Source organism: Euleptes europaea, chromosome 10 (assembly GCF_029931775.1).
Source record: "Euleptes europaea isolate rEulEur1 chromosome 10, rEulEur1.hap1, whole genome shotgun sequence".
Lineage (NCBI taxonomy): Eukaryota > Metazoa > Chordata > Lepidosauria > Squamata > Sphaerodactylidae > Euleptes > Euleptes europaea.
In genome coordinates, this window is record NC_079321.1 from 622,768 (window position 1) to 765,948 (window position 143,181).

At 46.8% G+C, this 143,181-nt stretch overlaps 2 protein-coding genes across 3 annotated transcripts; both read left to right on the forward strand.

The window, feature by feature from the left end:
- The first annotated feature begins 31,986 nt into the window (after positions 1–31,986).
- PLCB4 (phospholipase C beta 4) lies at positions 31,987–118,363 on the forward strand. 2 transcript variants are annotated; one of them, XM_056856117.1, is made up of 36 exons: positions 31,987–32,072; positions 35,569–35,649; positions 37,792–37,851; positions 40,463–40,606; positions 49,489–49,568; positions 51,503–51,556; positions 55,041–55,122; positions 56,209–56,309; positions 56,883–56,940; positions 61,180–61,288; positions 64,627–64,837; positions 66,515–66,608; positions 69,229–69,308; positions 70,272–70,356; positions 72,054–72,144; positions 73,287–73,382; positions 74,874–74,974; positions 81,209–81,350; positions 82,396–82,480; positions 82,725–82,849; positions 85,289–85,340; positions 90,024–90,126; positions 91,957–92,121; positions 97,538–97,742; positions 99,399–99,487; positions 102,147–102,297; positions 102,530–102,579; positions 103,561–103,626; positions 105,271–105,386; positions 110,355–110,430; positions 110,601–110,776; positions 111,153–111,254; positions 111,777–111,834; positions 112,632–112,718; positions 114,342–114,378; positions 118,273–118,363. In XM_056856117.1, exons 1-36 carry the CDS (start codon positions 31,989–31,991, stop codon positions 118,320–118,322), a joined length of 3,546 nt encoding a protein of 1,181 aa, XP_056712095.1. In that variant the 5' UTR covers positions 31,987–31,988; the 3' UTR covers positions 118,323–118,363. The 2 variants fall into 2 exon arrangements, with proteins under 2 accessions (XP_056712095.1, XP_056712096.1); XM_056856118.1 differs by lacking the exon at positions 114,342–114,378 and having other exon boundaries at positions 118,273–118,359.
- Positions 118,364–130,592: 12,229 nt separating this feature from the next.
- On the forward strand, positions 130,593–139,978 carry LAMP5 (lysosomal associated membrane protein family member 5). The gene is made up of 9 exons (XM_056856789.1): positions 130,593–130,651; positions 130,942–131,074; positions 131,632–131,713; positions 131,973–132,155; positions 132,411–132,583; positions 133,102–133,233; positions 133,452–133,557; positions 136,804–136,992; positions 139,797–139,978. Exons 1-9 carry the CDS (start codon positions 130,593–130,595, stop codon positions 139,976–139,978), a joined length of 1,239 nt encoding a protein of 412 aa, XP_056712767.1.
- Positions 139,979–143,181: the final 3,203 nt, after the last annotated feature.

The following is a 143,181-nucleotide window of genomic DNA, read 5'->3' on the forward strand; positions in this document are numbered from 1 at the left end:
TGATTGTAAACCAGTTTGATTCTGCCTTACGTGGTAGAGAAAGTCAGCATATTAAAAACCAGCTCTTCCTCTTCTTCTTTCAAAGCTGTCTGAGCCAGTGGCCAGTCCCTGCAACCGCTGGCCTTTAAGACCATCACTTAATTATGTGTTTGTGTGAAGAACAGCTTGGCTTTCATCCTGAATCTGTTGTGCCAGCCGCTTTTACTGAGTTACAGTTCTCATATTGCAAGAGGGGGTGGAAAACCTGTGTGTCTGTCTCTGTGCCCCGTAACATATATAACTTTATAAACCTCTCATGATCACCTCCCCAAAGCCGCCCCCCCCCCCAAGTCTCAAGCATACAGCCTTTCTTCATAGGGGAAGGATCCAACCTCTTGGTCATTGTATTCCCCTCTTTTCTGTACATTTTTAAGCGGCGTGGTGTTCTTTTTGGGATGGGGTGGCCAGATTCATGCACAGAATTCCAAATGCAGCTTCATGGTGGATTACTAATATTGGCTCCTATATTTTCCGTCTCTTCCCTAATAATTCTGAACACAGAGGATGTGGGGCATCTCACACGGCAGCGTTTGGATATGCTGCCCTTGGGTTTCCGCTCCCAAAATGGCAGCGTGACTGTTATTCTCCTAACAGCATCTGGGTGCATCAGCTGGTCCTGAGAACCCAGCATTGCTTTCCTTTAAAGGAGAAAGTTGCACCGCCAAAGGAGTTTCCATTCTAACTGGAATCTTTAGTGACCAAATCTTTCAACCACCCAATATTTATTTCACTTAACTGGATGGAATTTGAGAATAAATTACTCATTTGAATGAGAACATCTATAATTCATTCAAAACCAATCTCCTGCCCTTGGATGCAATCCATTTTTCAGGATCTCCTGTGAACATTTTCTGTAGGGTCTGAGGTAATTATGCATCTCACTAATTGGCATTTTGCATGGCTGACATTCATTCATTCCCCAGAAAGTTACGTTTGTTAATGACTATTCCTTTCAACGAAGCATTGTTCTGTGAGGAGGCGAACTTTGGAAATGTGTAAGGGGAGATGGCATTTCAGACTGGAATCCAGGCTAGTTGAAATGTATGTAAAATCAGTTTGCTATCACATTCATTCAGGAATCTATGTATTAAAATTATTTGTTTAATTTACTTCAAGCATACATTGCTTTTCTCCCCAGTGGGAGAAAAAGCGGCTTACTTTCTTCTCCTCTCCTCCATTTGTATCCTCACAACAACCCTGAGAGGTATGTTAGTCTGAGAGTGTGTGATTGGCCCAAGGTCACCCAGCAAGCTTCCATGGAAGAGTAGGATTCAGACCCAGACCTCTCGGATCCTAGTTCCGCACACTAACCACTACGCCACACTGGCTCTCTTGTTCCTTTTTAAATATAATTTTTATTATACGATATTGATAAAAACAGAACACAAAAAGTAAACAGAACTGAGATTATTAAAAATGTAATAGGACTCTTGCCCAAAAACTCCTTTGCAGACAACATAGTGAACGTAACATATAACAGGAAACATATCATTACTTGATGAAAACAAAGAAATTAAAAAAATAAATACAAGAAGAAGAGTTGGTTTTTATATGCCGACTTTCTCTACCACTTAAGGAAGACTCAAACCAGCTTACAATCACCTTCCCTTCCCCTCCCCACAACAGACACCCCTGTGAGGTAGGTGGGACTGAGAGAGTGTGACTAGTCCAAGGTCTCCTTCCCCAGAGGTTTTAAAGCAGAGGCTAGATGGCCATCTGTCAGCAAAGCTGATTCTATGACCTTAGGCAGTTCATGAGAGGGAGGGCATCTTGGCCATCTTCAGCGCATGGAGTAGGGATCACTGGGTGTGTGTGGGGGGAGGCAGTTGTGAATTTCCTGCATTGTGCAGGGGGCTGGACTAGATGACCCTGGTGGTTCCTTCCAACTCTGTGATTCTATGATTTAGGTCCTGACAAATGCTGCTTTCAGAAAAGAAGAAATGGGTAGTCCTAGATCAGGTTGGCTCATTTGTGGACCGTGAAGTGAGTTTGAAATGAGAATGCAGCGAGAGAGAGAGAGAGCGAGCAAATTATTTGGACCAGCTCTTCTTCATGATCAACTAAGGTGATCAGCATGAGCTTTAAGAATTGATTGGAAGGCAGGGAAAATGAGCTTCAGCAGTACTTTTGAGGAGGGTACATGACTTGTGGGTTGAAAACTGTTGCCTAGAGAGCGTTTCTTCATTTACATGCCTCATTACACATATTTAGCACAGCAGAGAATCAAATTACAGGGGGACAGCCAAATAAAATGAGACTTTCCCCGCTGTAAAAAGTAAAGTTTCCACTCTGTCCTTGGACTGAACTGGATTAGTTAGTTGTGTACCATTTTGTTCGTTTTATATTTTTGTAATTCTGTAAGAAGATTGGTCTGAAAATATCACAGTTTGGAACTGTAGATCAATTGCTGGTAATAACGCCCCATTAATTCATACTTAAAGAGGACTTTGGTCACCGTCCTGTGTCCAGCAGAGGAAAATGTGCTGCATTGGAAGAGGCATTTTTCCTTTACCTCTGTTCCGTTCAAAAATCATGGGTAAGTAAAGGGCGGAGTCTCACAGGTGTTGAGGGCTGGGGACGGGCTTTTATTCTTCCACTCCACTGGTTCCCAACCGGGGGTCCGTGGACCCCCAGGGGTCCACAAGAACTAAATTAAGGTCTGCGAAACAAAGTTATAAACCCATAATAAATTAATATTTTCAATTAAAAGTTCTCTATTATAAAAATATATATTCAAATATTATTCTAAGTTTAATGATTAAAGTTTATTTTCAAATTCTCGGAATTTTTATTTTGAACCTTGGGGTCCCTGCACCGAACAAAAAAGTCCTAGTGGTCCCTGGTCAAAAAAAGGTTGGGAACCACTGTTCCACTCCATCCAGCCAAGAGGCCTTCCTCCGACGCAAGAGACTCTCTAGCCAACATGAGTCTTGTTGGGTTGGAGGGAAGGGCCCAGCTCGGCCGGGTGGTCGGGTGTGACGGCCGGGGTTCAGTGGGAATCTTGAGGAGGTAACTGAAGGAGAGTCATTTTGTTGGTTCCCTTTGAGATACTCCTTCAGAAACGTGTGCCTCCTTGCCATTTGTGTGGAATGTGTGTCGCACACTTTTCTTTCATAATCACCACCAAAGGGTGGGTAGTCCTTTGTGTGCTGTGTTCATGGAGTTTGTGCTTAGGTTGTTGTGGGGATCCCAAAGGGTATATTGAGCCACAGGATGTTATTCTGGTTTACTACATCTTTTGGGGGGGTCTTTCCTCAGCCTCTGTCAAGCGGCTGAGAAGATCTCATTTGCAGCAAAATTGTCCCTTGCCTTGAAGTTCAATTTGCCTTTCAAGCAGTAATATTGACAGTTTTAATGCCCTTTCTCCTGCTCAGTGTTTTGGCAAGCGACCAGAAACTAATTAACCAAGATAGTTTTCTGCACATGAAACCATTTACATCTGGGAAGGGAGAGTCTTGCAAATATCTTAATCCTTCCTTCGACACATTAGGGGCTGTAGTAGTCTCCAGAGGGATACCAAAATATGCAAATTGTTCCGCTCTTGCTTGCGCCCTTAGTACCACCTGTATAGAAGGACTTCCAAATTTTAATTCCAGATTTAGTGGTTTCTATTTACCTCGTACAAAATAGTTTTTCCCTACCATTTTTCCAGCTTAGTTTTCTGGAATTGGTGAAGGCTGCTGTATATCGGCCCAGCTTTCTGCTTTGTGGATTATGTTTTCTTTCAGTAAGCCACAAACATGAGCAATCATGCACATTAAAAACAAAACAAACTGAAAACCATTTTTCCCCCCAGCATGTAATGGTCGGTTGAAATGCATCGATGTCCCTTTTTGATCCTGACTGGTACGATAGTTTGATTTTTATTCTGCATCATTCCTTTTTTATTTAAAAGCACAGAGACCTTTATATGTATTTTAATACAAGCGTTTCTGCTTTCATCTTTCCCTTTCAAGGAAAAATTAAAACCATTCAAGCGATTGGGAGAGGGGGGAAGTCGCTTCTTCAGTCTACTCTGACTTATTAGCGTTCATCTAGTTGTGATAGGTGCAGTCTCCCCCACCCCCCGGTTGTCATTGCAAATAGCCCATAAAGATAAAATAAAATCTGTATTCACCAAGTCTGGAGGTATATTGTAAAGACGGGACATTTGCCATTTAAACCAGCATTTGTGCGATCCGTTTCTTATTGTGTCATATTTTTTCCATGCCTAACCAAGGAAGCCAAGGGTGGCTATGCAGAGGGAGGGAATGGCAAACCACCTCTTTGAGGGAGCCAATGTGGTGTAGTGGTTAGGAGCGGCGGACTCTAATCTGGAGAACCGGGTTCGATTCCCCACTCCTCCACATGAAGCCTGCTGGGTGACCTTGGGCTAGTCACAGCTCTCTCTGGACTATCTCAGCCCCACCTACCTCACAAGGTGTTTGTTGTGGGGAGGTGAAGGGAAGGGGATTGTAAACTGGTTTGATTCTCCGTGAAAAGGTAAAGAAAGTCAGCATAAATACCCTACGGGGTCACCATTAGTCGACTTGTTGGCACTTTAAACGCACACGCAGCCTTTCCTGAAGGTAAAACAATGTTTTTTTTTACATTCATAATGTAATTGCTAATACGAAGGCCAGCTTGGTCTGAATGTTGCTCAAGTTTCAGCCCTGCTGCCTCTAGAATTTGCCCTTATTTTTGGCCGTGTGTTTCCATTAAATAATGATGTTTAGAAACCTCGGCGAAGTTTGGAAAGGCCTTCCACACTAACTGAAACCTAAGATTGTATTAAGAATGTAGAAGAGGGCACAGCATGCAGATTGTAGTGGGCAAAAAAGGTGACCATAGAATCATAGAGTTGGAAGGGACCACCAGGACTAGGTTGGACCCTCCACTGGTCTGGTGCAGCAGGGGCTCTTCTGAGGTTCTTGTCAGGGGAAGAGGCCTCAGCCTCCATGCCCTCTTGTTGGATCTCCTGAGGAACAGGTTGGCCACTGTGTGAGATGGGATCAGGACTAGATGGACGACCCTCCCTGGCCTGATCCAGCAGGGCTCTTCATTTATCTGTTTTACCTGTACGTTGAACTGACTTAGGTATGATCTAGTAGTGTGTGGCGACTGCTTATTAACTGCCTAGAAATCCAGGATGTTGCCTTTGCCCCCACTGAAATGGCTTCCAGGTATCACAGAATGGGTTCCTAGGTGTGCACTTAGGTTAAGAAGCTGCACATGGTAGTTACGATTTCTGAAGAAATAAAAATTTCTGAACACCTGGGGCTTTTCTCTGGCTTGTAGAAAGAACTGTCTTGTATGTTCATGGCTTTGTTTTCCAGATTTAAGTATCCACAGATTTGGGTCACATTGAAAATTAGATATATTGGTGCAATGTACACCAGAATGCTGTCTGTATGGGGTGTGACCCCAGAAGGTTGGAAAAGATGTATAGGAATAAAAATGTGTGTGTGTGTGTTTTCAGGAAGTATTTTTGAATGGCCTAAAAATTAACTACAAACATGTTTTGTGATTCTAACTTTGACATTTTGTGTGTGTGTGTGTGTGTAAAGTGCCGTCAAGTCGCAGCCGACTTATGGCGACCCCTTTTTTGGGGTTTTCATGGCAAGAGACTAACGGAGGTGGTTTGCCAGTGCCTTCCTCTGCGTAGCAACCCTGGTATTTCTTGGTGGTCTCCCATCCAAATACTAACCAGGGCTGACCCTGCTTAGCTTCTGAGATCTGACGAGATCAGGCTAGCCTTTGGGCCATCCAGGTCAGGGCTTGTCTTTGTACTGTAGGACAATACTTTTATTGCATAATAGTGCAGTAGGAAAAATAAAAATAGGGTTATTATACTCTTGTTTTGAGAAAGACATGTAAAATCACAAAAAATCAGAACACCTCAGCAATTTAGTTTTTAAAAATGCATAAAATTCCTTGTCCCTGGAATAAATAATTTTTATATGAAGGACTGCCTACCTCCTTCCAGACCTACTCAACTGTCATCTTTGGAGGCCCTAGTGCGCCCGCCTCCTGACCCGAGAGAGGGGCCTTCTCGGTCATGGCACCAAAGCTCTGGAACTTTCTCCCCAGGGAGATTTGTCTGTCCCCTTCTGTTGCCGTCTTCCGCCAGTGGGTGTAGACTTTTGTTTCATCGGGCAGTGATCCCTGAGTGATCCCTCTTTCTTGCTCTGTTTTTAATGGTTGCTTTTAATGTATATGCATTTTACTGTATTTGTATTTTAACTTGATGTTAATTGTTGGAATGATATTTTGTTTATTATGTATGTTTTTAATCTCTTGTCTTGGTGGCTCTGATAAGGGCAGGAAGGCAGGGTGTGAACTCTGTAAATAAACTGTTAATAAATATATATATTATAGAATCATAGAGTTGGAAGGGACCACCAGGGTCGTCTAGTCCAACCCCCTGTACAATGCGGGAAATTCACAACTACCTCCCCCGCCCACACCCCAAGATGCCCTCCCTCTCATCACCTGCCTAAGGTCACAGAATCAGCATTGCTGACAGATGGCCATCTAGCCCCTTCCTAAGCAACCTCCAGGGAAGGAGAGCTCACCACCTCACGAGGAAGCCTGTTCCACTGAGGAACCGCTCTGACTGTTTCTTACTTGGGCAACAGCAAACTTCTGGTGGCCTGGGGGTGGTGGCAGTACTCCTGATGAGATGTAGGGGACGGGGCTGGATAAACCCCCAGATGCGGGGGGTGCTTCAGCCTCCGGGACTGAAGACAGGGACCCCCGCTCACTGGATGGTCCTCGGCTGTGACTCTTGACAGTCTGTCCTGAAGAGCTGCGAGAAGGAAAGCGAACCGCCTCCTTCCTTTGCTGAAACCGCAATATAGAACGGATTAAAGGCCGGGGCTGAATGCTTCAAGAAGCCGGGCAGCAGCTTAGGTGAACAAGGAGGAGTCCTTAGGCAGAAGGAGAAACATGGGGGAAGCTGGAATAAGTTCGGTGCTAACTGGGGAGTGAGGTGACTCAGGCAGAACGCAAAGGCAAAGAGGAAATAAAAGCAGGAACGCATCAGATTAACTAAACACACTTTGTGGCACCGTTTATAAGATGCCTTCTGCCTGGTAGTGTAAACTCTGCCGTTCAAGCCTTCATTTTCCGGCGTGCGCAAGGACCGAACAAAAAGCCAGCAGCTGAGTGCCCCCCCCCCCTGTTCGTAGTTTATTTGAATCGGGTTAGTGTCCAGTTTATCCTACTGGTTTATTTTCAGTGGGCAATTGGGGGTGGGGGGCTCATTTCATCACTTAGAATCGGGTGGGGTTCCCTGGTCCAGCCGAGAGGTGTTGTGTACCTTTTGTAGGTGGCTCATGCTAGCTAGCCACCTGACGCAGCCCTTCCTGCCCTGCCTCTCAGGATCTGCCTAAATCCACAGAGTCAGCCTTCTTGTCAGTTGGCCATCAAGCCTCTGCTTAAAAACCTCCAAGGAAAGGGAGCCCACCACCCCTTGAGGAAGGTGGGTGGGGGAAGAAAATGGCTCAGAATTATATGAGCTCAGGGGCAAACGTATCAGTTATTCCAGGTTGGTTCTTCTGGCTTTAATGGTATTTCTTCTGCATCCTGATGTTTGTGTCCTTAATCTCTTAAAATTCTTGCAAAGTCCTGTGACCACATAATTTGGTGGGCGGCATGGAAGATTGCGCTTCCTCGTACATATGATTAAATGCGTGAAATAAGTGATTAGCGTCGCCACCCATTTCAGTCTTCTCAGACGGTTCTGTCGTTGCTATGCTGGGTACGTGCATCTCTTTATAGGGACCCTCTTTTGCTCGCTGTTTGGAATTATGTTGCACAAGAAATTCCTTCGTTGTTTGCTCAGTAACTGTACATTACCAGCATACAATATAATCGTAGTGCTTAGGGCTTATACAATAGGGAATTGGAGACAGATTGTCGTGTTGACTTTGGCAGTGGGAAACATAAATGTTTCTCTACTCAAATTACTGTTTTCTTTTGGGATAATTTAATACTTGGACCTTCAGAGCTATGTCAGGAAATATATACTCTTTGTTTTTGCCTTTTTCGGTAAGTCACTTGATAGTCTTAATGTTCTCATTTGGAGGAGGGAACATGAATTGAATAAGGCTGCAAGTTGTGGACATTTCTTACAGTGAGTATCGTCATGCACATTTATATAAATCTGTGGTCTTAGATTGCTGCGTATAGTTTTGGTAGCCCCGTCTCAAAAAGGCTGTCATAGAGCTGAGAAGATTGGGGAGAAAAATCTGATCAAAACGAGCAAGGGTTTTATGTTCTTGGCCTATGAGGAAAGGTTAAAACATTTGGGACTTTTGAGTTGAGGGAGAGAAGGATGATAAGGCAGAGGCTTATAAAATATCTCAATGGTGTGAAGAAAGCAGATGTAATTTTACTTCCTTCTTGCACAACGGTGGCAGGAGACTCCCAAAGAGTGAAAAAGATCCTTCACATGATGCAGTAATTAACTCATGGGCTTTTCTACCACCAGTTGCAGTGATGGCCTTTGGCTTAGATGGATTTAAAATAAGATTAAGCACATGCATGCGGATGGATCTGCTAATAGCTATGACAGCTGAAAGGAGTCTTTATGTTCAGAGACACTTTGCCTCTAAGGGCCAGGTGCTGGGAAGAAGCTTCAGGAAGTGTTCCTTGTCTTCTTTTCCTGCCTTGGATCTAGTGGGGGATTTCTGCTGACGATGGAGGGGGGTATGGCTTTCCGACCAGTCTCCCCTTCTCCTGCAGACCTCCAACCCCCCCCCCCCAATTCTGCTCCCCATTCCCCAAGGAGCAGCATTTGGGGCTGCCACGGGAAGGAAGCAAAGGAAAATCCCACCCCTCTGATGTTAGCAGAAGTTACCGTTGGATCCCAAGTCCCCGGGACGTCTGGCCCACTGCTGTTGGACACCGGGGGCTGAATCAGACAGGAGCCCTGGTATGATTCAGCAGAACTTTCATGCTTAAGACCAGGTTGAATATGTTTGTCTCGTGCATTTTTACCCTGCTTTTCCTCTAAGCCAGCGTTTCTCAATCTTTTTACCCTTGCGGAACCCTTGAAATAATAGTCATGTCTCAGGGAACCCCCTACATATGATTTACATATGACTTACATATGATTACCCTATTCATCACTATTTCCTGTGGAACCCCTAGCAATTTCTCATGGTTCCGGGTAACCCTGGTTGAGAAACACTGCTCTAAGAGTACAGGGTAGACCACGTGGTACTCCCTCCTTTTAGCCTCACAACAACCGTATGAGGTAGGTTAGGTGGAGAGAGAGTGAATGGCCCAAGGTCACCTAGTGAGGAAATATTTCTTTACCTAATGCCTAGTTAAACTGTGGAACTCCCTGCCCCAGGATGTGGTGATGGCTGCCAGCTTGGAGGGCTTTAAGAGGGGAGTGGACATATTCATGGAGGAGAGGGGTATTCATGGCTGTTAGTTAGAATGGATACTAGTCATGCTGCATACCTATTCTCTCTAGTATCAGAGGGGCATGCCTATTATATTGGGTGCTGTGGAACACAGGCAGGATAAATGCTGCTGCAGTCGTCTTGTTTGTGGGTTTCCTGGAGGCACCTGGATGGCCACTGTGTGAACAGACTGCTGGACTTGATGGGCCTTGGTCTGATCCAGCAGGGCTTTCCTTATGTTCTTATGGATACTGGTCATGATGCATTCCTGTTCTCTCCATTATCAGAGGCGCATCACTGTAAGATTCCAGCAGAAGATTTTCAGGTCCCCCCCACCTTTTCCCCTAACTGCTCAGGATACCTTTTGCCTTTCCTGGTTTCCCACCCATCCATGTACCAAACACACAAGGACTTCTGCACGGTGGGCTTGGCTGCCTGATCCGCATGATGGAAACAGGGTGGATTCTCCAATTCAGATTCCCTCCCCCCAGTGATGCTGGGCAGGATCCAAAGAGTGACGTGTAGTGTGCCTGACGGGGTGTGTGGCTTTCCCCCCCTGTTCTCTGAACAGCGGATATTTATGCTCCCTGGCAGCCTGCTCTCTGGAAGCCCCCTTGGTTTCCAAAGGGGTGTGTGGCGTTTGTTGTCTGAGATGCAGAAACTCCTTCGGGCACTTGGAACTCACTGGACGGTTCTTTGGATCCTGACCAAGACTTCCGGTTTGTGCTGGAAGCTTTCGCTCGATATGAGCCATCAGTCCTGCCTGAGAACTTTGACTGCAGACTTATGATGCGAACGCTTTGCAAAGCTGGAAGTGTTTGCATTTTACCAATGCACTTTCCCTTTATACCAAGGGTCCCCAGTACAGTGCCCATGGGCTCCGTAGCACTCATGGACCCTTCCTGGGACCTGCCAAGTATTCCTGGAAAGTAGGTGGGGCCAGGTCAGCGTGGGGTAGTGGTTAAGAGCAGCGGACTCTGGAGAACCGGGTTCAATTCCCCACTCCTCCACATGAAGCCTGCTGGGTGACCCTAGTCACAGCTCTCCTAGAGCTCCCTCAGCCCCACCTACATCACAGGGAAGGAGGGGAGGTGATTGTAAGCTGGTTTGAGACTCCTTAAAGGTAGAGGAAATTGGGTATAAAAACCAACTTTCCTTCTCCTTCCTCTCCCTCTTCTTCCTCCTCTCCTCCTCCTCCTTCTCCTCCTTCGTCTTGGTCTTCCTTGCCTTCTCCTCCTCCTCCTCCTCCTCCTCTTCCCTCTCCCTCTTTCTGCTCCTTCTCCACAGTAGGGCTTTTGATTGGCTGTGAAGGTTTTTTTCAAAAAACAAACAAACCACGTTACCTTGGTGGTAGCCACAGCAAACAGATCTCCTCTGTGGCTGGAAGGAGGCTGCCTGTCCACCTTGGATGTTTCTGCCCCCCTTCCTACTCTTTCAATTAGGGGTGGGGGGAGAGGAGAGAGAAAAGCCCTCAGCCCCCACACCACCCAGCGGGGCTGTTCTGACCCCAGGGCTGCTTCCGCCCAGCGCCATTGCAATGCCAGCTCTGTGCATAGGTGGCGGAAGGAAGGAGAGAGAAAAACCCTTCTCTGCCCGCCCGGAGCCTGCCTGCTGAGCTGGGAAGAGAAAAGGAAGGTGGGGACGGGCAGCCGGGGCCAAACAGTCTGGAGGAAATCCTCCTGCCCTCCTTCACTCCTGGGATGAATGGCCCTTCTCTTGCCCTCCTTACACAGGCTTCCCATTTTGTGTTTGTCCCATTCTTTCTATCACCTCCCCTTTTCCCTGTGTATTTTTAAAGATTCCCTCTCTTCTCCCTGCACTGGGGCTCTCTCCATGTGCGTGCACATGCATGCATGCATCCATGCATGAGAGAGAGATTTCTTCCCCAGCCTTCCTTTTTCTGTTTTTTTTTTATTCCTCTTGTTTTCCCTCCACTTCAGCTTCCTCTGAATGTGTGTTTTATTCTCTCCCCCTTTGCATTTTTATTTCTCATTGTTCTCCCCCATTATATACTCCATTATATGCTATTTCCCCCCATTATAAACCCATGTCAACTACTTATGTGGAGTTTTATCGTATCCTCTGGTATTTTATTGTGATCCAGGTTTGACTTTTGCTTTTCATGTTTAGAGCATGATGCTAACAGAGGCTTTATATAAAGTAGCTTACCTGCGCAAATAGCAAAGTAATAGACGGAAAACACAGGTGGGGTTTGTGTCTGACAAAGCACAGTGGGGCCAGCGTGGCTACGGGGCTTTTTTGCACCTAAGTGGAACTTCTTTTGAAGTCCTTAGATTGTCCCAGTTTTAATGTGTTTTTTTAAACAATTCTGATGGAAGTTGACAAACATCACTACGTCAAATTCAACAATGTACTTACTATTTGACAACTCCTCGTCTTTCTAGAGCCTTCTGTTTAGCTTCTGTGAGGAACTTCGATCATGTTGTATCTCTCCCCTTTTAACATATAAATCTAATGCCTCTGTGTCTGACATAATGCCTTTTTAAAATTAAGTGACAGGGATCCCAAGGCTACATTGTCAGTGGCGAGATTTATTCCAGTCCTGATATCCCTCAAGCATTAGATTTACGCTGCTCAAGATCAATGGGAATTCAACCATGATTTCTATTCCTGTCCAAATCCAACCAGAATTCCTCTCTTGCTGTAGACAGGTGCAAAGGATTCCTCACCTGCCCCTTTCGCACCAGCAAAGTGCGGGAGAGAAACAGCTGTGGGGCTCGGGAGGGAGGAAGGGGGGGCCTCCTGTAGAAAGGGAGAAGAAGTCTTGTTTCCTTTTCCTTTGCATTGGGTGGACTTACCTGTGAAGTGAGGATAGAATACAGCCAGATGAGGATTTCTCAAAATATTATTTCTCTCTGTATGCAAGGTCATATTTTTTTTTAATAATGCTCATTTTAAAATGATGCACCAAAGGTAATATCAGGGGCGTGCTTTCCCCATGTTTCAGAGATAGAAAGATAACACTTGATCTGAGAGAAGACTGCAATTAGCCATTGATGGGATATCTCTGAACCCGTCCCTTCCCCATTCTCAGTGACAGAAAGTGTAGGAGGTTCAGGAATTTCCCAAATACAAATATCTGTCGTCTTCAGTATATCAGATGGCACTTTTAATGGGTACAGGCTGTGAACTGGTGACTCTCTCCCTCACTTATTGGGTTCAGGGAGCAGCATCTGATCCATCCCCTTGTTCACGTTTACAATTTCATTAAACTGACTGAATCTGTTTCGAAATGATTGCATGGTGACTGCATGCACATTTGGAGTTTGTAAAGATGTCTCCTAGGAACTTACAAAAATGGTTTTTGAAATGTGAATTCTTGTGTGGGCTTTTTTATTTTGGTGAATCTAAAAGGGTTTTGTTGTTGTTCTTGCACTCAGTATTGTCATTTGACTTTGTTACTTTCTATCTCTGAAAACGGGGAGTAGGTTGGTTCAGAGATATCCCACCGATAGCAAAGTGCGAAAATGACGTTCTGTAATGGCTCTTGCTTTTTGCAGAAAGAGACGTTTCCCTCGACACCCGAGGAGAACTCCGTTTATCTACCCAGATAAGTGCTGCTGGGTAAGTTTCCTGTCTACGAGTCGTGGCTCAAACGTTAGTATCAACAACAAATATATCATTTGGAGAAGGGGAGAGAAAAATGGACGCGTGGTCGTATCCGTGTCGTGCCACCTCTGCAGCTTCAGGCCGGGGTTGCTTCCCTCGTGCCTGAGCTGCTGGAGGCAAAGGGACCCTCCGGCCTTTTTTGCAGGGCTCCTTCCAGCTGATTACCCCGTTACCAAGGCACCGGAGGCGCTCTGCTCCCGCGTTAAAGGCCGCTGCTAACAGAAGGTGTCAAGGTTTATGCCGCAGAACCTGGCAGGCTTTGGGGAAAACCCCATGAGGCTGTTTTATTTTCGTAGCGCTAAGCTAACGTACTCAGTGTCAAGAACTTTTGTTCTCTCCCGGTACCTGTTGGGGAGGAACTGTGCTTGCATATTGCAAAACCCAAACCCAACTGAAAAGAAAGCAAAAAAGAAAGAAAAAAGAAAAAAAGAAAGGCTTTTGGAGAGAGGACCGCTCTTATCCCTTTTATCAAGGGAGTTAACTAAAAGCAGCATTGAAACAAGTGATGGTTACTGAGGTTTTTGAAATGTGGGCTCTTGTGTGTGTGTGTGTGTGTGTGTGTGTTTTATTTTAGTGAATCTAAAAGGTTTTTGTTTTTTTGTTATTGTTGTTGATCTGGCCCTCCGTATGGTCATCTGACCTTGTTACTTCTGGATATCTAAAATAGCAGCGGTGTTCAGTCCTCCTAGAAGCTATTGTAGGATGGCTATTTTAAATCGATATGTGAAATTCTGCCCTCTTCGCCTCTCCATCTCTGAACCGTGTCTTCTCTGCCCATCCTCTTTCTCACCAGTTCCCTTCGGTACATCTTATCCAACACCTTTGCCTGTCCCTGCTTGCAGGAGCAGAGCGGTTCAGCAAAGTTGCTTCTGAGACTTTACCCAAGAAAGAGGCTTTGCCACTTGCCCATTAGAGAGAAAACTGTTAGCTTCTCCGGAAATTCAAGTCACTGTGGGGAATCCCTAGACTCCCTTTCCTTCGGGAGAACTGTAGAAATTGGCAGGAAGAATTTTGCAACAGCTTCTCTTGATGCTCCCCCTTTTTTAAAAACAAAAACATTGCGAATGACAATGCATATTATGGGCTTTGCCGGATTAAGCATCTGCTGTGTATTTTAATACACATAAGGAAGGATTACAGGGGACACTTTGCATTTTCCATGTGACTCCCCCGCCACCATTAGACTGGGCAGCAAACAGAACGACATTACCATTTTCAACTTTATTATTAAAAGGGGGGCAGAGTATAGCCAGAAGTTGTGTGGTCGCCTGTCAAATGTATATACTTACTGTGACCGGCTTACATTCAATACTAAGCAGAGTGACACCTGTCTAAGATGATTTACTCCAGCTGACTAGGGAAGGTGCAAGTCTGCTTAGGATTTCACAGCTAATGCAGTACTCCTGAGGATGTGATATCATCTTTAGCAATCAGCCATGCCTCATTTGGTGTAAAGGAACCCTGTCTGACGGTCGAGTGCCAGTTTTTTGGGGTGTGTATGTGTAAGATATTCTTGATTCACTGGGTGTTCAGCCACATGTTTCTGACAGAGTTGGAGTCAATTGACAGAAATGGATCTATTTTTATTTTTAAATCAGGCTACCAGTTGGTATTTTTTAGTGCATGAACCTGTCAGCTAATTTTTTTTGGGGGGGGGGAGGTGCTTGGAGAAGACTGATTATTGGAGAAGACAAATTGGTGCTTGGAGAAGACTGATTATGTTCCATAAAGTACGGAAAGTAAAAACCGTCTCAGGGTTTTTTTTGCAGTTGAATCATAGAATCCTAGAGTTGGAAGGGACCACCAGGGTCATCTAGTCCAACCCCCTGCACAATGCAGGAAATTCACAACTACCAACCCCACACACCCCCAGTGACCCCTCCTCCATGCCCAGAAGATGGCCCAGATGCCCTCCCTCTCATGATCTGCTTAAGGTCACAGAATCAGCATTGCTGACAGATGGCCATCTAGCCTCTGGTTAAAAATCTCCAGGGAAGGAGAGCTCACCACCTCCCGAGGAAGCCTGTTGTTCCACTGGGGAACCGTTCTAACTGTTAGAAAATTCTTCCTAATGTCTAGACGGAAACTCTTTTGATTTCATTTCAACCCGTTGGTTCTGGTCCGATCTTCTGGGGCAACAGAAAACAACTCGGCACCCTCCTCAGTATGACAGCCCTTCAAGTCCTTGAAGATGGTTATCATATCCCCTCTCAGTCTTCTCCTCTTCAGCCTAAACATATCCAGCCCCTTCAACCTTTCCTCATAGGACAGACCCCTCACCATCTTTGTTGCCCTCCTCTGGACACGTTCCAGCTTGTCTACATCTTTCTTAAACTGCGGTGCCCAAAACTGAAAACAGTACTCCAGGTGAGGTCTAACCAGAGCAAAGCGATACCATCACTTTGCGTGATCTGGACACTATACTTCTGTTGATGCAGTTATGACAATCCTAAATGGAGTGCAACTCATCATATCATGTTTCATTGTGTATAATGTTTTGCCAGGCTGACCCAACTAGTTACCATGATGAAGCTCTGCGATCTGGGATATAGGGATCGTCTCTCACTGAGCAATGGCATCTTGCCAAGAAATGTTAATTATTTAAATGATTTTTGCTTGACTTCTGTGCAGGCATAATGCTTGTTTTCCTTGAACGTGGATGTTCTGTCTGAATACCTAAATCAAAGTTAAGAATTGACTGCAAGCCAGCATGTAAAACCATAGTTTGGGGAATATTTACAAGCCGTGGTTTGCATTAACCATGGGTTATCTTGATACTTGCATCAAGGAAACCACAACTAAGGCAGCTTCCTTGCCTCTCTTCTTGCAAAATGACAAATAAAAGTGCAGTCCTAATCTTAAACATGGTTACACCCTTCGAATCCCGTTGTTTGCACTATAAGTCTCCCTAAGCATTTGACCTCCTGGACAAATCTTAGTCTGGCAAACTCAAACATTGTTTCAGGGTGTATTTGAGATCTTAATGAGGGTTCAGACATCAAACCATGGTTAAGCCATTTTTCATATAACAATTGCAAGGTATGTTATGGCATTCCTTAGAATCATAGAATTGAAAGGGACCACCAGGGTCATCTAGTCCAACCCCTGCACAATGCAGGAAATTCACAACTACCTCCCACCCACACCCAGTGACCCCCTACTCCATGCCCAGAAGATGGGGGGAAACCCTCCAGGATCCCTGGCCAATTTGGCCTGGAGGAAAATTGAATCCTGACCCCAAAATTGCTTCCTTGATTTTTTTCTGTGCGAGCTGTCATTTGTACTTACGGGATTAATGTTTGGGACATTTCTCCCACCCATGGTAGAGCAGAACAGCTACTGAAAAAAGAAATTAGGTTGGGGTAAGCCCGTTTTCATTGGCGAATAGGGGTTTAGTCTCTGCATGAAGTGTGAAATGGCCATGAAATACAGCCTATATTACTCAATAATGCTCTTTGCTCATACATATTAAAAATGGAAAATGCACAATAAACTTGGTCAGTGTTAAATGATCATGAAATATGTACATTTTATGGTGGGGTGGTGGTAAATAGCAAGGAGTTATTTTGCAAATGGGATCCAAAAAGTAGAGTTTTACTTCAAAAAGTTTGAGAACCTCTGGTCTGTGTGGTGGGAAGTATATCATGTTGTCGCTTTGGCTTATCCTAATTTCTTCTGGGCATGGAGTAGGGGGCCGCTGGGTGTGTGGAGGGGGGAGGTAGTTGTGAATTTCCTGCATTGTGCAAGGGGTTGTACTATATGACCCTGGAGGTCCCTTCCAACTCTATGATTCTATGGATTTCTCAGTGACTTCGTTTGTATAAGACGTTGTTTTCATATCTTTTATAAACCTTGCATCTACATTGTGGGGCTGCCGGGTTTTTTTAGGAGAAGGGAAACTGATTAATTCACCTGTCAATCAAATTCGTTGATTTGGTGGGCCTGGTGGCAAAGAGGATTCTATCTACTGTGTATTAAACTGCTTTTTATGTAATGTCCAAGGGCAAGATATTTCCCCAGCATTTTATAACCCCTTGATTTGTATTGGGGTATTTGAGTCCCCGAAGCAGCTGGCACTATTCAAAAAAAGGAACAGGCTCTGTTAAAAAACAAATGAAGAAATGGGCTAATGAGAAGAAGCCTGATTGGGGAGCAAGGAGATCAAAAGCCAGAATTTTAAAATGCAGAACTTATAAATGAAGCAGCTCCAAAATAACACAAGAACCTCCCCCAGCTAGAGAACATCTGGACACGGGGGAGGGGAGAAGCTCAAGTGAAGGGATTTAGGGACAGACGTGTTTGCCTCTCTTTTTCCTTCTAGCGGTTTGCCATAGGGCAGTTGGTCTCAGGTTGTCTCCACATACCCCTGGGTATTGCACTTTTGGCTTGCTCTAGCAGCCATTTGCAACGAGATTGCCTTGTCAGCACAGGAGAGTCCAGTTGCAAATGATGGCTGTACTGCAAGAACAGCATAATATCCAACAGTGGATATCCTATGACCACTGTGCTAAAAGCATAGGTGAGTCCATCGGAACCGAAGCCCAGCTCCAAAGGAAATGTCCATTCTCTTTGAAGCCAGTGATTGGATTATAATATTGATGTTTGCGAAGTTTGCTCTGAGAATTAAAGTTTGCTCTTGCTGCGTAAAAGACAACAGGGTATCTTGTTTCTTGATCTGTTTCATTTGATATTTTACTATCCAAGTTAGTCACCTAAGAGTTTTAATGTTTTCATAGTTGGTGTTGAGGAATAGAAGAAGTGTTGGTTTTTATATGCTGACTTTCTCTACCACTTAAGGGAGACTCAAACCGGCTTACAATCACCTTCCCTTCCTGTGAGGTAGGTGGGGCTAAGAAAGCTGTGATTAGCCCAAGGTCACCCACCTGGCTTCACATGGAGAAGTGGGGAATCAAACCCGGTTCACCAGAGTCCACCATATTGAACATTATAGTTCTGTGTGTATTATCTGTACATACACGCACACTATGTTTGATTTATTTATTTTATTGATTGTGGTGGGCTTTGACAATAAGGTTTGTATTGTAATATACCTGTGCCAAAAAGTACACTTAACTAAACCCAACAACTCCATATATTTGTCAACCTTAACGAATTGACCTGTGGTGTTTCATGTTCCCGCCCGAGCAATGCTTTGCGAACTGTAGCGTGCACATCCGCTCATTTCTACCCCCAGTTGCACTGAAGGGGAAAGTGAAATGTGTCTATATGATGAAACTGACAAAATGCTATTTTCTTCTTTTCTCCTTTGCCACTGTTCTATTCCTGTACTGCCAAAGGGAAATACTTAATGAAGGGTAGTATTTCCCCCCTTGGCAGCTGGGGACACATGCTCAGTGAAACCTCCAAGGTTTTTAATCTGTGGGGCTTAGTTTGGATCTGTTCAACCTGCACATCAGATTAGTAAAATACATTTTTTATTGTCTGAGAAAGGGTTTTTGGAGCGTTGTGCCCTCGCTAGACCATACTGTGAGAGAGGTGTTCACAGCCATAAAACCACATTTAAACATATTTGCCAAGTGCTGTCATCCTTTCAGAGGGATACCTTGATTCTGGATCAGGAAGCATAGTCACGTTGACTGGCTGTGCTGTTATACCAGAGGTATTATATAAAATGGAACAACATGATACATCTGGTTGCAATCTATTTAGAACGGGCACTTTCTGAGAGAGAAGATTAATGAACGTTTTATTAGAAAGGCCTCTTTGTTTTCCCCAGCTGGACCTTTATTTAATCTGATAATGCCACAAAAATTGATAGCAAAACTCTACCAAATAAAACCCGACTGTGATCCCCATTTTTTATTATTCAGTACTGATGTCCCTGTGTCACCAGTGCTTTGTTACCGAAGAGCTGATTGGAGTCTAGGATAGTTCTGATATTTTTGTGTGACTTAATCCAACAGGTTTTATTTAGGATTGTAAAGTTGAGAATGGGAAACTCAATGCATGTAGTTTCTCCTTATTTCTGGGCCTCCGTCAGCAGCAGTAAGATGTCAGGTGCCCCAACCTTCCCCTGTATGACGCTCAAACTGACATGAGTTAGCACTTCTCCCGGGGCCCCAAGTCACTCCAAGAAGGTTTCCAAGGAGAAAAATGATGTCAGAGAAAAGTAGCGTCAAAGTGCTGCTTGCTGTTAGGTAATGTTAACACAGGAGGAGATGTTTTTTCCAGAGAGTAAGTTGTAATGCAATGACTGCTATGAAACATGTCCTTTGCAGTGAACCAGAATTGTTAGGTAGTTAGGTGGATGGGGAAATAGTTGGAGAACTGCACTCAAAGAGTAGTTGTCAAGGGCATTTCATCTGACTGGAAGGGTTTTTTTTGCAGTGGGGTGTGTGTGTGCCCCAGGGCTCGGCTCTGGGCCTGGCATTTTTCAATATTTTTATAAATGATCTGGATGAGGGTGTGGAGGGACTACTCATATAATCTGCAGATAACACCAAATTGGGAGGAGCAGTGAACACACCAGAAGACAGAGATAGAATTCACCAAGATCGGAACACACTGGGAAAATGGGTGGATGTGAACAGGATGCAATTCAACAGGGACAAGTGCGGAGTTCCACATCTGGGTAACAAAAGTAAGAAGAACGCATACTGTATGGGGGATACACTTCTGGGTAGCAGTATGTATGAACAAGATCTCGGGGTACAGGTGAACTGTAGACTAAATATGAGCAGCCAGTGTGATGCAGCGGCAAAAAAGGCTAAAACGATCTTGGGGTGTATCAATAGAGGCATAACATCCAAAATGCAAGATGTCATAGTCCCGCTGTGCACTGCATTGGTCAGTATTGTGTGCAGTTCTGGAGGCCTCACTTTAAAAAGGATGTAGACAGAACGGAGCGGGTGCAGAGGCGAGCGACGAGGATGATCAGGGGCCTGGAGACCCAACCCTGCGAGGAAAGGCTGAGGGAAGGAAGTTTACTATGGAGAAAAGGAGGCTGAGAGAGAACATGATTGCTCTCTTTAAGTATTTGAAAGGCTGTCACTTAAAGGAGGGCAGGGAGCTGTTCCTGTTGGCAACAGAGGAGAGGACCCACAACAATGGGTATAAATTATGAACAAAAAGGTACCAGCTGGACATTAGGAAAAATTACAGACAGAGATGTTCAGCAGTGGAATTGGCTAAAATATTTAGGGACTCTTTTGTTAATTTCTACTCAGCAGCATCAGGAGTGTTTTCATTTTCAGCTCCTTACGTCGCGGCTGCCCTGTCTTGGCTCCGTGAAGAGGTGAAGCCCAAACAGAATCTTGATGGCGAAATGCAAAACACAAAAGGTGATCATCCGTCGGAGGTTAAAGGGAGCCTCCGTGGCAGAGAAATGCTGATATATTGTAAGCCTGAGGTTTAGTGCCCGAGTGATCATTAACCGTGGCGGCCTCCAGGGCCGTGAAAAACAAAACGGATCTTGTACCTTTATGTCATGTGGTAGCGTTGAACACATAACCCAGAAGACGAGGGCAGGAGAGGCGTCGCTCTTGCAAGATGCTTACATAACTAATATTTTTATCTTGGTCGAAGGCCCACGTGACTCAAGTCAGATAACGCTGCTTTGTGAGCGGAAGGGCTGGCGGAATCGTCTGGCGCAGAACACCCAAAAGACAACAACAAGCTCTTCCTTTTTTTAAGAGTAGATGCTGTCAAATCTGCTTTTTGTCTAACTTGAGAAGAAAAAACCCTGTATCTAAGTCTGGAATATTTGTAAAAAACAAAAAAACATCCTGCATGTATATCTTATTCAGGCTTGATTTTAATAGCAAAATATGTACTACAGTGCACAAGTTTTATATACCACAAGCTTTTGCTTTCTGTATTTTCTCTCTGGGAGCTAAATTTTGGGGGCAGAGCTGAGTTGCCTTCGGTTGCAGCGTGTTCTGTTTTTTTTTAAAAAAACCCTTCTGGGTGCTGCTTCTCTCCGCTTTTGCCCCCGCACAGAAGCAGGCCTGGTTCCCCAGGTGTGTTACTGAAACTCGCCATGCTGAACCAATTCCCATCCAGATACTAGCCAGGGCCCACCCTGCTTTTCTTCTGAGATCTGACAAGATTGGGCTGGCCTGGGGCTAACCTGTAGCTCTAGAAGGGTCTGATTCTGGCTTCCACACAGGTGCACAACCAATACACAGATGACCCCGTGAACAATAGTTACAGCGTAAGCAACCTGTCCTTGCAGCATGCCAGCAGGGTTTGCGGTGTCTTGCATCTAACTTAGTTGCAGTAGAGTGCTACATTCATACGATAGGATCCTGGCGGAGAGGAGAATGCCACAACTCCTGGTGCTTTGTTGGTATTTTGTCAATTCTACCAGCTATTTTGTCAGATTGCACAGAGAAGCCATTGAAATTCATAAACATCAGCACAACTTTAACAGAAAAGAAGAGAGTTTAAGAATGAATAAGGCTTGGCTTCCTGTCTTGAAAACCTCCAGACTAACAAAGACTACAGTCAACAATAGCCATGCAGATTAGCTTTAGATTTCACACATTAACAGATCACTTCAGGATACAATGGTTCCATATTAACATACCACACCCTCATGAGCACATTATCTGGATACTTACAGGACAATGATTAGCACATTCCCTTTGATACTTTTTGCAGGACAATGATTCAGCTCAACACAACCCCTTTCTGACTATATATTACTCTTCCTACACACTTGACACTGAGACACACTGTCCTTCAGTCTTACTCCTCTGAAGATGTCTGCCACAGCTGCTGGCGAAATGTCAGGAAAGAAAATACCAAGACCACGGTCACACAGCCCGGACAACCTACGAGAACCAATAGCGATGAATGTTCGCTTTAATATTTGGCTATGCCCTTTTAAAAGTATGTTATATAAAACCACCCAAGATGAACTTTATTTGGATATATTTTATCTTCCTGATTATTTATTTATTTGGACTGGTATCCTGCCCTCAACCCCCGGCCCTGACGGATGGTCTTTCTAAAGCATGACACACATCTGTACAGACTGAGGATTGTCTTGGAAATATTCTTCCCCGTGATTCAAAATTTCATTCTTCCCTTTTCCTGGCCAGACCACTTTCAGCTTGATCTGCCGGTGACACACAAGGACGCTTGGTTTACATAAATATTGACAGAGTTCGTTACAGACACCAAGTCAAAAGCCTTTTGTGTAATAGGAGCAATTTAAATGGACCAGAAGACACTAAATATACCATAAAATGCCAATCGGCAATCATGATTACTTGACATTGTAAGTGAACCTTTCTATAAGACTTGGCTTAAAGAGAATACATACAGGAACATGTGGAAGAAGAAGAGTTTGTTTTTATATGCCCACTTTCTCTACCACAAGGGAAACTCAAACTAGCTTACAATCACCTTCCCTTCTCCTCCCCACAACAGACACCCTGGGAGGTAGGTGGGGCTGAGAGAGTGTGACTCGCCCAAGGTCACCCAGCTGGCTTCGTGCGTAGGAGTGGGGAAACAAATCCAGTTTACCAGATTGGTGTCCACCGCTCATGCGGAGGAGTAGGGAATCAAACCCCGTTCTCCAGATCAGTCATCTAGTCCAACCCCCTGCTTAATGCAGGATCAGCCGAGAGCAGGGGTGTCCAACTCAGTTCTCACGAGGTCCGGATGTGACATAAATGTGACTTGATCAGGCCAGGCCATGTGTGCCATACAATGCAAACTTTATAGAAGCCAAAATTAACGATATTTTTTTCTTTATTTTTTAGTTAAAATACAAACATACTTAATAACACTCTTACAGTATTTTCTTTTATTTAAAGGTCTTTGATCATTGACACCACGGGATGGGGGGTGGGTGGCTGCCTTGGCTGGCTCGTGGGCCGGATAAGAGCCCTCAAGGGGCCCGATGTGGCCCCTGGGCTTTGTGCTGGTCGTCACCCCTGACGAGTGTCTGTCCAGCCTCTGCCTGACGACTGCCGGAGAGGGCGAGCTCAACACCTCCCTGGGCAGCTGAGTCCACTGTCCAACAACTCCTATTGTAAAAAATCCCCCCCCCCCTAATATCCAGCCGGTACCTTTCTGCCCTCAATTTAAACCCATTATTGTGAGTCCTATCCTTTGCTGCCAACGGGAAGAGCTCCCTGTCCTCCTCTAGGTAGTGAGAGCCCTTCAAATACTTCAGGAGAGCCATCCTGTCCCCCCTCAAACTCCTCTTCTCCAGACTGAACATTCCCAACTCCCGCAGCCTTTCCTCCTAGGTCTCCAGGCCTCTGATTTATTCATTTCTTGTTATTGTTTTTTTCTCCTGAAGGGACCTTTGAATAGAGAGGGTATTTCTCTCAGACATCATGAGCCCTTGAGACAGGAATTGGGATTTAGACCGTATATATATATATTCTACAGTGTGTGTTGAAAGGATGTGGCGTTGTGAGCTGTAAGGCAAAACATTGACGTGCTTTCTGTGCATATCAATACATTTCTCTGCTTTCCAGTTCACCGTCTCCTTCAATCTCTTGCTGTAACCATTTTTTCCCCTTATGAACTGGACTTGAACTGTTCTGTATATCTCTGCTTTAGAAATATTGGATTGAGCAATGAGAGATGATGTGGGTGGGTGGGGGAACCACGACTAAACCTTTAGTCGCTGAAAGAAGACTCGTGGATAAGGATCCTGTTTTCTGTTCCATGTTCATTTAATTGCATCAAAGGGATCAAGAGTCTGGTAGCACCTTAAAGACTCAAAAGGCTATGAGCTTTTTTGAGCCACAGCTCACTTCTTAATTGCCTAGTTTGCAAGTTAAGTTTGTGATTTCTTTGGGTATGTTTGTCCATGCAAACAAGATAAATTTGCATGCTTCATTGAGACTTTCTCAGATGCTGGATGCAGCAACGGAATGATTTGATTTCTGTGCCGTGTTCTCATGGCATTTTTTCCTTGGGAATCTGTTGCTCTGCCGCTTCCTCGTGCTGCTAGTTCCTTGGCGGGGTTCCAAAAGGAGCTGAACTGAATCACGAAAATCTATCTCGCTTAAAGTAGCATTGGTAATCCTCTGTTTTGCTTTCTCTTAGCATTGTTTAATTTTTTGCCGTCCTGTTAATCCAGGTTTTTCTTTGTCAGAAGGAAAATTAGTGTTCCAGTTTAAACACACAATTCAGAAAGTGGACTGGACTTGGCAATATCCTTTTGGTCACTGTCTATCCAGGTTGTGCCGTTCTCTCTTTCTTAAAGCAGAGCTGGTACGGATGGCCGTTGGATGGCACAAGTTGGCCAAGAGGTGGGATCCTGGCTGAGTTGCTTGATCTCTTGAGACTCTCGGGGCTGATCCTGGTAGCTCCAGGGTTGTACCTGTGAGAGGCAAGGGGGTACAGCCTATTTTCACTTTAAGCATCAGTTTGATTTTATCGATAACTTTGGCAATAAAAAAATTAAGTGAACCTTTCAGACGTCAAGCTCACATGAACACATGAAGCTGCCTTATAATGAACCAGACCCTTGGTCCATCAAAGTCAGTGTCATCTACTCAGACCAGCAGCGGCTCTCCAGGGTCTCAGGCAGAGGTCCTTCACATCACCTACTTGCCTGGTCCCTTTAACTGGAGATGCCACTGGGGATTGAACCTGGGACCTTCTGCTTGCCAAGCAGATGCTCTACCACTGAGCCACGGCCCCTCCCATAGGGTGGCCTTATGTGTTAATATCCTCTGCATGCCTCGCTAGCCCAGATCGAGAGTGGGTTGTGTGTGGCTGCCTCGGCTGTTTCGCGGGCTAAGAGCTCTCAAGGGGCTGGATAAGAGCTCTCAAGGGGCCGGATCTGGCCCATGGGCCGTATGTTTGACACCCCTGCCTTAGACTGTTAGACCTAGTTAAATAGGATCATGATGTACCTTCAGTGTATTGAAGCATTTCCAGCATAAATTGTTTATGGGATGGATGAAGGAGTGTGCTGTAAACCACAGTAAACTTTCTTTTAATGTTCCCTTTTACGATAGTAAAAAGTATGTTAACTTCATGAGTTATTATGAAGTGATCATAAAAATTAAACATTGTGTGCCTATCAAAGTGATTGCATGGTCTCCTTACAAAAGCTCAGCCGGACTTCTGTAACCCCCTTCTCTTCCTCCTGGTCTGCCTGGTCCCCTTTGTGGCTACAAGCAGTTTAGCCCACCTCGCAAGAAGGGTTGTCATTGAGGGGGCCCATCAGAGCGAGCAGTAATTCCCTTGTCATTGAGGGTCTCTGGACATGCTCAGTAGTACATTTCTATTATTGCAATCATATCCTTACTTGAGAGTAGAGATGCATGGTTTCAGAACATTTTGATTCCATTGGCAAAAAAACCCCCTGTTTTTCCTGGCCCCTGAAAGCTTGGGTGAGAGGAGGGGACAGTCAGATTTAATCAACCCCCCCCCTCAAAAGCCCTGGTAATACTGGCAGGCCTTGCAGGGCCTCCTGACAGTCTCCAAGGATGGGCTCCCCCTCATCTCTTCAGGGAGCCTATCCCACAGAAAAGGCCCCGGGCCAGGTGGGCCACCCCGAGTGGTGGGATAAAATAAATGAATGAACAGGGATTTTCAGAACACACAAACAGTGAGACATGCCTGAGGTGGGGGGAGGCGAGGGTTGGACTGTATATTGCCCTCAGATGTAAACATCCTCCACCACATAGGAAAGTCTCGAGACCCCCACCCCCCAGACTGTCCTCTCGGCAAACCCTCCCCCTCCCCAGGTGCTCATCATATCTGCAACGTTATAGTGGCGATCTCTTTGTCGGCCGGGCATGCCCTTAGAGGAAGGTTTTGTGTGATTTGTGCTTCAAGCAGAGTTTGAGTGACAGACGAACTTAATGATGTTGGCTATTCTTAGTTTAGCATGCGCTTCCCCCCCCCTCCCCTCTTCCATCCAAAGCTATCAGACTTATAATTACATTTGAGCTTCTCCTTAACCCAAATAAGCAGCTGCTGGAAAATGAAAATTCCTTTTCGAGCAGCTGGGGATTGCGATGCAGGGGATGAAGCGATCCACGCTTGATTAGGACGCTCCACCTTCCTGCAGAGAACACGGGCTCTACATGCCGGCGAACATGACTCCGTGGAGTAACCCCTTACTCTTTTTTGAAGGTTTTTTCTCTGCGTACCTGTGTGGTGTGTGCACTAAGTTGCGCTTATTTGAGGATTTGTGTGAGAAATCCCTTTTTTAATTGCCCTTTTTTGAGCAACACTTACATTTATTCCTCTATTTCTTTCCCTTTCCCCAGTGTTGGGATTCTGGCAGGACAGGCTTGGAGCCTCCCAGCGTTTTGGGGGCTGACCGCTCACTCCCAGTGGTCAGAATGGTGCGGTCAAGTGTATTTTTTGGGGGGGAGGGGGACATTTTGTGGGGGCATCCACCTAACCTTTCTTAAAATTCCCACAGGGCCTGCAGCCTCAGCGGGATTGAGGACCCTTTTCTAGAGTGAGCCGGCTAGTAGTAGGCGCTCCTTCCCTTCTACACCAGCTCTGAGGGTTGGAAGAAATACTTTCCTGCTCCAGTTTGGGGCGGGGGACCTCCTGAACTCACCTTTTCTTTGTTTTGTGGTCTTTAGCTGGTTGTGAGAGCCAGCATGGCGTAGTGGTTAAGAGCGGTGGACTCTAATTTGGAGAACCGGGTTTGAATCCCCACTCCTTTGCATTCAGTCAGCAGGGTGACCTTGGGCTAGTCACAACTCTCTCTGAACTCTCTCAGCCTCACCTACCTTACAAGGTGCCTGTTGCGGGGAGAGGAAGGGAAGGAGATTGTAAGCCAGTTTACGATCTCCTTAAAGGTAGAGAATATCAGCATATAAAAACCAACTCTCGTTCTGATGGTAATTTGCTTGCTGTTTCTCTTTCCTGCCTCTCTGCATTTTACAGGTCACAGTTTTAATTTCTGGGTTTTTTTCCCCCTTTCCAGACTACCTGTGGTGGGCTACCCGAGTTGTTGTGATAACGTCTAGTGTTGGGGCTTGGGGGGACTCCGAGCGCGCGCATGGGGGGGGGGCTGAGTAGTCAAGGAGTGTGACGGCACAGGCTTCCATTGCTGTGGGTGCATGAGGGAGTTTTGTTCATGGAGATCCCATTTTCCCCAGGCTTGCTCATGGGGAATGTGACATGTGCTCTAGTCTTGAGGTTGATAAGGCAGGAAGGGGTCTTGGGGGGTGGGTTAGAACAAAACAAAACAAAGATTTCATGAAAATATTTCCCCCCCCTTAAGTTTAACTCACTTTTTAAGCTAAGAAACCAGGCAGAGAGCTCTGCAAGGGCTAGCAAGCTTAGTAAAACTAGATTATTAGTCTAATAGTGCTCTAGTTGCTGATGGTACATTTGAATTTTCCGTAATTGCGGTTTGGGCCCTTTAACCCTGCTGTTCTTCCCCACACCCTCCTCCGTAAGCTCGTGCATAAATGTTTGTCTGCATGCCTCGGATGAAACGGGATTCCTGTGCCATATTCACGGTGGAGCAAAATCTGGTTCGTCTTTGAGGTGCCGCTAGACCCCCGTCCATTCGGTCTCCTCAGCTGACCTCACAAAGCCCCGGTTGCTGTCCAGGACTGCTTGGGTGGTGTGTGTGTGTGTGTGTGTGTGTGTGTGTGCGCTGCCGGCCAGCCTGCTTGAGCTTTGCTGGCTTTTTGTGACTTCACACAAGTCACAAAGGGTGAGGCCGGGTTGCCAAGGAAACCAGGGTTCCTTTTCCTGCCTGGCTAGCAGAGGATTTCCCTTCCTCGGTGGAGGAAACCATCTTCCCAGGTGTGCTCTTCCTAAGGGGGGGGAGGTCTAGTGGAGGAGAATGAAGCCGTTCTGTGCCGCGAGCAGGGAGGAAGGCGGTCTGGGGCCCTTTGCATGTGCAAAATGCTCGGGGAAGGGTCACCCTTGTCTGCAACTTGATAGTAAACAGCGAGCTCCTAGTGCGCCTGTTCAGTGCAAGGATTCCTTTCTCAGGATTGAAAGCTTAATGTGAGTGACAGGGGGAAAAACACACACCTCGGGAGAGGGGTCCGTAGCCCCCTGGCTGTGGTGGACCCACACCAAATACGAGGTTCATGGGGGGTGTTCAGAGAGACAAGCAATTCTGATGTTGTTGCTTTGAGCCTGGTGTGTTTTCCCACAAGATTTGTTGAATTAAAAACTTTTTTTACACAATTGAGGTTCGTCAAGGCTTATTAGATCAGCAAACGAAACCGCTGTATATGGAGTCAGACCATATAGCTAGGGTTTCCTGGTCCCTCTTTGCCACCTGTGGGAGGTTTTTGGGGTGGAGCCTGAGGAGGGCGGGGTTTGGGGAGGGACTTCAGTGCCATAGAGTCCAATTGCCCAAGTGGCCATTTTCTCCAGGGGAACTGATCTCTGTCAGCTGGAGATCAGTTGTAATAGCAGGGGATATCCAGCTAGTACCTGGACATTGGCAACCCTACATATAGCCCATGATTGCCTCTTCCGTTTGGCTTTACATAAGAACATCAGGAACATCCTGCTGGATCAGACCAGGAAGGTCCATCAAGCCCAGCAGTCTGTCCACATAGTGGCCAACCAGGTGCCTCCAGGAAGCCCCCAAACAGGACGACTGCAGCAGCATCGTCCTGCCTGTGCTCCACAGCACCTTATAGAATAGGCATGCTCCTCAGATACTGGAGAGAATAGGTGTTCATCATTACTAATATTCATGAGAGCATAAGCAAAGCCCTGCTGGATCAGACCAAAGGCCCATCAAGCCCAGCAGTCTGTTCACCCAGTGGCCAGCCAGGTGCCTCTAGGAAGCCCCCAAGCAAGGCGACTGCAGCAGCATTATACTGCCTGTGTTCCACAGCACCTCATATATTTGGCATGCTCCTCTGATCCTGGAGAGAATCGGAATATGCGTCATGACTAGTAGCCATGGATTTTAGCCTTCTCAGGGCCTCACTCTGCTACCACAAATTCATTTAAATGGAATTGCCAGAGGTTGAATCTGGGCACAGGCTCCACTAGTGAGCTATGCCCCTCCTCAAACTTTATAACTATTTTAAGGATTTGACATCTTCATTAGGTGCCGGGGGTGGGTGGGGGGTTGTTATACTAGCCGATAGGCAGGCATATTTTAAATGGCTGAAACAATGAATAAAGCAATCTGGACAATAAGGCTATGATGAATCTAGTTGACAAATTGCATTTTGGGACAAGGGTGTGAAACAGTGGGGTTTTTCTTGGGGTGGGGATATCTTGCTAGCCCCCGTCCATAAGAATTAACAAGGACTTCAGTGTATTTGCATATTTAGGCTTGGACTTAATGGAAATCTCAGTGGATGGAAGAGATTTCGACTGGTGGAGCACAATGTCCCCTCACACTGCAACCCAAAGTCCCCCTCCGAATGCTGCTTGAGAGGGAAAGGGCTCCCCCAGCACAAAGGGGGGGGGGTCAGAGATCTCTAGCGGGAGGGGATGGGGCAGGCTGCCAACAGAACATCTGCAGAAACCCTCCATGGGATCCAGTTCGTAGTCCTCCAAAATACAATTTTAGGTTCCTGTTTGCTCCTTTATATTTACAAAAGTAAACTAACAATAGAACAAGCTAATATTAAGCCAGGGTCTACTTTAATAAAGCTTGTGTTTATCTAATATGTTATCATACCAGAGATTACTACCAATGCTCAGTTAAAAGACATTGCAGCGATATGATCTTGAGCTTTTAAAAAATGTAATAATTGAAGATCTGGGCCTTGTTAATGCCTAAGGCATGGATAAGATTATTCCCAAGGAATCTGGAGGATGCGGGATGCCAGGGGGAAGAGAAGCGAGGGTTAGGCTAGGGTTATTTCCCCTTTGCTTTCAGTTGTAGTTGTTTGTTAATGTATCTATTTTCAAAACTAATTGCTTGACATTAAAACTTAAAAGAGAGAGAGAGTGCACTCAAATGTCAATAATTTCCATTGCCCTTCTTTAAAGGTCTGAAATAGTTTTCATTAGCAGGCAGCGTCATGCATTTGTATTGGCTGCTTGTCTCCAAGGAACGTGGAACTCCTTTGCTAACCACTAATCTAAGTCATAATTTTGTGAAGGTCAGGAGCCCTGCTTAAAGTGATGCACCATGTCTTTATTCGGTCCCTGGAGGGGAAAAGGAAAGCTTTCTGGGCCTTCGGTTAAAATGTCAGTCTTCTCTTAAACCATAAAAGAGCATGTTTAAATTCTGTGAGAGGTGGGAAAATAAAAACCCAACACCCCCGGTTCCCACCATTTTATCCTTTTGGTAATGCAATCTGCTGGTTGCTAACACAATCAATTGTGATTCACTGAAATAGAAGCTGCTGTGAAATTTACGATCTGTTTTTAGACCTTTCAAATAAAAACTGTGTTGTCTAGTAACATTTATCACACAATTGATGGTTATTATTGTTGTTCGTCTTGCTCGTATGGTGAGATCATACTCATCAAATTATGCCTGACCTCTCTGGGTTCTTGAAGGATCCGTATATTCTGGCTTCCAGCCATGTGTAGTTTCTTAGAAAACCATCTGTGATTTCTCTTCATTTCACAAATTAAGAATAAATATTGTTTAATGTTGTTTCTGTTAGGGAACATTTGTAAATTTGAGTTTTGGTGTAGTTGAGAGTTCGGTCTTTCTACATGAGATAAATAACTATGTGTAATACTGGTGATACTGCCCGGATCTGGATAGCCCCAGCTAGCCTGATCTCATCAGATATTGGAAGCTGAGCAGGGTCGGAGGCAGGCGATGGCAAACCGTCCTGAAATGTCTCTGCCCTGACCCGGTTGGTCCAATATTGGAAGCTAAAGGGGTTAGTATTTGGATGGGAATCCCACCCCCCACCAGGAATTCCAGTGCAGCTACGCAGAAACCGGGAATGGCAAACCCGCTCTGAACATCTCTTTAGCAAACAGTCAACCACAGACTTCATATAACATCATGCTGCTTTATACTGAGTCAGACCAATGTATGAATAAATTGTTTTGGCATAAGCAATGCAAGGATAGTATCATTATTTGTCTATCTAACCATCGATCTATTGCCCCACAAGTCGCAGCCTACGTAAGTTGACTGCGCCTTGGGGGGCAATAGATGGATGGATGGATGGATGGATAGATAATGATACTATCCTTGCATTGCTTATGCTGAAACGATTTATTCATACATTAGTCTGACTCAGTATAAAGCAGTGTGATGTTATATGATGTCTGTGGTTGACTGTTTGCTGAAGGCAATGTATGAAGTGGACCAGAATATAAAGGATGCGCATGTGTTTTATTCCAGGGCAAAAATGACTCTTTCCTTCTCATTCACTTTAAAAATTATGCTTGTGGAGTATTATACATAATTATCTTAGCCATACGCAGAACACATGTGCTTGGTGTGCATAAAATTCAGTCCCTGGTTGAATGATCTTGGGTGCTTAGTGGGGCTAGGAAGGTCTTTTCCCCTGAGGTGGGGCTGATCAGCTTTCAGCCTGTGTAGACAGTCCTGGGCAGGGCCAGATGGATCAGGATTCTGCTTCAGTGTACTGTCTGTGTTCCTGTGTGCATATAAAAAGTGATATTGCTCGGACCAGAGAAGCTGGACGTCTGCTTTTGCCTTCCATTCATAAATTGCCATCTTGCTTAACCAGATGTTTAATTTAAATCCTGTGAAGTCAGGATGCTGGAATAGCTGGAGTCGGACCACTGGACAAATCCAGCAGGGCACTTCTTATGTTCTTAATTGTCGTTCTTTTTCTGAGGGAAGGCGGATAAATTCTGTGTGGTTCAGATATATTTGAATCTAATTCTCCGTTTTTCAACTACTGACTGTTTCTCTGGGGTAAATTGTCATAGAAATTAAATGGTGGCAAGAGAAGTTCTGATGAACCATTTTATTATGGTTCATATCAAACCAAATGCGCTGCTCAGCCTGCTTTATGTTCCAACAGGCAGATGCTAATTTCTCTTATTTGTTTTGTTTCAGGGTTTTAAAAAATAATAATGGCGAAACCCTATGAATTCAACTGGCAGAAGCCAGTCCCGTCCTTTCTTCAAGAGGGTGCCATGTTTGACCGATATGAGGAGGTAAGGCATCTTACGTAATGTTGCCCCCAAATAGGGTAGGCTAAAGTCTGGCCATGGAAATCCCCCTCTGTCAAGGTCCCTGTCAAGGCCCGCGCTTGAGAGGGACTCATGCTGAACCACAACACCACAGATCTAAGCAGATCTGGTCTGTTCAAGGGGACTTACTCCCAGGAAAGTGTTCTTAACGATTGCATAGTGATCATATAGTTCTAACTATGATAGTAATACGAAATGTGACTGCTTAGGAGGGCACAGTCCCACAATACAGCTCTCTCTGTGTGGTGAGGCTCCTTGGCTTGGATCTAAAAGTCCCCTTCTGTCCGTTTTCACTGCTTCCCACTTCTCATGACCGATCCCCACTCTGCCCTCGTGATGTCCCTGAGGGTCTCTTGTCCGCCAGAAGCAGCATTTGGGGGAGCTCGGGGGTGGGTGGGAGGTCTTGCAAAAAAGTTCCATCCTGCTAGCAGAAGTGCCTTCCATCAGTGGAAAATGGCCTTGGGTGGGAATGCGTTGTTGCAATGGACCTTTGTACCTCAGACAAAAAAACAAACCAACAAAAAAAAAACCCATGAGGGAAGGATTGTCTTCTCCTACAGAGTAAGAAGAGTTTTTTGAGACATGGGATTTTGTAGCCTGGTTATTTATTTAGAAATATTTATTAGCTGCCTTCCTACCTTGGAAAATTCAAGGCAAATTGCAATGTAAATAAAACAATGATTATTAAAAAACGAACAAAAAAATACCTAAAAGCCCAGAGTTTAAAACCTCAGTTAGGACTGACAGTAAATAAAAACTAAATTATTCTAATGCAGTCCTACGTAAAACTGTCTGCAGCTGCCTCCTGAAGATTGAAAGTGAGGGGGCCCAGGCCCACCTCCCTAACTTGGCTAGAGATTCTCCGGTTTGACCTTTTGGCGTTAGCTACCAGCAGGGGGCTTGCATCCACTGGAATTTTTCATGGGCAAAAATGATTTTCATCAGCGGGGCATGACTTTCCTGCCTCCCCTGCTCTTGCTGCAGCCCGAAATGTCCTGTTTTGGGGGATAGAGTACCCCCCCACCACGAACAGCATGGAGGTCAGGAGTGGAAGGGGGGAATGGGAGAAAATTGTCCCCTTTTCTGTCCATGGGAGCAAAGCCAGGGAAACCCAGGTCACCTTAGCAGCTTTGTTATTAAGGTCAAACCACTTTTTTGCTCCCATGCGCCTGAGGAGCTGAGCATTCTGGTGCACAACCAAAAACTAGCTCTTCAACTCCATTGAGATGCGCTTATAAGAGCATTAGCTGTGGTTTTCATATTTGTGAACTTGTAAAAAGAAATTGTGCCCGTGTGCATGTGGAACGGGAAGGGTATCCTGTGAGCGACTGATAACGTTTTGTCCCCCCCCCTTTTAATCCAGTCATCTGCTCAACCATCCTTTTAGGAATAGATGGGGGGGGGTAGACCTCTGCTTAACTGAAGTTCACAGGCCAGGGTTCTTTGGCGCTTTAACAGTCTTCACATAAACAGAACTGTTGGCTTCATCTGTCCAGCTCTTGCTAGATTAACCAGAGGATCCATTTAACAAGATGAGTAACCGACAAATAAAAAGAAAATTAGTCTCAGTGAATCCCTTCAGTAACACTTGGACTTCATTCTCTAATCTCTTGAAATGAAGAAAAGGTATTTTTGAACATCAAGGCCTGCCAAGGCAGCTCGATACTTCATCCCCCGCTTTCGCGTCAGCATCAAGTAAACTAATAAAGGAAGGCTCGCTCAGTGGTTGTTATTTGCATGCGGATCCATCCATAATTGTTTTTAAGCTGCAACAGTCCACTGTGGTTCTGTTGCCTGTAGGGGAATGCTGTTTCCTCCTATAGTAGCTATGCGGCTACTGTTTGCCGGGAATGAGAGACTGGTCTGGCCCTCCTTTCTGTACTGGACCAAGCGGCCCGAGTTTGCCTGGCCTCCATGAATCCGAGAGGGCTGGATAGGGCTACGGGAGGCCCGGATCAGCCTCTCATTCCCTGTCGTCACCCCGCACACTGAGTACAAATCCCCAGAACACAGGACTTTGCTATGCTTTGGGGTCATGGCACCCATGAAGTTTAATGTGTTGATTAGCCCCTTTGTGGTATTACCCCTTCTGTGACAATCTACATGATGGTTGTACTGGTGCTTTCAGGTTCCACATAATTCAGACCCCATAAGCCCCTTAATTTTTCCCACTTATATATTATGTTATATCTTACCTGGGTCAGTTATTCATTTCCTTTACACACCTGTCCAAATTCCAAAACCAGACGAACTGCGCAACGTTAATTGTAAAATGGAAATGTTGGACAAGTATTAGGCAAGACCATATGCAATCGTGGAAACCTGAAAGGGCTTGAAGTCGAGAGCTTTAGGTGGGGCCGTCGTGAGAAGTGAGCAGAGAAGCCAGAGGCTTTGCATCTGTGTTTTCGGCTCTGCAAACAAAAGTTCTGTTCAAAAGAGTGCTGGACAACTGGATCTTGTTCATGATTGGTGGTATAAATCCATGATTTTTCAATCCTTAGAACCAAGGGGAGGGCTTCCCCCCAAACGTCCAGGAACCCACTGGTCTAGAGTAGCGTGAGTCTCCTTCCTTCTGCGGGAGACCTGGAGTGTGTGCTTCTTCGCCAGCTCCAGACTTGGGCTCTGGCTCTCTTCTTTGGTTTCGGAATCCCTGGGGGAGACTCTGAGAGGGCTGGAGGCGACGTTCCTGGTCTGCTTTGTCCCCACGGGTTCTGGAATGGAATCCTGCTGCGGTAGAGAAAGCAAGGGGGCCTGGCGCCTCCCCCTGGGGACTCTGGGGGGCAGGAACACATGAATGTCTTTCTCCAAAGAGTCTTCCTCCCAAGTCAAAGCCGGACCAGAGTGGAACCTGGCACTGGGTCTCATGTGGTTGAATGGGGGGGGGGGTTATTAAAAGTGAGTCCAGGTTTTGAGTGGATGAAGACCACCCGTGTAGCTGCAGGGGGTCCAGCAGCGCAGTTGTCCATCCGTTGCCCTGCTGCCTCAGAGAGTATGAGATGACACCGATTGTCGATTGCCGATCACCACTTTGGGGTCGGGAAGCAACTTTCCTCCAGGTCAGATTGGCCAGGGATCAGGGAGGATTTTTTTTGGCCATCTTCTGGGCACGGAACAGGGGTCACTGGGGTTGGGGGGAGGCAGTTCTGAATTTCCTGCATTGTGCAGGGGGTTGGACTAGATGACCTTGGTGGTCCCTTCCAACTCTGCGATTCTATGATTCTGTGATTCTGTATGATGGAGAGGACACTATTGGGTGCTCTGAAAATGGCATGCTAGTTTGTTGGATTTGTCATTTGTGATGTATATTTAATTTGAGTATCACATCAGGCCACTGCGTGAGCCTGCAGGTTCAGGTATTTATAACATTCAAAGTATATGATCTGAAAAATGCATGGGGTAATCGATGTATCTTTTAAATGATCTCTTGACTAGTTGGCTGAATGATTTTCTCTTTCAACAGGAATCTTTTGTGTTTGAACCCAACTGTCTTTTTAAAGTGGATGAATTTGGCTTTTTTCTAACATGGAAAAGTGAAGGAAAGGTACAGTTAACTGATTTCAAGAACAATGCTATCTTTGGAAACAGTTCCCAGTCTGAGAAGCACGCATACCTATAAAAGAGTGCTGTTGTATTATTGGCCTTAACTCCTAATGATCAGGGCCTTAATTTCTAAGAGGAAGTCCACAGCTGGGAAAAGGGTGTTCTCACATAACTCCATACTGTAGAGCTGGGATGTTGAACTCAATTGTTACGAGGGCCTTATATGACATAAAAGTCACTTGGTTGGGCCGGGCCATGCCTCGCCAGCCCAGATTGACAGCGGGGGGGGGGGGTGCTGCCTCAGGTGGCTCACAGGCCAGGTAAGAGCTCTCAAGGGGCCGGATCTGGCCCTCGGGCCTGATGCTTGACACCCCTGCTGTAGAGCCTCCTGGAACAGGCCTCTCCCCTACGACTCCCACCTGCCTTCTGATGCAGGAAGGCACGTTGGGGAGAGAGATGTGACCCCGGGAGTTACTTAAGGGAGTGTCAGAGGTGTAGAGAATTGCATTGGGGTAGTTAACTTGCTGATGGGATTCGGAATGTATAGGGCTGGTGGTGACGCCACACCTGCCTGCTACAGCCCACTTCTGTCCTAGCGGCTGTTGCGAATGTAGTAGTCTGCTTACATTTGGGTAATCACCTGAGCTGTTTTATGAGATTACCCTGGGGATGGCAGCAGGCTCTCCACCTTATCTATTTGCTGTAGAGCAACCCAAACATTATTTCCCCTTTCCCTCCTCCTGGCAACCCCCATATTGTCTCCCCATTCCCTGTCTCCTTCTCTCCTTCTCAGCCATTCACCAACCTATCTTTGATCTACCTCCCATCTTCAGCTATTATTTATTTACTTCATTATACCCCACCTTTCTCCACAGTGGGAACCAAAAGCAGCTAACATCACTCTCCTCTCCTCCTTCTTATCCAACAACCCTGTGAGGTAGGATAGGATGAAAGTATGTGACTGGCTCAATATCACCTGGTGAGCTTCCCTGGCAGAGTGGTGATTTAAACCAGGGTGTCCCGGACCCTACTCTGAAGTGCTAACTGCTGGCCCCACACCGGCTTTCATAGGGTAGCCTGCTGTTGAACAGTAGCAAGCAGCCAGGCCTGGGTGAGTCATACAGTTGGGTGGTATCAAGTCACCCAGTGGTTGCTGACAGGACTAGTCCTGATGAGTCCTCCCTCAAAGGCCAATACTGTGGTTGCAGAGCAACAGCCACTGAGGGAATCCGTTTGTTAAAGCTGCAGGCATTCCTTTTATCATTTGGGTGTTTTTTTTTTTAAAAAAAAAACAATGTATTTTTTTTTAGATTTCACATTTTCCTGCAAACCTAGAGTGTTGTAGACACAGCTGCCTTGCCTGTTCACAGCTCTTGTCACCAAATTTTAGTATCCTCAGAATTGGCTGACTTTGCTATTAGAATATACAAGCGAGGGCCCTGCGAAACACGCGTGGGGAAATCTTTCCCCCCCCATCGCCGTCCAGCATGGCTCGCCTTGGAGTGCAGCTGTGGCGTCAGTGTCTGGGAGCTGCCCCGAGTCTGGGACAGTTCCCGACATTCGCCCCGGCCAGGCATGGAGCAGCTTCCAGTGTCCGCCGCCATGGCCCTGCCCGGAGTGGTTGTTCCCGCCGTCTGCTGCCGCTGGCCTGGAGAGGCTCCCACACTCCGCTGCTACGCCTTCCAGGCTCCGCCGTGGCTGGGCCCAGGCCACAGCTCCTGAACTCCAGCGCCACCACTGCTGGGGTCCGGGGTGCTGCCATAGAAGCAGCCGTCACTGGGGGCCCCACCTGTCCAGCTTACCAATGGTAATTTGGGGGAAAATTATACCCCGCGATGATTTTTTTTTTAACTTTTCAGATTTTTCTGCAAACCTAGGGAGTTCCCTTACGCTTGCAGACAAATCTGTTTTGGGTAAGCATGGCCCCGATACACAGATTTAGATATCCGCAGATGGGTCCCACACTTGGGAAGTAAGTATATCGATGACAAGTATGCTTTAACCCCACTGAATAGAATCTGTACTGCTTTTTGTTAGTTGTGATTGTGCTTTTTCACTCTGGACTTGCTTTGTTTCCTGTTTGGATGTGTACCGTAATACATCAGACCTCGGGCCTCATTGCCCTTTCTTTTGTTTTTTCCAGGAAGGGCAAGTTTTAGAATGTTCCCTTGTCAACAGTATTCGTGTTGGAGCAGTGCCAAAGGTATTCCTATAATTCATTTTACAGTATTGTTTGAAACACTGGAAGTGTTGATTTGATATTGGAACTGGAAGAGGAGATTGGAATCTAATTTTTGTTAAAGCAGAGCATACGTAAGTGGCACAGAATAAAGGCTATAGAACAAAAGGTTTAAAGATGGGGATGTAATCAGCTTTCCCACCCCTCATCGTTCGCTTTGAAAACGTCTGTTTCAGTTTTGCTTGTGTGGATTGGGCCCATAAATGTTGATTCTTGCACTGTTTCCTTGTGTCCCCCTTTTTACAAAACTAAATTTTCAAAGTTATTTTTGCATCCATTGTGTATTACTGACATAGGATCCAAAAATGTAAAAAAAAGTCATTTAAAAATGCCATAAAGGAAAGAAGTGCATTAGGAACACCTGCTGCAAACACTGACGAAGGATCCAGGGATGCGCGAGTGGAAGCACAAACACCAGCGCAACATCTTGTACTTTCCTTCCTGTATACTGTAGTGCCCAGAAATTGGTTGAACAAGAGCCTGTGGAAGCAGAAGTGCAAGTGGGAATACGCTCAGTCTAACTTCACTCAAACGGTTACCATCATTTTTTTCTTGCATTTCGTCTTGCGTGAGAACTGGAACGGAAGCAGGAATTTTTGTGCTGGATCCAACCCCTGGGATGGAAAGGCTCACAACAACAAATAAACAAAAAAAACCTGGGAAAAGTCAGGCTAGTGTATCCTTCCTGCAAGAAAACTGCAAAGAGCACAATTTAATCATCTAGTCCTCTTGATTTATGTAGCAGATACCTAAGCATTTGTTCAACGTGACCATTTAAATAGTTGGGGCTGGGAGGTGCACATGTGTGGGCATCTCCAGGTCAGGATTGTCTACTCTGGCACTGGCTCTCTAGGGGTGTTTCTGTGCAGGTTATTTGTCCCAGGTTTGATGCTGTCAGGAAGTGGGGCTTTTTTCCTGCTTCCCCACAGCGTTATGGTGCATTTGTGCCCCTCCAAGGGGTTCCCAAGCTTTTCTCTGATCTTTCTCAAACCTGCTTTTCTCTGAAGTTTGAGAAAGATCACAGTAAAGCCTGGTTGTTTGTCAGATGTGGGTGGTAACGTTTGGGTTTTCCTGGTCCCACCCACACAGCATCCATTTTCCCCACGGAAGCCATTTCCTCTTCCTACTTCAGAATACTTTTTTAAAAACAGCCATTTAATAACGTTATATCAATATACCATGATATTAAAAGATCCATCAGGTTCCCTGGATTCCCAGCTTTTTTTTTTTAAGTGAGCCTCTAGCCCCTTTTCTTGTGGAGATATATGGGGAAAGGTATATCTCGGCAATGAAATGGGCTGGAGACTCACTTTTTTAAAAATGAAAGCTGGTCACTCAGAGACCCTGATGGATCTTTTTATATCATGGTATACTGATATAATCACCAATAAAAAAAAGGGAAACCTGTTGTGTGGAAGCCCCACAGTCTCTGCGCTGTATCAGCCAGTGCGGCAGGGACAGGCAGACGACGCAAGCTTGTCCCTTGTGGAAAACACTCAGGTTCTCAGATCTCAAGGTCCTTCCACGTCACCTGCTACTTGACCCTTTTCACAGATGAGGCTGAGGTTTACGCCTGGGACTGCCTCTGTGTGCCAAGCAGAGCCTCGGGTGGAGGAGGGTCTTTCACATCTCCTTCTGCCTCATCCTTGTAGTTCAGTATGGTTTAGCTCACAGCCTGTTGGCTAGGAGCTGTGCCATTAAAGGAAGGAAGGAAGGTAGCTGGAGAGGCTAGCGATTGAACATGGGACCTTCTACCTCTGAGCCACAGTCCCCTCTCCCTAGGTGCTTCTTTGTGACTGCGTTGTACCTGAAGTGCAACATAACGCTACCAGGAAGACAACTCTGTACTGCTGGAGGGACTCTTGTTCCAAAGCTACACTCTCCCCCACCCCCCACCCCCAGGCCTGTGATCTGAATATCTTACCCACCTTGAGCTGATGTAGGACGAATCATGGTTGGGTAGCACAGAGATAGAATGTGAAAACTGTAACCTCAATACTCTGGAACGTCAGGATTCTGCCATATGAAAAAGGCCCTTACATAATCATTGGTTGCATTTAAAATACCAGTCTCTACTTTCATGGTTCAGCTGTCTTGATCAGTTTGTGATCATGAAGGGAACTTGATGTATCGATGAAAATATTATAATCAGAGAGTCAGAAGGGGCCATAGAGGCCATCTAGTTCAACCTCCTTGCTCAATGCAGGATCAGCCTAGAGCATCCCTGACAAGTGCTTGTCCAGCCTCTGCTTGAAGACTGCCAGTGAGGGGGAGGCTCACCACCTCCCTAGGTAGATTCCATTCCACTGTCGAACAACTCTTACTGTAAAAAAAAATCCCCCCCACCGATATCCAGCCGGTATCTCTTTGCCCACAATTTAAACCCACTGTAGCAAGTCCTCTCCTCTGCTGTCAACAAGAACAGCTCCCTGCCTTCCTCCAACTGACAGCCCTTCAAATACTTTGAATACTTAGGACTAACCAAACAGACTTACAGGTTAAATGTATGAAAAGATTAACGTCCCTTTCTGCTTTAGCTCTGGGTGACTAACAAGGTGTGTATCGTGTTTAACAGGACCCCAAAATACTCGCTGCTCTCGAAGCTGTTGGCAAAACAGAAAATGAGCTGGAAGGGCGTATTGTGTGCGTTTGTAGCGGCACGGACCTGGTGAACATCAGCTTCACATACATGGTGGCAGAAAGCACGGAAGATGCAAAGGTATTGCCCTTAAGCAGACCTCTTTTCCTTTCTATAAATCCCTTACAATCTATGGAGGAATAAGCAGCAGTCGTTGGAATCCTAGCGAGAGCAGATCTGGAGGAGGCCGGGCAAAGGAAAACAGGCCCCAAACCGTAAACATGCAAGTGGAGTCATCGTTTTGCGGAGTGAGTCAGCGCAGGGCTTCCTTCTCAAGCGCTTGGGTGTTTCCCCCGTGTGGGAAGATGATTGAATGGCAACTTCGGAAGTGTGTAGATGTGTGATAAACTTCAATTACCGTGAGCGATGTTATCTGTAACTCTTCAAAGTAGGGCTGCTGGAAGACTGTTAGAACTTTGCTTTTCATCTGACTAAAGAATTAGAAAGAATAACACTCTGATCTTGACTCCTCTCCAAGGGACGTGTTTCTGTATTTATCCTTTGCACACCATGTTAGCTTGAACGGAAAAATAAATCATCTGACATTTCACAAAGTGCAAAAAGAAATCTCAAAACGCTGAACATTGTGGGCCAGTGGATTTAAGGGCGTAGGAGAGTTTGGGGCCCAAACCCTGTCCCCAGGGCAGCCCGCTGGTCCGTTCTGCTCCCTGCTCTAACTGGGCATGCCTGTCCAGGGTCTCTCCCAGCGAGCTGCTGGAGATCTTGTAGCTGGAGATGCCGAGAGTTGAACCCGTGACCTTGGACAGGAATGAATAGCAAGTGTTCTGCTCCTACACCATGGATTCTCCTCTATTTGCCTTGTGTATTGTAGTGTTGTTTTTGTTTTACTTTATATCATGTATCTGTCATGAAAAATGCAGTGTTTAGGACAAACAGGTTTTTGCATATGGAATCCTGGGCAATTATTTGCGGCTTAGGAGAGCAAAAAGAGAATTGTCATGGCTCACTGCACTTTTGAGAGCCAGCATGGAGTCGCGGTTAGGAGCGGTGGACTCTGATCTGGAGAACCAGGTTTGATTCCTCCACCCCTACACGTGAAGCCTGCTGGTTGACCTTGGGCTAGTCACAGCTCTCCCTGAACTCTCTCAGCCCCACCTCCCTGAACTCTCTCAGCCCTCACAAGGTGTCTGTTGTGTGTGTGGGGGGGGGGGGAGAAGGCGACTGTAAACTGGTTTGAGACTCCTTAAAAAGGTAGAGAAAATTGGGGTATAAAAACCAACTCCTCTTCTTTGTCTGCAGCAGCTAGGACTCTGGATTCAAGATGCTTTTCAGTAAATACTTTATTTTTGAAAGAAGAGTCTGCACTAGTCTGACTTGTGCTGTTTGGTTCTTAGAAGCGACAGGACACACAGCATTTCAAGGGTGTCGCTGGGAGGAGTGGCTGGACATATTTTGTCATAGACAAAGCAGAAAACTAGATGGAGTCCATTGGAAACACTCTGCAGTTGAATGTGGACGAGAGCAACGTATGATCTGTCATCAGCAAAGGCTGTCGCTGTGTCCCAGGCCCCTCCCTTCTCTTAAGGTCTGCCAATGAGACCTCACATCCACAGGCAACAGCCCAGGGCAAGCGTAATTGAGAGTATGCTGATTTTTTGGCTTTTCTTGCCATGGCGGTCTGCTCCCCCCAAAATACCAGCATGAGACGGAGAAGTGCGATTGCACGGGGTTTCCAAAGAGTCACGGCTGAGTGCCAGCTCATTTTCAGGGTGGTTATGGGCATTAGAATATGCATGCATATCAATTTATATGGGGAACAATAATGTTCTCAAGAAGATGGTACTTTAGGGAAGGCAACCTAAGTGCAAATAGTTCATTAGGGAAAACACAAGCTTAGCTTAATGGGCAGGAGCGTTTAATAGCATCTTCCAGTCAAAACATATTTGCAAAACTGCTATGAACACTTAATGGAAATAGCTCCATACTCATTGATAGGAATGTACTATTGCAGTGGTTTGGTTAATATACTGTGTGCTGCGGAAGTGCCGGTGGTTATGGAGTCAAGCACTTCTGGCTGGCTGTTCTTGCTGAAAAGAATTTGCTAGGGGTTCTTCTTAATTTCAAAAGAAATGAAACGATTCTCATGAGATGTTGGAGGACACTTATGGGAATGGAAATTAAATCCCAGGTGCTTGCACTGGAAGAAGGAGGCTGAGGCATTCATTTAATCTCCTTTTGGCCCCTCTTGTTTGGGTGGCCACATTGAGACAAAACCCACTGAAATGCATCAAGGTGTTCCTGCTGCTTGCTGTGTTGGGGCTTTTTGCTTAGTTCAGACACAACACAAAGTGGTGGTTTAATGAGACAAACTGTGGATAGTGTGGACAGGCAGCCTTGGACCACTGCACTAACCATGGTTGGTCAGGATCTGAACCCCATGGGAGGGCATCTTGGCCAGCTTCTGGGCATGGAGTAGGGGGTCACTGGGGTGTTTGGGGGGGAGGTAGTTGTGAATTTCCTGCATTGTGCAGGGGGTTGGACTAGATGACCCTGGTGGTCCCTTCCATGATTTTATGGGTATATCCTGTCTTGGTGCTTGGGCGCTTCCTTCCCTAGCTATGGAGCAAGGGTGACAAAATTAGCATTTGTCCAGGCAAACCAGTATCGGAGTGACTGACTGCAAGCCAGCCCCGCAGTTTCACCAACTAACCAGTTTGAAAAGAAAGGTGGTTTCACAGGGTGCCTGAGCTGAGCCTTTCTTTTGTGTTGAGTTTGGCTGGCTTAAATTGCTGCCTGTTGGCAGTCAGAGATGCGACAATACAGTTGTAATGGTCTTTGAATGGCAGCAGTATTTTCTGAATGGGCCGTCCACCTGCAGGGTCTGAGATTAGAGTCTGTCACAAAGACGTGCAGGGAAAAAGAGCCGTGTGGGAAAAGAGAACAGGGCCAGGCTGAGAGACTCTAGCTGGAAGCTGGACAAGTTGCTCTCCAGGGATCTGCTAAGTGCCTGTTTGTGTCCGTGATGCTCTGCTTGTGTAGTTGGAAATAAAGCAAACGTTATCGAGACCCATAAGTCTCTCCTCCAAAGGAAACTTCTTGCTGCTTGAAATTGGTTTGTCTGCAACAATATAGAGAGCTACTCCCAGACTTGGTCAATAATAGTTTGCAACTTTTTAGGCATTTATGCTGAATCAGGCCCTTGGTCTATCAAGATGAGGGGGCAGTGACTCTCCAGGTCTCAGATGAAGGTCTCTCCCACTGGTTGACAGATCGCACCCAAAGAGTGCTAGTCAATGGTTCCTCATCCACTTGGAGAGAAGTGACTAGTGGAGTTCCTCAGGGATCTGTGCTGGGCCCTGTGTTGTTCAACATCTTTATAAATGATTTGGATGAAGGAATAGAAGGGATGCTTATTAAATGTGCAGATGATACTAAATTGGGAGGGGTAGAAAATACAGTAGAAGACAGAGCCAAGATGCAGGATGATCTTGACAGGCTGGAGAAAATGGGCTAGAACTAATAAAATGCACTTTAACAAAGACAAATGTAAAGTTGTGCATTTAGATTGGAAAAATCAAATGCATAATTATAGGATGGGGGAGACTTGTTTGAGCAGTAGTGTGTGTGAAAAGGATCTTGGGGTCTTAGTAGACCAAACACTGAACATGAGTCAGCAGTGTGATGCGGTAGCTTAAAAGGCAAATGCAGTCTTGGGCTGCATCCACAGAAGTCTAGTGTCCAGATCACGCGAAGTGATGGTATCGCTTTACTCTGTTCTGGTTAGACCTCACCTAGAGTACTGTGTTCAGTTTTGGGCACCACAACTTAAGAAAGATGTAGACAAGCTGGAACGTGTCCAGAGGAGGGCAGCAAGGATGGTGAGGGGTCTGGAGACCAAGTCCTATGAAGAAAGGTTGAAGGAGCTGGGTATGTTTAGCCTGAAGAGGAGAAGACTGAGAGGTGATATGATAACCATTTTCAAGTACTTGAAAGGCTGTCATATTGAGGATGGTGCCGAGTTGTTTTCTGTTGCCCCAGGAGGTCGGACCAGAACCAATGGGTTCAAATTAAACCAAAAGAGTTTCCGTCTAGACATTAGGAAGAATTTTCTAACAGAGCTGTTCCTCAGTGGAACAGCCTTCCTCGGGAGGTGGTGAGCTCTCCTTCCCTGGAGGTTTTTAAGAAGAGGTTAGATGGCCATTTGTCAGCAATGCTGATTCTGTGACCTTAGGCAGATGATGAGAGGGAGGGCATCTTGGCCATCTTCTGGTCACTGGGTGTGTGTGGCGAGGAGGTAGTTGTGAATGGCCTGCATTGTGCAGGGGGTTGGACTAGATGACCCTGGTGGTCCCTTCCAACTCTATAATTCTATGATTCTATGATCACCCGCAGCAGTGGTTCCCAAAGTGGGCGGTACCATGCCCCGGGGGGCAGTGGGATTACCTAGGGGGGCACTAAGAGGCAAGGGGGCAGCAGGGGGGTGCTAGAGGCGGACCCCTTCAACTGTGTTGTCGGATAGGATAGGGGGCGCTGGGGTTGAGTTTGTAGAACCAAGGGGGAGGTGGCCTGAAAAGTTTGGGAACCACTGGCCTACCACCTGATCTTTTTAACTGGAGATGCCAGGGGTTGAATCTGGGACCTTCCACATGCCAAGCAGATGCTCTGCCAGGGCCCCTCCTTTAATTAAAGGTGATGGGGCTCCCTTTAATCTCAACTTTTGCAAACAAACCTTGTATCGTGAGACCCACTTGATTTGTGGACTGTATCTTCCTTCTCCGCACCTCTCCCCCTTTCTCCCGTCTCAGCTGCTCTGGTCCTCGTGGCTTTGTGGTGACCTGCTTTCAAGTCAGGTTATGACCTAGTTGTACGTCGGCACGAGATCAGATCTACCTGTTGAACACTGGTGCTGTCGGCGCTTAGCTAATATTGGAAGGCGACTTTCTGTTAAGTTGATGTGTACTTGAAACTGTGTTCCCCTGATTGCGCTATTAAATTCGGTTTTGGAGCAAGCAACAAGCTGCATGTTATGCAGCACTGTAGTTTTCTTTCCGTCTCTTAGTTTGACTCCTGATTGGATCCCTTGGTTAAATCCTCCCTCCCCCAGAAAAAGTTAGACCTGACATTTTAAGGAACACGAGCTAATATGTTTGTTTTAAAAGGCCTGAAACCAAGGAGCTGCATAATTCAGGGATTAAAGTTTAATAATAACCTTGATTTGGAAAACTTGGCAGTTCTTCAACTCTGCCCCAGCAGTTAAGCTGTGATGGACAAAAGGAGGGGAAAAGTCGTAGGAGTTTTTCCATAGTTGGTTGTTCTTTTATGTGGCATCCTTCTGTGGTCTCCATCAAAAGCAGGTGCTTAAGGTTGACTTCATGCATCTTGAACAATGAGTTTGATTGAAATAAGCTTTGTGTGGGGCAAACTTCAGGTGTGTCCGGGTGGAAGGCAAGAGATGTTAACCCCTCATTTCATTGCTGACCTTGACTAGCTCCTATTGCTACAGACCCATTACGGGGTCTTTGCTCGTTGTTTCCACCTAGCCCCATAACTTGTCATGCCCCAACAGAAGAGGTTGTCCTTACGTCCATCATCATTCCATCATTTCTACAGCCAGGACAACCAAACTAACACTTGGCTGGCTGGCTTCTCTCTCTCCTCCTCCCCGTGCCCCCCCCCCAGTATGGTGTAGTGGTTAAGAGTGGTGGTTTGGAGCGGTGGACTCTGATCTGGGAGAACCGGGTTCGATTCCCCACTCCTCCATATGAGCTGTGGATGCTAATCTGGAGAATGGGATTTGTTTCCCCGCCCCTCCACATGAAGCCAGCTGGGTGACCTTGGGCTAGTCACAGTTCTCTTAGAGCTCTCTCAGCCCCACCTGCCTCCCAGGGTGTCTATTGTGGAGAGGGGAAGGGAAGGTGGTTGTAAGCCGGTTTGATTCTTCCTTAAGTGGTAGAGAAACTCGGCATATAAAAACCAACTCTTCTTCTTCTGGTATTCTGTATGGCCAAAACCTTGAGAGGAGGATGTTCCTGACTCCATTGGTAATCTCTTTTCGGGCTTTTTCTAAATGGAAGAAGCCAGAGTAATGAGATTTTGCCCTTGTTGTGTGAAGACAACCACCATCTTGTTTGATCTGATCCCGTTGTAATAAGATTCTGGACAGGCGCAGGGAAGATATGTGAGTTTTGTTTGTGGGCCCTTTTATGAGCTTTTCACTGAGGCAAAAGTAGATTGCATTTGGGGAACAGGAGTAACGTGTACCCATGGTGCTTGGCCCTGCATGTGTTTCCTGTGAGTAGTATCCCAAATAAGTTACTGAAAGCATCCAGTCTTTGTCGTGGCCTGGGAACAGTTTTTGTGTCAGGTTCAAGAAGGATATTGGGGGAAGCAGTTCTTGCTGCAAGCGACATACCAGGGGGCCGCGGGCCTCACCTTATTGCTCCCGATGGCAGCTCTCATGCCTGGACTCTCCCCCAACCCTGAAGGCTCCTGCACAGATGCACACGCAAGCAGGGTGTTTTGTTTTGTATCTGAGGCATTGTGTTCTTGCTCCTTCACTAAAGAGAAGAGACCGATGTGGTGGAGTGGTTAGAGCGTTGGACCAGGCTCTGAGAGGCCCCCAGTTTGAATCCCCTCTCTGCCATGGAAGCTCATTCCTGACCTTGAGCCGGACCCACGTGCGTAGCCTGACCTACCTCAAAGGGTGATTGTGAGGATCAAATGGAGAAGGGGAGAACGGAGTTTTAAGCCACTTTGGGTCCCTGTTGGGGAGAAAAGTGGGGTATAAATGAAGTAAACTGCAACGGCAGGTGAGGGACATCGGAACACAGAGAGAGCTGGAAGGGACCCCCCAGGGTCATCTAGTCCACACCCCTGCACAACACAGGAAATTCACAACTACCTTCCCTCCACACCTCCAAGTGACCCCTTCACCCCTACTCCATGCTCAGAAGATGGCAACAAAAACCCCTCCAGGATACCTGGTAGGGTTGCCAGGTCCCTCTTTGCTATCGGCGGGAGGTTTTTGGGGCGGAGCCTGAGGAGGGTGGGGTTTGGGGAGGGGAGGGACTTCAATGCCATAGAGTCCGATTGCCAAAGTGGCCACTTTCTCCAGGTGAACTGATCTCTATCGGCTGGAGATCAGTTGTAATAGCAGGCGAATGCCAGCTACCACCTGGAGGTTGGCAACCCTAATCCCTGGCCAATCTGGCCTGGAGGAAAATTGCTTCCTCATCCCACAGTGGCAATGGGCATTTTGCGGGGCATGTAAGAGAGGGCCACGAGAGCCGAGCCCTGGCGCATCCCTTTCCTGCCCTCCCTCTCATGCTCTGCCCAAGTGCACAGAATCAGCCTTGCTGTCCGATGGGCCTCTGTGGCATGGGGCTCCCGGGACTGAGCTCCTCCTCATCTCTGTGGCTTTTCTGCAGGGGGTTTTCTATTCCTTTTTGAGAATTAATCATTTATTAGAACCAACGAGCCGATACGACTGAGCCAAACTGCAACTGACTTGGGTGTTTGGGCTGCGTTTGTCTCTTCCTTTGCTCTACCCCCCCTCCCCAATTCATCCCTCCTTTGTTGTGAGTCTTTCTGTGCCTCTACTGACACCTGGCGGGCCCCCCTTGCAAAATGCCGTCTGTGCATGGCGGCACGCTTCCTGGGCTTCCTTTGGAGTAAGCGCTGTTGAGTTCGAAGGAGGTTTCTTTCTACGTCACTGTGCGTGGCGCGGCATCTCCTGCTACTGGGATCTGGGGGCTTCTTGGAGTACATTTTTTTAAACTTCAATTCCCCACTCCTCCACACGAAGCCAGCAGGATGACCTTGGGCTAGTCACAGCTCTCTTACTTCACAGCTCTCTCAGCCCCACCTACTTCACAGGGTGTCTGTTGTGGGGAGGGGAAGGCGATTGTAAGCCACTTTGAGTCTCCTTAAAAGGTAGAGAAAAGCAGGGTATGAAAACCAACTCTTCTTCTTCAAGCTCCCCCATTTTTTGTCATTACTGGAGAAGGAGAATTTTCTGTAGCTGGTTACGTGAGCGCTGTGGGACCTGCGTGTGAGTTCTTAGAAAAGCCCTCCTGACGAAGCAGATGGGAAGCAAAGGTCAGGTTTTGGATGCTACTTAAATGCACGGATGTGCAAAGAGGGGGAAAGGAGCAGCGACCCAGCGAAATCAGTGCAGACTCGGCTGGCCGCTGTATATGGCTTTGAGGGAAAGGGGGGAAGGAATTGTTGAACTGAATGGAGAAAGGGGTGGGGTCGGGGTTAGGTGAAGAAGTTCACAGATCAAAACAGAATCCAGTTGCAACAGCTGTGTTAGACAAGCTGAACCCCTGGCCCAGGTCCCCATCTGAAATACTTGGGGTCTTTTTTTTTTCTTTTTTAAATCTGCTTTATGCATATCTCTCTTTCCTTCCTGACAGGCTCTGGAAGTGGTTTATAACATTGTTCTCCCCTTCTCCACTTTGGTTGCACAACAGCAACGCTGTGAGGTGCGCAAGGCTAAGAGATTGTGACAGGCCCAAAGTCACCTCATTCGCTTCCACGACGGAGCAGGGAAATAACGGGCAGAATAATCCTGACCTACCTCGCAGGAGGCTCGTCAGGGCTTCAACACAATAAGGCATGCGGGAACCACTGTAGTGCTTGGAGAGTCAGGCCGGGATTTGGGAGACCCAGGTTCGAATCCCCACTTTTCCACAGATGTTTGCTGGGTGACCCTGAGCCAGTCACTCTTTCTCAACCTAACCTCCCTCACAGGGTTGTTGTTGTGAGGATGAAATGGGGACAGGCAGAACTGCATTAGCCGTTTGTGTCCCTGTAAGGGATAAAAGTGGGATCCATCCAATACCCAAATGAAGAAAACAGAGGAGGCTCCCACGGGCGATGTTGTGATTATTATTAGCCTTTACACAGTTCCATGGAGACGCAGCCGGCTGTAGAAAAGGGGGCTCCTTGGTGCTTCTGGCATTTCCCATAACTGACTTGTTTAATCTCTTGTCTTTCAGCAATGGGCTGATGGACTCAGATCGATCATCCATAACTTTAGAGCTAACAACGTCTGTCCCATGACATGTCTCAAGAAACAGTAAGTCTTTTCTTCTCTCACCTTTTCAGTTCTTGTTTTGTTGCTGGCTACAATTTTTTTTTTCCTACACGCGCTTTCAAAAAAAGAATTCCTTTCCTTACTTGGTCCAGCCAGAGATAATATCTGGGAAGTTAGCAGGGAGACATTCCCCTACGAACGCAAACATCCATGAGAAATGTGGTGTTAATTTACGGTTCATAATTTTTTTCCACAAATAAAAAAAAAATGTTCCTGAAGTCTAATCTGCTCTCATGGTGAGAGTATGTTGGTCGATGTATAATCTGTGGAGTGATTCTGTTGTAGCTCTTGGCCTCGGGTGAACTTCTGCTGGGGAGAACAGTCGCCCAGCTTTGCAGACGTTGTTCCTGGGTTGAGACTGTCAGCGTTGAGTGGCCAACAGCTGCACCTCCAGGGGCAGAGAAAATTATCAGCTTTTGATGATTCCCTGGGCCGTTTTAAGGAGACAGAAAAAATACACGAGCACACCCCCCCCACCGCCACCACACCCCCTACCACCATTTCCCAGATCTGCCTTTGTGTTACTGTTGCTTAGCATTTTTACAGTACAACATTCCCAGCTTTCTCAGAGAACTCTTGCTCAAAACAGCAAAAACCTACGTTTTCCTGAGAGTTGTTGGAGGGAGCTCGGGAGACGCGAATTAATTAAGAGGTGAGCCCAGAACTAGTTATGGGAAACCGAAGGTGATTGTAAGTCGGTTTGAGACTCCTTAAAGGTAGAGAAAACGGGGATGCAAAAGCTGACTCTCTCATTTCTTCCTCTTTCTCTTCCTCTTAAAATCATAGAATCATAGAGTTGGAAGGGACCACCAGGGTCATCTAGTCCAACCCCCTGCACAGTGCAGGAAATTCACAGCTACCTCCCCCCCACACGCACCCCAGTGACCCCCTACTCCATGCCCAGAAGATGGCAAAACAACAACAACAACAACCTTCCATGATGCCTGGCCAATCTGGCCTGGAGGAAAATGGCTTCCTCACCCCAAGTGACGATTGGCATTTCCCTGGGCATGTAAGAAAGGGCCACTAGAGCCAAACACTGGGACGACCCTTCCTGCCCTCCCTCTTATGATCTGCCTAAGTTCACAGAATCAGCCTTGCTGTCAGAGGGCCATCTAGCCTCCGCTTAAAAACCTCCAAAGAAGGAGAGCCCACCACCTCCCGAGGAAGCCTCGTTCCTCTGAGGAACCGCTCTAACTGCTCTTCTTCATGTAGTGGTTAAGAGTGGCAGACCCTAATCTGGAGAACCGGGTTTGATTCCCTGCTCCTCCACAGGAAGCCTGGTGGGTGCCTTTGGGCCAGTCACAGTTCTTTCTGAACTCTCTCAGGTCCACCTACCTCACAAGGTGTCTGTTGTGGGGAGAGGATGGGAAGGAGAAGGGCTGTCACGGAGGAGGGCAGGGAGCTGTTCCTGTTGGCAGCAGAGGATAGTACTTACAATAATGGGTTTAAATTGCTAGCGGAGAGGTACCGGCTGGATATTAGGGGGAAAGTTTTTTTACAGTAAGAGTTGTTCAGCAGTGGAATCAGCTACCTAGGGAGGTGGGGAGCTCCCCCTCGCTGGCAGTCTTTAAGCAGAGGCTGGACAAACATTTGTCAGGGATGCTCTAGGCTGATCCTGCATTGAGCAGGGGGTTGGACTAGATGGCCTCTATGGCATCTTCCAACTCTATGATTCTGTGATCCTATGTTCTATGCGATTGTAAGCTGCTTTGAGACTCCTTAAAGGTAGAAGAATATTGGGATATAAAAACCAACTCTTCTCCATCTTCTTCATCCATTACAGCTGACGTAGGGAATGTGGCAGGGGCTGGCTCCCTGCTTTTTTGCCTTCCTTCCCTGGCACACACGGGCCGAGTCCCACCGTGCTCTTCCTGTGGAATACATTTTCATAATTATTTTCTCTTCCCTTTTAGCTGGATGAAACTGGCGTTTCTGACGAACACCAACGGCAAGATTCCAGTTAGGAGGTAAGGGTGTTTGCTGGCAGGTGGCGGGTGGCCCAGCAAGGATGGTACAGTTGTCTAATTCTTCCTTTGAAAGCATAAAGCCAGAGCCTGTTTGCTTACTGGTTTCTCTGTGTTGAGATGTTTAGAATTATGCTGCTCAAGAATTATGAATCAAGGAGCTTCTAAAGAAGAAAGGAAAATCACAAAGGAATGCATAGAATAAATGCCTGGAAAATGAATATTCACCCACAAAGTGGCCCCAGGCCCCTAATTAGCAGGGTGATTTCTTTCCCCCCACCCTCAGGAACAGGCATGTTGCAACTTTGCGGCACTCCTGTTTGGGGCATGATATCATATGATAGCGGACGTGATATTTCCCCGTCCACCCTTCTCCTATTCTCTGCTGTGTAGTAATAAGACATTCAAAGTGAGAACTGCTCCTGGGGGTGGGGGGCTTAAGCTCCCCGGCCCTTGCTGCTTAGAAATGTTTTGGGCTGCCTGCCAGCCCGGGACATGAGCCCTGTATTGTGACATTGCAGAAGGTCAGGGAGATCCATCAGAGGTGGACAGAGAAAAAACGGAGTTTGTTTTTTCCTCTCCCTCCCTCAGGAAATTGCCCTTTTCCTCAGCTCAGGGGATGCCCTGCTCCATCTTTCTTGGCAATGTGGAAAAGGGAAGGGGACTGTCTCGGCCTCAGGCCCAGCCTTGGAGATGGTTTGAAATTTGGGGCACGTTTTTCTGTCTCCCAGCATGCAGCAGAGAGGCCCCAAAACCCTTCCCTTTTCCAGACAATGCAGAGAAGTGGAGGATCCCCCCCCCCTCACTTCAGGGCCCCGTTCCTGAGTTCTGCCAAGGAGACATGTGCCAGGATTTCCTGGCTGAAACTAAAATTTCCAGGGGAAAATGGGGCTTGGGTGCCAATTGGGGGAGAGGAGGATTAAGCCCCTCCCTCTGGTGCCATTTTCCAACCTGCAATGGTTCCAGGGCATCCCTGTGGCTCCATTAGGGAAAATGTTTGTGTACCAGTTGTGTACCCCGTGGCGCAGTGTGGTAAGCTACAGTGCTGTAGTCAAAAGCTCTGAGTCAAAAGCTCTGACGGAAGTCGGTTTCAGGTAGCCGGCTCAAGGTTGACTCAGCCTTCCATCCTTACGAGGTCAGTAAAAGGAGTACCCAGCTTGCTGGGGGTAAAGTGTAGATGACTGGGGAAGGCAATGGCAAACCGCCCCCTAAACACAGCCTGCCTCGTAAAAGTCGGGATGTGACATCACCCCATGGGTCAGGAATGACCCAGTGCTTGCACAGGGGACTACCATTACCTTTTACCTATCTGTTGGGGGGGGGGCATATAGGTTTTCCCAGCGGGGCAGTTAATGGCTTCCTCGGACCACTTAAGGTCAGGGAAACGGTGCTGGGGAAAGCGTTAGCCCCCTCTCCCCACATGCCAGGTGTGAGAGTCGTAATGGTGTTGGTAAAGCTCAGGCAATGCCATTGGCCTTGGAGAGGTGCTGTGGCTCAGTGGTAGAGCATCTGCTGGGCGTGCAGAAGGTCCCAAGTTCAATCCCTGGCATCTCCAGTTAAAGGGACTAGGCAAGTAGGTGATGTGAAAGACCACTGCCTGAGACCCTGGAGAGCCGCTGCTGGTCTGAGTAGACAGTACTGACTTTCATGGGCCAAGAAGGGTCTGATTCAGTATAAGGCAGCTTCATGTGTTCATGAGATGGTGTATGCCCTTCAGCATGCGGCCTGTGAGCCCAACATTCTCGCCCCCTCCCACCCCCACACACATTCCCTGGGATGGACGGTGAGCCTTCCACTTTGGTCTCTGAGACTGTGAACCCAAATCTCTCGCCCCAACGGTTACTCCATCTGAAAGTCCAAATCCTTGGGGGGGGGGCTTTAGAGAGATCGTCGGAGGAGGAAGTTCCCTGAGCATTACCCCATGTGGGTGTCTGGGAAGGACTCATAATAATTGGATGTGTTATGCCCAGACTTGCTGGCTTGGATAAAAGTAATAGGATTCAGCATTATCTTCAGGGCCGAGACGGTGGCTGTCTCTGCTTTATGGCTGGCTTTTCATCATCTTCGCTGCCAGTGAGGCTAGCCGCTGGGGCATTTGGAGAAATGACCAATGGACAGGAGACGAGGAAACGACATGCAGAAGGAAGTTCCAAAGGGATGTAAAACAGGGGCTCTGCTTTCGAGGGCTGCAGCCCAAAATTGTTATTGATGGCAGAAAATGTATGTGTGTGTTCTGTTTTTGTTTTGGTAAGTAATAGCAGGGGGGTGGGGAGATGCAGCCATTGGTTCTGACTGTCAGGCAGTGTTAGACCGGCCATCTGAAGTTCAGGATTTAATGTGGGCATTGGGGTAGCCGACCCGGCTGGGGAAGAAAGCAGATCCTAATAACAGTGCGTCCCTGATGGCTTCACGCTTTTCCACCCAGCCCTGGCCAGGGATGGAGAAGCAGAAGGGGAGTTTGCCCACTGGCCAGCTTACCTTAGAGGACGTGGTGGCGTCTCTTCATACCCGTTGTGAGAGCTGGGCTTGCGTTACTGGGGCAATCTAGAGCAGAGCGTAACTCTTGTTCAGGCTCCCAAGGTACCTCACAAGGTCCCCTATAGAGATCGGGTGGAAAAGAAGGGGAAGGGGAGGGGAGGCCAGCTATGATGGAAACCATCCCTGCCCTCAACCATAGGCCTGGCAGGACATTTCGGACTTACAGGCCCTGTGTAACTCTGTTAAATCCCGCAGGGCCCTGGTCTCATTAGAGAGGGAGTTCCATCAGGCCGGGGCCTGGGCCGAAAAGCCCTGGCCAAAGACAGCTGGTCACTTTTCAAGCCGGGGACAACTAGTATATTGGTATCTGCCGAGCGTAATGCTCTCTGGGGCGCGTACCAGGAGAGGCGATGGTCCCGCAGATACGACGGTCCCAGGCCATTTAAGGGGCTGTTGTTGCTAGATAAAAAGAGAGGGGGGAAGAATTTGGGGAAGAAACGGTTCACATGTTAAGAAACCAAGGTGCTTCTCACCTATAGCAAAGAGAGAACTAGAAAGACAGTTTTGCTTCATCTCTACTGGTACCATAAGTGGAAAAAACACTCCATTGGTCTATTAGAGCTCCCACTTGTTCAAAACCATCTCACATATCAATTACACTGAAAGTTTTCCGAGACACTGTCCTTCAGTGTTACTCCTCTGAAGATGCCTGCCACAGCTGCTGGCGAAACGTCAGGAAAGAAAATTCCAAGACCACGGTTACACAGCCCGGATAACCTACAAGAACCAATTTCCGAGAATTATTCCTGAATTGTGTGAAAAGATAAGTCAGTACACACAATGATAAGGTGGAAGGACGTTCTTTAGCAATCTTTTGCCAAAGTTACCTTTGTAAACATGATCCAGCAGGGGAAAGGGTGAAGAAAACAGAGCCCTGTGGTGTTTGAATCAGCTCTGTGGACGGATTCCTCAGTGCCTGCCAAGTAACGTCCCTTTCTCTTTTCTCTAGCATTACCAGAACTTTTGCATCAGGTAAAACTGAAAAGGTGATCTTTCAGGCACTCAAGGAATTGGGTCTTCCCAGTGGCAAGGTATTTATATTTAATTTTCAAGCATGAAGGGTTCGATCAATTTTAGAACTGTGTCGTGATGCAAACATACTCAGCGGAGCTGGTTGATTATTTTATTTATTTATTTTGTGATTTATAACCCTCCCTCCCCTGCCGAAACTGGCTCACATTAGTCCCGACTCCTCCAAACCACGTTAATTAGTACCATCTCAAACACTAACCTTTCCACACTATTTATAATGAGGGTGTTCTAGTATAGAGAGTGTGGGCTACAAAGACACCCTAATCATCGCACATGGGTTGTGAATGTGACCAGTCTCCCAGTTTCCTTGTTTTTCTTTCAAGTAAAATAAGTATGATATATTGTATGAATAATGTATGATATTTTGTTGTTACCCGCCATGAGCCCGGCCTTGGCAGGGATGGAGGGCGGGATACAAATCAAATGAATGAATGAATGAATGAATGAATAATTAAATACTATTAGGAAAGATGCCAAATGCTTCCATTTTAAACACCCTTGTGTGTAAAATATTGTGGATAGCAGCCAAACGTGGCCTGTGAGCCATACCAAAAGAGCAGCCTGTGGCCACCCATGCTCACAAAGAGAGCCAGCGTGGTGTCGTGGTTAAGAGTGGTGGTTTGGAGCAGTGGACTCTAATCTGGAGAACTGGGTTTGATTCCCCTCTCCTCCACATGAAGCCTGCTGGGTGACCTTGGGCAAGTCACAGCTCTCTTAGAGCTCTTTCAGCCCCACCTCCCTCACAGGGTGTCTGTTGTGGGGAGGGGAAGGGAAGGAGATTGTAAGCCAGCTTGATTCTTCCTTAAGTGGTAGAGAAAGTCGGCATATAAAAACCAACTCTTCTTCTTCCTTAAACTGGTGCCTCTGGGCATTGAACTTGGGGTGACTGGTTACAATTTTGTGCTGGCTTCGTTGTAAACAATATTTAACTCTGGGTATTGTCAGAAATACGATGTTGGGTGAGATGGGGGAGTATTGGCTTGACTCAACAGATTGGATTCTGACCAGTTATTCTGGGTTTCTTTAGTCGAAATGTGAAGCAATCATTCAGGACATCGCCAGTCAAGTTGTCTTTTCCTTTCCAGAACGACGAAATAGAGCCCTCCGCTTTTACTTATGAAAAGTTTTATGAACTGACGCAGAAGATCTGTCCTCGCACCGACATTGAGGATCTCTTTAGGAAGATGTAAGCGGATTAGAACGCGGAATTTAATTTGATTACAGTATCGCCCTATTCAAGCACAAGATCTCTGTATCATGGCTCTGTGCCGTCTCAATACCAGCAGTCAGTTGTACCATCTTCTCTGGGGGCTCTAATCGCAGTAAAAGTTCAGATTAGTGGTTTTCAGGAACTCTCGAGGGAAGTACTGGGGAGTGTTTTTGTATTGGCTTTACTAACCTATAATATTAACCTGCTATTTTTAAGATTATTAACATAATACGTGAACTAACTAGGTTAAGAAAGTCTTACTGTGTGAAATTTCATTCACTAAGATTTTAAAGTGGAAGACTTACATGTTGGATTGTAAATCCCTTGAATCTTTTGGAATAAGGAAGCGGGGGGGAGAGCAGCTGTTTTGTAGAAAGACTAGTTAGTATCGCCCATAAATCATAGCTCCCGTATTGGAAAAAGCAGAGCTTAGATCACGGGTAGGACATTAGACGGGTGTTGAGAATATAAAAAAATGTCAACATGTAAATCGTACCTGCTGTAGCAACTTACATGAAAACTTACTTTGTCTAAAAAATTTCTTTTCAGCAATGGCGACAAAACTGATTATTTAACGGTAGACCAATTAGTGAGCTTTCTAAATGAAGTAAGCTTTTTCATACATTAACTACCGTAGAAGTTTGTCTGCAGCGCCTGGCTTCTTTCAGCCCTCCCGTCGCATGCCACCCCCCACCCCCCCACTGCTTGTTGCGATTCTGATCCCTGCTTATCTCTTCATTTTGGCCGCATCTGGGCTCAGAGATCAACTCCGTTGTGACGCATCCGGCTTTCCTTCATGCCTGGCTTTGCAAGTGCTTGTGTTGATTGCTTGTCGTGGTGTGCAGCTGTTGTGTGTGTTAACTGATTGTATTGTTGTTATGCCCTGTGAAGTTTATCTAAAGTGGCATCCATGTTTATGGGCTTTCCTTGTGTAAAATTTTGAGGGTTTTTTTTGTCTCCAATTAATATTTCATTAAATAACATGTAATTGCTGACATATGTCTTAGGAAGCATTGCACTGTCATGTGATTTCTGAAATGTTGAGGATAGGATTCGTAATAATGGGTTTAAATTATTGGTGGGATGATATCGGCAGGATATTGGGAAAAACCTCTTCACAGTAAGGGCAGTTCAGTGGTGGAATCAGTTGCCCAGGGATGTGGTGGGTCCCTTCTTGGAGATGCCGAAGTGGAGGTTGGATGATTATTTGTCAGGGATGCTTTATGTCATCCTGCCTGGTGAAGGGGGTTGGACTGGATGGTCCTTAGGCTCCTTCCAACTTTTTAATTCTATGATTCCATGTAATACTTTCTTAGTATTTCTTAGACCTACCATGAGAGGGAGGACAGGAAGGGTTGCATCAATACTTGTCTCTCGTGGCCCTTTCTGACATGCCCAGGGAAATGCCAATCGCCACTTTGGGGTCAGGAAGCAAATTTCCTCCAGGCCAGATTGACCAGTGATCCTGGAGGGGTTGTTTCCCCCCATCTTCTGGGCATGGAGAGGGGGTCACTGGGAGTATGGGGGTGGGGAGGTAGTTGTGAATTTCCTGCTTTGTGCAGTAGGTTGGAATAGATGACCCTGGTGGTCCCTTCCAACCCTATGAGTCTGTGATTCTAGTAGCAAAAGCAAGTCTTTGTGTGGAATGGTTTCAGTCAAGTAACCCACCAAATGGCACTTGAGGGTTCCATCCTACATCTATATCCATGGCAGGGCTGCTGCAAACCTTGCAGTGGGGCATGTTGGATGGGCAAGCACACAGTGCTGGACAACATAGCCCGGCTGAGCCACGAATCTGCCCGCCAGGCCACCGTTAGCCTTGGGTAGCTGCCCTAATGGCAAGCAGCCGGTCTGGGATGGATTGGGAGGTGAAGTGTGGAGGGTTGCCAGATGGCACACTTTATGCAAGGAGTGGCCCTATGGAGGAGGCCAGGCTTTTTGTGGATGGCAGAAGAGCCCATTGACAAGTTGGGTCCCTGCTTGACCCGGCTGGCGTTTGGGCGGCCCTCATTGTGCCACACTCCCCACTTCCATGAGCTCTGTGACGTTCCAAGGGCTGCTTTGATAGGTGGCATTCAAGCCCGAGTAGGGGCCAGGGTGCTAAACCAGGGCCCAGGAGACCCTCTCCCTCCACCTATCTGGCCTGGACGAAAATTACTTTCTGACCCCAAAGTGGCAGCTGGCATTTCACTGGGCATGTAAGAAAGGGCCACGAGAGTCAAGTATTGATGCCACCCTTCCTGCCCTCCTCTCATGATGGTGGAGAGCCAGCGTGGTATAGTGGTTAAGAGCGGTGGTTTGGAGCAGTGGACTCTGATCTGGAGAACCGGATTTGATTCCCCACTCCTCCACATGAGTGTCAGAGGCTAATCTGGTGAACTGGATTTGTTTCCCCACTCCTACACACGAAGCCAGCTGGGTGACCTTGGGCTAGTCACAGCTCTGTCAGAGCTCTCTCATCCCCACCTACCTCACAGAGTGTCTGTTGTGGGGAGGGGAAGGGAAGGTGATTGTGAGCCGGTTTGATTCTTCCTTAAGTGGTAAAGAAAGTTGGCATATAAAAACCAACTCTTCTTCTTCTTCTTCTTCTTCTTCTTCTTCTTCTTCTACTACTACTACTACTACTACTACTACTACTACTACTACTACTACTACTACTACTACTACTACTACTACCAGGGAGGTTATGGGAGTAAAATGGGGAGGCATATTCACTGGCCTGATTTTCTTGGAGGAAGGGTAGGATAAAAATGTGTAGATTCTCGGTTCTCGGGTGCCTTTTTTAATATTCTGTTCATTTTCCAGTAGGCAAACAATACACGGTACAACCCTCCCCTCCACCCAAGGCAGCTACCCCAATTTCACCCAACTCCAGCTAAAAACTCTGCTTGTTCTGTATCTTGTATCTGAAACCAGACAGTGCGTCGCTTTTCCCTGCTCCCGTGCAGTGTGAATGAAGGGTTGGGGCCGATCGGTTTCTGAAAGGTGCTTTGGCTTAGGAAAGGGCCGCCCTCCATCCAGCTGCTGTCCGATTTAATCAGCTTCAACTTAAATATCCAGGAAGCCAAGACAAAGTGAATTAAATTGCTCTCCGTCTGTTAGTTGGGTTGATTAAGTAGGCTGGTGTCTTCCCAGCCGTGGGCTTCATCTCGGCCTTGGTAGTAAGAACCTTCTTGGCTTTCCAGATGTAGAAGGTGGTGAAAACTGCCTTGGTCTTTAGAGATGACAGGACAACTCAGGTTTATGCTTCTATCTGGGCCTTGGCGAAAGGTCTTTCTACGGTCATTGATTCATTTTGCTTGGATCCCCTTGACGTACCACTCAGCTGAGATGCATTCAGTTTTCGTTAAAAAATTACGGTAATAGTGAATTGTACAGTCAATAGGCATCTTTGTCTTCATGAAAAAGTAACTTCTGTAGAATATATTTGTGGAATTGGGAAACTGTCAGTTTGCATGAATCCCTCAGATACTCATTTTGCCATCTTGAAGACTTTTGTACGGCATGATTTCAAGGTCAACACCATCTCTAGAATTTTAGGAATTTGCAAATGGCTCTTTAGATCTTGGCCAGTTATTTTTTATTGATCTCATTCTAGATTTTCAAGGTATCTGAAATCTTTTTCTTTCTGTTCTGGGTTTTTTCTTCCTTTGTGCCAACTACATTCATTTATGCTGTGCTAGAGCCAAATGGAAGAGTGATCCTTCTCTCCTAAGGGGTGGGAGAGATTCCTCCAATGGCCCATGGCATCCCACCCCATTTCTGACATTTAGGAATAGGTTTTTTTTTTGGGGGGGATGAGGTGCTGAGGAGGAGATGTTCATTTGGAAAGTAGAGCTCTACTTGCGTTTCTTTGGGTTCAACTCATTATTTCTGACAGTTAACTTCACCTTATAAACTGAAATGCGTTGAAATAAACTTAACAGCCAGTTTACCAACTGTTTGGAGTCCAGTAGTCTGGTGAAGGGAGCTTTGGATTCTTGAAAGATCATACTCCAAAAAATCTTATTTGTCTCCAAGGCCATTTATGCATGGCTTTTTCCTCGCGGTCACCCTGTCGACTACTTTGGGGTTCTCCCTCACTCCTCCCCACTTTTCTGCACATTTTCCCCATGTTTTCTGGATGCTGGCTAAACATGAATCCAGAAAATGCAGGAAAATGTGTGGAAACATGTGGGAAGAGCGAGGCAACCTCTGATGGTCTGGAAATGCAAGCATATTCAAAGCAATGCCCCGAAGGAGTAGGCTGGGTGACCGTGAGGAAACAGCCGTGCATAAAAGGCCTAAAGCCCGCCTGGACTTGAATCTAGCTTTTTCTACCACAGACCAACATGGGCTCCCCTCTGAAATTAATTTACTGACTTTGTGGGATCCTTTTTTAAAAAGTAGTAATAGTAATCATCTTGCAGTGGAGCACTTCCTGTGTCTTATGTTTGAGTATTTTTGAAAAGTGACAGTATAACACTTGGGAAATTTGGAAGTAATCTATTGCTAAAACAAGTAATCCAATCTATTCAGATGAGTTTTGGTCTGGGCAAGATGCATCCATCAATGAGTTTGTAAAGTGGGGTAATAAGCGATTCATGTGGGTGTTGCTGTGCGCGGGGCTTGCATGTGTTTTTTGCATATGAACAGTAATGCTCTTTATGCAGCTGCATTTAACATGGGTTGAAAACAATTTACCTGCAATGCCCTGTAATTTAAAAAAGAAAGAAAGTGGGTTTGCAGACAGAATAGTTGAGGTTTGCATTTCAAACTCCCTTCCCTGCTTCATTATCAGTTAAATGTTTGCAGAAGTAAAGCTGTGCAGTGGTTCATCTGTCTAAATTCTATTTTCTCTGACTAGCATCAACGAGATCCTCGGCTGAATGAAATTTTGTTTCCCTTCTACGATACTAAAAGAGCACTGCAAATAATTGAAACATATGAGCCGGATGAAGATTTAAAAAGCAAAGGTGAGCCGGGTTCTTTAAGCTGATGCTTTCTGCAAACCTTTTGGTCTTGCCTGGGGTGGCTGGCTTGGTTTAGAGGTTATCCTGATCTTCGAAATCTTGTGACCTAAACACCATTTCCGTGTCTTCATCCTTACAACATTCCCGGGAAGTGACTCCCTCTTTGCAGCCTGAGGGCTAAACTACACAATACGGGTTTTTGACTGAGTGGAGCCAGGGTACTCCGAGACCTGACTCATCTTCATCTCAGGGCTCAAATTCACTCTCCGGCCAAGGTGTGTTGGGTCAGAGGTGCGTGGCCGGACTTGCAGTCGGAATACATTGGGGGAAACTCATCTTAAACAGCTCTTTAGGGAGTGCCGTGGTGGTGGGGGGGAGAAGGACCCTCCCCTCCCCATTTTTGCCAGCAGAAATGGCAGGGGAGAGGGTGGGAGGGGAACCAGAAGCTCCTAGTTCCCCCTCACAGCACTCCTTCACAACACGGAATGAACAAGGGCCTTTTAAAGATGGAGCCATCTTAAAGCCTGCAACACATGTCTGACTCCTGGTCCGGTCACACACCTGTGAGCCCTCAGTCATGCAGCTGTAATAAATGGCAGCACGTGGCTTTAAAGATAATAATATGAAATATACCAACTGGAAAAGAAAACAATATTATAGAATATAATAATTCTATTTTTTGAAAAATCCAAAACACAACATATATTCATAAACACTGTGTTGAAAGCCACACAGAAACCTCACAGGGTCTAAAATAACAAAAAATGTATAATACAGATTGCTTTAAACAACATGAACAACATAAATTCAAGAATTATTTCTATGGCCTTAGCAAGGGCTCATGTATACTCAAGAATTATAGTCCATGAAAAATCACGAAGAGACGAAGAAAGGTCCAAGGTGGGTCTATCACAAGTACGCGTTTCGGAATCAAATCCTTCCTCAGCTTGGCGACCACAATGATGTTTAAAGAGACCAAAAAATTGCTTCTAGGAATAATGATAATCATAATCATAATAATAAGGCTAATAATAAGGCTTATCAAAATGGCTACAGTGACAACTTAAGAGTGTTGAGAATACATTTGTAACAACATGAATGCAATTTCAAAAATAAGACTGCTTACCACTGCTTTTCAAAAAGTCCAAGGAATCTTCAAAAGGAAATTCATGGGAACAATTTTTTCCTATGGTACAATGAAGCTAATCAATAAGGCTAATATTAAAAAAAGAGAATCAAAGATTGAACAACTCTCCATACCAAAAATGAAGTCTTACCCCATATGAAAGGGATCAAGAAAGAGTAATCAACCCATTCAGAAATCAGTATTCTTCGAAGTGAGAACAGGGATGCAGGGACAAACTCAAATACACACAGCTGTGAGAAAAATTTCTCAAAAGGATCCAACTGATTAAAGTGACCACGTTACAAAAAACAAGAGAGGTCAAATTCTGTATTTAAGCCACTAGGGGCTAATGTTTTAAAAAGAAAGATGAAGCGTCTCTCCTGGCAATTGAGAATCTTCTTAACATCTTGTGCCTGATATGCTTTAGGCTGGTATTGCCAAAGAACAAAGAATTTGAGATCGTGGTCACTATGACCATGAGAGACAAAATGGCTGACAATTGGTGCGTCCTGAGTTCGAGCTCTTACTCTTGCACGATGTTCACCAATGCGTAAACGTACTTGGCGCAAGGTACAGCCAATGTACATTTTTGGAACTGGGCAAGAACACAGAAGGGCATAAACGACGCAGGCTGATGCACAGTTAGAAAACTGTTTAAGAGTGTACACAAATTTACCACCATCAGCAGTGACTTGCTTCACAGGTAGGCTGTACGGGCAGGCGGAACACCCATTGCATTTAAAATGACCATGTGCAGTGATCTTAGATTTCCTGGGCAACACATCTGTTTTAATAAGATGATCCCTCAGAGCAGAGGTTTTTCTTAAGCCTAAAATAGGAGGAGAATCACAGCCCAGTAGGTGATTGATGACATGCCAATGCCTCTGAATAATCTTTTTGATATCATAAGAGAGATGTGTATAGGTGAAAGAAGCTGTCAGTCTCTTGGAGGTTTGTGAATCAGATTTCGGAGACAAAAGCTTAGAACGATCAAGAGACATTGCTCTCTGGTAAGCTCTCCTGAGAACAGGCTCAGGGTAAGATCTGGAATGAAGATTCTGTGTTAGAAGTTGTGCAGCTGTTGCAAAATCTTCAGAAGTGGAAGAGTTGCGCTTCAAGCGTAAGTATTGGCTGTAGGGGAGGTTCTTACATAAGTGTTCAGGATGATGAGAGTGAAAATGTAAACCCCCTCCTGTGTCGGTGGGCTTCCTGTATGGTTTGACTGCAGTGGTGTTACAACTGGTGCGAAAAGTGAGTACGTCTAAAAAAGAAATGGAGGTATGATGCCAACTGCCAGTAAACTTTAAATGTGGATTTAAAGTATTGATCCATAGTAATACTTGTGAGTAAGACTCAGAGGATTTACATAGGAGAAACAGATCATCCACAAACCTGAGATAAAGGACCACGTGCTGTTGGAAAACTGAAGTAGGAGGAAGAAGATATTCCTCCTCAAACCACACCATGTACAGATTAGCAATAGAAGGTGCGCAAGCTGCGCCCATTGAGACTCCCTTAATTTGGAGAAAAAATTGTTGATCATATCTGAAATAATTGTGCTCAAACAAAATATCAAGAAGAGAAAGAAGAAAGTGGGTGGGTGGGTGCTAAGGCCATAGAAATAATTCTTGAATTTATGTTGTTCATGTTGTTTAAAGCAATCTGTATTATACATTTTTTGTTATTTTAGACCCTGTGAGGTTTCTGTGTGGCTTTCAACACAGTGTTTATGAATATATGTTGTGTTTTGGATTTTTCAAAAAATAGAATTATTATATTCTATAATATTGTTTTCTTTTCCAGTTGGTATATTTCATATTATTATCTTTAAAGCCACGTGCTGCCATTTATTACAGTTTCTACTATTTCCAGCATAGGTGTTTTCTTCTCTCAGTCATGCAGCAGCAGCAGCAGCAGGGAATGTCGCTTTGAAAGCTTGCAAGAACCAATTTATCTTGGGACTGCGGTGTTGGGGTGGACACATGAAGCTGTCTTCTTCTTCCTCTTCCTCCTCCTCCTCTTCCATCATCATCATTTGTGGCACATCTGAGGGAGCAGGGAAATCACCCCTTCCTGGTTGTACACACCAAAGGGCTATTTTAACTTACGGTAGTCTCAAGATGTGGGGTGTTCCTGGATTGTCAATAGCATGGTTTCTTTTTTTTGTAGCTGCAATGGGATTTTCCTGCATAAATGCTGCGTTTTCTAATTTCAGGCCTCATGTCGAGTGATGGGTTTTGCCGGTACTTGATGTCAGATGAGAACGCGCCCGTCTTCCTTGACCGTTTAGAATTATACCAAGAGATGGACCAACCTCTGGCTCACTACTTCATCAGCTCTTCCCACAATACCTATCTGACTGGAAGACAGTTTGGTGGGAAATCCTCCGTGGAGATGTATAGACAAGTCCTTTTAGCTGGATGCAGGTTGGACACCAAGATGATGGTTTAAATTAATATTAAGCAGAATCCTGTATAGATTCTGTAGAGACACTTCAGTTCCAGTCCAGTTAATTTGTTGAGAGACCAACAAAAGCTTCAGGGTATAAGCTTTCGAGAACGGACCCCCTGGGGCCCGGGGCTGAATAGGGATACTGAACTCTTATCTCACTGTAGATGCTACTTTTCTGTCCCTAAGCATTTCTCCTCTGCTCTGATTGAGCTGATTACAACATGCACTGTAACTTTGCATTCTTTACCAGCATTCTTTACAACACCCTTCCCACCTTCTGACTGTGATAAAAAGACTGAGGGATCTCCATTCCTACTCCTGTCTGACAAAACTCTTGTTTCCCCACTCCTACACATGAAGCCAGCTGGCTGACCTTGGGCTAGTCACAGCTCTCTTAGAGCTCTCTCAGCCCCACCCACCTCACAGGGTGTCTGTTGTGGGGAGGGGAAGGTAAGGTGATTTTAAGCCGGTTTGAGTCTCCCTTAAGTGGTGGAGAAAGTTGGCATATAAAAACCAACTCTTCTTCTTCTTCTAAGCTCGGCTCCAGCCAGGGATTGAGGGCGGGGTATAAATCTAATTAATGAAATAACTAAAAATAAGGTGCTACTGGACTCAAATCTGACTGTTCTACTGCAGACCAACATTGCTCCCCACTGAAACTATTATTAAAACCCTTTTCTGACTCACCGCTGCATTTGATTAAATATGTGTTGGGCGAATGTCACAAACAAAAGAATTCAGCGAAGGTGCCAAAACAGGATGTGGTCATGGCTGCCAGCTTGGAAGGCACTAAAAAGGAAGTGGACAAATTCATGGAGGATGGGGGTATTGGTGGCTACTAGTCATGATGGATCTCTGCTCCCTCCAGTGCCAGAGGCAGAATGATGCCTTTTTGTATCCGTCGTATCTGTTGCTGGGGAGCCCGGGCGAGAGGATGTGGCCGTCCTCCTGCGTGTGAGCTTCCTAGTGGCAGCTGGTCAGCCGCTGTGTGTGAGCCGAAGGCTGGACTTGATGGGCCTTCTTGCTCTGGTCCAGCGGGGGCTTCACCTGTGTTCCAACAGATGGGGAAATTTTGCATTGATTCCATCCATTAAAAACATTACCAAATACATAGGTGAATCTGGATGTGTTTGCCCCATATTATAACCTGTAAGTTATATTGGAACTGAACCCCTTTCAGTGTCATTTCATAGAACCATAGAATCCTAGAATCATAGAGTTGGAAGGGACCACCAGGGCCATTTAGTCCAACCCCCTGCACAATGCAGGAAATTCACAACTGCCTCCCCCCCACACACACCCAGTGACCCCTACTCCATGCCCAGAAGATGGCCAAGATGCCCTCTCATGAACTGTAAACATTGTTTACAGCTTACCTATATCTAAGCTAACCTGTATTCGAATGAGTGTTATTTTACGTTTTACTGATTGCAGAGTGCAATCGCTGCAGTAAATTCACATCAAGAAATCCGGCTATGTGGTAGTGAATTCTTCTCCCTCAGATGTTTTGTGCCCTCACTAAATGTGTATGAAGAGAGCCTCTGTTTTATACGTCAAATAGATTGCGAAGAGTTCTGTCTTTCTCTCTTTTGACTGTTAATTACTTCAGGAAAAGGAAAGCAAGTTCAGGACTTTTTTGCTTTGGCTTCTAGATGCGTCGAACTGGATTGTTGGGATGGAAAGGGTGAAGACCAAGAACCCATCATCACGCATGGGAAGGCAGTGTGTACCGACATTCTTTTCAAGGTAAACATTAGTTGTCATTAAATGCAAAAGGTTAACAGTGTGATCCCAAGCACAGTCACACCTTTCTAAGCCCATTGGCTTTGGGGAAGGGCTGTCGCTCAGTGGCAGAGTATCTGTTTGGCACGCAGAAGGTCCCAGGTTCAATCCCTGGCATCTCCAGCTAAAAGTGTAAGGTGATGTGAAAGACCTCCGCCTGAGGCCCTGGAAAGCCACTGCCAGTCTGAGTGAACAAAACTGATCTTGATGGACCGAGGGTCTGTGTCAGTTTGAGGCAGCTTCCTTTGATAATGGGCTTAGAAAGGTAGAATCATAGAGTTGGAAGGGACCACCAGGGCCATCAAGACCAACCCCCTGCACAATGCAGGAAATTCACAACTACCTCCCACCCCCACGGCCCTAGTGACCAGAAGATGGCCAAGATGCCCTCCCTCTCATCATCTGCCTAAGGTCACAGAATCAGCATTGCTGACAGATGGCCATCTAGCCTCTGCTTAAAAACCTCCAGGGAAGGAGAGCTCACCACCTCCTGAGGAAGCCTGCTCCACTGAGGAACCACTCTGTTAGAAAATTCTTCCTAATGTCAAGACGGAAACTTTTGATTTAATTTGAACCCGTTGGTTCTGGTCCAACCTTCTTGGGCAACAACTCGGCACCCTCCTCTGTATGACAGCCCTTCAAGTACTTGAACATGGTTATCATATCCCCTCTCAGTCTTCTCCTCTTCAGGCTAAACATACCCAGCTCCTTCAACCTTTCCTCATAGGACTTGGTCTCCAGACCCCTCACCATCTTTGTTGCCCTCCTCTGGACACGTTCCAGCTTGTCTACATCTTTCTTAAATTGTGGTGCCCAAAACTGAACACAGTACTCTAGGTGAGGTCTAACCAGAGCGGAGTAAAGCGATACCATCACTTCACGTGATCTGGACACTATACTTCTGTTGATGCAGCCCAAGACTGCATTTGCCTTTTTAGTTACCGCATCACACTGCTGACTCATGTTCAGTGTTTGGTCTACTAAGACCCCAAGATCCTTTTCACACACACTACTGCTCAGACAAGTCTCCCACATCCTATAATTATGCATTTTATTTTTCCTGCCTAAATGCAGAATTTTACATTTGTCTTTGTTGAAGTGCATTTTATTAGTTCTTGCCCACTTCTCTAGCCTGTCAAGATCATCCTGATGGGTCGGTAGTTACCTGGATCCTAAACAGGTGTAACTCTGTTTAGGATTGCACTATAAGCCATGGATCTATGAATTCTCCTCTTGCCTTACCGAGAAAACAGCTGTCAGTTGGGTAGCTTCCTCTTTAATGAAGATAGAGAATGATGGGTAGCCGTGTTGGTTTATCTGTAACAATAGAAAAGAGCAAGAGTCCAGTAGCACCTTACAGACAAACACCTTAAAAATACCTGAAGAAATGACCTGTGACTCATGAAAGCTTATCTCCTGCCAGCAATTTTGTTAGTCTTTAAGGTGCTACCGGACTCAAAGAATCATAGAGTTGGAAGGGACCACGAGGGTCATCTAGCCCAACCCCCTGCATAATGCAGGAAATTCTGAACTACCTCCCCCCCACAAACACCCAGTGACCCCTACCCCATACCCAGAAGATGGCCAAGGTGCCCTCCCTCTTGCTCATTTCCTTTTTAATGCGATGCTGCTTCTCTACCCAGGTGTCTGAAGGATTCTTCTCTCTTTATCCCTCCTCACACTATTCCATCACCGGTTATTTTCAGAGCTTCAGCATTCAAGTTCTAACAACAGCAGTTGCCGGTCAGCTGCTTCAGGTCCCCATTGGGGCGAGAGTCAGCAGTATAAAGTCAATTGAATAAAAATGAATAGCATCCTTCCTTGGGAGGCTTGGAGCTTCCCTCCAGCTTGAAGTGGCTTTTCTGCCACTTGTGGGAAGGCTCCTTCGGCTGGAGGAAGGCTTCATGTGGCTCAGAGCAGGGTGGCTCAAAGGCCAGCGGACTTAGACCAACATCAGTCATGGCACTGAGAGGATGATTTGGGTTTTTCAATAGCCAACTTCCTTTGTCTCCAAGGAGGACTTTGTGAAACCTACCACCCAGTTTTGGACAGTGAAGAAAGCTGATAGGAGGAAAGTAGATTCCTTTGAAATGTGGGGTAGGAGGAGAGTGTTATGGATACCATGGGCTGCCAAAAAAACAAATCAGTGGCTTATAGATCAAATCAAGCCTGAACTGACGCTAGAAACTAAAATTATTCAACTGAGGCTGTCGTACTTTGGTCACATTGTGAGAAGACAAGAGACACTGGAAAAGACAATCATGCTAGGAAAAGTTGAAGGCAGCAGGAAAAGAGGAAGACCCAACAAGAGATGGACCCAATAAAGGAAGCCATGGCCCTCAGTTTGCAAGACCTGAGCAAGGCTGTTAAGGATAGGATGTTTTGGAGGACATTAATTCATAGGGTCGCCATGAGTCGGAAGCGACTTGACAGCACTTAACACACATCATCCAGTTTAATGATAACGGACAAAATTGCAGAGATGAGTTTGGGTGTGGTTTTCAGCAAGTGTATGTATATTTCACAATTGCTTAAATCTTGCCTTGATTTGCCCATCCAGTACCCTTTTCTCTGCTTTTTAAAGGACGTGATTCAAGCCATTAAAGAAACAGCTTTTGTAACGTCTGAGTATCCCGTCATCCTGTCGTTTGAAAACCACTGCAGGTATTTTATGAAGGGTCGTTCATCTTGCATATTCCACTGGTGAGATAAGAGAGCAACTCTGTGGGGCTGGGATCAAAGCAGAAGGAGCGATTGGCAAAAGCATTCCAGGGTTATTGGGCTAAGCTAAATTCAAAGTCACTCTGAGCACTTGCTTTAGTAACAGAGAATCAGAGTTATGTTTGAAAAAGTTCTGCAGTTGCATGAAAACACTTGGAAGTCACTTTGACAGAGATCCTTTAAACCAGTCTAATGATTGTTTTCGATTTTGTGCTCAGTTTTTATGCATGGTTAAACTCTTCTGATATAGTTTCTGTCTGTTGTGGGCAGAGAGCATTAAAAGCTACGGCCATTTATGCAGGGCTGTTTCCCACTCGGTCACACTGCTGACTGCTCCAGTGCTTCGGTTTGATTATGCTCTCCCCACACATTTTCATGTGTTTTGCCCACATTTTCCAGATTCTGTTTTAGAGAGAATCCAGAAAATGTGTGCAAAACATGCGGAAATGCGCTGGGAGAGCAAGGTGACCTCTGACAGTGGGGAAAGGCATGCATAATCAAAAGGAAGAAGAAGAGTTGGTTTTTGTATGCCGACTTTCTCAGTCTTTTTAAAGAGAATCAAACTGGCTTACAATCTCCTTCCCTTCCCCTCCCCACAACAGGCCTTATGAGGTAGGTGGGGCTGAGAGAGTTCGGAGAGAACTTTGACTAGCCCATGGTCACCCAGCTGGCGTCATGTGGGGAATGGAACCTGGTTCACTAGACTAGAGTCTGCCACTCATGTGGAGGAGGAGGGACTCAAACCCGGCTCTCCAGATTAGAGTTCACTGCTCTTAACCACTACACCATGCTGTCTCTCAGAGCACCAGAGCAGTTGGCAGGAGTGACCAAGGGGAAACAGCCCCGCAAAAATGGCCTATTTTGCATTTACCATGCTTCATAACTGTAACTCTTCAATCGTTACAGCAAATACCAACAATACAAAATGTCAAAATACTGTGAAGATATTTTTGGAGACCTTCTATTAAAGCAGCCACTAGAGATGCATCCAGTAGGTACCTTCCAGTCTTATTTGTATTTTATTGGGAAAAAAATTCTCAAATGGGCAGTGTTAATAGGCCTTGGTGTTCGAAGCTTGACAGCAGGTGAAGCTGTAGTGTATTGACTTCAAAGTGTACTCATAGAATCATAGAATCATAGAGTTGGAAGGGACCACCAGGGTCATCTAGTCCAACCCCCTGCACAATGCCAAAAATTCACAACCACCTCCCCCCCCCACAACTACCTCTCCCCTCAGTAGCTTCTGCTTGTTTTCCATTTGAATTATTTTGCAAACTCCTTCAACACACGAAGCTGAGTCAATCCCCTGGTCCGTCAAGGGAAGCATTGTCTACTCATTCTGGAATTTAGAAACATAGAGCTGGAAGGGATCAGCAGGGTCATCTAGTCTGACCCCCTGCACAATGCAGGAAATTCACAACTACCTCCCCCCACACACACACCCCATGCCCAGAAAATGGCAACAAAAGCCCTCCAGGATCCCTGGCTAGTCTTGCCTGGAGGAAAATTGCTTCCTGACCCTAAAGTGGCGATCAGTATTACCCTGGGCATGTAAGAAAGGGCCACGAGAGCCAAACACTGACACCACCCTTCCTGCCCTCCCTCTCATCATCTGCCTAAGGTCATAGAATCAGCATTGCTGACAGATGGCCATCTTGCCTCTGCGTAAAAACCTCCAGGGAAGGAGAGCCCACCACCTCCCGAGGAAGCCTGTTCCACTAAGGAACCGCTCTAACTGTTAGGAAATTCTTCCTAATGTCTAGACGGAAACTCTTTTGATTTAATTTCAACCCGTTGGTTCTGGTCCGACCTTATGGGGCAACAGATAACAACTCTGCATTGTTACCCCCACCACCACCACCACCAATGTTGGCAAGCCGACGTGGGTGGAGGGGCAGGTGAGAGTTATGCCCAGGCAGACTGGGCACAAGCAGAGCCCTGGAAGCGCCCTTGAGCTTGCCTCAGACCCAAGCGGGTAGATGCATGACATCAGGAACAGAGGTTCCTGTTTCCATCCTCTCCGCTGCCAGTTGCTTCCGTGGAGATCCAGCCTTAGTGCCAAGCCCCCTCCCCTTTGGATTGCCCACTCTCCTTTGAGGCCCACCTGGCTCCTTCCTTACTCTGTTTTAAGGGACAGGCCAAAACACGGCTTCTGTACCCAGCCTTTTAACAAAGGGGTTCTGTCTTCTTCAGCTGTCTCATGATTGGCTCCCAGCCTACAGCCTGTTTTATCAGCATCATTTTAGACTGTTCTGTTTTAAGTGCTTGTATCCTCTGGCCTCCTTTTATTGTTATTGATTTTATTTTTATTTGCTCTTATACGTATCTTTTAAAAGTTTTTTTACTGTTTTAACTGTGGCCCCCATGAGCGGGTCTGGAGAGGCAGCAGAGGGTTTCTAAACAAATGAAGCATAAAGCGCTTGACGCCATCTAGGAATTGACTGCGTAGATGCAGAGAGGGGACCCAACAGCAAACCAGACTGCGCTTTCCCCAAGTCAGTATTGCCAACGCATAATATGCTAAGGAGCGAGACAGACGCATGGGGCAGCAGCCCAGACAGGTCTCTGTGAGCCATGTGGGGACCCTTGGTTCTTGCCAAGCAGAACCGTTGTGGTTTTAATTTTTTCAAAAATTAATGGTGTGCATGTGAAAGCTGTTTCTCATGATGCTCCTTTTCTCGGTTGCAGCTTGAATCAGGAAGACCCCTGCCATCCCCAAATGATCTAAAGAAGAAGATACTTATTAAAAACAAAAGGCTGAAACCAGAAGTAGAAAAAAGTAAGTCAAATGCCGGTAATACAAACATTGAAACCAAAACCCAAATCAGCCCCTGCTTGGTTCTCTTGATGAAGGCTGCTTAGAGGGCATGAAAGAAAATGACCCCCAGGGTTTTCCCCAGAAACATGTGAAAAAGTGTTCACACAGGACTAATCAATCCCTAGACATTCTCATTAGGGGTGTAGAAAAGAGCCAGAGTCCAGTAGCACCTTAAAGACTAACACAATTTCTGGCAGGGTGGGAGCTTCCGTGAGCCACAGCTCACTTCTTCAGATACTTCTTCAGGGTTCTAAGGAGGTCTTTTACAGAGACGTTAGCATGTATCCAACTTGGTCTTACTACAGCCTAAGGACCTTGCTTACGTACGGTCTTACTACAGCCTAAGGACCCTGCTTCCATCTTAAGGAAATTTCTTCCAACTCAGGGGGAACTCAGGTTGCTTCCCCGTGTGGCTTTCAGACCATACCCTGGCAGGTCGGTTGTAAGCGGGCATCGATCACAATGGGTAGCCATGTCAGTCTGTCTGTAGCAGTAGAAAAGAGCCAGAGTTCAGTAGCACCTTAAAGACTAACAAAGTTCCTTGCAGGGTATTGAGCTTTCGTGAGCCACAGCTCACTTCCTCAGATACGTCCTGGCTTATATTCACATTTATATGTGTTGTGGCAAAGAAACACTGGTTGGGTTTCACTTTGATTCACCACTGAGGCCTCGTATTCGAGAGAAGAGCAATGCCGGTACTGGGGCCAGGCACTTCTACACCAAACTTGGGGGGTGGCTGTCGTAACAGTGCTCCAGGGGTTCTTGCTCATCCTCCTGTGTGCGCGTAAAGTGCCGTGAAGTCACAACCAACTTACAGCGACCCCCGCAAGGGGCTTTCAAGGCAAGGTGTTCAGCAGCCGTGGTTGGCCACGGCCTTCCTCTACAGGGACTTTGTTGGAGGGTCCCACTTCCAAGTGTCGACCCCACTGAGCTTCCAAGATCAGGCTGTGCCATGCTGCCTTCCCTCCGCTAGTTCTCCAAGTAGTTCCTTAACTGGATGATGTTGTATCACACCTTGGTTTCTATACCGTGCTTTGTTTTGTTTTCGTTGTCTTGTCTGTTTGTTTTTGTCTGTGTTTTGTATGTTTTTTTGCTTTAAATAGAGCAGCTCGAAGCGTTGAAAAGTATGATGGAAGCTGGTGAAACTGCTGCTCCCGTCAGCATCTTGGAAGATGACACTGAAGAAGAGATAGAAAGTGGTAAGGGGGGGTGGTCTCAGAATTTTCCTCCTCCCCCTCAATCCCTTTGCCAATGGTTATGACGACTCACCGGACAGCTCGAGGGCTCATCTGACGGACTCGTTGCTTTGAACGTGACAATTAACTTGCATTTTATTGTAAGAAGGCCTTGTAAGGAACTGGCTTAGATGAACCGCCAGTGTGGTGCAGCGATTAATTGAGAGCCAGCGTGCTGTAGTGGTCAAAGTGTCGGGTTTGGATCTGGGAGAACCAGGTTCGAATCCCCACTCGTGCCATGGAAGCTTGCTGGGTGACCTTGGGCAAGTCATGCTCTCTCAGCCTAACTTACCTCACAGGTTTGTTGTGAAGGTACAGTGGAGGGGTATAAATGAAGGAAATAAACAAATAAACGTCCACATACGGCCTAACAGTCCAATCCTACGCTGAGTTATTAAACCCACTGGGCTTAAGGTGGAGTTATTCAGCATCAGACTGCACTGCGAATGAATTCCAAGGGCAGCGTGCAGGAAGTCCAAATACCGGCTTTGCATCCTGGTGGTGTGGTGGTTAAGAGCGGTGGTTTGGAGTGGTGGACTCTAATCTGGAGAACCGGGTTTGATTCCCCCACTCCTCCACATGAGCGGCAGACTCTAATCTGGAGAACCAGTTCTCCAGATTAGAGTCCGCCGCTCATGTGGAGGAGTGGGTAATCAAACCCGGTTCTCCAGATTAGAGTCTGCCGCTCATGTGGAGGAGTGGGGAAACCAACCCGATGCTCCAGATTATAGTACTCTTAACCACCACACCATGCTGGCTCTCTACTGGTAAGGCTACAGGAAGGCCCGGGGAAAATAATTTCCAGCCAGTCGTTTTTAAGCTAGTTTAACAAAACAAAGTTTAACAAGATTGGTCTTTCTGGCCACAATCTTCAAATGTTTATCTTTGTAGTCAACGAGGCGTACTATTTCATCAATGCCCATGCTGCTTTACAGGATGTCATGAGCAAAAAAGGGCAGGTCCTTTGCCAGTCTGAATGACACCAGCAAGGGAAACAGGAGCAAATTAGAGAGGGAGTGGGTCAGTCAGATGCTTTCCTCCATTGTCCCCCACCCCCCCACAGCTTACTGCCTCTTCATATGGAGGTTCCATTTAGCTATCTTGGGTAGATCTGTCTGCTGCCATCTTCCATGTATTGACCCCTTTTGTAAGGCCATCTAAGCCAGCTTGCTTAAGCCATGAAGCTAAGTTTTTAGTAGGAAAAGTGGGAAAGCAAAGACCCAAGGGGAGGGGAGAAGTAGCCCCTCTTCTCGCGTAACAGGCAGTGACCGAGTAGCAAATTGCATGCATGATGAAGAGGGCTGGCCGGCCACTAGGCCTAACGTTTGCTTCTACTGCTTGGACCTTGGTTCACGAAAATGTTAAGGAAAAGGCCGGGGTCGTCCTCATAACTCTGCAGCATTATTGCTTTCTTCCAGTACATTTCCTACTCTTTCTCTTTCGCTTGAATTGTAGCTGACCAAGAAGAAGAAGCCCATCCTGAGTACAAATTTGGAAGCGAGCTGTCTGCAGAAGACTTGAGCCAAAAAGAATCTGTGGCCAACAACGTGAAGAAGGTCGAATAGTTTCTATATCTTGACTGTAAATTTTGATTAGATGGCTTTCCATTGAGTTGGCCGGTTGGAGGAGATGGGATGGACAGCTTGTATGGATTGTGTGAACAGAATCTGTAAAGTATTTCTTCTGCAGTTGTTGACATTTGAAATGTATGGGAACATCTAGGAAAAAGCGTGTTACCCTTTTTCAGAGAGGGTTTCCCCATCATATATCAGATCCTGTGCCCTGGGAAGATTCTCTGCAGAAGCTTCAACCGAGAGAGGAGAAAAAACTGCAAAGAAATTTCCTCTGACTTCCTGGGTACAACATATTGGCCTGGATCCCCCAAGAGCACCATTTCAGGAGGTGGAGGGAGGATTTTGGGCTGCAGCAGGAAGGCGGAGGCTGAAATCTTCCTGTCCCCCAGGAATGCCCCAAAGTCAGTAGTTTCAGAGGATAGTTGTGTTGGTCTAGATTCATAAAATCATAGAGTTGGAAGGGGCCATACAGGCCATCTAGTCCAACCCCCTGCTCAGTGCAGGATCAGCCTAGAGCATCCCTGACAAGTGTTTGTTCAGCCTCTGCTTGAAGACTGCCAGTGAGAGGGAGCTCACTGCCTCCCTAGGTAGGTGATTCCACTATCGAACATACTGCAAAAAATTCCTTCCTAATGTCCAGCTGGTACCTTTCCGCCCATAATTCATACCCATTATAATGAGTCCTTTCCTCTGCTGCCAATAGGAAGAGCTCGCTGCCCTCCTCTAAGGGACAGCCCTTCAAATACTTCAAGAGAGCCATCCTGTCCCTCCTCAACCTCCTCCTCTCCAGACTGCAGTAGAACAGTTAGATTTGAGTTCAGTAGCACCTCAGAGGCCAACAAGTATAAGCTTCTGGGAGTCAGTGCTCCCTTCATCAGACACAGTTGACCACAGCCTGTAGGTGCAGAAGGTTGTGGCCAGAGTTGCAAGGGGACCCTTTGTGCTCTGTGCAGGCCGCCACCACTGCAGTCGGAAGCTGCTGATGTTTTGTGTGTCAGGGGCTTTTCTGTTTTAGTTATCGGACGCACACGGAGCATTTCCCCTTGTAATTCCAGAGTAACACAACTAACACATAATGAAAATCAGAAGAACATGAAGTCACACTTGGACTTGGAGAGGACGCCCCAAGAGCACGAGAGAATAGTTCTCCTGATTGTTTCTGATTGGTCTAAGTTGCTGGTCGCCCTGACCTGGATGGCCCAGGCTTGCCTGATCTCATCAGATCTCAAGAAGCTAAGCAGGGTCAGCCCTGGTCAGTACTTGGGTGGGAGTCCTCCAAGGAAGACAGGGTTCGCTATGCAGAGGCAGGCCAGGGCAACCCACCTCCATTAGTCTCTTGCCTTGAAAACCCCATGAGTTGGTGACTCAATGGCCCTTCCCACCACCGCCTCCACCAGCCTGCCGGACTCCCTTGTTCTGCCTCATATTTCCACGTACGGGCAGAAAATGCATCACGTCCGATGACGCATTCAAGCTCCGTAGCCTCCTTGGAGAACTCTGCTTCCGTAATTGCCTCCTGCTCCTTCTTTCCCTTCCTCGGCTACTTTCTGATCTTGATCCAGGCAGCTATGTCAGTAGAAGTCCTCCTTTCCCCAACTGCCTTTTAAAGCTTTTTAAAATTTACAACAACAACAGCAGCACCTTTATTGGTATATAACTTTTTAAATTTAAAACAAACTGTAGCAGAATTGTTAACATGTGACTGTCACTTAGCATACCTTTTCTTGTTCTCCTCTATAATTTTCAAGTTGCATCTGCTTGAGGAGGGGTTTTTTCCCTTGTAGCACGTTGTGCCTGGTGCAACTTCATGCTCCAGGGGGTTTATAGGGCCACCCTTTGTGGTCCCTGGGTTGTGACCTAGGCAGTCTGCTTTGTGTTTCTAATGACCAGCTTTGTGACACATTCTCCACAATTGCATTTTCATAGCTTAGTTTCTGGTTCCAATGGTCAGCTTCAAGAACAATTCAGCAAAAAAAAAAAAATTGTCCTGAATATTTGACCAGGACTGTTTTTTGAACATTCTTAGAATTTCTCAGCTCAAAAGAGAAGAAGCTTTGAAACTTTCGTACTGGGCAGCTTTCAGAGTTTTGGTTTACATCCATCAGGAATGGTAATCTGGACCCTCAGGTAGATGAAGTCTCTCAATCTGGTTCCTCATTCTCTTCTCCCTTCTGCACAGAGGCTTTCTGACAGTTAACCACTGCATTTTTCCCCTTCTAATGTTTTGCAGGCCTTTGAAAGTTAGTTGTGACTCACACCTACTTGCCGCACAGGAAGGTGACACTTTGAATACATGCCCAGTGCTGTTCTGCTTTGAGTGATGCGTGTGTGGTGTTGCAGTTATATCTCTGGGATATAATATCTGTATTTTGTTTCCCTTAGGCTGTGGATGATTCTGAGCAAGAAATCAATAAAAAGGTGATCCATGGAATATGTTATACGTGGTCAGGTTTCATTTCTCTGCACCTGCTTTGTAGAATGCGTTCTTTACTCTCTGCATCATTGAGTCCTTCTCTTTATGTCGCTGTTTCTGTCGATGGGGGGGCGCTGCCTTTTATTCCAGGGAGCCAGTCTTACTGGGAGCCAGTCCTTCTTGCATGGCACAGTGGAATTCTGGTCGGGCTGCAGAACTCCTCTGCCTTAGCCTCATGCCAACATTTGCGTTGGCAGCTTGGTGGAGAGAGACAGAAGCCCCGTGGAAATCTTGCCCGCCTCTTGAGGTCATTCTCATTGTCTTCCCTTTTCTGGGTGTCCAAGATCCCCGCCTAGAGATGCTTTGCTTTGAACCTCCTTTCTCCCCTATTCCTTCATACTTTCCTCACTCTTCCTGTCTCCAGGCCTAGTTAGCATTAGACTCATCTCATCTTTTATGGGGTTTCTGCTGTTATATTATCATACATGGAAGATGCTGAGATTCTGATTTTTGCACTTTTGATACCCTACAATGGGCCGTCGTTCCGTCAAAATCATCAGTTTCATTTATTAACAGAAGCAAAGACAGTTTTGCCTGACTGATACTATGTCAGCAGGAATACTTGCATTTGATTACAATTTACTAGTTATGTATCAGCAGAAATGTTAAAGGAAATCATCACCTGTTAAATGCGAGAGCTTGTTCTTCCTTTCCTGATACGATCTTATTCTGTGCTCCGGGTTTCATCCAATCCATCAATTACATTTTTGCCCTGCCCAATGAGTTAAAGATGGTCTGCGTGGCTCTCCCTTTAACATCTCAGCAGCCCTGTGGGGTGGGAAAAGCCTTGAGAAGGAGTCTGGACCCAAGTCCCTGGGGGGGGGGGATTCTGACCCTGGTCTCCCTGCTCCTGCTTGGATCTGTTCTGATTAGTCATCCTGTTAGAAACAGCATAATAAAACTCATGGCACTATTCTGATGTAGGATGCAGACTGTGGTTCGTTGCTGTTTGTTGATGGGTTTTTGTCCAGCTGTTCAGAGGGCTGGGGAAGCCACTGCTTTATTGGGACAGGAAGGAGAACCGTAATGGTCTGTGGTATTAAAGGTATTGTTTGAGAGGGACGAGGTATTGGGGAGGGGGAGGGAGTGGTTGAACACATGAACACTCATGAAGCTGCCTTCTACTGAATCAGACCCTCAGTCCATCTAAGCCAGTATTGTCTACTCAGACTGGAAGCTGCTCTCCAGGGTTTCAGGCAGAGGTCTTTCACATCACCTACTTACCCAGTCCCTTTAACTGGAGATGCCGGGGATTGAACCTGGGACCTTCTGCATGCCAAGCAGATGCTCTACCACTGAGCCACGGCCCCTCCCCATTAGCCCCTTGGTCCATCAAAGTCAGTATTGTCTACTCAGACCAGCAGCAAGATTTTCAAGATATGAGCTTCCGAGAGTCAAAGCTCCCTTCTTCAGATATGAGTTGGAATTGAGATCTCGGAGTCCTTGTATCCTAGTCAGAAGGTGGGAGGGGTCAGGATGCAAAGGTACTATGCAAAATGTAATCATCTTTATTAGAGCAGGGAAGAAATGCTTAAGGGTGGAAACTTAGCATCTGCAATGAGATAAGAGTTCGATGTCCCTATTCAACCCTGGGGCGGGGGGTTCCATTGTTCTGAACTGGTGAATTAACTTTTCAGCAATCTCACATCGTAATTTCCCCTTGAAGCATCTCTGTTTGAAAACTGTCACTCTTAGGTCACAATGGAATGTCCTGGAAGATTTAAATGTTCCACCACTGGTTTTTTTGTGCTGTGATTTTTGATGTTAGATTTATACCCATGTAATTTTTTTGCTTAGGCACTGACCTATTTGTCCAGTGTAGAAAGTAGAAGGGCATTGCTGACATTTGGTGGCATATCGAACGTTGGAAGATGAACAAGTGTTTGAACCTGCATTGGTGTGGCTGGTGGTTGCTATGTCTGGTTATTGTGTTGTCAGAGTGCATATGGGGACAGAGCTGGCATCTCGCTTTGTTGCGGGCCCCAGAGCCCCCAGAGCCCCTGAGCCCTCGTCAGGAAGTGCGTTATTGTAGCAGAGAGGTTGTTTAAGGTTAGGCGGCTGTCTGTGGGCAAGAAAAGATTTGCCTCCCAATGCCTGTCAGAGAGGATTATCATTTTCCAGCATAGGTTGTAGGTCATTAATGATGTGTTGATGACTCTATAAAGGAAGCCACAGCCTTCAGTTTGCAAGACCTGAGCAAGGCTGTTAAGGATAGGACGTTTTGGAGAACAATGATCCATAGGGTCGGAAGCGACTTGATGGCCCTTAATGCACCATGATGTGTTGAACCGATTTGGGCTGAGAGCTGTATGTGACCACCAGTGGTATTCTGTTGTTGTTTTGTTTAGGCCAGTCTTGTAGCAGGATATCCCTGGGGGTCATTCTGGCTTTGTTGATCTGTTTCTTTACTGCATCAGGTGGGTATTGCAATTCCAAAAATGTCTGATGTAGATCCTGCGGGTGAGAATCTTTGTCAGAGGAGTCAGAACAGATGCAGCTGTAGCCTAGAGCTTGGCGATACACAATGGATTGTTTGGTGTGTTCAGGATGGGGAATAGAGGTGTCTAGATATGCTTGGCGATCAGTTGGTTTCCGGTATAAGTTTTTTTTTTAATGCTTCCATGATGTGTTTGTACAGAGGTGTCTAGAACAGGGGTGTCGAACTCAATTGTTACAAGGGCCAGATATGACATAAATGTCCCTTGGTTGGGCTGGGCCGGGCCAGGCCTCGCCAGCCCAGTTCGGGGGGAGGGGGGGTGGCTCAGCTGGCTCATGGGCCAGGTCAGAGCTCTCAAGGAGTCGGAGCCGGCCTGCGGGCCTTATGTTTGGCACCCCTGGTCTAGGAGATGTACTTCTGGGTGGATTGATTAATAGTCAGGTTGAGGGTGATGTGGAAGTTGCTGAAGGCCTGGTGAAATTTCTCCAGGGCTTTGTTCCCATGTATCCAGATGATAAAAACGTCATCAATAAATCTCAGGTACAAAAAGGGTGTTGACGGCTGGGAGCTAAGGAAGCATGACTCCAGGTGCCATTCGGGTGCCCGTGGCTGTGCCGTTGATCTGGAGGGATAAATCACCACCGAATCTGAAGTAGTTGCAGGTGAGGACAAACTGGTAGCAAGGTGAGTTTTGGTGATGTCAGAGAGGGTGTTCCTGTTGGCTTCTAGTCCATCTTTGTGGGGGATGTTGGTGTGTTGAAACTGGGAAGAGGATTGTCAGCCGCTTTGAGACTCCTTATGGTAGAAAAAAGTGGGGTATAAAAACCAACCCTTCTTCTTCTTCAGCATCCACAGTGGCCAAAATAGTGTTACCTGGAAGAATGCCAACAGATAGTATTTTTCTCAGGAAGTCTGTGGTGCTTAGCACATAACTGGGGGCATCGAAGGCAAGAGGGTCTGAGAATGGAGTCCATGTGTCCAGACACCCCTGCAGTGATGGATGGGGCCTAGGCCTGAGACAGTAGGACATACCGGGGGATCTGGGGCTTGCATGTTTTGGGCAGAAGCCCCAAAGTGCCCAGCCAAGGTTCTTGTGGTGCCTCCATTCAGATCTGTTCCTTAAGCTATGTCAGCATCCTGTGCTTGTATCGTTAGTAGACTGGGCCTCATCTGTGCCACTTCCCATTTCTGCTTGCTTGTACAAATTTTTGACACAGTTCATCCCTTGAAATTATTCCTGATGGCGTGTGGGGCGGGGGAGCGAATGCAGCCACTGATTGATATGTTCGTCTAAATGTGCTTTCAGGGTGTCATAACGGCAGAAGATGAGCAAGCGTGGATGGCTTCTTACAAATATGTCGGCGCCACGACTAATATACACCCCTACTTATCGACACTGATCAACTATGCTCAACCTGTTAAGTTTCAAGGTTTCGCTGTAGCGGAAGGTAACCTAAAACGTTAAATTCATGCCACATTTATTTTCTGTATTTCTAAAAATGTGCATCTAATGGCTAGTGAAGGAAAAACTCCTGTGTGGCTTTTAATGTGACGCTTCCCACATTTCATTTCATCCTTTGTCCACACGGAGGCACCAAATTACGAGGATTCGGGGGTCTGCCGATCCCTGCGGAGACGTCTGCTCACACCGCGCTGACGTTGCTAGTTGGTTCTTCCTTCTTCAGTAACGAGTGTCATAAACGTCTGCCTTTTGCTGGCAATGCTGCATGTTCCCCTCTGAAAAATGCATACTACAGGTTTCATACCACCACAGCTCTTAACCGGGCATTCACAGATTTACAAAAAACAACAACAGCAGCACCCTGAATCCAAGTGTCTGTAGCCGTAACTTTTCCTAGCCAGGTGTATGATGCAGCCACCTTAATGTCTCTGGTCATTTCCTGGCAATTCAGCGTTCGCTGCCTTGAGTACCACACTGGATGTAAGACCGGGTCTAAAAATGTCATGAATAAATAGCGCTTCGCCCCCACAGTTTTACAAAAGACAATAATTGCATTGCTCTCTTTCTATTTTTTTTATTACAGAAATACACCACTGTGGACAGTTTAATATAGTATCTGAAAATACACACCGTTCCTGCTTATGTTATTCTAGATGTATTGTTATTCCCTCACATTTTCTTTGCTATAAATCACTGACAGTGCAATGCTAAGCAGAGTTCCCTGATTCTAAGCCAATTGACTTCAATGGACTTAGAAAGGTGTGATTCTACTTAGGATTGCCTTGTGAGACTACTTCTGGCGAAGAGGTCTTTAAAATTTTTTAATTAAGATTAACAATAATACAGCATTAAAAACAACCTTCTTTCCAAGCAAACATCGACCAGTACTTATAAAACCTATAACTTTCTAAATAATCGCTCTCTTTATGAACCACCACCAACAGAATCTAAACTTTTAAGCGTGCTCTCCACCCTGGATATTGTGGGATTCTATATTCTATCGAATTCCTCTATGACTGCTTTCTTTCTAGAACGCAACGTTCACTACAACATGTCCTCTTTCAATGAGTCTGTTGGGCTCGGTTATTTGAAAACTCACGCCATCGAGTTTGTGAAGTATCCTTGCACTGGAACCAAATATGTGTGGGTCTTTTGGGGGGGGGGCTAACAGGGATGTTTAAGGGTCTGTGCCAAGGAGGCAGCATCGTGGCTCGACAATGGCACGTTCCTTTTTATGAAAGACAGTGTGATCGTTGTATGTTTCAAGTGGTTTGTGAGATGGCAAATAAAGACGTGAGATGATGATCGTCAAAGCCCATCGGTTGCTCCGTCTTTTCATTTTCCTTGACAAATAACACAGCTACAATAAGCGGCAAATGAGTCGGATATACCCAAAGGGCGGCAGAGTGGATTCCAGCAATTACATGCCTCAGATTTTCTGGAACGCCGGCTGCCAGATGGTCTCGCTCAACTATCAGACCCCAGGTAGGCGGGCACGTCCGCTGAATCGAAGCTGGACAGCTTGGACAGGGTCACTGAAGCAGATGCCACGGTTTTGCTCCGGGCATAACGGGAGGATTCCTGTCACGTGGCTCAACATGGAAACATGTGTCAAATCAGGCAGGGAATAAAACTAAATGCGTAGACAATTCTACAGGCCTGTTCCACTGCGAGATTAGTTGATCCAAGGAACAAAGGCTCACCGTTACGATAATTGTAGAATTACCTACCCAAGCATCACTTTGAGATGAGTCACTTTACTGGAGCCATCAGCATCTGAGGTGGCTTCTAAACACAATGAGGGGTGACAATACCTTGAGAAGGGAGCTGTGCTTTTTCTTTATGCTTATTTATTTCCATCCCTGAAAGCTGTAGTAGTTGGATTAATGCATAGTGGTGGTAACAGACAAGCAGATAGGGAAGTGACCTAGGGTTGCCAATTCTGGCTTGGGAAATTCCTGGAGATTTGGGGTGGGGACCCTGGGGAGATGGCCTGCGAGGAGGGGAGGGAGCTCAGCAGGGATGCGATTCCCTAAAAAACTGCCCTCCAAAGCGTCAATTTTCTCCAGGGGAACTGATATCTGTAGCCTGGTGATCAGGTGTAATTCAGAAAAAAGTCCAGGCCCTAAATGGGGGACGCTGGTCAACTGACTCTCTGGGGACAAGATAACAAGGCAGCAATAACAAGGTTGTATCTACCCTGGTGGAGGCCTCCGGAAAAAACATTTCTGCATTTCTGTATCCCACCGTCTGTATGCGCACACTCAATACTTGAAAACCATTAACCATGTAGATCAGAGGTGTCAAACATAAGGCTCGAGGGCCGGATCCAGCCCCTTGAGAGCCCTTATCCGGCCCACAAGGCAGCCAAGGCAGCCACACACACACACCCGCTCTCAATCTGGGCTGGCGAGGCATGGCTCGACCCCAACCTTATGTCATATCCGGCCCTGGTAACAATTGAGTTCGACACCCCTGACGTAGATGATCTTGTATAAAGCTTTGTATCCCATCTAAAATTTCCACCTGCTTGGGAGGGGTGCAATTTAAGCCAATTCCCCCTTCTCATAGCAGACCTCTGATTCCCCCAGGCTATTTGTTGGTCCCCCATTCCCCAGGAGCAGTATTTCAGGAGGGGGAAGGGGGGAAATCCACGCTTCTAGGGATGGAAGCCTTCTGCCCCCCCCCCCCCCGGTGGAAAATGGTAGGTGGGCTATCGGCTGATGTCTTCACACGTATCAGCTTGTGAGGCTGATCCATGTGAAGACATCAGTCAAGATCCCACCTTCCATTTCCACGAGATTCCACCTACCATTTCCAACCCCCTGCTCAATGCAGGATTAGCCTAGAGCATCCCTGACAAGTGCTTGTCCAGACTCTGCTTAAAGACTGCCAGTGAGGGGGGAGTTCACCACCTCCCTAGGTAGATACCATTCCACTATTGAACAACTCTTGCTGTAAACCCCCCCCCCCTAATATCCAGCTGGTACCTTTCCGGCTGCAATTTAAACCCATTATTGCAAGTCCTCTCCTCTGCTGCAAACAGGAGCAGCTCCCTGCCGTCCTCTAAGTGACAGCCCTTCAAATATTTCAAGAGAGCAATCATGTTCTCAATGCTGATTCTGTGACCTTAGGCAGATGATGAGAGGGAGGGCATCTTGGCCATCTTCTGGTCACTAGGGGTTTGGAGGGGGGAGGTAGTTGTGAATTTCCTGCATTGTGCAGGGGGTTGGACTCGATGGACCTGGTGGTCCCTTCCAACTCTATGATTCTAACCTCCTCTTCTCCAGAGTAAACATTCCCAAGTCCCTCAGCCTTTCCCCTTAGGGCTTGGTCTCCAGGCCCCTGATCATCCTCGTCACACTCCTCTGCACCTGCTCGATTCTGTCCACATTTTTTTTAAATTGAGGTCTCCAGAACTGTACACAATACTCCAGGTGCGGCCTGATCAATGCAGGGTACAGCGGAACCATCACTCTTTATATAACCTGAAAAATAGCTAGTAGTGGTCTAGCGTGCTTGAACAGCTGTATGAGCTCTCAGTTTTCTTATTATAATTTTTCACCACACTGCGATGTTTAACACTTGTAAACATTATTAAAATTAAATCCTGCTTTAACGAAGAATCCTAGAAATAGAAGCTGGTTTTGTGTCATCCATCTGTCAAATTTCTTGATATGTGAGACTTTAGAATTGCATAACCTGACTATAAGTTGCCTGCAAAAATGCAGATTTGATTTCAGTGGGATTAAAACTTCTCAGCTGACAGAATAAGTATTTTCACTGAGCCTGTAGGATTTCACTTTTCATTAAACTGGCTTATCTTGGTCCAGTTGAGGCTTCTTGCGTCCTTTAGATTAAGAAGACTTCCCAGAGTCGGTTGTTCAGGGAATGAGGCACTAAACTACTTTTGTCTCTTGACAGATTTAGCCATGCAATTGAATCAGGGAAAATTTGAATATAATGGGTCTTGCGGGTGAGTAATGATTTAAACTGTTACCTTGATGTAGAATTTTGTCACTTTTAATTATGTGCTGCTGATGGGGGAAATGGATGCAGAGGTCGGGTTTTCTGTTCTGCTTTATGAAAGGAAGCCAAAAGATCGGGACTTATTAACACCGGGCGGGGGGGGGGGAGGGAAGCTCAAAGGAATAATAGGATTGTGAAGAAGAGAAGAATAAGAGTTGGTTTTATACCCTGATTTTCTCCACCTTAAGGAATCTCAAACTGGCTTATCATCATCTTCCCTTCCCCACAACAGACATCATGTGAGGAAGGTGGGGCTGAGAAAGTTCAGAGAGAACTGTGACTAGCCCAAGGTCACCCAACAGGCTGAATGTGGAGGAGTGGGGAATTGAACACCGTTCTCCAGATTAGAGCCCACCACCCTTAACCATTGCACCATGCTGTGCTCTTTAAATACAGGGAAGGACACTTGGGAATCACAAAAAGAAGACTGCATGCCATCCAGATGCGAAATAAGGAGAGCCGACACATTCAGATGGGTTAATAAAAAGGGCCAAGTTTATTTAATTTATTTATTTGCAATGATCAAAGGGGGTCCACCCTACCCAGAGGCCAAACCCCATTCCACACCTAGTCACCAGAACAGGCCACCGGAGGGGTGATGGTGGCCAACTTGGAAGGCTTTAAGAGAGGAGTGGACATGTTCATGGAGGAGAGGGCTAGCTACTAGTCAACATGGATACTTCACATGGAACATCGGTAGTCCCACTTTGGTGTCAGGAATGTTCTTTCTCTTGTCTCTCATAAATGCACATTATCGGTATGGGTGGGATGTCTGAGGAACAAGGGCCTTGGTCCACTTTGGTGACTAGTTTTTGATACTGGAGGTATGAATGGCACTGCAGATTGGGAAGGCCGTTGAACATAGGTCAGTTAAGATAGTGAATAGGTTTAGTATGTCCTTTGTAGGGATACCTGAAGGGTGCATGTATTTGGCATGTGTTTGTTTATGAAACTTACAAGGACATCAGGATTGTGTTGTGTATACATTTCTGTAGAACCCTTTAATGTGTAATAGCAATGGACTGAAAATGTGTTGCATTGCTAAGATCTGGCAAAGTGTGATCTGCTGGGGAAAAAGTCACTATGTTTTTTGTTCCAGTGCAAAACTAAATGGCACCAAGAAAGAAAATAGTTAATACAAATAATGATTGTTAAATTACATTAAGCACATGACAACGCTTCTGATCAAACATCTTTATCAGACTTACCTTTATTCCAAAATAACAAATGGCTTCTAATTTTGAATGTTCCTAAAGTGGTGGAATAAGTTTAGATCTGATAAAAAAAAGTATACCCTTTCCTGAGAATTTCAGTGTTTTCATAGAAAAAGTGATGTATTGCTCCCCACCCCTTCAAAATTACTGGAAATTTGGTATCTCTAACTGAGAGTCACATGTTGGGAGGGGCCATGATGAATGAGCAGAATCTATCAGGGATCTCTCTATGCCATGGTGGGACTGGGCAAACTGCAGAGGAGCTGCCAATGTCTACAACAAACTATATTCCCCATTTGTCTCATTGGATATATGTGAATAAATCTGATTCACTGATTGTGAAAGAACAGATTGCAGACAAGTTACTAATAGTTCATCTCTCTTTTGCTTCTGCATGCGTGCACAGCTCTCTCTCATTTAATTATAAATGTATGTTACTGCTATGTAAATGTGGCTGTGTGACACTGATTTATGCTGCCTTTGGAACGATTGGAATGGGTTTTGAACGGCAGAGCTAGTAAAAAGGATGACAGTAAATCACGCAACGGTTTGGTACCGGTCTCTTTTAGACAGGTTCTTTGAAGAAGTACATTTTTATTAATCACAGTCTTTGTGTTCACTAGTTAACCGTTACTGTGCTAATGATTTGTGTAATGTTGCATGCTGATGAAAGTTGTGGGGGAACTGCCCACTGGTTGGCTTTAGATTGCTAGTTGGGTACCCAAGGTTGGGTGGGATGAAAAGAATATATATAAATAATGAAAATATATAATTTATTAGAAGCGCTATATAAGAATTAAAATAATTTAAAAACTGTTAAAATAGCACAATGGCATTTCTTAAGGTTGATGTCTGTCACCACAAGCCAAATGCGTTTTGGCCTATATGGCCTTCCTCAGTGGTCTAGTTAAATCATATAAAACATGCACGCTCATTACAAATATATTTACATGTATAGGCAATATACAACAGGCCAGGCATGTAATAGGTTGTATATATTACCAATTACACCAACATCTGGTGGTATTGTCTTAGGTTTTTATGCTGGGCTGTATATGTCTCCCACATAAGTTGTGTGCAAGTATCAACCTATTCAAACAGTGTCCAATGTTGGGTGCTGTTTGTATCCCATTAGGAGATTCTGCACTTTCTGCTTTAAATCAAGTCTCATTGGCAGAGGACATTGGGCTAAACCAAAATATGATTCACTCCTGTTTTCTGTTGGCAGAGCTTCTGCAACGTGCTGTTGGTTGACATTCAAATTCCTCTGGGATTCTCCTGACAAGGAAGGTCTTGTCAGATTCAATTTTACATAGACAATGTCAGTTAATCTAATCAGTTGAAAATTGCTGAACATTTGACACTAGAGATCTCGGGCTCATAGAGGGTTTTTAAAAAAGTTTTGTAGGGGAAACTTCAGGGAAAGAAATTATATCCGGACTCTGTTTCCTAATTTGTAATATCCCTTTCAGGAAAGGGTCCCAAGCCCTCTCTCATATAGATGGGGCAGGGACAGCAGAGTTTTAGTGCTCAGTTTTGAGCAGTACAGATCACTTGGCCTTTGCCATGTTCAGTTTGAATGCCGTGGAGGAGATCTCAGCTTGGCAGGCTGATATGTGACAGGCAGGCCAGGAGTCAGAAGGACCGCCCGGCAGTCAGAGCGGAGGGTTGTGGAACCGAGCACTCTCGGACCCAGTGTGGGGAGCAAGACCAATGAGAAGGAGTCGCCACTCAGGAAGGAGAGGGTTGAGAGGGCCCACCAGACACGCAGCGCTTTTTGTGTGTTGAAGACATTGCCGTTCTATGTGACATTCTCACAAACCTCCTGCAGACACAACGCGCACATCGTTGTCATATGTCACGCATGTGAAGCATTCGTGCACCATCCATGTAGAAAATGGTCCTAAGGCATAAGTCCCATGCAGACGAGTGTTATCTGTGTGAATGTGGCACATGGACAAGGAGGGTGGACTCCTGCTTTCCATACTTTTGTCAGGCCACCTGCACAGAGCTGTGCACACACAGCCTTTGAACATGCAATGTGTACCCTGTCTAAAAGGGACAAGGTACATTTTGCATGGGAAGGTCCTGGCTAGGCCCTCTGCAGAGAAACCAACCGACGCCTGCCAGGCCTCAAGCCACGCCCACCTCCCTGACCAGTCTGTATGATGATTCTTCACAGAGAACATCTGTGTGAGGCTAAAGAGTGGTTTATTTGCTTCTTCAGTTGTACTTCATAGAATCATAGAGTTGAAAGGAACCTCCAGGGTCATCTAGTCCAACCCCCTGCACAATGCAGGAAATTTACAACTACCTCCCCCACGAACCCTGTTCCATGCCCAGAAGTTGGCCAAAAAATTCCTCCAGGATCCCTGGCCAATCTGGCCTGGAGGGAAATTGCTTCCTGACGCCAAAGTAGGGATCAGCATTGGGCATGTAAGAAAGGGCCACAAGAGCCAAGCCCTGGCCCAACCCTTCATGCCCTCCCTCTCATGATCTGCCTAAGTTCACAGAATCAGCATTGCTGACAGATGGCCATCTAGCCTCTGCTCAGAAACCTCCAAAGAAGGGGAGACCACCACCTCCCGAGGAAGCCTCGTTCCTCTGAGGAACCGCTCTGACTGTCAAGGAGTTCTTCCTGATGTTTAGCCAGAAACTCATGCGTTGGGCCTTCAAGCATGTCTTGTTGGCTAAAACGTGGGCCTTCAACATATTATACATGATGCTCATGAAATAACTGGTTCGCATCTGTTCTGTGCATACCCAATTATCAAAATATCTCAAAAGTCAAGACTCCCTGTCCAGGAAAATGTCTTCTTGCAAGTGGAAAATAGTGGCCAAGTCGTACCATTCATATTTGAGAAGGATCCTTTGCTCAAACGTATCTGCTTGTGGGCGTATGTAGGGCTGTTTGCACCATTAGTTGATAACAACAATTGATAATGCAGATGAAGAAATGTAATTATAAAAGCATTTGGCACGATCCTTAGCACATGAAATACACACTGGTCACGTAGCCAATCCTGTAATTTGCTATTACATTTTTTTAAAAATCCTCTCTGTGAATTCCCAAATTCTTTTTATCTTAACACGGTTTGGAAAAAAAAAAAACAGAGGGAGAGGCAGGCTGATTGCTTAAGGAGAATCTCACAAAGGCGCGCAGATGGGGCGCGCAGCTCTGTCATGCCCAGGGACACTGCTTTCAGGAGCAAATGTCGGAAATAATTAGCAGACGATGTATATAACTTACACTCATTACTGTGGCTTTATTTTCCAACATTCAGTGGGTTAAAATTGTAGTGGCTCTCTGTGTATTACTTGAAATGTGTGTTGCCGTACATTTTCAGTACGAAGCTTTGGTTGTTAAAAACGTGTCTTCTATCTGTGCATTTTGTGTGTGTGTTTTGAAATTCAAGGTATCTTCTTAAACCAGATTTTATGCGAAGACCTGACCGAACCTTTGACCCTTTCTCTGAAACTCCTGTCGACGGTGTGATCGCAGCAACATGTTCAGTTCAGGTAAGAGGCCTCCGTGATGCCAAACCACTTTGGCCGGAGCCCAGAAGTCCAGCATGACAGCCGATATATGAAGAGCAGTCAAAGAGAGGGGTGCTCAGTGGCAAGGCCACCTGCTTGGCTTGTACCTGATCCCAGATTCAGTGCAATGAAAAGATCTCCAGTGGAAGGGCTGAGAAAGGGATCTCTGCCTGAGCCCACAGGCCAGCTGCTGCCAGTCATAAGAACACAAGAAAGGCCCTGCTGGATCAGACCCAGGCCCATCTAGTCCAGCAGCCTGTTCATCCAGTGGCCAACCAGGTGCCTCTAGGAAGCCCACAAATCAGACGACTGCAGCAGCACCATCCTGCCTGTGTTCCACAGCACCTCATATAATAGGCATGCTCCTCTGATCCTGTAGAGAATAGATATGCATCATGACTAGTATCCATTTTTACTAGTAGCCATGGATAGCCCTCTCCTCCATGGACATGCCCACTCCCCTTTTAAAGCATTCCAAGTTGGCAGCCATCACCACATCCTGGGGCAGGGAGAAAAGCCATGCTGGTTCACACCAAGGCCCATCAAGTCCAGCAGTCTGTTCACACGATGGCCAACCAGGTGCCTTCAGGAAGCCCACAAGCAAGACAACTGCAGCAGCATTATCCTGCCTGTGTTCCACAGCACCTCATAGAATAGGCATGCTCATAAGAACATAAGAAAGGCCCTGCTGGATCAGACCAAGGCCCATCAAGTCCAGCAGTCTGTCCACACAGCGGCCAACCAGGTGCCTCCAGGAAGCCGACAAACAAGACGACTGCAGCAGCATTTTCCTTCCCGTGCTCCACAGCACCTTATACAATAGGCATGCTGCTCTGGTACTGGAGAGAATAGGTATGCCTCATGACTAGTATTCATTACTCCATGAACATGTCCACTCCCCTCTTGTAAGTCATGTAAGGCAGCGGAATGGTCTGACTCATGAAAACGCAGGTTCCCATGATCCAGTGAAGTTTGCTTTGAAGTTTCTTTTGCTCGTTTATATCCTTGTTGTCATGTCAAGGACACAAATACTATTTAGCTGAGAGGACCACTTTCTTCCCTAACCATTGAGTAATATGCAACTATAGCAAAACTAACATATTTTATACAGGTTGAGTATCCCTTATCCGGACATTCGATATCTAGACTGACCCAAAAACCAGATTTTTTGAGCCAGCATGCAGGCATGACTCACTGGCCCTCAGCAGCATGCCAGTTTGCTTTCTAACGGTTCAATGTACACAAAAACATTAAAATATTGTTTAAAATTACATTCATGCTATGTGTATAAAGTGTATATAAAACATGAATGAATTTCGTGATTAGACTTGGGTCCCATCCTCAAGATATCTCATTATGTATATGCAAATAGTCCAATATATGGAAAGATCCCAGATATGGACCACTTCTGGTCCCAAGCAGTCTGGATAAGGGATACTCAACCTGTACATAATAGATCAATTTCAGAAGAAAAAATGGAATGTCTTTTTTTAATTATATAGCTAAAAATTCAGAATAAAAATAGAATATACAAATTTAGATAATCATGTTTAAGAATAAAAATATTATCAGATATGAAAATCTATTGAGCATTCAGAGAAGTGTAATTCAAAGAAGTTAATAATTTAAATGTAATTCCAAAGTACGCTCCATATATAATGTAGTAATCAGATTGTTTGTGTTTATATGTTCATGTTCATATGTTTTGTGTTTAAAAATAAAACTTAAAAAAAAAGAGTATTGCATCTTGGGCATGTTGAAGTTTGCTTCTAACCTAATGACTCTACTTATTCTTTAATACTTCCTCTGTAGGTAATATCCGGTCAGTTTTTATCTGACAAAAAAATCGGCACCTACGTAGAAGTGGATATGTATGGCCTGCCTACAGACACGATCCGCAAAGAGTTCCGGACGCGGATGGTGATGAACAATGGTCTGAATCCCGTTTACAATGAAGAGTCATTTGTATTCCGAAAGGTACGATGCAGCACTCCAAAACGACGCTTGTGTTTTGCAGCCTTAATTGTGAGAGATGCTTCTGCTTGAGTCTGAGCACCCCGAATCCGGATAATTTGCGAAGATCGAGTCTTGCTAGAGCATTCTTCCTTCCTTTGTAGGACAAAGCTGTGCCATACTGCTCTTTTTGACATGGTTAAGACTATGATTTAAACCTAGGAGGGTTTTTCCCCTTCTAAAGAGAGTCTCTCTTGTCACTGTCACCTGATTTTTATTTTTATTTTCTGTTTTGGCTTTTTCCTCTTCTTGCTTTTTCCTCCTCCTCCTCCTCCCTCTTGGAGGAGTCCGTCTCGTGCCGGGCTGTGCCTGTGTTCCAGGTGTGTTCAGAGTGAGCTCCAACCGGTGAGCCTCTACGTTCCTTGGAGATCACCACGCCTTCCCTGCCCTGGCCGTGGCGGCAATCTCGCACTGTTCCTTCAGCCAAGAGGGCAGGTGAGACGCCGCATCCAAAGCGGAGGTCGATGTCATTACATGGATTGAGGCAGGAGGGGGCGGCCCCTCGCATCTGAGGCTGGCTCCCCTCTGCCTATGTGCATCGTGTGCATTTTTCTCTCTTCCACCAAGAATGTTCTCGGCACTGTTGAGTAAATAACACTTTTAAAAAGATCGCTTCTTGGGGGTGAGTGCACACGTGTTGTTTTACACAACTTTCTCGTCGTAGCAGTAGATGAAGCTACACGGTTTCCGTTTTTAAACATTTTATATGGGTTTTGCCAAACTGGTCTACTTATGCAACTAGTGAAGGCTCAAACAAGATATCCATAAAACACAAATTGCAGGTGTGTGCAGCCTCAGTTTGCCTCAGGACCATGAAGGGGAGAGGGCACTTAACCATTCAACCTCCACTACCTCCAGCGTGGCGTAGTGGTTAAGAGCGGAGGACTCTAATCTGAAGAACCGGGTTTGATTCCCCACTCCTCCACATGGAGCTTGCTGGATGACCTTGGGCTAGTCACAGTTCTCTCTGAACTCTCTCAGCTTCACCTACCTCACAAGGTGTCTGTTGTGGGAAGGGAAGGTGATTGTAAGCCACTTTGAGACTCCTTAAAGGTAAATTGGCATATAAAAGCCAACTCCTCTTCTTCTACTACTTCAAACTAACTCCTCTGTCTTACTACTAGAATTTTAAAGGAAGAAGTGTTTTAAAAGGATGGGGTAGCAAATTTTGAATACCAAGGACATTGAAGGGTAAACAACCTCTCCCTTCCCCAAATAGTCCAAGTCAAATTGAGGCTGCAGCGGCCGCATTTTGCATTTTATGTACAGATCAAGACAGTTGAACTTCATCTCATTATTAGAGCCCCTGAGACAGCAGAATTCTGAGGGTGGAGATGGTTATTGGAGATTGTGGGGATAGAAGAAACCATTGTTAACATTCCCTCCATGTTTTTTTAAACCTATATCTAAAAAACTACCACATCAGGTGAAAATTTCTGACCCAGCTCTGTCACTGCTGGACAAGTGTTTTAGTTGTAGGGAGTTTTTCCACATTGACAAACGGTAACCTCTGCCTGCGTACTAAAAGCATCCTACCAGTTGGAGGATTCTGCCACTTAATCCCCGGTTCATTCTGCGGCACGCATAGAGCAGAACATCATGTGATAAACAAACTAACACAAAACTACAGCTTCATCATATTTGGCACAGGGTCACGTGCTGAATGGCAGAAAGGTTTGTCAAAACTGCCCGTGTGCTCACTCTTGGTTGCAATGAGCGGTCTCTGTTTGATATCCCATTCTATTTTTCATTTTTGTCAACTAGAGCTTCATCCCAAGTATGTGCATTAGTGGTGCTGTCTTTGACATCAAAGTCTCTTATGCTTTCACTTGTTCTGTTGTCCAGAATGCAGAACGACTACCTGCTTACCCCCCCCCCCCGCCCCCATTAGTGGTGGATCTTTTTGCCTGGTGATCACATAACTTTTAAAAGGATGGCTGTGGTTTAACATATAAATTTTTCAGTCGTTTGGTGCAAACTTTACGTAGCAGACATTTGATCTAATAACATGAGGGATAAGGGGGGACTCAGTTGGAAGGTAGCTTCAAATAAGCACAGTGCCAAAGCCTTTGAAGCAGAGTGTCCCACCAGCCTAAGGAGTCTTCCTCCAGTGGAAGTTGGTGGAAGGATCCTAAGGCTGGAGGAAGGCTTCAAGCTTTGTTCCCTGGAGTGGTAGGAGATGCTCTGGGCTGATCTTGCATTGGGCAGGGACTAGATGGCCTGTATAGCCTCTTCCAACTCTATGATTCCATGAGAGGGGAAGGATCCATCCCTCTGTGAGGCAGTAAGTTTAGCCTCCATTGTGGCTCCCATTACTGCACAAACCTCATGCAGACTCTGAGCAGGTAACGTGTGAATTGTTTTATTGTTCTCCTGTTTTTTAAAAAAAAAACCCAGTAAAGGTACTGCTGTTGTAATATATATTCTGTGTTGTCATTCCAGTGTGAGATATTGGGAAGTTGTAGTGATGGTATCTTTTAATGCTTATGTCGGGTCATTCTTGGTGTACGTAAACATGCATGCTAGTTGGGATATTCTGAATAGTAGATTTTGTAACTGTTAAAATAATGAAGGTGGAGCAAGCCCAGTCAGCAGACATGACGTGTAGGCAGGCAATGGCAAACCACCTCTGAAAACCCTACCAGGGGTTGCCATAAGTCAGCTGTGATTTGACAGCAAAAAGACAACCACAGTGCACCTTGGTGTTATTTTCTGCCTCAGTTCAACAGCGGCAGATCCTGAAAGAAAATGTGTCCCAGTTTGCTATGAAACCATTGAGTGGCACTCGCTGGGAAAGTCGCAAAGACAGAGCGAAGCCAATTTGATATCCAGCAAAGAAGTTTATGCTGCTCTGATGGAAGTCACAGAATTGCCTCAAGCCAATGCAGGTCTTCTCCATGAGGCGCCGTGGTTAGCAGATCAACTGGCCTGACCTGGATAGCCCCAGCTAGCCTGATCTCATCAGATCTCAGAAGCTAAGCAGGGTCGGCCCTGGTTAGTACTTGGATGAGAGACCACCAAGAAAGTCTAGGGTTGCTACTCAGAGGCAGGCAATGGCAAACCCCCTCTGAAGGTCTCTTGCCTTGAAAACCCTACAGGATCACCGTAAGTCAGCTGTGACTTGACGGCCCAAAAAACACCAAAATACCTCATTAGTAGAAAGCCAAGGTATAAATACTGGCAATAAACAATGCAAGACAGTCCCCTCATGGGTGAGATTTGCACAGCAATCATGGCCTTTCTCAGCACTGAGAATGGATGATTACACCTGTGTCAAGGTATCCTTCGATGGGAAAGTGCTAATAAAAATGTCACAGTGATGGAACTCTCTTCCCCCACCCCACTCCTGGAGGATCACATTCGTGGTCATCCCAAACAAACTGCTCTCTTCTGTTAGCTGAGAAGGAAAAAGATGGACTGGCCATGAAATTTTGTTCTTGGTGGTGGTTGTGGTGCCAGACAACAAAGAAAGGGGGAAAGAACGCAACCAGAAAAGTACGGGGAACCTAAGGGTTGAGCTGGAAACTAAAAATTGTTAAAAAGTAATATATTTATTTGGCGTACACAATAAAATGGATAAGAATACTGGCCCTGGAATACAGGCTACATATAAAGCCACCAGTATGAACTGTGAGCTGATAGAAAGCTGATAAAAAGAAAGTAGATTCCTTTGAAATGTGGTGTTGGAGGAGAGTGTTATGGATACTATGGACTGCCAAAAAAACAAATCAGTGGGCTATAGATAAAATCAAGCCAGAACTGACCTTAGAAGCTAAAATGACTAAACTGAGGTTGTCGTACTTTTATCACATTATGAGAAGACAAGGAAAAGACAATGCTAGGAAAAGTTGAAGGCAGCAGGAAAAGAGTGAGATGAAGAGCAAGAGATGAATTGACTCTGTAAAGGAAGCCACGGCCCTTAGTTTGCTAGACTTGAGTAAGGCTGTTAAAGGAGGACATCGGAGGTAGGGCTGTTGGGAAAAAAAATTCGGTATAGTTCGGCTTCGGCAAAATTTGGCCCGTTTTTATTCAGGTCGTGCCGAAGTCCGAACTCCCCCGCTTCGGATCGAATTCGGCTCCCCGGTTTCCCCCCCCCCTTTTGAGTTCGGTTCATCCGAACCGAAAAACCGCCGAATTGCGGGAAATTCGGCTGTTTTTCAGTTCGGAACAAACCGAATCAACAGCCCTAATTGGAGGACATTGATTCATAGGGTCGCCACTTAACACACACACACATGAACTGTTAAAAAATAATTAACACTGTTGATGATATACATAATATAAATTACCAGTAGACCATACACATTTCGGATATGTTGTAACATCAACAAGTAACACATTTTGCACCAGATACTTGTGTGAGCAAATTACCAAGGGTGGTGTTGCTCACACCTGAATGCCGAATAGCCTCAATCATCTGGGATTCTCTGCCCTTTCCAATAGCCCAACCTCATTTGCATTTATCACCTTCTGCTTGCTTTTCCCCTTGAAGTCCTTCCACTTATATTTTTATGAACATCAAATTAAAAATAGTCAAAACCCACAGAATGCTTCAGTAGGGCAGTTCCATGTTACTCTCCCCCTGCCCACTATGAGTACTATATAGAAGTAGCTATGCCTACAAAAGGAGCCCTGTGGCGCAGAGTGGTAAGCTGCAGTACTGCAGTCCAAGCTCTGCCCACGACCTGCGTTCGATCCCAACGGAAATTGGTTCCAGGTAGCCAGCTCAAGGTTGACTCAGCCTTCCATCCATCCGGGGTCGGTCAAATGAGTACCCAGCTTGCTGGGGGTAAAGGGAAGATGACTGGGGAAGGCACTGGCAAACCACCCCACAAACAAAGTGTGCCTTGGAAACATCGGGATGTGATGTCACCCCATGGGTCAGGAATGACCCGGTGCTTGCACAGGGGACCTTTACCTTTTTACGCCTGCAAAGGTTCAAACTGTGCTTCTGGAATGCAGGCTAGTATTTGCCTTGTTCAGGTGTTGGCAGACCATGTGAGGTGAGACAGCAGAGAAGAGCGTGCTGAGAAGAACATGCTGCCCCACCCCCACCTGGTAACTGCCAGCTATTGAGCACGGTGCCCAATGTGCAGAGAGAGGCTCTGTGTATATGCTCCTGTCCCATAATCAGCAATGTTTGGAAAGCAGCATCTCTGACCATGGGAAAGGGGCATGTGTGTGGGTGGCACGGTGATGAGACAGCGATCGCATAGAAGCAGGGGATGGGACCGGCGTGCAGGTGGGTCGTCTGTACAGGGTTAGTAGTCGAAATCCAACCAGGCCGTGGAGGTGTTTCCAGGATTCCTACAAAGGTGAGAATTCTAGAACATCTCACATTGTGAGGACCAATGCCCATCGTTGTTCTTGGGTCTCCTAGGTTATTCTCCCGGACCTCGCCGTCTTGAGGATAGCTGTGTACGATGACAACAACAAGCTAATTGGCCAAAGGATATTGCCGCTGGACGGTCTTCAGGCAGGCTACCGACACATTTCCCTTCGGAACGAAGGCAACAAGCCCTTATCTCTGCCAACTGTCTTCTGCAACATCGTGCTCAAAACATACGTGCCGGACGGTTTTGGAGGTAAAAACAATTTAATTGGTGCTGCGTCGTTCTGAGGATTTTAATAAGCAGGGAATGAAGAGTGTGTTTTAGAGCCCATTCCAAACAGAGAATTTCTAAAGGTTTTTTTAGACAAACTTAAAAGAACTAATTGCCGAAAAGGAAAAAATGTGTTCATGCTTTTGAAGATATATCTTAATAGATATGGTTAGCCAGATGATTATGGGCTAATTCAAGTTATTAATATCTAATCCAGAGGTGACTCATGAGCCGTGGAAGTCTTCAAAGCGAATGTCTGGTGCCCGGGTGCTCTTTGCAACATTCCCAGAGTTTTACATGCTTGATTCTTACAGACGGGGACAACCAGAGCAGGGAACCGGCCTTAGTTAGCCCCCCCCCCCACCTCAAGAGAATGATCGTTGTTCACTGATAGGAAACTTACAGGGAAGAAAGGGGAAAACGTACTGGGGGAACTTCTGCTGTGAGGTCTAAACATGCCCTCAACTCCTAATGTTGGTTGCCCAAATTCTACCGGGGTGCCATATATGTTGTGGGGAGCCATTTCTTTCCTGGCCCTGGGTTACAGGGGAAGGGCACGTGTTCTGAGAGCCCCCCCCCCCATAATTGAATTGGTGAATAGGGCTGTTTTAGCAAGCGGAGGTTGGACGTCCCCATCCTTCTGTCCCATAACCAGCTGACTATTTAGCAGAGAGATGATTGTGCCTGCGTTTTCAAAGGAATAAGAGTTTTCTTTAGAGTGCATATGATATCGGTTGCATTTGAGCCGCCATTCAGAAAAGCTATATGCATAATCAACCGGAGCATTCATGAATTCCGGGGCGGGGTGGGGCATGTTAGTATGTTCCATCAAAAATAAACAGGAGTATTGTGACACCTTAACACTTAGCAACGTTTTGTTTCAGCCTAAGGTTTCGCGGGCTGGAGCCTTCTCTTTCAGATTCTCTGCAAGTTTATGGTGGAATAAAATGCTGTTTCGTCTTCTTCACAGTGGGCCCCCCAGGCTCCTGTTTATTCTCACTTTCATTAAAGTGTTTTAAAGCAGCCGCTTCAGTGGTTGAGGAAGCACCACGCTTTCCAGTTTACAAAGTGGATTGTTTTGCCGGCTGTCACAGCCGCTGCCGTGAGAACTTCTGAGGAAGTGATGTGCATCAGTTCTGCTCTTTGTCCACACGGTGCTTTGTACAGAGAATCAGGGCTGCTCACCGCTTCTGAGTATACTGCAGCTTTCTTCACCCTGGCCGTTTATGCACGGCTGTTTCCTCATGGCCACCCCACAAATTACTTCGGGGCTTTGCTTTAATTATGCTTGCATTTTCCGACCATCAGAAGTCACCTTGCTCTCTCTGGATGCTGGCTAAACACAAATCCAGGAAATGTGGGGAAAAGGCACAGGAAAGCGCAGGGAGAGCAAGGCAACCTCTGACGTTCGGAAAATGCAGGCATAATCACAGCAAAGCCCCGAAGTAGTTGGTGGGGTGATCGTGAGGAAACAGCCACGCATTAATGGCCCATGAGCCTGTGCTCAAGAGATGGGCAGTGTCTGACAAAGTTTAAGCAAAGAGCCTTTGTAGAAATTATGTGACCCCCTCCCCATTTTTTAAAAAAAGGGATCACAAATGCCAAATAGCTTGAATACTTATTTTAAATCTCTCTTAGACATTGTGGATGCCCTGTCAGATCCGAAGAAATTTCTGTCTGTCATGGAGAAAAGAGCGGACCAAATGAGAGCAATGGGGATTGAAACGGTAAGTGGTAATTACCAGATGATTTGCATTTATACTTAATGCCTCCCACATTTATACTGAAAGCCTCTCCCAGAGGTTGAGAGTGACTGACAAGGAACCGATTGGCTAGCTGTCCCTTTCGTGATTTTATGCCAGCTCCGTAGCGGGAGGAAATCTAGCCCTGGGTCAGATGGATCCAGCTGCGTTTTGTCTAGAAGCCCCAAAGCCTTTCTCTCCTCCCCCCTTTCAGTTGGGCCATTTATGCAGAGGTATTTAGCTCGCGATCCCTGTTGGACTGCTTCAAGGCTTCCTTTGCATTATTCATGATTTTGCCAACCTTTAGAAGTCACTTGGCTCCCGCCTCATTCTTTCCCCGCAGTTCTAGGATGCTGTTTTATAACGAATTTAAATTCTGCTTCGAGGCAAGAGTGAGGCAAATCCCTGCCATTCTCATGCACAGTCCTAACTTCTGGGTTTCTCTCCCCATGCCCACTCTGGCTTCTCCCTCCCACATGTCTGTCCTTCCCATCCAACCCCTTCCCTCAACGCAAAGCACAAAAGAGGGAGTAAAACCTTCATGAAATGTGCAGGAAGACACCAGCTGGAGAGAGGATGGAAGGCAGCTCCTGGCAGGGAGCTGTTGAAGAAAGGAAGGCAGGAATACCCAGCTTTGCAAAAGCACACAGACAGACAGGGAGCAGTCCCTTGAAGAGCTGACCCGCCCCCTTCAAGTAAAATGCAACAAGGCTGCATTTTCAGGGGGAGGGACTCAGAAGCTCCGGAATTCACTGGGGATGCATAATTAATCACAAGGTACTCCTGGAATTTCTTTGGGGGTGGGGGAGCCCTCATGCATGTTGTTTGAGAATTTGGATCAGAAAATTGTGCAGCAAACCAAACACAAACTTCCCCTGCATAAATGACTTTGGTGAGAAAAAAAATTGTTTCCTGATATGGGACTAGGGAATGCCCCTGATTGACCCCCTCAGCATCTATTCCTGGTAAAGTCTGAATACGTATTGGCTGGATCTCCTTTCCTGCCCAGGTGAAAATGGGGCCAGCAGCTCTGCACTCTAACCTTCACAGGTGTTGAGGGTGAGGTTACCTTTAATATGGATTACTCCCTGTGATTGGCTGTCTTAAGTCTATTTCTCATTGGATAAAAGAAACACTTCTCAGCCCATACAAAATGTAAGATTTGAATGTAATAGACCACACATTACTTTGGCTGTCCTGTTAGCTAGAAGTCAGAGATGGAGAAAGGAGGGGAGAGGATGGGGGACATGGGGCAGAAGGGGCCATTGCAGTTAGAATCGATGTATGGCCAATAAGACGGTACCTCCTGGTTCTTTTTTGCTAGAGGCCATCTTAGAAACATGAATGGCTGTCATGCAAAACTTTGAGCCCTGCCTGGATTAGCACCTGGCAACGAGCAGTGAATGAATGTTCTGAACCGTTTCACTGTTACCTTTTGTGTTTTTATAAGTTTTCTGCTTTTTTTTTCTTTTAAAAAGTTCTCTATATGAACTTCTGGTTTTCTTCATCAACACCCTTCTTTTGGAAATATAAAAATGTGTATGTGGGTTACCACTCTTCCTACTCACACGCTGTCACACTAACAAAGTGTGGTTCCCAAGAAGTACTGGGGGTTTGTTTTGCTCCCTTATATAAGAGACTTGGAGTAAGATGTGGTAGGCGTCTAACGCTGTCACACTAACAAAGTGTGGTTTGTTTTGCTCCCTTATATAAGAGACTTGGAGTAAGATGTGGTAGGCGTCTAACGCTGTCACACTAACAAAGTGTGGTTCCCAAGACGTACTGGGGGTTTGTTTTGCTCCCTTATATAAGAGACTTGGAGTAAGACGTGGTAGGCGTCTAAAGAGAACTAATGAGTGGCAGCTAAGAGTAAAAGGGTTTTTGAAATGTTTTAGCAAAGGGGAAGACAGCCAGGAGAGCAGAGTGGGAAATGCACTCCGTGCCTACCGCACACATATACATATCTGTATCTTGCTCCTTAAATTAACTAAACTATAGTTTAAATGTCCTTTGCAGATCCTTGGCTAAAATTAATAATCCACACCTTTCCATTTTAAAACATTTATAGTTGTAAGCATTGTGGTTTAATCTCTGGCAGCTATGCCGAAAGAAGAAATTGCTTCTCCCTGTGCTAAGACTGTGGGAGACAATTCACAGTGTGTAGCCGTGTTAGTCTGTCTGCAGTAGTAGAAAAGAGCAAGAGTCCAGTAGCACCTTAAAGACTAACAAAATATTTTCTGGCAGGGTATGAGCTTTCGTGAGCCATAGCTCACTTCTTCAGGTATCTGAAGAAGTGGCATCTGTGGCTCACCCGTGATGCAGAGTGTGCCTCAAACCCGTTACAAGCTATACAGAGAATTTTGCCCCAAGACCATGAAAATGGCCTTCAGTTTGTGCAACTGGGGTGATTTCTGCCTCTGCTAAAGTTATGCTTACTACTTAATCCAAGCGGGAGACACTGATCTCCTCATGTCCTTGTTTAGTAAGCGGGGTTCTGGCACCAGAGGGGCAGTATGTGCCTGCGCCCATGACCCCTGGCCCTTGCGCTCGCTTTATCCATACGTAGAAGCATATGCAATTTCCTTGGTCTCTCTTCTGCCCTCGTTTCCAGGTTTGTCATCCTACGATTCTTTATCTTTTACAGAGTGATATAGCCGATGTCCCAAATGATACTTCAAAGAATGATAAGAAAGGAAAAGCAAACAATCCCAAGGCAAACGTTACTCCTCAGACGAGCTCAGAACTTAGACAAAATGCCCCTTCTGGCATTGGAACTGGGGTGGAAGCTAAGAAAGGTAAGTCTGCGTTGGGTAAAGTCCAAAGGTTTCTTTCTGTGTCGCTTTTCCCCTTCACAAGCTCAGTAACTGATAATTGCTATCTCTATTGGAGCAGCGGTTTGAAACTCCTTTTTTTATTCTTCTTTAGAGAAACCCGCATACATTTTTTCAGACAATGTTGATAGCTCATTAAGATGCCGTGAAAATACAAATGGTTGTTGCTACAGTTGTGTATTGTTGTTTTTCCTAGGGATTGACCTCATTCCACAAGTAAGGCTAGAGGACCTAAAGCAAACAAAGGTGAGCACGCAAAGACTTAGCAACCTCTGCCTCAACTGTGGGTCTCCACAGAGCAAATGCTTTGCTAGATGCAAAGAGGACAATGGAAATCCTAATGTAGCTCGAGGCCCCTTGGGGATTCCTGTTCTCTAATCGGGAGCTTTGCCTTCCACTGAGCGTCGACTCTGTGTTTATTCTTGGCCTCTCTTGACCTACCTTCAGAATTCCCAAATGGTTTACTGCCAGTTGCTTTCTACTGTGGCTTTTATTCACTGGAAGTGGGCGAGATGAGCCAAAACTGCTTGGTAAAGTGCCCCTCCCCCCAGTCCTAGCGTTACCAACCTCCAGGTGGTAGCTGGAGATTTCCTGCTATTACAACTTATCTCCAGGCGACAGAGATGAACACACGAAGCGGCCTTCGACTGATTCAGACCCTCGGTCCATCACAGTCAGAATTATCTACTCAGACCAGCAGCAGCTATCCAGGGTCTCAGGCAGAGGTCTTTCCCATCACCTACCTGCCTAGTCCCTTTAAGGGGAGATGCCGGGAATGGAACCTGGGACCTTCTGCATGCCAAGCAGATGCTCTACTGCTGAGCCACGGCTAGAGGAACTGAGATCAGTTCTCCTGGAGAAAACTGCTGCTTTGGAGGGTGGTCTCTATGGCATTATACCCTGCTGAGGTCTCTCCCTTCCCCAAACTCCACCCTCCTTAGGCTTCACCCCCAAAATCTCCAGGCATTTCCTAACCCAGAGCTGGCAGCCCCTACCCAGTCCACATATGCCCAGCAGACTGAGGGAAGCCAGCGGCTTTGGGATCCACTCAGAATTCCTGCATGGAGTTACTTCTATACCCCAACTTGGGTTACATGTATAATCAGTGTGTGATGTATTTTTAAGCCAAGACAGTATGGGCTGGTGTCCTTCTCGGGGTGCTTATGACACTGAGCATTGTGAACAGAAATTAATATGTTGCTTGGGTTGTTTTGTTTTGGGGTACAGGCCTTTATAAAGCACATGAAAAAGCAGCAAAAAGAACTGAATGCTTTAAAGAAGAGGCACGGAAAGGTATGGTCATTTTTTAAAACGGGTTTCATGTTGGGTGCTTTCCGTTTGTCTTTTTCGGGGAGATAAGGTAGCAGAGTATGGGGGAGATGTTGTGATTAGTGACAAAATGATGGAACATAATGATTAGGTATCACTGCAATTCATCTTGGGTATTTATATGTATTTATCAAACTTACATCCCAAGAAGGAAACTATGGAACTGTGGGGATAAGGGGAACAATTTTTAAGACCAGCTGCCCAAGTGGAAGACGAGCTGAAATCACCACTGTGTATGATGGCAAGTTTTGGAGCGTTCCTGTTTTTTTTTCTGCCCCGTGTGGGCTGTTTCAGTCTAACAGCTGCTGAGTGAAACTGAGATTTTATGGGGCTTCCCCACTTCTGTCCCCTCCCTAAGGGCTGTATGACGCAGCAGCGTCTGCCAGATCAGGCCCAAAGGTGTTCATGTGCAGGATCTGGATAAAAGAGTGGAAGGAAAAAGAGGGGGTGCGCGATGATTGCTGTAAAGGGCAAAAGGAAAGTTGAGGGAAGGGGTGGTAGATGCATCAGGATTTCTGTTTCTAGAGGTTGCTCTTCTCCCCCCACCCCCCCCATGGAGCTTAACTTTTTGACATTTACATACCAGCAGGAAGTTTCTTCGCTCTTGCTTCCTGTTCCCCTTTCAGTCAGAGGGCAACCTCTCTACCCTTAGTCTTTCTTTAGCTCAGGAATGTCTGACCTTTCAAGAGAAAGGGCATCATAGGCCACTTGCCCCGTCCCCCCTTTTCCAATTTCTAGTCTGCATTTATATCCCACGATGAAGTGGCCAGCTTGTTAATGCCGTTCAGATAAAAATGTCTTCCAAATCCCTCTGCACTTGGAACGTGTGCGCTTTCATCTCAGTGTGAGTTACAGACAGCCTCTCAAAGTTGTTTCCCAGAGGTGTCATTAATGTAGTTCGGAACTTGAGTTCATTTTTTAAAAAATGGCAGAACTTCAAAGCATTAGCATTAAAGACCATGTGAAATTTTCCTGTTAAGATTTTGTAAGAAAGACTGTGGATTAAGGAATAGGTATAACAGCAAAGCTGCAGTATGGCTGGAGAGGGACAATGAAACGTGGAGTCAGTGTACCAAAGGGGTGACGCGGAGGCAGGCCATGGCGGACCCCCCCCCCCAATGTCTCTTGCCTTGAAGACCCCACCAAGGGTCACGTGAACACACTTCTAAAGTGTGTCATTTAGAAGCAGAAGATAGTTTGTTTACATTTATAATGTTGCCCTCAATCCTTTGATATTTTGGTATCTAGATAGAAAAAAGCTAACTTCATTTAGCAGTAACTATATATTAAATACTTGGTTATTTGAATTATGGAACTGTGTAAAGATCCAGTTAAGACAACCACTAGACCTAATGTAACACACTACGTGAGGTTGTTTTTACAAAAAAAGGACGGAGACCCTAGTAAGGAAGTGGGGAAAATGACAGAGCGGTGGTAGCAAGAGTGCATAAGGTAAAGTCAGCAATCCTGCAAGATAGGAGGGTTAGAAATGCATACGGTCCCAGCAAATGTACATAAAAGTCCAGGTAAATGTATGTGGTGACATACATTTAAATTTCTAATAACCCAACCTGACGCCTGATAAGACTCTTCTTTTTTATTTTGCAGGAACACAGTGTTATGCAGAAGTTGCACTGCACACAGGTTGACAAAATAGTAGCACAGTATAACAAAGAGAAGTTAACTTATGAGAAAATCCTTGAAAAGGCCATCAAGAAAAAGGGGTAAGGCCTCTTAAAGTGATGTACAACTATCAAAGCAGTTTTGGCATTTGAGATTTAGCAATTGCTAATCAGTAGGACTTACTTTTAAAAAATGTTATCCCTTAAAAAAAATTAAGATTTTCTGCAAATATGTGGATTATCCGTATCTGTGCATGACCCCATTATGTGGATTTCTTGGTCCGTACTGTGGGAACAGTATCAGAACTAGCTGCATAGATATCTACATGTCCACAAGTCTGCTGTCTAATGGAATAGTATTCCTTTTCCATAAATAATTCTATTTCCATAAATAATGCACCTAGCAAACATTAAAACAGCATTTAAAATGAAGTGTATATAAGATAATTCAGTGAAAGCATATAAACAGACAAGTACGCATGAAACCAAAACCTGGGAGGAGGATCAATAACAGTTATTGAGGGTGAACAAAATATAACAAGTCTTCACCTGCTGGCAGATGTGGAGGGAGACAGACGAATCTTCCTGGGAAGGGAGTTCCAAGGTTTTGGTGCCACAACCAAGTAGGCCTTTTCTCAGGTTGCCAGTCATCTAGCCTCAGATAGCAGGGGGCACCTAAAGCAGGGCCTCCGAAGAAGACCAGGGTGGACAGGTAGGTTTGTATGGGACAAGGCATTCGTATTTGAGTGTTCATTTGGGAGAGAGCCAGTGTGGTACAGTAGTTAAGAGCGGCAGACTCTAATCTGGAGAACCAGGTGTAATTCCCTGCTCCTCCACATGAGCAGTGGACTCTAATCTGGAGAAGCGGGTATGATTCTTCCACATGCAGCTTGCTGGGTGACCTTGGGCCAGTCACAGTTCTCTCAGAACTCTCTCAGCCCCCCCTACCTCACAAGGTGTCTGTTGTGGGGAGGGGAAGGGAAGGTGATTGTAAGCCGGTTTGAGACTCCTTAAAGGTAGAGAAAATCATGGTATAAAAACCAACTCTTCTTCTTCCCCCCAGCCTCTCTGGGATCTGTTGGAAGTGTGAGCTAGAGTTGAGTGTCACGCACGTATTAGTGGTTCCTCAGCCCAGATCTCCAAATCACCTCTCCCAGTGGTTTTACATAGATGTTGAAAGGCATGGGGGACGACAAAACTTTGAGGGACCCCAGAGGCCAAGGGGTGCCCCAGCATCATACTCTTAACCCCCCCCCCTTTGAGGTAGGACTGAAACCACTGCAGAATGGTGCCTCTAAGTCCCAACTCCAAAAGGCGGTCCAGAAGGATACCATGATCAGTGGTATCAAAAGCTGCTGAAACGTCCAGGAGAATTAAGAGGGTTCCCTATTAATTCCTTGTTTACATGATTCCATGTTAATTGTGTGTTGTGTGATGAAGTCCTCTCATCTCTTCTGTTCTGAATGCGGGAGTACAAAAGTATATATAATTGCCCTTTTGTATGTTGACAGATGGGCTAATAGCCTCGTACATTTCAGCAAGGACTGCAGCTGCACACTGCAGCTGCCATGTCTCAGAGTCTTGAGGGAATTGGCGCATTCATGTGTCCATTTCACTCATGCGCTCAGATCTGAATAAGCAGCATGGAAAATAACTACATGCTGGGCTTTGCAGGATATATCTAGCCTGGCTGTATTCTGGTCAAGTTAGATGCGACAGTCGCCTCTATTTGATTAATTGATTACAGGATCATGTTTTTGTGATGCGACAAGTCACCTCTACTTGATTGATTGATTAATTAATTACAGGATCGTGTTTCTGCCCCATGGCCCTAGGGCAGCATCCTGCATCAAGAAACTCTCTTGCATTCCGCATGATCCCAGATGAGGGACCCCGTGCTCCAGGCATATACAATGCATGGGCTGGAGAGATCTGTCTGTTAGCATCCAAAGATATGCATGGGCAAGGAGAGCATCACCCGGTGTGTCTCTCCCAATATCCCTGTTAACCACTACACCAGCATGGTTTAGTAGTTAAGAGCAGTGGTTTGGAGTGGTGGAGTCTGATCTGAAGAACCGGATCTGATTCTCCCACTCCTCCACATGAGTGGTGGAGGCTCATCTGGTGAACTGGATTGGTTTCCCCACTCCTACACACGAAGCCAGCTGGGTGATCTTGGGCTAGTCACAGCTCTGTTAGAGCTCTCTCAGCCCCACCCACCTCACAGGAGAGGGGAAGGGAAGGTGACTGTAAGCTGGTTTGATTCTCCTTTAAGTGGTAGAGAAAGTCAGCATATAAAAACCAATTCTTCTTCTTCTTAACCACTGTGTGTTCCTTCACTTCAGGGCTCCTCACCCAGCTTGGTTCCAATACCAGAACTCAGGCCTAAAGCAAGAGAGAGGGGTGCAGGGAAATGTCGAAGGAGGGGGGGCACACTAAGAACTTCAACACAAACTGTTCCCTGGTAAAGTTTGTTGCACACACAATAGCAGGACAAGACGGCTTTGCGGTTGTACAGTAGCCATTTGCGCAAGAGGGCCAGGGTGAACACATGAAGCTGCCTTCTATTGAATCAGACCATCAAGGTCCATCAAAGTCAGCATTGTCTACTCTGACTGGCAGCAGCTCTCCAGGGTCTCAGGCAGAGGTCCTTTCACATCACCTCCTTGCCTGGTCCCTTTAACTGGAGATGCCATTTGGGCTTGGGACCTGGGACCTTCTGCATGCCAGGCAGAGGCTCTGCCACTGAGCCACTGTGAGGCAGCACGGGGCGCCTTCTGCGCCATACAAGGGGCATTGCTTGCTTGCCAGAGAAAAGGCAGGATCCCCTTGGGGAATTAGATCCACCAACATGATGTTTTGAAGACAGCACAGCATTGCCAGCAGTTCATAGATAATAGATACAAAAAGAAAAAAAAACTGATAAAATAATTAAAACACATAAAACAGAAAACATAGAAAGAGACAACCTGAGATTGCTACCACACAAAAGGATATCTAGCAAATTCAGAACATGGACTGCTTTAAACGGAGAATAATAAACATAGCTAATATAATATGCATTGTAAAACCAATCGTACTTCAAAGAAATTACAGAATTCTAAATAGCTGAGACTAGTAGTTGCCACGATAATTAACGTATCTAAGCCAGTGGAGTTGCATTGATGCGCTCTATAATTATTCCTATTCATCTCGACATGCCTTCAGTCTCAAGATAGTCTAAATACTAAGATGTGGCCGTAAGAGCGGGTCCCAAGACTTGCTGGGCTCATGGGCAGACCCCCCCCCCCGCAAGTAGTCCAGCTGAGCTCAGAATTCCCAAGTGGATCCCCTCCCCCCTTTTTTACTATGTGCCACTTAAAAGGGGGAGGAAGCAGCAGCAGAGAGTGAAGGGGGTGGGCCTCCACCCCGCCCATTCCCTGCTGAGCTGCCTGCCTGCCGCCGGGGCTCTTGGCTGCCTGATCGGAGTATCGCAGGGCCGGCGCACAGCAGTGCTCCTTGAGGCCGCGGCAGGGGCACCCTCACCCACAGGCAGCACCCAGCAACCTTGGGGAATGCGGAGGTGGGTGGCAGCGGGCACGGGTGTAGGAAGAGTGTGCCAGCAGGTGTGGGTGGGCAGGAAGGAGGGCATGGGCAGGGGAGCTAGTGGTGGGCAGAGAAGGGGAGGGGTCCACTGGGCACTCCTTGCTCTGGGCCCACCAAATGGCTCGGGAGTGTTACCATGCAGATGCAACATTTTCTTCCCGGTAGCCACAGAGTGATGTGAGTAAACAGTTTCCTCTGGGTGACTTGAAATGGCCTTTGACACAGGCAGCTCATTCCTGAGCCTAAAGGACGAAAGTCCTTTGGAGGCCGGGAAGGGGCTGCTCAAGTGTTCGTGCCCCCTGTGCCAGCGTTAGCATTTCTTACGCCACCCACGATGGTCTGGACACCGGCCTCCTGGCGCTGCTGCAGCAACGCTGCCCAGGGACACGGGCTGGGCCTTCCGCCAGCATCCCACCAATGCAAAGGCCCGCCCCAGCGTCCCCGGAGGGCATTCCCGGGACGTGCCAGGGGCAGAGCGGCCAGGGGGCAGCTTCCTGTCCCTTTTTGGCTTGGCATGCCGGTGGGGAGAACGGCGCTGCAGCGCCTGCTTTTTTGCAGGCAGAACTTCGGTGTTCTCAATGTGGGAAAATGCCCCATTTAAAATTTTTAAAGCCTTTCGGCGGCCGGGAAATGGGTTTGGAGGCACCGTGACCGTGCCTTGGCCACGCCATCCCCAGCCCCCAAATGGGTAAGGATGGACTGTAAATAGAGTACAGATTTTGCTAGGTGCAATAAAGACAGAATGGGTATTTGAAAACAGAAGAAAAACCGTCATTTCTTCATGTTGGCAGTTTTTAGGCAAAGTTTTTTTTTCAGAGGGTAGCTGAGTTGGTTTGCAGTAGAACTAGAGTTGCCAACCTCCAGGTGGTGGCTGGAGATCTCCCATTATTACAGCTGATCTCCAGGCAACAGAGATCAGTTCCCCTGGAGAAAATGGCCACTTTGGCAATTGGACTCTTTGGCATTAAAGTCCCTCCCCTCCCCAAACCCCTCCCTCCACAGGCTTCACCCTGAAAATCTCCAGGTATTCCCCAACCTGGAGCTGGCAACCCCAAGTAGAATGGCCAGAGTTGAGTCCAGTAGCGCCTTAGAGATCAACAAGATTTTGGGGGTATGAACGTTCGAGAATCAAAGCTCTCTTCGTCAGATATTTTTTAAATGGCACATAGTAAAAAGGGAAAAGGGGAATCCATTTGAGAATTTTATTCTTATCCTTGAAAATATCTCCTAAGTAGATGAGATTAGTTAATAGAACTTCTGATACATCCTTTATGCAGTTGAGTAATTGTCCTGACATGGAAATAATTGCATAATTGTATTGTATTTAATTTAAGCACCACTAAGCCAAGAGTAATTGGTAATTTGTGACTAATGCGTGAAAGGGAATAATTTTAGTCCAATATGTTTCTTGGTATCTGGCTAACATTTATTACGAGGCTTCGGTGCAGAGTGTTTGTTTTGGATTTCCCTTTTTCTTGTCCACAGAGGAAACAACTGCCTTGAGATGAAGAAAGAATTCGAAAATAAAATTCAAACATTAACATCAGATCACACATCTAAGGTAAGAGATTAAATTTTGCTCATTCTGTCACTTGAGGATGTAGAAATGCCTGCGTGAGCCCCCAGATTCAGCAAATGACACCCAGGCCTGCAAGAAGGAGCAGGGAAAGGGGTGGCGGCTGGCCTTTCGCAGGCAAGTCCGTGTGCTGATGCACTTCTCGTTCCCCCAAGGTCAAAGACATCGTGGCTCAGCACACCAAAGAGTGGTCCGAAATGATCAACACGCACAGCGCTGAAGAGCAAGAGGTGCGCGACCTGCACCTGAGCCAGCAGTGTGAATTGCTGAAGAAACTGCTCGTGAGCGCTCACGAGCAGCAGACCCAGCAGCTGAAGTTTTCTCACGACAGGTGAGGGCGGCGGGGCTCACCGTCCGGCCAGGCCCAGCCTCCGAGGGCGGGAGTGGATCTAGACTCTTACAAAACCGGGGGCCCCAGCAGGAGGGCGGAGGGTCTGTTGGAACGGAACGCCAGTAGATGCCAGACCGCAGAAAAAGGTCTTGACGTCACCAAGCCCCCTGGTCGCTATTTTTCGAGGTCCCTAGGAATGGCCCTCCCAGCGTTTTGATACAGTAGAGCAAGGGTGATGGGCACAGCTACAAAATGGCTGCCCCAGAATGGCTGCTGCAGCAGTCCGGTCTTTTACGGAAGGGCCCGCTCGTCCAGCACGAAAGGACAGCAGTAAATTAATCAAAACATTTATTGTGATTTCCTTGCACTTTTGTAGGGAAAGCAAAGAAATGCGCGCCAACCAAGCAAAAATTTCAATGGAGAACGGTAAAGCCATAAGCCAAGATAAATCCATTAAAAACAAAGCAGAAAGAGAGAGGTAAGGATTATATTTTTTGGCTTTCATATTTCCTAGCTATCTGTTAGTAAATGCTCATCACCTGTTTAATAAAAGCTTATGGCCTGTATCATAAAAACGTTTGAAAAGCCCTGCTGTATCAGGCCCAGGCCCATCAAGTCTCCATCTCTGACAACTTTGCAACAGTATTATGTTCCAAATGAATGAAAGTTGATCATCCTTTGATTATGTTTGGGGGCCAGACTGGTCAATTGACCGCAATAAAATATATTGAAAAACATTTGGGGCCCCCGATTGGGATCCAACATAAAATTGTCTTGATATTTGTATTCTGCCCAAGGGCTACCAGTTGGCTCTACTGGGGTTGGAATATTTTGGGCAGCTCTAAAGAGGAAAGCAGACTTGGGCGGGCTTCACCAAACAACCATCATTAGCAGCTAACATAAGACCAGAGTTATCATGGGAGTCCAAACTACCCTCTGCTCAGTCACATGTTTATTTTTAAAGTAAGCACATTTGATAGCGTCGAACTGTCTTTTGTAGGCGTGTCAGGGAACTGAACAGCAGCAACACAAAGAAATTTCTAGAAGAAAGGAAGCGGGTAAGTTGATAATTGGCGGTTTCCGCTGTGTCGCTTGGCCTTTCGTACTTCTCAGAAGTTTTGCTTTGTGAAAGCTGTCCCCACTCAACCTGAAAAGCTCACCTGTTTCCAGGGGCTGTGGAAGCTGATTCATCTGCAAGATACAAGCAGGTTGGAAGACTCCTCATGCAAGAGGGGACAGACCAAAGCACACTGTGCATATTTAAAAAAAACAGACTGTACCCAAATATCAGGTCCCCGTTTACAATGCATTGCAGTGGAGATTAGAATTGTATCAGAGGGAAGAACAAAAGGCCAAGCCGATATCTCTTGAAATGAGAATTCTCCAGCAGACTGACCCTCTCCCTGTGTTCTCCCTGCATCCCTGGAGAGCCAACGTGGTGTGGTGGTTTGGAGCGGTGGACTCTGATCTGGAGAACCGGGTTTGATTCCCCTCTCCTCCACATGAGCAGCGGAGGCTGATCTGGTGAACTGGATTTGTTTCCCCACTCCTACACACGAAGCCAGCTGGGTAACCTTGGGCTAGTCACAGCTCTCTTAGAGCTCTCTCAGCCCCACCTACCTCACAGGGTGTCTGTTGTGGGGAGAGGAAGGGAGAGTGATTGTAAGCTGGTTTGAGTCTCCCTTAAATGGTAGAGGAAGTCGGAGTATAAAAACCAACTCTTCTTATGTAGCATCAAGATTCGCGTCACTCCAAAAACAAGGTGGGGGGGGGAATTCATTTTAGAGCCCGTGACATCCACAGAGAGAATTCTCTGTTGCATTTTTACCTGCACATGTCTGGTTTTTGCTCACAGCTGGCCATGAAGCAATCCAAGGAAATGGATCAGCTGAAAAAAGTTCAACTGGAGCATCTCGAAATTTTGGAGAAACAAAATGAGCAGGTAATGGCGTAGAAATAGCGATGTAATCATATTGCAGGAGCACAGACAGTAACAGAAATAATGTAAGAGTTATATAATTTTCAAGTCTCAAAAGAAAAGGAAGAAAATTGGGTAGAATTCATCCTTGCCTATAACTTACAGTGAATGACCCTTCAAGTCAAGTTAGCAAAGGCAGCTGTTTTAATTTGGAATTGAAACTAATATGAACTGTAATTAGAATTTATATCACCTTTCGATCCAGGGTGTGGTCTTTTAAAAGGGTTTTCTTATAAATATTCAGGGTGTATGGGGGATGGCCATGGCTCAGTAGCAGAGCTTTTTTTTTTTGCTTGAAGAAAGAACATTTCTTTCATTGGGTAACAACTCTGGTGCATACATATCAGTATGTCTACAGACTGTTATCTCCAATTCCCTATGCAATTGCAAGTCCCCTTCATTTTTTCGGGTTCAGTGCTGGCACAGAGGTTAAGGATCTAGTCCTCACTATCACAAGCTTCTCTAACATTTGTTAGAGTCCTGCTAGTGGCTGCCTATAGGGAGAATTTGTAATTCACCTTGAATTAGAGATGGAACCTGGCCACCTTTGTCATCTGAATTCTGCATCTAGAACAGAGAGGAAACCTTCCCTGGAGGTTTTTCAGCAGAGGGCCCCCCCCCCGCCCCCGGAACACAAACAACCACCCCCAAAGCAGCCTGCAGAGCACAATCCGCACTGAAAAAGAGAAGGGGGGAATAAAACCCTCCTTGTATCTTTTGAGCCTGGGGACCGATGGTAAAGCCAGCAGTCTGGGGTTGGGTCTAAAAGAGGGGAATTTCACCGGTTAGCCCCTGTTCTGTTCTTTCCCTTTTTTATGGCAGCGCCTCCCTCTCTACGGTGCTTCGTAATGGAAACCAAAAATTATAACAACCTCTGTTCTGAAAGGACGAGCAGGCATTAGCGGTTGACTCCAAATGGAAACCAACCATATTGGTATCCCAAAAATTCTGATTTCGCTTAGCCAGTTGTTACTGATTTATGCCAGTATCCAAGAAAGGTTTGGAATGAGAAGGGAGGGGGAAGTGGTGGTCTGCCTTCCTGACCTAGAAGAAATTATGTTCTGTTGTAGTTTCCAGCATAGTTTATCATTTCTACTCCAATCCTGAACCCTTTTACTGCCACATATTTTCTTTGTTTGATCAAGAAACCAGTTCTGGGCGGACGCATCCAAAGGTTGACACTCCTCGCCTGGTTTCTCTCTGTCCAGTTCCAAAATTTTCATCTGTTTGGCTTTTACTCTGAAGCTCAGAAGGCCTTTGTGGAGGGCCAAGATTGCAAAACTTTATTTTGGACAATGGTTTTCTCAGTGGGCAATGTGTTAGATTCTACTTGGTAAGCCTTTGAAAGTGTTGACAATTTAGGCAGCACATATACTACACAATAGCTTTGATTAATCTAACAGGTGGAATTGGCAAAATACAGGTAGAAACTCACTTTGTCTTATACAATGTTATTAGTTTATAATTTGTAAATTATATGGTTTTATTTTTCTTGCATTTGTTTCTGTGTCACCTCAGTTTTCATGCATTTTGTTTGCCTTCTTGTTGTATTACTCAATTTTGACATTATTACTTTTGTGCAAACAGCTTTTGAAATCCTGTCATGCAGTCTCTCAAACACAAGGTAGGAACTATCTATACTGAGCAAGCTATAACAGTCAATACATTATACACTCTGAAATAAATAATTATCACTGAGGTGCTTTGTGCAGATGCAGCTCGAGATGAGATGTGCTCCCCTCACCATTGTTTGGATTTCCACAAGTTTTTCCCCCCCAGCTCATAGAGCTCACATCCGTGTCCTCATGGTGTGGTGGGCGGGGTGTGGTCTTGCATATACTATCGATGCTGTGGCGAATAGAGATGCTTTAATGCCATGGCTCAGACGCTCCGCCGCTGTGGCCGTCATGTGTGTGCCTGGGTACGAAAGTTCCTGTTGCTCCTTAACCATCCCCTAGAGTTTCATTAGGAGACTAGGAGGAAGGGGTTGAATGAACCTCTGCGCATGCGCCAACCAAAGTGCCTCGTTTGGGAGTGCCTGGTTGGCCAGACGCACAGTTCAAATGAGCAGGAAGTCTCCTCCCATTCCAAGCCAGAGTGGTGCTTCTGGAAGAAATGGGACCCAGGTGTCCTGAGGGTGGGGCCAGCTGGTATTCTGAATTTTGGCACGGAAACTAGGAAGTGACTTTCAAACAGTGACGACAATTATGTGAGGGTTGCTCAAACTCCCACCAGTTTGGCTCACATCCTGTTAACTGGTCACGAACAGGGAGGGGAGTTTTTTGATGATCGGTTCAGCTGTTCATTGCCTGTTTGTCAGGTTGCTTCACGGCACTCCTTCCTAACCATGTGGCACACAGCACACCTTGGCCTTTTTCTCCCACCCCCTGTCGCCCATCCCGTAGAACTCCTCTGCCCAGCAGGCAATTGTTGAAATAGACGGATCATCCATATATCTTGAAGATCAGTCATAAATAAATGCTGTGTTGGGGAGGGGCTGTGGCTCAGTGGTAGAGCTTCTGCTTGGCATACAGAAGGTGCCAGGTTCAGTCCCCGGCATCTCCAGTTAAAGGGACTAGGTGAGTAGGTGATGTGAAAGACCCCTGCCTGAGACCCTGGAGAGCTGCTACCAGTCAGAGTAGACAGTACTGACTTTGATGGACCAAGGGCCTGACTCAGTATAAGGCAGCTTCATGTGTTCATGTGTTCAATATAATCCTACCCTGTTTGTTTGAGTCGTCACTGGAAGCTCCAGTAGCTGCCGATCAGTTTAAGTTGGCAGCTTCCTTGGAGGTTCCGCAAAAAAAAAAGCCCCAATGCCCAGCTGTGCTCTTTGGCACAGCTGCTCTTTGGGGATTGGCTGATATCTAATCAACACCTTTGAGCGTAGTAAATTTGACTGTCGAGTACGTTCATGGCCAAATTGATAGCATCCTTCAATTACGCACATAGTGCGTCAAATCTGCCAGAACAGTGACAGAGTGTCTCAGAAACACAAAAGCATTTCAACAAATACACAGCATCTTTCGTGATTCATTTATATACTGCACAGGGAGAGCTTACTCTTGAAGGAAATCACTGGGGTATTAATAGCTCTCTGCTAATCCCTGTAGGAGGCTAAAGCCAGACACGGAGAATTATACTAATATGACAGCAGCATGCTCAAGCAGTTGTCCGTACGTTTTAGCAAAAATTACAGGGGCTGCCCTCTCCTTGAGAGCAAACCTACTTGTTACCTCAGCAAACAGATGTCTCCCAAACCATACCTGCTGAAGTAACATGAAGGTGTGTGTGTGTGGGGGGGGGTTGCTTAATCATGTCCCCACCTGCGAGTTCTCCTCTGCAGATCTTAGCCGAGCCATCTTTGCCCCAGCTGGGATCTGACATAAACCTGACCAAGAGTATGACAGCCTCAAGGGGGGGAAGCAGAAGACAGTTGGGAGTTGGGCTTGTTGATACTTCCTGCATCCCATTGGCTGGTCATGAACTAAGCATGGGCTGGTGCACAGGTAATAATCATTTGTGGTCCAGCTTCACTTGCAGGATTACAAATATCTAATTTCACAAATGTGGGATCCTGCAAATGGAAAAACAGCCAGGGGACACGCCGGAACAGGGAAAAGAGGGACCAGGAAAGTGTTTGTCACATATTCTTCACACAACACATAGTTAAATTGTGGAACTCCCTGCCCCAGGATGTGGTGATGGCTGCCAACTTGGAAGGCTTTAAGAGGGGAGTGGACATGTTCATGGAGGGGAGGGTTATCCGTGGCTACTAGTCAAAATTCACACTAGTCATGATGCATACCTATTCTCTCCAGGATCAGAGGAGCATGCTATTCTATTAGGGGCTGTGGAACACAGGCAGGATAAATGCTGCTGCAGTCGTCTTGTTTGTGAGCTTCCTAGAGGCATCTGGTTGGCCACTGTGTGAACAGATTCCTGGACTTGATGGGCCTTGGTCTGATCCAGTATGGCCTTTCTTATGTTTTTATCCCTGTCCTGGTTTTTTTTTTAAATTATTTTAATAAAATGTTAATACCCTACCTTTCCTCTTAGTTCAAGGCAGCTTACAAATAATTAAAACCTTACATATTAAAACCAAATGAAAGTCCCAAATCCCTCCCCCCAAAAAACGTACCTCCGTTCAGACCCCCTAGCAAAGAAGTGAGCTTTGCATCACCCCCTCGGCTCTCCAGAGAGCCGCCTGACCCACCTGGGGGAAGACATGTTGGAGAAGGCCCAGGCTGTGGAGGATGTTAGAGGAAGAAGAGTTGGTTTTTATACCCCAGTTTTCTCTACCTTAAGGAGTCTCAAACCAGCTTACAATCACTTTCCCTCTCCCCACGACACGCACTTTGTGAGGTCTGTGGGGCCGAGAGAGTTCGGAGAGAACTGTGACTAGCCCAAGGTCACCCAGCAGACTGCATGTATAGCAGTGGGGAATCCTACCTGGTTCACCAGATTAGCATTCGCTGCTCATATAGAGGAATGGGGAATCAAACCTGGTTCTCCAGAGCAGAGTCCGCCGCTCATGTGGAGGAGCGGGGAATCGAATATGGTTCTCCAGATTAGAGACCACCGCTCCTAACCACTACACCACGCTGGCTTTCAGCGTGGAAAATGGGTTTCCCTCCTTTTCAGAGGAGGGGAGTGCACATGATCAGCCATTTTTGTGGAAGATAGAGGAGCTTTTTTCTTTTGTAGGCCAGAATTTCCACGTTCTTTGCATGCTGCACCACTCCCCTGGGGTGTCTTTCCTGAATCGTGCTGATTATCCTCCCATGAGAGACTATTCATAAACCTGCTTGCCTCAGCGGATAAAATTGACCCAGTGGCTTTATTCCAGGTGTCTGTCAACAGAGGGAGTTCCTGGCAGTGGTTTGTACCGCCTTTCCCTCTACCCAGCCAGGGGGCGTCCCAGGCCTGCAACAAGAGGGTGAAGGGGTGGAAACCCCCCCCCCCACCCAACCCATTGACTCGCGTGAGCAGGGCAAGATCCTTGAATGGAGCCCGTTAGGAATGTTCTATTTGGAGCGTCTCTTAGGCAAGCGTGAGCATTTCAAAAGTGTCTTCACTCTGTTACATCTCCATATTTTCACTTATTATTTCCCCCCCCCCATTACTTCCTGAGTTGAGATGTGTGACGGCATTTAATTTTTACATGATAACTCATGTTAGGACAAAAAACCCACCTGGTTTCCAGAGAGAAACACCTTTAATGGCACCTGCCCCAAACATATGTACCTGATTCTCTTGTGAAGAGGTCTGCTTCAGCGCAGGCCTACTTCCCAGGTGTGTATGCAAAGAGAGAACTTGGTCCTCGTTTGTTTGGTCCTGGCCTCTGCAAGCCATCCTGAGGCATACATGTGTGTGTTTGTGGTTGTGTAATACCAGTGCAATAGCAGTCATGTCAAGGAGTCAAGCCACACGGCTCCGCCAAAGAGATCGTTCTAGATTTCTAGTCTCACCTCCTGTGTTCACGTCTACTGATGCCCCAATTGCCTTGGCTTTTCAGGCGAAGGAGATGCAGCAGATGGTCAAGCTAGAAGCAGAGATGGACCGTAGGCCGGCCACAGTGGTGTGAAGCTCCAACATGCCAACTTGAAGTCTGGGGATCCAACCATTAAGCATCTCTCTCTCTCTCTCTCTCTCTCTCTCTCTCTCTCTCTCTCTCTCTTCTCTCTCTTCTCTCTCTTCTCTCTCTTCTCTCTCTCTCTCTCTCTCTCTCTCTCTCTCTCATCAGCACAGAATGGGTGAAGAGAATAACACATTCTTTCTGTTGTCAAATCATTTGCACTTGTATGTTCTTAACCTGTGTTGCTCTTCATTTTGTATTATGCTTTGTCTGGGCTTCCTTGTCTTTTGAGAGCCAAGTGGCCTGTCTTGTCACTTCCCAGTACCACTCAGCCCAGGGTCGCAAGAGCCTCTCAAGCACCATCTTTCTTTCTTTCTTTCTTTCTTTCTTTCTTTCTTTCTTTCTTTCTTTCTTTCTTTCTTTCTTTCTTTCTTTCTTTCTTTCTTTCTTTCTTTCTTTCTTTCTTTCTTTCTTTCTTTCTTTCTTTCTTTCTTTTTCTTTCTAAAAAAAAGATAGCTTGCAATGAATTTGACACCGTAAATATCTTTGTAGAGGGAATTCCTCGTTGCTGTAATATTTTTTGTCACGACAGTGTGGAACTGTAGCAAATTTAACTTTTCATAAACACCACTAATAAAGTCAGTAGAGTAGAGAATCATGCGGTATAAATACGCTGTGGGTTATTTTGTTTTTCCGAATTAGGTCACCAGAAAGGGCCATATAAGGTTAGTCTGGCCTAATGGAAGTCGATACTCTGTAAAATGCTGCTGAAATGATTGCCATGGGTAGTCGAAAGACCACCCTTGTGCCAAATCTATATAGGCTGGAGTCCCATACGTGCGTACTCGGCAGTAAATCCCATTGAATTCAGTGGGTCTTACTTCCAAGTAAACCTGCTTAGGGCTGGGCCACTGACAAGTAAAGGCATTGTATTGTAGGCACTTTAACAAGTTTACATCCTCTGTGACATTTGCATTTTTTATCCACTTGATGCCAATCCAAGATACCACCGTTCATTGTATCTTTAAATTTGTTTAATATCTGTGGGGGGGGGGGAGTTTGTAACTGTGAAAATGTAAAGTATTTATACACATGCAATCACAATATTGTAGAAATTCACATTCCTGTGGCTACATTAACAACCGTAGTAACCAAAACCCTGTTTGCATGTGGTTAACACCCAATTTTGACTTCAGTACATACCGTTTGACACAAAGTCATTCTCTTACTGCTAAGTACGGAGTCAGTGTATGATAACAGAATATTTGAATAATTAACAAAACATAAGATATATATATATATATGTGTATATGAATTATGTGGGCATTCTTAATACTTCTAGTTGAATAAAAAAAGGAAAGTATGTTAATTTAATTTTACACTATATATTTATGCAGATTTTCAGACTTTCATATCAGAAATAACCCTTTTTATGTCTGTTAGATATCCAGAAATTTGCTACAGTATTAACGTGCATGTTCTTAAAGCCTGCAGTAGTTACTATGCAGAACGCAACGCCAGCCTCCTGCGTAGGAATTGTCCATGCAGCCGATGGAAAAGGAGACAGTGAGGGGAACTGGTAGTTCTCGAACAAAATCGGACGACTGATTTCCCGGAACCCCCACCGCACCAATCGTGTTGTTGTATATGCCTGTACAAACTGACCCCGTGTATTCCTATAAATGACCTAATAAAGAGAGAATTATGTAGCTGTCCTGGGAGGGGAAACTTTCATGATCTCTAATAAAAAAAATTGATAATGGCATACTTGGAAAACATGGGCAATTTTTCTGAATTTTGCCAAAAACGACAAAACAAAACAGCACGTCCCACTTACCTGTGATAAAATTCCCTCAAGGTACCAGTGGAGTCAAACATACCTATTTATTTTTCTTGGAAACATCAGCCAGTCCCTCTGATAAGGCGGTTCCATCCAGGAAGCCGGATGGTGACAGCTGTGATGCTTCCCAAAAGAGGAGGGGCTCACCAGACCCCAGGGCACATTTGGCCAAAAGCACACGGGATCGACTCAGTCTTTAAAACATAACACTGACTGAAGCCAGTGTCCATATTTGCCGGTAACACACGTTCCGGGGTGGTGACTCTTCTTCATCTGCAAGAGCTCGCTTCACAGCACATGTTGGTATCTTCTCTGTCCATGCCGTCCCTTTCTTTTGTGATATAACTGCCTTTCTCCAGCCCATCCTTCCTGCTTTCTTGTGTGCGTCACACTGTCCTGGCCAACTTCAGAGCGCAGGGACCCCCCCCCCCCGGTAGCCCAAGCCCACCCTGCCATTGTGAAGTCACAGGTGATGATTTGGTGTTATGCCGTCACCTGGTCCCTTGTGGGAGAACCACATTTTAGACCAAACAGCAGGAACAGCTGTGGAGTTTGACAATCAGTGGGGATTTCCTTCCTACAATGCCTGTTGACTGTGGGTTTCATTTCCTAAAATGAAAAAAGTAATCAGTATTTACCTGGAAGTGATGATCGCTCCCCTCCCCCTTAAGCTGGCCCTCTTCCGCCCATCGACCAACAACAATAAAATACCAATTATACATATATATCACATTAAAACCTTTAAAAAGATAATGAAATTCCAAACATTAAAACCAAAGATGGTGCCCAGTGCTTACGGCACCTGCCCTGTCAAATAGGCAGGCAGGCCTATCCCCTCCCGCATAACTGTACTAACTACCCAAAAAGAAGGGGTAAGTAGGGAGGCCAGCATTGATGGACTACCTGCGGCTGCCCTCAGTTGTAGGCCTGGTGGAAAAGCTCCGTCTTACCAGGCAGAGTATCCCGCTGAAGTTACCAGGCAGAGTATCCCGCTAGGGCGGCTCCGGCCTGGTTGAGGACAGCCGCACACTCTTAGGGCCGGAGACCACCAATAAATTATAACCAAAAATCTTAATGTCCTTCAGGGGGGTTACCAGAAGAGGTGGTCCCGAACATACAAGGGTCCCGGATATGTGTAAGGCTTTAAAGGTCAAAACCAGCACCTTAAACCTGATCTGGTATTCCAGCTGGAGCCAGTGCAGCTGACGGAGCCCTGGCTGTACATGTTCTCGGGGTGATGGTCCCCATAAGGAGCCTCGCTGCTGCATTCTGTACCAGCTGGAGCCTCTGGATCAGTCTCAAGGGCAGCCCTACATAGAGTGAGTTACAGTAATCCAGCCTAGAGTGACCATCGCATGGATAACCATAGCTAGATCCGTGCGGGAGAGGTAAGGCACCAGCTGCCAGGCCCAGCAAAGATGGGAAAATGCTGTCGACCACAGCTGCAACCTGAGCCTCCATAGACAAGGAGGCATCAGAGATCACACCCGGACATGAACATATGAAGCTGCCTTCTACTGACTCAGACCCCTGGCCCATCAAAGTCAGTATTGTCCACTCAGTCCGGCACCTCCTTGCGTTGCCCCTTTAACTGGAGATGCCGGGGATTGAACCTGGGACCTTCTGCATGCCAAGCAGAGGCTCTGCCACTGAGCCACAGCCCCTCCCCAACCAGCTCCTGACCTCCTGCACAAGGGTTGCAGGTCGCCTGTGAGTTTCTCAGCCCCACACGGTCGTCAGCCTGCTTCTGAATTGATCCATTCAGCAGCTGCCTTTTAAAAGCAAAATGCCTACTGATCTACAGAAAGTGGCCCTCCAAACCTTGGTTGTCAGCACCGAACACAGCCGTCAAATGAATCATTTTATCGGCCGGTGGTTGTTCTTTCCTCTGATGGAATTAGATTCACTCTGGGAACAGCAGAATCTAGGATAGCAGCTGCTTGCGAAACAACAAGGAAGGAACAAGGTTGCCTGTGGCAACACCCAGGATGCTCTGGCCAGGCCCTAATCTATCTCAGGCACTGAGAACCCAAAGAGCTGAAATTCTCTCCTTGCATTCCTCCGTGGATCTGTTTGGGATTCTGATAGTTACTTCATTCTACCACTTTTTCTTTCAGATCATCTACTGTTGATATTAGGACACCCCCTAGAAGGAATATGAGCAGGAGGGTCTTGTTCAAGATGCACATAATGAAATATTTCTTTACTCGGGGTACCAGACAGATAAATGGAGACGTGCGTCAGTAGCTACCAGCCATGGTGGCTAAAGGGTACCTCCACAGTCTGGGGGAGGCAGCCTCTGCAGGCCATTGCTAAGCAGCCACTTCAGGGGACAGGGCCTCCTCGGCCGCTGCCGTTCCTTAGCCTTGCAGGGCAATTGGTTGGCCGCTGGGTGAAACAGCATGCTGTACCTTTCCAGATGGAATGGAAAGCAGCAGATGTCACCCCAGTTTTTAAAAGGGGGTCCAGAGGGGATCCAGGGAGTTGGAGGCTAGTTAGCCTAACATCTGCTCCGGTTTAGTAGAAACTCTTACTGAAGAAGAAGAAGAAGAGTTGGTTTTTATATGCTGACTTTCTCTACCACTTAAGGAAGATTCAAACCAACTTACAATCACCTTTCCTTCCCTTCCCCACAACAGACACCCTGTGAGGTAGGTGGGGCTGAGAGAGCTGTGACTGGCCCAAGGTCACCCAGCTGGCTTCGTGTGTAGGAGTGGGGAAACCAATCCAATTCACCAGATTAGCCTCTGCCGCTCATGTGGAGGAGGAGTGGGGAATCAAAGCAAGAATTCTTAAGCATATCAACACACCAGGCCAGCTGACGGGAAATTATATTGGCTTCTGCAAAGGGAAGTCCTGCCTCACCAACCTTTTGGAATTCATGAGCAAGTTAACAAGCATGTGGATAAGGGTGATCTGGTAGACATCAGATACTTGGGCTTCTGTATGGTTTTTGACAAAGTACCACACAAAAGACTCCTGGGTAAGTTTAGCAGTCATGGGATAGGAGGATGGGTCCACTTATGGATTAAAAATGGATTCAATGGCAGGAAGCAGAGAAGACTAAATGGGCCGCTCTCTTAATGGAGGGAAGTGAGCAGTGAGGTCCCACAAGGATCAGTAGTGGGACCAGCGCTATTAAATTTGTTCATCCATTATTTGGAATAGGGGGTTGAGAAGTGTGTGTGTGTGTGTGTGTGGGGGGGTGCATTTGGGAAAGCTGACCTGGGAAGAAATGGCGTTTTAAAATGTAGCCAGCAATCCTGATCCCAAAATAGCCAAAAAAATTCAGCTTTTTTCAGGATCATTTCGGGATCGCCTGCTACAGCAGTAGAACAGAAGAAATCCCTGTCAAAAAAGAAAAAAAAATGCTTTGGCACATTTGCACTGGGTTCCGCAGGGCTTTACAGTTTAAAGTTTTCCTGTTTCTACAGTTAAAAGTTATCCTGGATAGGGGGGCACTCTTTGGGGGTCCATAACATTGGAGCCTCTGACCCAATCTTCACCAGACTTTAGAGTTCTTTTAAGGAAAGTCACCAGCAGCCCTGCCGTATATATTTGGCGCTTTGAAAAACCAGAGCCTGAGGAAGATTTCCCTTAGGCTATAATGGAGCTGAATTTTTTTGAATTCCCCAAAAGAACCCTGGAAAAAACCCATACCAATTTTGGCTCCGCTATAGCCAGATATGATTTTTTCCAAAATATTTTTTGCACACCCCTGGTGAACAGGCGTTGTGAAGTCTGCAGATGATAACCAATTATTTGGGGTCCTGAAAACCAAGGTGGATTGCCGGGCACTACAGGGTGATCTCTCTAAATTGGGTCACCGAGCAAAAAAGCAGCAAATGAAATTCAACATGGGTAAGTGTAAGGTGGTGCATACTGGAACAAAAATAAATAAATCCTGATTTTAAATACATGCTGATGGGGTCTGAACTGCCTAAGACGGTGATTGAAAGCGACCCGGAGGTTGAAGTGGAAAGCTTGATAAAAATATCAACTCAAGTGCGTGGCAGTGGTGGAAAGAGCACACTAGGCATTATTAGAAAAAGGGTTGGGGAAAAAACAGCCCATATTGTAATACCCTTGTATAAAACTATAGCTTAGACTCATTTGGAATACTGTGTGCAGCAGAGGTGGTCACCGAATCTCAAAGAGGGCACTGCAGATCTGGAAACAGTGCAGAAGAGGGCAGCCAAGATGATTAACGGGGTTGGAGCACCTTTCCTATATGGCTGAAGAATCTGGGACTTGTCAGTCTAGACCAGGGGTCCTCAAACTTTTTAAACAGGGGGCCAGTTTACTGTCCCTCAAACACTGTTGGGGGCCGGACTATAGTTTGAAAAAAGTATGAACAAATTCCTATTCACACTGCACATACTGCTCAGCAGTAACGCACAAGCTCACTCACTAGCAAACACACACACACACACACAAGCCCACTCACTAGCACGCACACACACAAGCTCTTTAATTAACAGGCATTTATACTATTAAAGGTGAAGGTTTCCCCTACACCACGCTCACCTCTGCAGCGTAACAAAGATATAGTTAGTATTTTGCTCTGGCTGGGTTTTATAGCGCCAGGATTGCACTGTTACAGGAACCGCTGGAACTGAAAGGGCACACAAAATCTCTCATGGTCATCATCTGACTACAAAACCCCACTGATGTCACTCAGCAAAGAGAAACCGGCTATTCTTTTCCTACAGAAGAAAAGTGGGCAACTGGCCACCCTGTGCCACCAGATGTGGCATATATGCCTACCTCTCGTCGGGCACACTACCGATGCCCAGGGAAGGGGCCAGCTTTCTGCAAAATCTTCGTTTCTGCAAAAGATGCTGTGCAGTTTTCAGCGAGACGCCAAAAAAGGAGGACGGGGTGAGGGGGGGGGAAAGAGAGGTAAAATTAGGACCGATTTAAAAAGGGAGAGGGAAAATAAGGATAAAAAAAGAAGTAAATTTAGGAGGGGAAGTGGGAAAGGTCAGTTTGAAGGAGAGGGCTGCAGGGCGGGTCACTAGTCTTGCAGGTGGTCGGGTTGATGCTTCCTGGGCATGCTGCTATATGGGGCTTATTTTTTTTTTTAAAAAAAAATCTATCTCAGTGTGATCCTAGGGCTGCTCTCTAAATGCAAATTTTCCCGAGCCAAATCCTCAAAAGTCAAAAATAAGCCCCTATGCAGAGTTTTTGAGAATTCAGATGGGGGGAAATGTTTATGCGTGGAAGGTTTTGTCTTGGATTTGCCGCTCTCTAGATGCACATTTCCCCTATCTGAATTCTCAAAACTCTGCATGGGGGCTTATTTTTGGCCATTTATGAACGGGAGGTTTTGCCTTGAATTTGCCCCTCTCTAGAGGCACATTTTCCCCATCTGAATGCTCAAAGCTCAACAATAAGCCCCCCCCCCAATGCAGAGTTTTGAGCATGCAAGATGGGGAAAATGTGCCTCTAGAGCACTGGTTCCCAACCAGGGGTCTGTGGACCCCCAGGGGTCTGCGAGAACTAAATTAAGGTCCGCAAAACAAAGTTATAAACCCATAATAAATTAATATTTTCAATTAAAAGTTCTCTATTATAAAAATATATATTCAAATATTATTCTAAGTTTAATGTTTAACTAACAGTTATGATTAAAGTTTATTTTCAAATTCTCTGAATTTTTATTTTGAACCTTGGGGTCCCTGCACCGAACAAAAATGTCCTAGTGGTCCCTGGTCAAAAAAAGGTTGGGAACCACTGCTCTAGAGAGTGGCAAATCCAAGGCAAAACCTCCCGTGCATAATTGGCCGAATTCGGCTTAGACAGGAGCAACTCCGGACAGGAGGAGGCGGGCTAAGCTCTACCGGGAGTCAATGCGGTTTACTCCTGAGTAGGCGCACTTGGGACCAGCAGAAGGAGGGAGGAGGCTAGACGGAGGGGAAGGGGTGGGGAGGAAAGAGAGGAAGGAGGGTTGCCCCAGAGGCGAGCCGTTGCCCCCCTTACAGCTTGAGGTCCGGGTCGGCTGCCTCCGGCTTCTTCCCAAACCACCAGCGGCGGCTGCAATTGGCGGCAGCCTCCTCAGCTCCTTCTTTTGGGGGGCTGGATGAAGGCAGGCAGGCAGGCAGGTAGGGAGGGGGAAAGGAGGAGGAGACGGTGACGGCCGCCTCAGGTCACAAGATAGCACCCAAGCAGAGCCAGTCGGAGGCCATTCCCACCAGAGGGCTGCTTCGAACTACCACTCCCGGCATGCAGTGGGGGGGGGGGAACGGGCTTTCTCCCCCTCCTGTTTCCATCCAGAGGCGGGCCAAGCTGCATCATGGGGCTCGTAGCTCCTGGTGGGGAGGCGTGGCGCTGGTTTTGGGCCCAGCCTGAGGGGCCGGGTTCAGGACCCTGAGGGGCCGGATCCGGCCCGCGGGCCGTAGTTTGAGGACCCCTGGTCTAGACAAAAGACAGCTAAGAGGTTTGTAAAAAATATACATGGAGTAGAGGAAGGGGATAAAGGGAGTTTTCCCTTCTTCTCTCATAAAACAAGAACTTGGGGGCACCCAACAAAATTGTTGGGAAAGAGGTTCAGGACAGACAAAAGGAAATGCTTCTTTACTAAATTAGTAAATGAGGAGTGGGGAAACAGCACCCCAGTCTGAAGTGGCCCCTTCCCCTCTGCCTCCTCGAGATCCAACTACAAGTGTGCATTCAGAAATGAACTAATTAAGACCTGAACCAAATCATCTTTGTTTCCAAATGTATTTAATGTGTTAAACCTGATAGCGAAAAATAATCTTCAGAAGTCATTGTTGTTCTGTCTGCTTTTCACAGTTGCTTGAGATGAAGGCCACTAGATGCGGCAGCCAGGTGGAGGTGAGGACAGTTAGCCTGACAGGGTTGTCTTCCACCCAGAAAAGTTAGCACATGTCCACAAGTTCATCCTGATGAGTGTTTCCATGTCCTGCTACTCTTTGCACTGCCTCAGTGACTTCAGAAGGACTTTCTTAGAACATCAGAAGAGCCCCGCTGGATCAGACCGGTAGTCCATCTAGTCCGGCATCCTGTCTCACACAGTGGCCAACTAGTTACTCTGGAGGGCCAACTCTGATGTTGCCTCCTAGCACTGCTATTTAGAGATTTGTTGCCTTCGCATATGGAGGCCCTCTTCAGTCACCATGGCTGGCAGCCATTTTTGAACCCCTCCCTCTGCCATTAATCTGTTTAACCCCCTTTTAAAGTTAGCGATTCTTATGGCCCTCACTACATCCATTGGCTATGGATTCCACAATTTAATTACTCATTGAGTAAAGAAGCGCTACCTGACAACAACAGAGGCAGAAGTGGATCCTGTTTGCTTGCTTTGTTCTGGAGCTGTGACCCTCTGCCTGGGACACAAAGGCAAGGGGGTTTCCTTGTGTTCCGAATGCTGATGCTATAGCCCAGCGAGCCGGGTGTATTTGTGTGCACGTATAGAAAGACCAGTACAGAAGCCAGTCAGGATGGGAGAAAAACGCTGAATCAATCGACAGAGCAGTAAGGTAGGATTTTGCAGTTTTTGTTTCCAAATAGACCGCCCCACCATCACCCCTGCTTAAGGATTGCAAGGGGGGGTGATGGAGAACCTCTCCTGAGAATGTTGTTGTCCTCCTCCGCCCTCCCCCTCCGCCTGCCCTGCTCGCCAGTAGATTAATTGTCTGTGAGATGTAAAAGCTTTCCCTCCTCTTAGTCTGAAATTTGGTCAGCCAGGAGGGTTCCTTGATGAATCAGTTACTGTCCCTGAGAATTTCAGGATCCCTATTGCATGGGGTGGGGGTGGGGGGAGTTACAGCTAGAAATGAGTTCCCTTTTTAAATGTCAGTAGAAGCTTTTCAACAAATACAGTCTCCCCTGATACAAATCTATGGTGAGACCACACTTGGAATACTGTGTACAGTTCTGGTCAAAACACCTGAAAAAGGATATTACAGAGCTTGAGAAGGTGCAGAAAAGAGCAACCAAAATGATTAGGGGACTAGAGCAACTGTCCTATGGGGAGCGGTTAAGACGCTTAGGGCTGTTTAGCTTGGAAAGAAGGCGGCTGAGGGGAGACATGATAGAGGTCTATAAAATTATGCATGGTTTGGAGAGAGTGGACAGACGAAGTTTTTCTCCCTCTCCCATAATACTAGAACGCGGGGTCATCTGCTGAAGCTGGAGGGTGAGAGATTCAAAACAGATAAAAGGAAGTATTTCTTCACACAACGTACATAGTTAAATTGTGGAACTCCCTGTCCCAGGATGTAGTGCTGGCTGCCAACTTGGAAGGCTTGAAGAAGGGAGTGGACATGTTCATGGAGGAGAGGGCTATCCACGGCTACTAGTCCAAATGGATACTAGTCATGATGCATGCCTATTATTCTCTCCAGGATCCGAGGAGCAGGCCTGTTATATGAGGTGCTGTGGAGCACAGGCAGGATGGTGCTGCTGCAGTCATCTTGTTTGTGGGCTTCCTGGGGGCACCTGGTTGGCCACTGTGTGAATAGACAGCTGGACCTGATGGGCCTCCTGGGTCTGATCCAGCAGGGCTTTTCTTATGTTCTTATGCAAGACGGAGCTTTTCCACCAGGCCCGTAGTTGAGGGCAGCCGCAGGTATTATATCTGCTGGCCTCCCTACCCCCACCCCACACCCTTATGTTTTACCCTGGAGGGTGGCTGGGTTGTTGTCCCCCCCACCAACCTCTCATCCTCCGGCCGGACTATCTGGCTAGAAAGCACCCCTTCGATCTGACGGGGTGGGCTCGCCTGTCTGTTTTGGCCAATCCGATGTAAATTTTGGTGCCACACTGGGGTTTTACTTGATTTTTAATTGGGATTTTATTGTTTTAATTATAGGGTTATTGATGGACATTACTGGTTTATTATCAATGATGTATACTTTAAATGATGTCACACACACACACACACACACCGATCCTGGCTTTGGACAGAGAGGGCCATAAATTGCAAAAATAAAACATAATAATAATAAATAATAAAAGAAACTGAACAGGTGTTCATAAGAAGGATAAAGAGGACGAATATATGAATTCTTAAAATAAACCCAAAATGAAACAATGTATTTTTTTAAATTCATATCTCTACTTGATGCAGGTGAGAGAGACCACAGAAGTGTTCAGATATAGTTCTCTCTGTTTTATTTCCATCTGCCCCATTAGAAGTAGAAATGAGCAGGCATTTAACTACATCAGCCCAAGCCTAGACATGGTTAAGCAGGTTCCTTTAAAACCCACCCTTTCTACCTCACCCCCCTCCTTTCCTCCTGTTCTATGGAGCCTGTCGCTTGAAACCCTCACTGTGTAATTCACGCTAAGCCTTCGCCCCACCCCATCTCATAACCCCCCCATTACATATCAATATTCACCTGACAAGGGGGGGCTGGGCCCACCAAACCTCATATTGAAATAAATGTTATTTGCCTTGGATGCCACAAAATGCCCCCTCCCCCCTTTATGTCAGCACCCTGCAGAGTTTTGGTGCTAGGTTTTGGTGCTAGGTTTGGTGTAGAGGGGTGTTCATTTTGATTTTTGAACATGTGTTTGGTACTGTTCCATGGAATGATTTGTTTTGCAATGCGGATTTTAATTTTTTTTTTTTTGTTTGGTTTATATTTTGGGTATAAATTAAGAACAGGTGAAAAGTTCAATGTATTTGAATAGGCATACTTGCATGAGAAAGTAAAATTGATGCAAAGGCACCTAGGGTGTGTAGACGTGTGTTTTAACACATGGGCTGTTTTCTCTAGTTATTTAAAATGTGGCTTTAGTACCCTGTAATCATGCGGGGAAAGGGATTCAGAGGATCTGTGTGTTTTTTTCTCTGTAAAATGTATATTTTTCGACAGTGATAAAAATATACATTCCATTGAGATCTATGTGCTGCCAAAAATTAATGATTAATTTACCTCCTTTGTTGCTGTGGTAACTAATTATAATCCAATATACTTTTTGGGAAGGAATCAATGGGCTTGAAAATTCAAGCGATTTGAACGGACGCCTCTTCTGCAGCTGCACAATGCGGCAATTCAAAGCGGCTTCACGTTTAGTGTCTGCGGCAGGTCAGAGGAGAGGTGGATCTCTCTCTCTCTCTCTCTCTCTCTCACACACACACACACACACACACACACACACACACACACACACACACACACAGACACACACGACTCTCGGGGTCCTGTGCTTATGCAAAAGATTTAGTTTCACAACTCTAAGTGGTGGTCGGAACGGTTCGTTGTGTGCACTTTAATGACCGAATGCTTTTTTCCTGATTTTTTACAGTCGGTGGTCCTGTCTGCCCCCTGTATTAATTCTGTGCCGGGGCTGAATCCAGGTTCGCGATTGCAGTGGCTTTTGTCAGGATTTCAGGTCCGCTGAGAACTCTGCCCCTGAAATCTCACGCTGAGATTTGAGAGAATCGCCTATGCGGGGGCAAAACATGTACATGGAGTACATTTTGCGGTTCATTGTGCCAGGCGCACGGTACCCCGATCCAAAGTGTCCTGGTTGAGCTGAAATAGATGCTCTCCCATCCGGATGGGTTGCAGGGGGTGCTCCATCGCCGGGTTGCCCTGATGTTGTCGCACCGTACCTAAAGCACTGCGGTGTTTCATGTGAGAGCCGTGTGGGAAACGGAGCGACCCCCTTTTGCCCTAGAGGCGGGCGACCCAGGCCCCCGGGCCCGTGAGCTTTCTTTTCTTGCGAGGGGCCAGAGGCCCGAGGAGAGGCGGCGCTGCGCTCCTTCTCGTTTTGTCTCCTGCTGTGGCCCCCAGGCTGAAGACAAACGAAAGCCCCGTCGAACCGGGAAGAGCCGCCCCGCAGAGCTGGCCTTTGCAAAGACCTCTGTCCCCCCACGCCTTTCTGTCCCCCCCCCCGCCGCCCCGGGCCCTTTGCCCTTATGTCTCCGTAACTTAGCCATCTTTGGTGGCGGCATTTATTTCATTTATTGTTATTTATGGCCTTTATTCATAGCCAACTTTTCTCACGGACAAGTTGGATTACAGAATAGGAAAAGGTGCCGTCGGGCCCCGTAAGCCAGCGCAAAAGGAGGTGGTCGATCAATGAAGAGGGGGGCTTGGGGCTATTTCATTACATCGTCGTCCTCCCATGGAAATAAATGGGAAAGTGACCTCTGATCGGGACGGGGCTGCCGTTCAGGGACGCGCGGGGCGTGTTTATTGCCGAGGAGATCCGCGTGAATCTGGAGGGGGGTTTCTAATACTGAAGCCTGCAGTCCAGCCCGCGTACCCAGCTTCACGTATGTATCAGGACATACGGACTTCAAGGCGGTCAAGAGGATTCCAGCTGCCCCTGGATTGTGGGGGGCCGGGTGTGTGCTTGTAAGGGGGTGTTTCTGTGGGTGTCCCTGGGGAGGTCTTTCGTTGGGGGGGGTATTCACGGGGGAGCGGCGGTCCCGGCGCATGTGGGTTCCTGCCATTGTTGGGCTTTTCCTCCTTTCGCAGATCTTCACGGGCTGCGTGGGCGAGTGTGCTCTGCTCCCCGGCTCGCTGTCTAGCCGGCTCGTCGGGCCGGAGGATGAGAGGGGCTGGGTAGGGGAGGGGAGGGGGGGGACCACCCACCCAGCGCTCCCGGAGGGCGCCGCGAGGGTTCCTTGGAGCCCCCCTCTGAAGCGGGCTGGGGGGCGCGGGCAGAGGGTGCCGCCGTTGGGCAGCCTCCTCGGGAGGAGCGAGGGAGGGCCGAGCGCCGCCGCCCACGGAAGGCGGAGGGAGGGAGGGAGGGAGGGAGGGGGCGGGCCCCCCTTGCCGCCGCCCGCCCTCCCGCCCGCCCTCCCGCCCGTCTCCAGTGCGGCCGCCCCGAGCCCGCCGCCGGCTGCGCCCTGCTGCCGCCCCGCCGCTGGACCGGCCGCCCCTGGACGGCGCCCTTGCTTGGCGGAGAGGCCCGCCGCCGCCGCCGCCGCCGCCTCCCCCCATGGAGCCCCCCCGGCAGCCGGCCCGCCCCGCCCTGCTCCCCCTCCTCCTCCTCCTGGGTGAGTAGACCCTGCCCCGCAGCCCGTCGGAAGCCGGGGGGAGGGGGCGGGGGTCTGGCCTCCCCGTGGGGCGCCTGCGGCGGAACCTCGCGGGTCTCCCTCGGGCAGATCCTCGCAGGCCCGGGGTGGGGCGGGCAGGACAGCCGGGAAAGACCCCCCTCGGGGACCCTCTTTTCTCCGCCGGGGCCGGGGGCTGCCGGGGCGGCGGCGGCGCCTTTCCAGCCCCCCGGCCCGTCTCTCTCCCCCCCCCCCCAGGCGTCGTGCGGGGCCCGTCGGCGGAGCAGGAGGTGGAGAACCTGTCGGGCCTGTCGGCCAACCCGGAGAAGGTCATCTTCGCCGTGCGCGAGAACGAGACCACCTGCCTCATGGCCGAGTTCGCCGCCCGCTTCCTCGTCCCCTACGACGTGTGGGCCAGCAACTTCGTCGACGTAAGCCAAGCGGACGGGGCGCCGCGGGGGGCGGGCGGGCGGGCGGGCCGGGCACCCCACTGGGAAACGGACGAGCGGAGCCGCTGGCCGCACGATTGCCCCGCGGTGGACCGCCACGTCCAGCCCCGACGGCGGCGGCACCTTCAGACCCCTCGTGTTGCCCCCCCCCATTCTCCGCTAAGTGTTACTAAGGCAATGCATCGCCCACAACCCCCCCCCCCCACCGCCGGCCTTCCGCTGGGCACACTTGGCTTGACGGGACGGGACGGGAGGGGGTCTCGGCCGAGAAGGGAGACTGGGGCGGGCGGGCGGGCGGCGGGCGGGGAGGCGTGAGGGCTGCCTGGGGGCGCCTGGGGAGGAGGGGCGGCCCTCCTGCCCCCCCCCCCGCCCGGCCAGCGGGGCTTCCTTTCGGGGCCAGAGGGGCGTGGGGAGCTGGGCAGCCTCGGACGGAGGGGCCGGGCCCCTGGGCAGGACGCTCGCCCCCCCTCTCTGTGTGTCTCCCTCCGGCCTCCCTGCAGCTGGTGACGGAGCAGGCGTCGATCCCGCTGTCGCGGGGGGCGGCGGAGGAGGGTCGCTGCGGGCCCCGACAGGCCGAGCTGCAGATCGCCTGGGCCCGCCAAGCCTTCAGCCTGCGCCTCTCCTTCGCCAAGGTGAGCCCGGGGGTGGGGGGGTGACTGGGGGGGGGGCGGAGGCCAGGAGCCCACCTCCTCTCCCGGCCGGCCGGCGGGCGGGGGCGGCTGCAGCCCCCCCTCCGCCGCGCGCCGGACCCCTTCGGTCGGGGCGGGCGCCCCCTGCCTGCCTGCCTGCCTGCCCCCCTTCGTGCCCGGCCCGCTCCCCTGACGGGCCGTCCGGCCGCCTCTCGTGGCAGGAGGGGCGCAACACGAGCCGCGGCGCGGAGGGCTGGTGGAAGCTGAGCGGCGTCCAGTTCGACTACGACAGCGCCACGCCCGCCTACTTCAAGGACCCCGTCAACCGTGAGTGGGCACACCCACACCCACCCACACCCACCCACCCCCCTCGGCCGGCGGGGCCACATCCCAGCCCGCCGCCGCTCCGGCCCCGACGGCCGCCCCTGGCCGCTCCCCCCGCCCCGGCCGGAGGCCAGCGGCGCGGCGCGGCTGCCGCTCCCGCTCCAGGCCACCCTTCCCCTGCCGAGCCTGGGCGGCGGGGGGGGGGTGCCACGGGGGCTCCCCGCCATCTCTCGGAGCCCCCGCCCCGTCCAGGTCCCCCCCCCCACCTTGCGGGGCTCCGGCCCGCTTGAGGCGCTTTTGCTCCAGCAGGCCTTGGGAACACGCTCTGGAGGGCAACCAGGGCCAGACCCTTCCCCCCTTCTCCAGGGGGGCTGGGGGGGGGGAGAAAACCACCCTCCTGAAACAGAACCGTCTGAGCTTGCCCCGTGCTCCTATTTTTGAAAGGGAAAACAGGAACGACCCTTTTCCCCATGCCCTTCCATTTCCCTCCTTCTTTGGAGATGTTCACAATGCCCACTGGGGTGGCAGCACCAGGGACAGAGTCCGTTCTTCCTTCCTTCCTTCCTTCCTTCCTTCCTTCCTTCCTTCCTTCCTTCCTTCCTTCCTTCCTTCCTTCCTTCCTTCCTTCCTTCCTTTCATCCCCAGTTCCTTCCTTTTCTTTCCTTTCCCAGTTCTTTCTTTCTTTCTTTCTTTCTTTCTTTCTTTCTTTCTTTCTTTCTTTCTTTCTTTCTTTCTTTCTTTCTTTCTTGTCACACTGACTCACACAAAAATCACATCCCATTGTTTCTTAGGCCCTCGCCTCTCTTCGGTAAGGGGGTTCTAACAATGAATTGTTTAAACCTGCTTTTTAGTTATTTCTCTTCTAAGTAGACATTGGGGAGAACGTTGTTTCCCTGTGAAAGAAGCGCGGGGGCCGTTTTCCGGATGTGCCCCCAGTGTGTGCTTGTGTGGGTGGGGAAAACATCTTGTCTGTAGAAGGGCTTGAAAGGCATCCATTTCACCTGTATGGGTCGGTCAATAGGTTATGTTAAATTGTTTTTTTTTCTCTTTTAAATTTATTTATTTAACTAATAATGATCACATCAAAACATCATAAAATACATAGGGAAAAAGTGAATCATAGCAACCCCTATAAACTCCCATCTAGGCTGCAAAACCAACTCTCAAAAAGGGCAAAACAGGCAGCAAAAGGACCAGGTTCCCCCCATTAATACTGTCAAAAGGTTATGTTAAATTGTTGTGTGGTGGTGGAGTGAATTTTATGGACTGCTTTAATCATGATTGTCAGCTGTTCTGAGCCTGGCCTGGCTGGAAAGAGAGCAGGATATACATTGAATAAAATGAAGAAATGTTAAATAAACAGTAATTGTATCACTGTGCAGGAGACACATTCTTGTTTCTAAAAATGCTTGTCCCTCATTAGAAAGGCTGGGGGTGGGGTGGGTGGGGGTCAGTTCAGAGACGAGACACTTAATGGTCCGTAGCAGCACAGTTCGGTGCTTAGAAGCCATTTATTTCAGCCGCTTTCCAACCTGTCGGGGGTTTCGCACCTGGGCCGCATCCCTACTTACTACGGCTTCTGGGTGTGCTTTGGTCACATGAACAGCCCTGCAGAGTTCGGTGGTGCATTGGCTGACTTGTGATTCTGCACACGTACAGATATTTCGGAGCTTTGTGTTTCGCGCTGTAGGTCTTCATCCTGCAAGTCCACGTTTACTGCCGGCTATAATTTGTTGCCGTTCTCCCGATATGAAAGCTGCCGTGATCTATGTGCCTACAGCCTTGAGCTTGTGCATAGGAGTCCCAGGTTCAAATCCAGATGTGGTGATGATACTTAACATGAGCAAATCTCAGCCTGGCCCGCCCTGCATGGTGTCCTTGAGGCTCTGCTATGAAGCTCGCTGGGAGCTTCAACAGAGATAAATGTACAGTTCTGCATTTAGGTAGGAAAAATCAAATTCATAATTATAGGATGGGGGAGACTTGTCTTGCTCTCTTGAAGTATTTGAAGGGCTGTCACTTAGATGAGGGCAGGGAGCTGCGCCTGTTGGCAGCAGAGGAGAGGACTCCCAATAATGGGTTGAAATTGTGGGTTGAAAGGTACCGGCTGGATATTAGAAACATATTTTACAGTAAGAGTTGTTCAACAGTGGAATCAGCTACCCAGGGAGGTGGTGAGCTCCTCCTCACTGGCAGTCTTTAAGCAGAGGCTGGACAAGCACTTTTTCTCCCTCTCCCATAATACTAGAACACGAGGTCATCTATTGAAGCTGAAGGGTGACAGATTCAAAACAGATAAAAGGAAGGGCTTTTTTCACACAACGCATCGTTAAATTGTGGAACTCCCTGCCCCAGGATGTGGTGATGGTTGAGAAGATCGCTCTCTTTAAGTGTTTGAAGGGCTGTCACTTAGAGGAGGGGAGAGAGCTGTTCCTGTTGGCAGCAGAGGACAGGACTCGCAATAATGGGTTTAAATTGCAGGCAGAAAGGTACTGGCTGGATTTTAAGAAAACAATTCTTACAGTAAGAGTTGTTCGAGGTGCTGTGGAACACAGGCAGGATGGTACTGCTGCAGCCGTCTTGTTTGGGGGCTTCCTGGAGGCACCTGGTTGGCCACTGGGTGAACAGACTGCTGGACTTGATGGGCCTTGGTCTGATCCAGCAGGGCCTTTCTTATGTTCTTATGTACCTCACAAGGTGCCTGTTGTCAGGAGAGAAAAGCGAGGTATAAAAACCTCCTCCTCCTCCTCCTCCTCCTCCTCCTCCTCCTCCTCCTCCTCCTCCTTCTCCTTCTCCTTCTCCTTCTCCTTCTCCTTCTCCTTCTCCTTCTCCTTCTCCTTCTCCTTCTCCTTCTCCTTCTCCTTCTCCTTCTTCTTCTTCTTCTTCTTCTTCTTCTTCTTCTTCCTGCTGCTTCTGCTGCTGCTGCTGCTGCTGCTGCTGCGATTTGATGGCACTTTACACACATGCAGAACTATCACTGGCTACCAGAGCTGAACGGGGCCTCTGGTTTGTCAGATGCTGGGGAAGAGTCAGCAAGGGGGAGGGGCTTTTGCTAGCCAGCTTTTCTGTGACATCCACCTAGCCACTGGTGGAAACAGGCTGATGGATTAGCTGGACCACCGGTCTGCTCCAGCACGGTTGCTCTTATGTGCGTGTGATACAGCTATTTTCTCAAAACACCAGGAACTGTGGTAGCTCTCAGGCTTCTGGAGGGATTCCCATTCAGGGCCGTTTCTGTTCTCTTGGTAGCTGGCAAGCACACCGCCACCAGCCACCACCTTTCCGCCTTGGTCACCCCTGCTGGGAAGGCCTACGAATGCCAGGCTCAACAGACAATCACCCTGACTTCCAGCGACCACCAAAAACTGGTCGTCCTCCTGCTCTCCGAGGTCCGCCTCCAGCCCTTCGATATCAGCTCCGATTTTGAATACGGTGAAGGTAAGTGTGTGAGGGGCGCCAGCCGCCATTTGGGCACAATCTGGAAAGAGAAGGCGGCAGATGTCGAACAGGACAGGAAGAGACTTCAGTAGAAAGACGGGACAGAGAAGGAATGCGGTCCAGCTTTTAAAAAAAGTACCCTCAAGCTATCTCAAGTACAGTCTCAGACAGGGGGGCGGGGCTTTGGGTTGCCAGATCCAGGTTGGGGAACTCCTCTAGATTTGGGGGTGGAGCCTGGGGAGGACAGGGACCTCAGTGGGGTACTATGCTACAGAGTTCATCCTCCAAAGCATCAATTTTCTGCAGGGGAACTGATCTCTGTAATCTGGAGAGGAGCTGTAATTCTGGGGGATCCCCAGGTCTCACCTGGAGGATAGCATCCCTACTTCTGACAGAATCCTGAGTCCCTCTGGAGACCCTGTTTTCAGGACCCCTGTCATCAGGCCGGTCGATGGATGCCTTGGATATAGGGATAGGGGTTTGGGCAAGGGGAAAACAAAAAGCTGAAGCGTCAATCCACACACCTCAAGATATCGCTTCCATCTTTTACTACCCCGTCAGCCAGAGACCAAGGGACCGAGCCACCAGACCTTCCCAGGTATAAACAAGAAACCAACCCTGTAAGGTTGCATGCTCACAAGATGAGTCTCAAAGCAAGTTACTTCAGTAGCCAACTTGGCCCAAAGTCCTGCATTCAGATTGAAGTCTTTTAAAATCAAGAACATACCAGAATATACTTCAAGTGATTTATTAAAAGGATGATCAGGAATGTACAAACAAGAGCATTGTGATTTTTTGGAATTAATTTGCTTTCAGAACTATCTGCTTCCCAGACAGCAGTTTAGACAGGCCTGAAAAGGAAGTGGTCGATGACTTGTGCTATTAAATTGGAAGCAGTTGTGGAACTCCCTGCCCCAGGATTTGGTGATGGCTGCCAACTTGGCTTTATGAGGGGAGTGGACATGTTCATGGAGGAGAGGGTTATCCATGGCTACTAGTCAAAATGAATACTGGTCATGATGCATACCTATTCACTCCAGGATCAGAGGAGCAGGCCTATTATATGAGGTGCTGTGGAACACAGGCAGGATAAATGCTGCTGCAGTCGTCTTGTTTGTGAGCTTCCTAGAGGCACCTAGTTGGCCACCGTGTGAACAGATTCCTGGACTTGATGGGCCTTCTTGGTCTGATCCAGGAGGGTTTTTCTTAGGTTCTTTTGTTCTTATGAAGTTAGTATTTAGTTAGAAGCAGATGCAGAATATAATCCCGATTTAGATTTTTTTTTGGAAAAAGGACTCATGTAGGGATGGAATGGGGTTCCTTGAATATTAATGACTCAAATTGAAACTTGGCCAGTCTGTGCATTCCTAGGACAATCTATCAGTTATGTGGAGAAAGGTGGAGAACGGTGATGTAGTCTCATCAGTAGTGTTAAAACATTCCCTCTGGACTTGTAAGCAGTCGGGTTCTGTATCTTCTTCCAAGAAGGAATTTTTTTAGCAAACTGGGACACAAAAGTGAGGCCCGTCTGTTTGGCCATCTCAAGAGTCAACTAAGGATCTGCATTGTTCAGAAATTACTCAAGGCCTGAACCAAATAATCTTTATTCTTTAATGGATGTAATATGGTAAATATGATTGCTAAAATAATCTTCAGAAATTATGCGGTCTGCTTTCCACTGTTGCAGGAGGTAAAGGCAAAATGGGCTGGGCAATGAAGGAGTGAGAGACGCTAATCTGACACGGGGTCCTTTCCAACCAGAACAGTTAGCAGATAGCCTGTTTAGGACTATCCTGACGGGTGTTTCTGTGCACAGAGGGTGTTCCCATTTCCTATTCTGTCCCAATGACTTCAGGACTTCAGTGTGGTGTTGTGGTTAAGAGAGGTGGGTTGGAGCGGTGGAGTCTGATCTGGAGAACCGGGTTTGATTCCTCTCTCCTCCACATGAGCGGTGGAGGCTAATCTGGTGAACCCGGTTGGTTTCCCCACTCATACACATGAAGCCAGCTGGGTGACCTTGGGCTAGTCACACTCTCTCAGCCTCACCTACCTCATAGGGTGTCTGTTGTGGGGAGGGGAAGGGAAGGTGATTGTAAGCTGGTTTGATTCTTAAGTGGTTTGATGCTTAAGTGGTAGATAAAGTTGGCATACAAAAACCAGCTCTTCTTCTTAGCATTTACGAAGAGCCGTGCTAGATCAGTCCAGTGGCCCATCTAATGCACCGTCCTTTTTCACACAGTGGCCAACCAGTTGCTGTGGAGGACCAGAAAACAGGGCACAGAGGCCAAGGCCGTCCCCTGAAGTTGCCTCTTCCTACTGGCGTTCAGATGGGGCCTGTGCCCTTCAGTCGATATAGGAGCTGTAGTAAGGTGCCAGTCCAGTAGCCCTTTGGTCTCTTAGGTATTAATGGACTCAAATCTTGCTCTGCTATTCCAGACCAATGTGGCTTTGTGCTATTGTAGCTATAGATGGAGTTATCCTCTATGAATCTGCCTAAACCCCAAACTAACTTGGGGGGGGGGGAGCGGGGTTGCAGCAACATTATACCTTTCTTGTGGTGAAATTGTTTTTGAACAATCCTGAAAGCTTCTGTCCTGAATATCTCATTTTCAGGACTTCTAAGTTGATTGGGATAATGATGGAAGATCCATAATTCAATATTCTCAGAGTTTTCCTCCTAACCTTGTCACACACCTAGATTTGGGGTTTTTGGTAGCGGCTGGGATGTCATCGTTTGCTTCAAAGACTGTTGTTTGTCATAACTAAATCTCTTTCTCCTTCTCTCTCTCCCCTCTGTATTGCAGAACATAAATGTCCCGTGGACCAAAGGGAACAATTAGAAGAAACTCTCCCGCTTGTTCTGGGACTGATTTTGGGACTAATTATTGTGATAATTCTCGGGATCTACCATCTCCATCTCAAAATGACTGCTGGTAGTCAAGTTCACATCCCACGAGACAGATCCGAGTATAAGCACATGGGATAGCTGATAGAGGACCAGTCAGGGAGCTGAAGCAGAAGCACTTTTTCCCTATAGGTCAGGGGCCCACACGATGAAACGATCTGTTGTCAGATGACTCAGTGGAGAGGGGTGCTGGGGAAAGCAGCCATTTCTCAACCATTTAATATTCAGGGCAGAGGGTGTCATTTTCTTCCCTAGAGCACCACCCGTGCACACGGACCCTTTCCCTACATTTGCCAGACTCCCCCCCCCTCACTTTCTCCCTTCCCCAGGGGAGTGACTGGGATGAGGTTGTCTTAATTTAGATAGTTATAACCCTCTTTTCTCCCTGATGGGGACCCAAAGCAGCTTACAACCCCATTATCTCTTCCATTTTATCCTCACAACCACCCTTGTTGGGTAGGTTAGGCTGAGAGTGACTAACCCAATGCCACCCAATGAGCTTCCGTGGCAGAGTGGGGATTCGAACCTGGGTCTTCGAGATCCTAGCCTGACATTCTAGCCACTGTGCTATGTTGGCTCTCACCTTTTGCTCTGAGAAACTGGTTCAGGTGATGATGAAGGCCCTGTACTCTCAAAAGACCAAAAAGGAAAAGAACGGGATGATAAGCAAGCAACGTCGGGCTTCCCCCTTTCTCCCATTCCCTAAGGAATAACGCCATTTCGGAAAAAAAACAATACCAGCCAAGCCCTGCTCACCTGACATGGTCACCATTTCCGCCAGCTGATTTCAGCTTTAATCCTTTTTTTGAACCCTTGGCAAACAAGGTTCTGCGGTTTTAGCTTGAGGACTTTTTTTTTTATTTGCTTTTTGGGACAGCTCTAGCATCAGAGCAACCTTACAACAGCTGCGCATAAGAGCATTATGCTATTGTAAGCCAACTGAGAAATGCTTCTGGGTGAGGCACTTTGCATGTACTGTGGTTGAAAAATGCTCGCTGCAACATGGTTTCACGATGCAACAGCAACTGAATATTCATATTACTATGCAGATATCTTCAGGTGTTATAAATATATCTGTGTGTATATATATATATATAAATATATGTTTGGGGGGGGGAACAAACAGTCCCAAAACTATGTTGATTAATGTAGAGCACTTTTAAAATGTATGCAAAACTACAGATATATATATAAATTATTTTGGTGACATTCACTTGGAAATGACCTCAGCTTCTCTACAAATAACGAGATATTAATAAAATGTTTGAAGGTTCTGCAGAAATGCCTTTTAGCACTTCCCTGCCTCAAGCCAAGGGGAGGCCGGGATGGTGGTGAGGAACCGGCCCCCGTTTTGGTTCATGACAATTCACGATGCTCAAAGAGCCGCCGGTGAAAGGCTGGTGTTCTGCTCGCCAGTGGCGAGTGGAGAGCTGCCTTTTCTGTGGCCTGGTCCTCTGTTCCTTGACTGGCACCTGCCCATTTGGCGGGTGGCTTCGCTGTATCCCTTCCTTCCTAACAGTGCAGCTCAGGGCTGGATCCAGCTCCTTTGAGAGCTCTTCTCTGGCCCATGGGCCAGCCAAGGCAGCCGCCGCCCCCTGGATCTGGGCTGGCAAGGCATGGCCCCGCCCGGCCAAGTGACGTTTATGTCACATCTGGCCCTCTTAACAATTGAGTTCGACACTCCTGATCTAGGTGGGGGGGTTGTGGGGGGGTTTGGATTGGCAGCATTTTAATACATGCATAATTTTGGAAAACACACACACACACACACACACACACACACAACAAACCCATTGGGCCTGGGCTTAAGATGTTTGGGACCAAAACGGAACAGACCTGGTGATCTTCTCACATCTAATCATCACAGACAAACAAAGTAAGCTCAACTGCCAAACATGTTTTGTGTGAAATTTGTGGCGTCCCTATTGACCGGCAGGGGTGGGGGGCAGCCTCAGAAAAGGAGTCTCAAGCCAATCAGTATTGGGGACCTCAGCCAAATATAATGGGGCCCCAGGCGAACATTGCGTGCGCACTCTTACACACTTGCACATACACATCTGGTTGGACTGGGTAATGACTTGCCTTCTACAAGCAGTGGACTCTGATCTGGAGAACCCGGTTTGATTCCCCACTCCTCCACATGAGCGGCAGAGTCTAATCTGGTGAACTGGATTGGTTTCCCCACTCCTACACATGAAGCCAGCTGGGTGACCTTGGGCTAGTCACAGCTCTCTTAGAGCTCTCTCAGCCCCACCTGCCTCACAGGGTGTCTGTTGTGGGGAGGGGAAGGTGTTTGTAAGCCGGTTTGAGTCTTCCTTAAGCGGTGGAGAAAATTGGCATATAAAAACCAACTCTTCTTCTTCTTCTACACAGCTTTATGAAGGTGAGAGCGAAATGTCGATTGATTGTTCTGATGCTTTCTCAAACTGGTATTGCCTTGTTGCAATCTTAACCCTTGTGCTGTATGTAGTTTTTATTGCAGATTAGGGGCAGGGTGGAAGGGCTGAAAGAGAGGAACTAAGTCAAGGCAACGAATGGTCTGTGTTCATTGTGAAGAAGATGAGCTTCAGACTGGGCCGTCCTTTGGTAGCTCACCCTCTTAGCTATTGTGCTACATCAGCTCTATGCCAGAAGCAGTGGCCATCTGGCATGTATCAGGTACCCAAACTGTAACCCGGATGGCCCTGGCTAGCCCGATCTTGTCAGATCTCAGAAGCTAAGCAGGGTTGACCCTGGCAAGTCTCTGGACAGGAGACCTTCAAGGAATACCAGGGGCACAATGTGGAGGCAGGCAATGGCAAACCACCTCTGAATGCCTCTTGCCTTGAAAACCCTACGGGGTCAGCTGTGACTTGACAGCACTTTATATGTGCATACACACACACACACGGTACCCAAAAGACAAGCAAAAATGTAGGAGGCCACAAGCCCTTGATGGATCACCATCTGCAGCTGCGTAGAATGGAACACCAATTATATCAGAGTCTTCTATGGAATCTCTGTCACATGATTCCAGGATGGAATGGGCCCGGCACGTCCTGGTTCTCTTGGTGGACGCTATTGCAATCTCCCTAAATGACACATAAAAAAAAAAACTGAACTTAACCTGGTCACGTGGCTTGTTATCTCACACATCAAACACTTCCTATGCTTGTATTTCTGACTTGTTTATGATTTTAAAAGAGCAGTATTTTCAGGGGACATGCATCTGCTCAACTGAACACATGAAGCTGCCTCAGTCTGAGCCAAACCTTCGGTTTATCAAGATTAGTCTGGTCTACTCA

Excerpts from the sequence above, each read along its gene's own strand:
- LAMP5 (XM_056856789.1), top strand. The coding sequence starts at position 130,593 with ATGCGGGGGCAAAACATGTACATGGAGTACATTTTGCGGTTCATTGTG. Across the intron at positions 131,075-131,631 it reads CCCTTTGCCCTTATGTCTCC|ATCTTCACGGGCTGCGTGGG; the intron begins GTAACTTAGCCA and ends CTCCTTTCGCAG. Across the intron at positions 132,584-133,101 it reads GGGCCAGCAACTTCGTCGAC|CTGGTGACGGAGCAGGCGTC; the intron begins GTAAGCCAAGCG and ends GCCTCCCTGCAG.
- PLCB4 (XM_056856117.1), top strand. The coding sequence starts at position 31,989 with ATGGCGAAACCCTATGAATTCAACTGGCAGAAGCCAGTCCCGTCCTTT. Across the intron at positions 92,122-97,537 it reads AGTCATTTGTATTCCGAAAG|GTTATTCTCCCGGACCTCGC; the intron begins GTACGATGCAGC and ends TGGGTCTCCTAG. Across the intron at positions 112,719-114,341 it reads TGGAGAAACAAAATGAGCAG|CTTTTGAAATCCTGTCATGC; the intron begins GTAATGGCGTAG and ends TTGTGCAAACAG.